This window comes from Patagioenas fasciata, chromosome 2 (assembly GCF_037038585.1).
Source record: "Patagioenas fasciata isolate bPatFas1 chromosome 2, bPatFas1.hap1, whole genome shotgun sequence".
NCBI classification, from domain to species: domain Eukaryota; kingdom Metazoa; phylum Chordata; class Aves; order Columbiformes; family Columbidae; genus Patagioenas; species Patagioenas fasciata.
Window position 1 is genome coordinate 156,648,545 of NC_092521.1, and position 144,179 is coordinate 156,792,723.

At 37.7% G+C, this 144,179-nt stretch overlaps 2 protein-coding genes across 5 annotated transcripts; one reads left to right on the plus strand and one right to left on the minus strand.

Moving 5' to 3' along the window:
* Positions 1–31,470: 31,470 nt before the first annotated feature.
* On the plus strand, positions 31,471–59,627 carry PITRM1 (pitrilysin metallopeptidase 1). Its single transcript, XM_065831920.2, has 27 exons — positions 31,471–31,577; positions 32,016–32,118; positions 33,349–33,455; positions 34,263–34,414; positions 34,788–34,902; positions 35,006–35,102; positions 35,487–35,647; positions 37,105–37,231; positions 37,438–37,526; positions 38,085–38,213; positions 40,577–40,690; positions 41,116–41,212; positions 44,052–44,186; positions 46,168–46,306; positions 47,395–47,511; positions 49,135–49,267; positions 49,882–50,002; positions 50,805–50,881; positions 51,196–51,361; positions 51,486–51,586; positions 52,606–52,726; positions 53,511–53,582; positions 54,792–54,904; positions 55,426–55,551; positions 56,814–56,959; positions 58,456–58,558; positions 59,151–59,627. The coding sequence occupies exons 1-27, from the start codon at positions 31,531–31,533 to the stop codon at positions 59,242–59,244; spliced, it is 3,102 nt and encodes a 1,033-aa protein (XP_065687992.1). The 5' UTR covers positions 31,471–31,530; the 3' UTR covers positions 59,245–59,627.
* Positions 59,628–60,244: 617 nt separating this feature from the next.
* On the minus strand, positions 60,245–111,481 carry PFKP (phosphofructokinase, platelet). Of its 4 annotated transcripts, XM_065830029.2 has the most exons (24): positions 111,366–111,481; positions 111,010–111,213; positions 102,356–102,429; positions 95,552–95,629; positions 93,001–93,190; positions 90,296–90,461; positions 89,524–89,568; positions 89,321–89,429; positions 88,785–88,880; positions 87,239–87,331; positions 86,746–86,871; positions 86,091–86,155; positions 85,322–85,391; positions 79,410–79,556; positions 78,475–78,545; positions 77,964–78,051; positions 76,871–77,023; positions 69,838–69,990; positions 65,926–66,090; positions 64,754–64,815; positions 63,663–63,774; positions 62,077–62,176; positions 61,318–61,423; positions 60,245–60,776 (listed from the first exon to the last, which is right to left on the minus strand). In XM_065830029.2, the coding sequence occupies exons 2-24, from the start codon at positions 111,092–111,094 to the stop codon at positions 60,623–60,625; spliced, it is 2,508 nt and encodes an 835-aa protein (XP_065686101.1). In that variant the 5' UTR covers positions 111,095–111,213; positions 111,366–111,481; the 3' UTR covers positions 60,245–60,622. The 4 variants fall into 4 exon arrangements, with proteins under 4 accessions (XP_065686101.1, XP_065686100.1, XP_065686098.1 ...); XM_065830028.2 differs by lacking the exon at positions 76,871–77,023; XM_065830026.2 differs by lacking the exon at positions 69,838–69,990.
* Positions 111,482–144,179: the final 32,698 nt, after the last annotated feature.

Genomic DNA, 144,179 nt, shown 5'->3' on the forward strand with positions numbered 1-144,179 from the left:
ATCTGTTTAAATCTCAGGAACTGAACTGAGAGGCTCAACAAGGATTCTGCATAGGTTTAGGAATGCATTATTGTGGAAGGAATGAAAGGTTTGAAGACCAATTTTGTTATTTTGTAAGAAATACGTCTTTCTGTAGGATGACCATCCCTTTAAAAGTCTAGAAGGTTTTGCTAAGTTCTCAAGCTAAATTGTTGAATTAGGTCTATTTGGTAGATTTCAATGGCTTTTCAAAATCAAGAGAAGCTGAGAAAAATCATCAACACAGAGAACTGGTGAAAGGTTTTAAAAAATAATTAGTCTGTATATAATGTCAGACCTGCACTTATTTGCTTGCAGGTTAGTCAAACAAGGGAGTAATAAATGACAGCTAATCCATACCTATAATGTGAATTATGACCAACTATGTGTTTGAAGAACCTCACCATGTACAACTTGATAATGGGGATTTTTCACTATGTCATGATAAATGTGATGCTTGTTTACCATCCCTGCCGTCTTCCACTCTGTATTGACTTCATTTCACTGGAAGTAAATTTGCATCTGGCACATGGATAATAATGAATGGTCATTAAACCTTAATTATCATCTGAATCTTAATTATGATCTGTTTAGAATAAACACTTTGGGACAAAGCAGTGCCTATAGATCATGACACACCAATATTTCAAGGCTGAAGAATTGGCTTAGAGTAACGTGTGATATCTACAGCTTACCAAGTCATTGTGAGAAACCAAGTGGTAAGCCATTGTAAAGCACAACTGGGTAGCAAGAGGAAGAGAAGAGGAGGAGGAGAGGAGGAGGAGAGGAGGAGGAGAGGAGAGGAGAGGAGAGGAGAGGAGAGGAGAGGAGAGGAGAGGAGAGGAGAGGAGAGGAGAGGAGAGGAGAGGAGAGGAGAGGAGAGGAGAGGAGAGGAGAGGAGAGGAGAGGAGAGGAGAGGAGAGGAAGAGGAAGAGGAAGAGGAAGAGGAAGAGGAAGAGGAAGAGGGAGAGGAGAGGAGAGGAGAGGAGAGGAGAGGAGAGGAGAGGAGAGGAGAGGAGAGGAGAGGAGAGGAGAGGAGAGGAGAGGAGAGGAGAGGAGAGGAGAGGAGAGGAGAGGAGAGGAGAGGAGAGGAGAGGAGAGGAGAGGAGAGGAGAGGAGAGGAGAGGAGAGGAGAGGAGAGGAGAGGAGAGGAGAGGAGAGGAGAGGAGAGGAGAGGAGAGGAGAGGAGAGGAGAGGAGAGGAAAGTTGGTAGTTCAGTATTTAGTAAAGAGGGAGAGACAAAGAGGAAGAGACCACAGTGTGGAGAAGAGGCATATTTAGAAGTCACTCATGAGTTCCTGAAGGCCTCTCCATCTATTTTCATAAGTCTGAAGAAAATTCTGGGCAATAAGGCAAGAAAATGCATAGAAGTGTTTTATTACAGTAGGCAAAAGTTATGAATGACTGGTTTGGGAATGGTGCTTGTTTCTAGTGAAGAAAACACAGACAATGAGAACTTCCCAAAGATGTGTGTCCAAAAGGTCAATGAGTGCAATAGTAGACTCAGACTTAGAAGCCAGGCTTTATGTCCTTTGCTTGTCAATAGCCATACTCTTTATGTCCAAGGTAGATGCTTGCATCTAGTCAGATGAATCCCAGCCAAGGTGTTTAATTCATGTGAGCCAAGTGCATGAAGCACAGCAGTCAGTCAGCTGCCTGGAGGCAAGGGGAATCTTGCCAGGGCTCGAATAGTATAGACTGTCCATTTAAAATGTCATGTAAGTCATAGTACTGATAAGAGAGGGAAATAATTCATCTGTTAATTAAAATGAATAGGATCTGACTAACCTCTCTCTGCTTCTTTGCAAATACAAATCTCCATTTCCTCCCACTGTCAAATGTTTGTAATGTTATAAATTGATGAGCCATCTTCCTCGATTTCTTTTTCAATCCACAGAGGTTAGATTTTTTTTTATTTGGTCATATCCTTGAAAATGTGTGATTCATGATCTGTTAATTTCAGATTATTTCTGTTAGGTATTCCAGGTTATGCTCTATATGTCCCTTTTCCACCTTCTCAGGTGCCTAAGTAAATCCATCCTGTTATACCACAAGTCTCCATGATCTCAGTGGCACCACAAGACTAATGATCATGAGTCAGGTTTTATCAGCTATAATCACCCCCCTGGGAACAGGGACAAGCGAATGTTCAGCCCTTTCTAGTTCACTGCCCACCCAGGTCCTTGGCAGTGAGGAACGAGTGTCAGGTGGAAAGGTGAGGGCTTCTCTTGTGCACTGTACCTGCTTGTAGTTTCAGTTCTATGAAACTTCACATTGCTATACTAAGCTCCTCAAGGAATACAGGAAAACACTTTGGATATCAATATTGTAAGGAAAGAGCATTTCTTCTCATGGGAACATCAGCTTCATTTGTAGCCCTTTCCTATGGAATCACGAAAAGTAGGTGAACATATGAGAAACATCATAACCCCTGGCAGACAGAGTCCAGGGTCATGACAGATCAAGATTGTTATAAACCCTTAGCATTACGTTTATCAAATCTTTCAAAATTTATCTTATCATTCACTATTGTAAATAAAGATATTCTTGGGAACCATATAAAGATACAGTTACCTTTTAATCTGATTATTTCCTCAGCCTTAACAGCATTCTTTGCAAGAAGTTTTAATATTTACCTACTCTGTACAACTATATATTTCTTTTTATCTATTTTGAATTTACCACCTTTTAGTTTCATAAAAGTCCCCATATTCTTGTCTTATGAGACAGGGAGAACAGATGCTCCTGATCTGCCTCTTCTATACTGTTTATTATTTTACATATTTTTATCACATTTCCTTATTCATCTTTTTTATCCCAGTGTTTTCAGTTTTTGTTATGAGTTTCTGCACTGCTCTATTCATTGTATACCTGACGATGAAAAATGAAATAAATGAAATATTTTAATCAGATAAAATGGCTGAAGCTTACAGAAACATAAAATTACATACTTTTGTGGGGATTTTGTCGTCGTTGTTGTTCTTGGTGCATTTTGTTTTGTTTTTAAATGAAACAACTCTTCAGTGCCACCAAGGCAGAAAATATTAGTAACAAAATACATTATTTGAGATAAAGGACCCAGTAATGAAAATGAGTAGGTTAAAAAAATGAATATTATTGTTATTATATATATAAATACAGATAAATATACAAACCACTTACACAGATCTAAACATACAAATGTACACATGTACATACAATATGTTTGACTTAGCTGGAAGCATTATGAGTCCTATGGCCTTAGGTCAATGAAACAGTTGAGTTGGAACTGTGGCCACAAAGATTTGCCGGTTCATGCTACACCTCAGCATGCTCCAGACACTGAAACTGATTTGCCAGATTGTTTCAATATCATAGACAATAATATGACAGAATTATAGTTAAAATAAAATGTTCACAGTATTACAGAGCAAGCAACACAGTGCCTATAACTCTGTTCTGTTACCAGGGAAATTAAGGATGGGTCTGACACCAGCTGCTGAACCTAGCCTTGCAAATATCACAAATAAGTAAGCTTACTCAAATGCATTTATCTTGGCTATGTTAGCTTTCTCATCTTTAATCTAGGTCCCTGCTTCCTTTGATTTATTGCCATCATTTCCCTCTTAAATCACAGCCCGAGACACCTTTTTTGAGCTGAAACAAATAAATATTCTAGTTTCCTACAAGTAATGCCATATATTTATTTATTTTCTCAGTCTGCAGTTGTCCTTTTATATTATAAATGACAGTGAATGCACTATATTTGAACAGAGAAACTGTAATTCAGTCTAGAATCTCAGCTTCCATATGAAACATGGATTATAATATGGTTTACAGTGATAGCACAGTCCTCGGTCGTATTAATGTCTTAAATCACCAGTAGTTTCCATCTGTCTATATTTGATCAACACACACAAAAAACGGGAGCCAAGATATAACGAGGATTTGCTGAAACTTTCCATGAACATGTCCAGCTTATTTTACACTTCAAATAGATAGAAGTAAAACCAGGAGTGAGAAAGATAATCTCACACAAGTTAATCTTAGTTTCGATTACCATTCAGTGACACACTTCATGTCAGACCATCCTCCATGTTGCACCAAGTTCTTATTTGCTGAAGCAGAAATGAGCTCAGGAATGGCCGTGAGTACACAGCCTGGCATTGATCGCAGTATTTCCACACAGCCCTGGGAGAGATCAGGAGGAACAGAGTTCCCTTAAAGAAGATAAGTTAAGACTGTATCTGCATTTATTCACCATCTTGTCTAAACCAAAGGACAGATCAATGGCTTCTGCCTGATACTGCTCATTTCTGAGTCATTTGGCCACACTCCCCTGGACCAGGGCATGAATAGTCTTGTAATATGCGGAAGTCAGGGCATCATTTCCCAGAGAAGGAAAAAGCTTTACTGTCCTGCTCTGTTCACCTGCACTGGAGCCAGCACAGTTGGATCAGTTGCAGTATCTACCCTGTGTCTGTCCAGGCAGTAATGTCATACAATGGTTTTGACTGGAAGAAGACAAACATGATCGCTTCATGCCAAATAACACTGGAGGTACAGCCAATTTCTTAAAACTGGTAGTGAAAAACAGAGGAAAACTGGTACCTTTCTGCATTGCAATGGCATTTCCTTGACATGTATAGCTCAGTTTCTGAAGTCAATGCAATGCATGCCGAGTTCCGCTCCATGATTGTAGAAGCTTTAAGAAATAGGAGTGTGAAAGGAAAAAAAAAAATCAATACTACATGAATTCTGAAGATTTCCCATTGAGACCTGAAGATTTTTCTTTCCATTACAGAAGAGAAAGTCAAAATTTTGGCAATTTTTAGGACACAAACAGCTGCACAAATTTCATTTTCCATTTAAACAACAGAACACAGTTTGTTTCATTTTGTTCTAAAAAGGTTACAGCAAGATACTTTTTGAAAGTTCTTCAAAATAGGAAATACCCTAAAAGTGATTCCTTCTGCAGCTTCAGTTTTATTTTTTTAAAAAATGCTGAAAATTTCAAGTCCAGTTCTGGAGATGAGAAGACTGATTTATCTCCTGGCAGCAAGGGTCACATTGCTGAAAGCAAGCGCAGTGTTTCAAATGTATCTTCGTCTGACACCAGCTCAGATGGATGTGATTTCTAGACCTAGCCTATATTTATATTTACCATATCCATTGTTCCTATAAGGCCAAATACTACTTTCTTGTGCAAGGTGGGTGTTCGAGTGCAAAGAAACAGTGTATGCACATTCTGCAAAGGTTCTCTCAAAGCCAGGTTCGGTCAATATACTTCAGTATGGGAGAAGTTGAAGATAGCCTGATGTATCCTTGCCTGCAGATTTGGGGACTGTAAATTCAAGCTATATTTGGATCCACTGGTGAGGGCCTTGCCAGCAGCAACAGCGTAGCAGAAAGCTTGATTTTTGCGTATATGATGTAACAAAGATAGCTCGACTCTAAAAGTCTATACTAGCCATTTCAGATTTTTTTTTTTTTTCACATGGACAATCTGCAGCAAAATTCTAATTCAACTCACCCACTCGCCTCCACAGATGCTCAGCAGAAGGGCTATCTGAAGGTCTTCTGGAAGCCCAGGGTCTGATCCAAAGCCCATTGAAGCCAGGGCTCCTTCAGGCCCCAAACCACAATGAATCATCCATCCTGCAGCATTTTCACACTTACTAAGTTTGCTCATTTGGTGTCAACTGACCAAGACAAGTAGCCAAATATATATCACACTCCATCCAGCCTGATCGCCTCGTTCCATAATATGTCTGTGCTGCATAAAGAAAATGCCAAAGCCTGAGAAGTTATTCAAATTCAGTTTTCCGCTAACTCTGAGCTAAAACTGTTGGCAATCATTATGATAAAAACTGACCAGATGTCACTCTGTCTACAAGGAAGGGAGAAAATCTGTGATTCTATGCAAGGACCTGTCCACAAGAAAGAAAACAAATGCTGAAACCACGCATTTAAGAGGCTGCAACAAAGACTGATTTGGTAATTAAACTAGATTTCTCAATTCAACAAATGATATCACCTTGAGCTGTGTTGTCAGTTGTTAAAATTCCTCAGAGGGACATTTTTAACTGTGAATTTTAGTGTTTTCTGTACGTGGCAGGTCTGGGTACACAGGACCAAAGTCCAAGGCCAGCAGAAGCAGTACTAGGGCTTGCTCCCTCCAATGTCCTGCTCCTTCTTGGCCAGGGCAGACAGATGACCACGAGAGATGGGGGCCTCCACGTCCATCCTGCTCTTGGTCTCTCTGTCTGCTGACATTGCCAGAGGATCATTTTCAGATAGAGACAAGAGTGCACCACAAATGCATAAACATGTCAAAATGAAACCATTTAAAACTCTGTTTTATTACACTGGAGCTTGCAGCAGTGATCTGGAATGAGTGATGAGTCTGGGTTTCGGGTTTGAGGATGGCCAAGTTTTCATTAATTTACATCATTTTTGGCCTTGACCATTCACTGCTATGTTTTTTAACTTTTTTGCTGGCACAGTTCTGACTGATCCCCATCCAACTACCCATCTCAGAATAGGTTTACCTCATACTTTTCAAGAGAGGTTTTATTAGCATTGTCTAGTGGTGAGAAGAAAGCTCAGAGAGCCCAGTTTAGCTTTTAGTCAGAGAATGCCACACCGGTGATGTATTAAAACCACTGCAGTAAGTCAATGGAACAAAAAGGGAAGAAAATAAGGAATAGTAGTGATAAAAATGATATATGAAAGACGAGATTATTTCATAATTAATAGGTTACAGACCTCTTCACTATTAATGTAGGTTCAGTTCAGATACTTTTGTGTTCTGGACCTTCTTATTCTGCATATGTAACTGTTTTCCATTATTACCTGTTCCATTATGTCTTTCATACACATTTTCTGTCACAAATCCATCTTACTCCGTGTCATATGTGAAACACTTGCTCATTCTAGGTGGTGAATGGGTAATGAAGTCACCCATTAAAGCCTTCTGGTCCACTCTGTCATAGAGTTACTCTATTTATTTAGCAGGAAAGTGGCTCATGAACATATATGTGACATTCTTGCAGCCCTTTCAGTAGGAGATAGTCCTGGCTGACCACATTTCTGACAACAAACTGCAGAAGCCACATTTCCATCGGTGGCTCCACACACTGCCTGCAGGTCGTCCTCCCTGCCTGCCAGCTCAGGCAAAGAATTACAGACACCCCAAAACCAGTCCCCAGCACAGAAACCTGCTGAGCTCTGCGGGTTGGGGTCAGTGCTCCCCAGCTAGTCTGGATTTAGGAGTCCTATTCTGCCAATCTTTTTAGCAAGTATTTTTCCAGAGTGCTATGTCCCTACAGCTTTCCCCCACTCCTTTCCTGGATCTCATTTAAGCTATTAGCTGTATTAGCTGGATTTTTTTTTTTTTTTTGCAGAGAAGAGCCAGTTACTCTCCAAAGTCCTTAAAATTCACATATTCTGTGTTGCAAAATCCAGACAGGAAGCCCAGCTACAGAGGAAAATGAGGAAAATTATTCCAGAAGCCCCATAAAATACTCTCCCTTCATTGGCAGATGCAGTTTAATGCTTATCGTCAAAACAAAAGTAAAGGGACTTTTTTTCACTTCAGAATGATAAGGATTTCTAAATAGAAACTTTTTATTCTGTGGAAAATTTTAACTGCAATAATGGCCCAAAATCCAGATTTTATTTTTTTTTTTTTTTTTAAAAAACGCTGAAATGCAGGAGCTTCCCAGAAGAAGGAATATCTAATTTACATTTTGTTCTAATGTCAGAGTTCACAATTAAGAGATTTCTATCTGGTATAAAAGTCTCCAAAGTCTTACTACAGAATCATATATCATTGCTTTTTAACTAGCTACAAGAATTCAAAATAGCTGACAAATTCACGAGCTTCATAACAGAAACACTTTCTACCACTGTAGGTGGACAACATGATTGAAGAAAGCAAGTAAATGCATCTAGAATTTCAATTCATGTTCAGAAAACATGCTTAGCTTTCAGCGGGGCCAAGCACGTGTTTTAAGTTAAATTTGGTTAATATGCTCTTGTGAACAGAGATAATTTTCTGCATAGGTTGTTAATGAACAATTGCTAAGTGAGATTTTTTTTTCCCTACACATACAAATGTATCATGATAATTTCAGACCAGCAAGTAATAAATTGTATTGTGTGGAATACCTTACTCAGAAAATCTACTATGAAATGTTATATAAAAATAACAGATTGTTCTGCATTTGATTTCTCCAAATGATCTCATTTAAATGCAAATTTTAACTAAGTTATGCTTCCCTTGGTGGTATTACTGTTTAAACTAATTGCTGGCTGTTAGAACTCAAAATCATGTGTGTATGCAGCTGTGAATAATGAATTTCTATCATCTCACTAAAGAACACAGGTTTTTCTCTCTTGATATCTCTTTGTCTTCATGGTATCTATCAGAACTAGTTTTTACACCAAATGAAGTTAAAGAGAGGTAACCTAAGAAATCTTAAAAATAGATTTTGTAAAACCTTAAGTGGATCTCTTCTGAGGGAAACGTAGATAAACTTTCACAATTTGACCTAAAAGTCACTTCTCTCAGCAGAAAATGACCTCTTACAAATCTTTGCTGCATTGCTTTTAGTTTCTGTATACTTTTTTTTTCCTCTCATCAGAGAAATTTATTTTTGGTAAAATTTACAATATGAGGAGTAGAATAAACTCCACAGATTATAAATAAATGGTATTACCATGCTGTATCTCATGACTCTGATGTGTTTTTCCCACAGATTCCCTCCAATTTGTAGTTGGGAATTCTGCACGCTCATGGCCATGTTCAGATCCCCAGGTTTGTTCGTGCCTTACAGGCGTGATCACATACAAAGACCAAGATTTGCCCCAGAAAAATACACACGTAATTACACTCCCTTTCGAGGCTCTGCAGAAAGAACTGTGCATGTTCCACCTGTCCCCAGGACTTAGCTTTCTCTCCCAAAGAGCTACACAACGGTTCAGTAACGTGGCTACAGTCTATGCCTCTTCTCTTCCCTCCCTCCCCATGGTCAGATGAGCACAGCCTTAACCCAACGTCAGACCCAGATGTTTCTGTTCACTACCTATCAGTGTATGAGATAACTGGGGACCTAGTGTGATACAAAAGGGGAAAGCACGAATACATGTGATGAAAAGTGTTTCCCCAAGGCAGTTTGAATGGATTAGGCAGAGATGGAGCTAAGAATGCTAAAGAAATTGGAGATACCTGTTTCCAAAAGAAAACACCATCTACTACCAGTACGTAGAGTTGAATGGATAGGGCGTATGTTCATAATACCAGTTTGGAGGCACTCTTGGGATCCAAAGTGAAGGCTTTCAGTCCAAACTTATCTTTCTGTATCCTAACAGCACACTGCCATCTAGTCAATATGGGCATGAGACTGATTGATTCCTCATTGTCTGCTTTCCAGCCCTTTGCTTTTTACAATGCACCTGAAACCTACCTTGATCTTCCACACCTCTGCACTTAGAACGCTTGCCAGCAGTCTTCTTGGTTCTGGTATTTGGCTCTTCCACCCTACTCTTCTCTCTTCTGCTTATAAGTAAATAGAGCAGGAAAGAGAAGCTGTTTGTCCATCACTAATTTCTAAAAGATTTTTAATGTTGCACAGGAGAAAGAAAAAAAAGAAGAATCGCAATCAATGAGTGATTTTATGTAGGAATGACATAGGGAGGGAGGGACAGTTGATATTATCTATTTGAAATTTATAGTTTCACAACATGGGTGATCTTAGACAATTTTTATTCGATGTTGCAGCAATATATTTGCAACATTATAAAAAAAAAATACTGATAGGAGTGTTCTCCTAAAATGTAAAATTACATCTTATGAGTTGCTTACATATAATAGTCACAAAAAAAAAAACCATAAATGCTGGTATAGAAATGTAGGCAGACAAAGCTTCAATGAGAGTGCAGTCAGAAGACAAAATGTGAACTACAGATACTTCTGAGAAGTAGGAGAATTTGCAAAAACCCTTGTCACTTGAAAAAACAGATGAACTGACTGGGACTCAACATACGGTTTACATGCATTATTTAAAATCCAGACTACTTAAAAACACAGTCTTACTTTATGAATCTCTTGCCAGCAAAGCTGAAATGTTTTTCTTTGTCCAGTTTCCTTTTTTTCTGCCAACACTACAAAATAAATTAACTCATTCATCCTGTTGCCACTTTGCTTTAAATTAAGTTTCCAAATACTCATTTAACTCAAAATACAAGCTGCTGACAATAAGTTTAGCTCGGAGCTGGGTGCTTTAACAATTTAGGAAACTAGCAACTGGGCAGAATCTTTCAACTTTGATTACTGGTTAAAGACTAATCAAAGTGTAACCTTTCAGGGGCTGGTTATGAAATTCATTGACACCTCATTTCTTGAACAGGCAACCACTTTGTAACTGGTGCTTACTGGCGGACTTGTAGGCAATCCAAGTAGAACAAATTAAGATTTAAGAGATTTGGTAACTGAATCTTTTCCAAGTGTCAAAGAGAGCAGCATGTCCTTCTGCTGCTGTAGATGATGGGCTCGGATCCCAAGCTGGAATCACTGGGAGTCCTTCCACATCCCACGTGGGTTTTGGTTCACAAGTTAAAGCTTAACTTTAACTTTTCTTGGCAGCTGGTCTGGGACTGTTAGCAACAATTGTGTCACTACTTTATGGCTGTACATCATTAGTTGGTGGTAGGTGTGTTTTAAGGCTCCTGTACACAGTTCTAGGAAAACACTAATATGTAGTAAAGAAATGGGTCCTCTCTCAAATGATGTAAACTTTATGGTTGCCAAACGTAACACACCTATGTTTAACACACCTCTAGATAGTCAAATTACGCTGCAATAGTTAGTAATTACCAGGTTACCATATCACATCAACAAAACTAAAGTACTGCACCCCTTTTTTTTCTGCAGTAACACTCAGAAAATGCTGATTTCTCATAGTTACCACAGGAACATAAACTGTGATCATTGCAATCAATGAAGTTGCATTTGATTTAAAGAATTATTTTATGCTCAAAAGAAATGAGAACACTTGAATAACCATATATTTTGTTCTGTTTTCTAGTCTCCTAAAACAAATGGAAATTACATGAAAATATATCATGAAGATATAATAAGAGTTTGGAAATGAACCAGGAAACATAAAACTGTGGTTCTGACCACAGCCATTATATTTTCCACGTTGTGTAATGTAGTTGCAGCATAACTTATTTCACTCGCTTTAAATCAGGGTTAGGGCAGCTCAGATTGAAATTCCATTAATGTTAACTTAGAAGATACCTATTGAATCCTGAGTAGCTTGGGACAAACTTAAAATATATTTTATTTTCATTTGTTCTTGTTCTTTGGAAGTTAAATTACCTAATTCTGACCAAAAAAAAAAAAAAAAAAAAAAAAGGGGCTTTCTCTTTGTGAAAGGAGAAAGATAGCATTTGTCACTTTGCAATATTGTCTTCATCAAATCACATTTATCAGGAGAGTCAGTAATTGTTATATTATAAAACTATAAAACGAATGTGGAAAATCTCTTGAACAGCTTAAAGCAGGATCTGTAGTGGGGAAACTAATCCTCAGCCCTCCTTTTGTTTTAACTCTCTCCATAAATTCTAGCTGAATATCTTCTTATTTGTTTTCATGGATTACCTATGCAGCTATGGAACATTAGTTAAATTGTACCAATATAGATATATCATTTTGTATTATTGAAGGCAATTTTCCTTAATTAGCATAATAAGAGAGAAATTACGTATCTTAGTAAGGGCCACTTGTGTAATTTCCCTGTGTACACAGGTCTTTCCAGCTGATTGTTTTCAATCAACCTAGAAAGCTCTACGAACAAAGCTGCTGGAGTGTAGCAGTCTCACTTCCAAGACTATTCATTTCATACATGACATATTTTCAAACATGGCTTCTGAGATCCAGACCACATGAAAGGATTTCTTTTGACTGTTTCAAAAAGTTTGCGGTCTATCTGTTCACTTAAAGTCATCATGGAAAGACTTATTCAATGACTGCATGTTTTCAGTGGTTTAGATTTTTTTTTTCCCTTTTCCGTCTTGTGAGTGAAGATGAAAGAAGAACTTAATTACTCTAGGATTAAACTTCTTTATATGAAGGACATTTTGCTGTGACTTTGAACATTAATATGACTAGAAAACACAGAGACAATAATTCCTAGTTACCATGCAGGTTCAGATGATGCAATCCACTGAATGAAAGGATGTAAAACTGTAATTATATACACACAACTTGTCAGAAAGTAAACGGAATAATAGTTGTTAATTAACCTTTACAGTGTGAATAAAGTTGCTTAGGTATTTTGAATTATGAGAAGTTGAAAAACCATACTTCTTCTGAACTTAGAAGAATAGTCAGATGAGCACTTTTCCTCCAGAAATATCACTCAAAAAACAGATAAACTTGTATTTGAACTTGGAATGCCAGTAAACATTAGTGATCATGTTCTTTGATGCACTGTAAAACATTTGTTTGCCAAATAATACAGGGCAAGTAGCAGCTACAGAGGCATAGCTCTGAACTTTTAAAAATGTGTTGTCATATATGCACATTAAATCTAAGAATCTGTCACCCAAAATGTCTTTCGGCAGTATTGTTTTTCACTTATCATGAAAGTTTTTTTTACTTTCAGGAGACAAGACATGAGAAAGGGAGCAATTTAAAGAAAATAATATTTGTTTGTAAAAGATTCCAGACATTGTAAAAGTGTAAGTTTTTATAGATATTTTAAGTTTATCATAAGATTACATAAAAAAACCAAAGTGACTCTTTTTTCATTTTGTAGTTCCTTTCTTTTTGTGCAGATGAAAGCAAGTTACATTTCTCAAACAATTACAGCAGAAAATAAAGGAACTTCTGACTTACACATTTTTATATACAACCACTGTTGAGCAGCCATGATTCACAAGCCTACCATAGTAGAAAACTAGGATATGCACACTAGGACAAGTAGCTAAACTCTACCTTCTGCTGAATGTTCTCATGTAGATAAGTCTTAATTACTCACCTAGAGCCAGCCTGATAACTTTATCTGTAGTGAGCAATACCCAGTTTCACCAGAAATCCAATGATTTGGAGGAATGCTGACTGAAACGAAAAACATTAAAATCTACCTTGCAATAGGAATTCAGTCTATATCTGTATGTACCATAGTCTGCATTCACACACAGAATCACAGAATCACAGAATGTTAGGGATTAGAAGGGACCTCAAAACATCATCCAGTCCAATCCCCCTGCCGGAGCAGGAACACCCAGATGAGGTTACACAGGAAGGTGTCCAGGCGGGTTTGAACGTCTGCAGAGAAGGAGACTCCACAACCCCCCTGGGCAGCCTGGTCCAGGCTCTGTCACCCTCACTGAAAAGCTGTTTCTTCTCAAATTTAAGTGGAACCTTTTGTGTTCCAGTTTGTACCCATTACCCCCTGCCCTATAATTGGTTGTCAGCGAGAAGAGCCTGGCTCCATCCTCGTGACACTCACCTTTTATATATCTGTAAACATTAATGAGGTCACTTTGAGGAATCTAAGCTAGAAGAGAGCTGAAAGTCCTATCCATGCCACAAAGTATTGCCCAATGCTTCTGAGCAAAATACTGATTTTTATTTTAACATGATCTTCCTATAAAAAAGTCAGACTGTCATTTTAAAAAAAAATAAATCGTTCAGTGACAATTCCATTTGCAGAGTAGCTGCAGATTTCTTCTATTCAAGTCAAATTTTCAAACCTCAAAAATCCTTTTTTGATTTTTTGATCCTTCCTGCCTTCACATGAAGGACATCACTCGTTGCCAGCAGGATCATCTAATTTTCCGGACTTCAAGCAAATCAGTTTTCTTCTTGGCATAAAAACATGCAGGATTATCACAGCTTTGGCCTGTACCAAAGCAATCATGACATAAAGCCTGGCATACTATGTGTCAACCATATTGCTCATGTGCCTGCAGTTCTGAGGTATGATGTTTACATTGCAATTTACAAGCCTTTGAGCCAAACCTTTCTGTTATTCATTACCTGGCTTTCCATTCTTTCCAGTACATGTGCAAGATTGTAGCATTTGAAGAGACGTGTTATTTGCTTTTTATAATAACCAATATCAACATTCCCTCCAGGTTGCAGCCTCTCAAATAGGAGACTTACAAGGAACAAATAAACATCACTTTATGCTCCATTAATTAGCATTTATTTTGCAATGACCAAAGGCAAGGTCACAGGGAGTTGGGAAGAAGCCATTTTTGTAAACTTGTACAAATTCAGCTCCCAAACTTCTCTGAGCAAATAAAACCCAAACTGCTTTTTGCCTAGAATTTTTAAATGTGAATTACCCACAAGAAGCTTCTCCAGCTTTGATTCTCCATTTAGATTACCTGCAATTTCTTGCAAGTACTTAGATGCAAATAAGCACCATTTCCTTTCAAGATCAAAGATTTATTGGATGTCAGGTTTTATCTTTGACGATCACAACACTATATGCATAAGCCTAATGCTGTATGTTCATACATTCAGACTCCTGCGTTCACGGTGTTAAACAGAAAGTAGGTCATTGCCACATAGCAAGTGAATGAGCACAACAGTATAAGAAATCTATAATTCTCTCTTGAGGGTTCAACAAGGGAAGTAGGGAAAGAGATTGGATTAATTCTGCTGAAACAGTGTGGTTGGTCATTATTCTTTATGTGGATCAATACGAATTGAGTCTGGGCTATTCTAAAACGTACTGTTACTTTCCAGAAGGCGGGGAGCTATTTTGGTGGTGTACTCAAACCATAATAGTTACATTTGTCAGATTATCCATTATACTTCACATCTCCATATAAATTCTGAGTGCTCAGATGTGCTGTTGGAATCATCTTGGGTACTTTTACTTGGAGGTGAGATAATATAGCTGGACATATTTTGGGCGGGTTTTTTTTAAATGATCGACCATTCTTAAAAAAAAAATCCTGAGGACAATTTAGTTGTAATTATCCCTAACCATCTTGGCTATTTTAAAAAGTCATTTACTGTCTAATCTGAGAACATCAGAATATGACAGGATTAGACCTTAAAATATTATTGCCAGCTTATTATGACAAGCAAAGTAGCTACTGCTCAGGTTTTTCTCCATCTTTGAATTACATAGCTTGCTCTCTTAACACCAGATGTCCCTTGGGAATATGTTTTATGGTGCTGTTGTTGTGTACTGATCTGATCCTGTAAAGGGTTGAACAACTTCTGGAATTGTTAAATCCTTTCTTCTAAGGACTAGGATTTTTGCTGGTGTAAACTGTTACTGAAATAAGGAGAAATACTTAAATGAATCTACTGTAATTTAAATCAGCTAATATTTTGTCCTCACTTTTGTGATTTCAGGAGTTGCAGTCTTTCAACACCACATTGCAGGATGGAGCCCTGAGGAATAAAAGTTAAAAAACCCCTTACAACCTCTATCATAAGGACTATGTGCTCAGAATGTATATTCAAGGAAGTGTTTGGAGCTGCATAATGCATGCTGTGAAAATGTCCTTCCTCCTTTTGACATTGACACAGATTGTCTCAACACATCGCAGAATTCTTCCTGCTTATAGCTAACTTCTTTTTCATTTATCTTCACTGTATCTAATGATAGCGGGTGCAATGTGCAGTCATTTGGACCAAAGCAGTGTACTTATATGCATTCCCAGTAAATGGGAATGAAACAAAGATGTCCAGAAGCAAAGAAGGACTGCAAGAAAGATATGGAGGGCACTGAAAAGTCAGCTTTTTAAAGAGAATGTGTGAGGAGATTGTTGTAATAATCCTTACATGAAGATAAAGCATTTGACCTTTATTTTCATTGCAGCATTTAAAGGACGGATGAAGTGTTTTGTTTTTTAATTCAAAAGGCAAGAAATAAAATGTGTAAAAAGGCACCTCTTTTCAGTGCTAGCTACATCAAGAAAGTAAAACCTATTTTCTCATATAAGGTTTAGTAGACACTGCTGCTTAGTAGATGTCAGTCAAAACAAGTGAAAAGAGATGTGAACAGTGGCTAAAAATCCTTTCTTTCGTTTGTTCAGATTACAGCCTCTTTTCTCTTGAGATGTCATAATTTCATTGTATCTCCAGTCACCATAGAGTCTTTCAGGATCAACAAGAGCTGAATGCACATAAAAGAACAAATGACTAAGCAAACTAAAGAAAACCCCATTTTTTTTTCTTTTTCAAGACTATTATTAACTGAGATTTTTGTTCCTGAGAAAATAAATACAGTGTATTAAATAAAAGCAATGCTGACATCATTGTGACAAGAAAATGCAAGGTCATTTTTCATTTTTACATGCCACTGAGTCACACGATTTAGAGAACATGCACTATCTCAGAGTGCATTACCCAAGGTCCTTGATCCTGCTAATATGCACTTTAAACGTGGAAGTAATTTCATGTGACTGTAATGGAAAAACTGGCATGCTTAAAGTTAAGAAGCTGCACAAACATTTGTGGGATGGAAACCCAGACGCATAAGTCAGCTGATATGAATACAGAAATTAACCTGAATTTCTTCATACTAGCTATGGAGAAATAAATATTAAGTTCATTTCTGTTGGAAATGATAGCTTGATTTTATCTTGTGCATATCATTACACAACAAGAATACAGGGAGCTTAAAGCAATACGTTAAATTTACAACCCAAAACCCTTTAAAGTACAGAAATTCCAGTAACAACGTTGCCTAAAGGTAACGTTACACAATTCCTCAAGGTATTTGCATTAAATCGACAGGGAGCTCAAACATGTAAAACCCCCATGAGCTAGGTCAGTTAGGGAAGTGACTGACTGTGGATTTGCAATTAGGATTTTCAAATAAATTAGATCATTTCTCCACAATATTGCCTTCAAATCCAAGTGACTAAATGATTTAAATGTCTGAATCCTACTGTCCTTTTCTTTGATCTACTGAAAATCCTAGCCTAACATTGAAACCCCGGTCCCACTAAAGTCAATAACAAACCACTCATTTGATTTCAGCAACATCAGGATTCCTCCAGGGGCATCTAACTTTATCCACTCCAGAGAAAGCATTCCCTAGGAGCTTTTATCTTCACCCACTAGTGATTTCATTTAGAGCTGGACCAAGCCATAGGACCTAGCCTTGGCCTTGACTTCAATTCAGTTTAAGGTGAACGACCTTTAAGGAGAACGATCACATGGTGACAATAAGGCATGAACAAAATAGCGCAAATAAAAACCACAGATTTCCGCAAGGAGGACACGGAGGGTTTATTATCCTGGCAGAAGCCAGTATTGCTGATCTGTGCTGCCACCCTGTGTCATCCAGCACTCTGCCTCGCAATTTCAGTTGTTAACACATGGGAGTATTTTTCGTGCAGCTCAAAATCCCTTTCAATATTGGCCACATATTCCTTTGTATTGAACTTCACCCACAAAAAACACCCCACACTAGCGTTCCATTTAGTGAGTGGGATATGTATTCCAGTAAGAAGTATTTGGTGACAGCCAGGTTCCAAACATGCATGTGCCTCAACAGTTAAAATATAAAAAGCTTTCATCATACCAAAGTCAAACTGGTATTTATTTACCACTAAGGACAGACATCATCGCATGCTAATTGTCAAATAGGTTATGCCCTGATTTAATAGCAAAACCACTATTGAAAATGATGGATAATGGATAATGTTTTCATGATGGTTGTTCTAAGGTATTGCTTAATAATACTTACAGTTCATGATGGGGAAATATTTTAAATGGATTTCAGTCAGCCAGTCTGAGGACAAAGACTGTCCTTTCATTTCTATGTGAAGTGCTTCAGGCAAGAAGATTATGATCTTTAATCATGGCCTTTAAACACAACTACAATTTATAAATACACAGTTTACATACATATATATTTAGCTGTAAATTACAAGTTTTAATTCTGTGCAGATGTGCAAGAGCTTGAATGGACATGGGAAAACACAGCTGGCTGTTGCCTCAAAGGACAATTCGTATTTCCCTCTGTTGAACGGTGTAAAGGGTAGAAACATTCATTCCTTTCAACCACTATGATCTGAAAATATTGCATATAGATAATTCAACAATCTATTTGTTAAAGTTAGCTGCCAGCTTAGCCACATAGTGCCCTCTAAATTGGCAGACAGGAATAGTTTTAATTAAAGAAGGATTGTCTGCACTGGGCAGTATTCATCGACCAGTGAGAGCCCAAACTTTGTTTTCTTACACCTGAAGTCGAGACCCCTCCACTCTCTTTTGGTTTGCCATTCGCTTCAGATCTGTAACACCCAGGTAGCTTTACAGAACATCCACAGTCTTGGCTTTGACTCTTCAGGTTGTTTCTTCGTAATTCAGTCCTTTTCCTTCTGAACTACCTCTTTCCCAGACTGTTGAGTAGGGCACTTCTCATAGGTCCTTTCTCTTTTAGAGAAATACTTGCTAGAGATCTACCTTTGCATCATATTTTACAAAACTCAGTTAAGAGATTTTTAACTGGTATACAAAACCAAGCACACAGGAAATATGAGACTGAAGATCATTAGCTAAGCCTTGATTAATGGATACTGTCTTTGATCGTATATTGTTTTTCCACAGTTTTGTTTAGGGCTGAGAATGGATAGTACCCAGTATATTGATATTCCTAATGATCCTCAGACTGTTCAGCATTGTGACTTTATTTACTACGTGCCATTTAAAGCTGTGGGGGTACATAGGATGCTTCATGTCTTCATGGGCTTTTGCATGCTGTCCTTCTCAACCATAGCTCAGTTTTCCACAAATATCCATTAATTCTAGGTATGGCTGCACCAAGTAGTGGAGTGTTGGACAAGCTAGTCACAAAACTAGAAGTGTTATAAATGCAACAGTGTCACATTGCATCTTGTCCTAGGAGTGGCTTTTGCCATGATATTTCAATCACACTGTTTCAACTCAAACAAGTGTCTCCATATGGGAATGCACTTTTCTATTTAGCCTTCCAAAACTACTTGAAGCTAGCAGAGGAATCTGGAACACAGTGTTTTCTTGTAGCATCAGCGTGACCTTATCTTCACTATGCTGAGGAAAAGTAAATACTGCTCTTCCTGTTTCAGGTAAAGGACTATCCATTTTTGATCCTATCTTGAAATACCTGCAGTCTGATTTTCGAGAGCAGTTAATATTTTTATGGCATTGTAATACATAGTTCCTTTTGGCTCGATTTGCAAACCCACCAGATTTTGCTTTCAGTTTTAAGTTAAAATAATTTCATAATTTCATTTCAAAGTTCTGTCATGGCATGGTCAATTTTGTGGAAAGGTAAATAGAAAAACCCAGCATAGACTACACATTACAACTTTTACATTATTCCAGTGAAAATCCACATCTCAAGCCAGATCCTTTAAAAAGCAAATTATAAATTGCACATGCAATAGCTCCACTCAATTTTCAGAGAAGACAGTGAATAACATTGGAGGAGGTTTATAATTTTCCAGTAACATCAGATTGTAGCTTTAGAATATAATGCCACCTATCTAATGAGCTCTAAGTGTACAGCTTGTCTCACTGCCAACTGTGTCAACAGAAAGCTCCTTTTGGCCGGCAGCAGAATCAATAAGGCGATCTGAGTGATAAAAGGAAGGAAGTTAAAACCAGCAGCGTGACCAGCAAGAAAGTAAGGGTTAAGCTGAGGCCTTACCATAAGAAGGGGTGATAACATCTGTTTTAAATGAGACAAGGGTAGAACCAATACAGTAACAGGACAAAATCTACCTTCAAGGAGGTTTTAAGATACGACAGGGAGCCCTTGCCCTCCAGAGGATTCATGACCAACAACCAGCTCTTGCTCTTTCAGATTCACAGATCCTTTATTGCAGCTCGTGAATGGTGTGAAATGGTTTGAGCTACCGAAACTGCCTTTGCAGACTTTCGTCCTCCCTGGCACCAGCCCTGCTAGGTGCCCTGGGCTGCGGACAAGCCGGAGAGGAGGAGGCAAAACATGATGGAAAAACTACTATTGGTCTAAACACTAAAGCTACCTGAAATACGATTCAGAAGTTTCTGGAACGATAAACTTGCAGATTGTGACTTTCCTGGAACAAAGTAGAGCAGGTGTCAATTTCCAATACTGTTTACTGAGCAACAACTCTGTCATGCTCCACAATTGCACTTAAACATGATGTTCTCACCCATTCCCAGATCATAGACTCAGTTTACCTCTTCTTCTCCTGTCCGTTCCCCAGCCAGCTTTAACCTCTCCTTGGCTTAAGCCTCCACCAGCTTTCTGTTGCACTTCTACCTTCTCCACAGTCTCAAAAGGCATGGGAGATGAGTGAGTTTTTTAACTTTTCAATAATCTAACACCTACCATCATGCAGACCTAAAACTTTCCACTGCCAATATCAGTCCCTTAAAAAAGGAGCCATTAATACATGTGAAGGAAGTAAAATTTGCTATCCAAGGAATGTATTTGGTATAATAAAATCTAACTTGGGTCATGGAGGGCAAAGCATTTTTGATAGTTCCAAAGTCAGTAATCTAAACTAGTATTCCCAAGATCCTTTAAGCAAGGCTAAACAGATCATTTAAGAGAAAACTCTTAAATATGCATGGCATGTAATGGTACTTTGGAAGCAGTTTGTACTTTTATTTTTTGAAATATGTGTAAATTTGACCAGGGTTCCCTAAGGTGTAAATTTTAAGGCTCAGTTGAATTTTAATTGCCTACTAACAACATTATGTGATTCTCCAATTAATCTTCTCTCAAAACAAGCTTACCCATGAGATATTATTCCAAAGCCTATTTGTGTAAAAGTGTTATTTTTGAAAAAGAAAATGTATTTGTTTTCCTAGCTGGAGTTAATATCTTCTATTGTGAACAATGTGTCAAGCCGGGTCAGAAAGTGTAACTGTCTAGTTTTTTAAATAAGCACAGCCCTCCTTGTGATTTAATTACAGCAAGCCTCCCACTAAAAACTGTCAATGTACCAGAAGAAGGTTTGGGGCCAACATTAGGACAGCAGAATCTATAATCTCAAACTGGATGTATTCTTTGCATGTTTGGTATTTTATTTAAATTGTTGCGCATGTATGATATATACTTGTGTGCTTGATACATTACATAGCACACAGCTAAATATTTTACATTAGTCAAACACTTATCTGAAGGTAAAATGTGTGTTTAGTGAGCTCTATTATCAATAGATGAACGATTAAAAGAAACATATCTGTAAGCAGCCCTCGGGCATGTACATTCAATGATTTTGGCACGTACAGTGATTTTTCCAATGACTGATGTTGTATCTGACATTCAGGGTATACATGATTCCAGTTATTGAAAGCTTTGTTGGTTCTGTTCTGAATGGCAAACTGCATATGCTTGAGTTACCACAATAGAAAAGCTTATCATAATGATGGCACACAAACTGCAAGAGGGCAAAAGCTATGGCCCACAGCAGCACTTCTGTATGCCAAGGTTAGACGTTGTCTCATCCGAACGCAGCTACACCTTAAGTTATGTTTAAGAGTTGACGAAGTCAATGTTATTATAAAATTCACTTTTATGCTTAGCTGTTTCTCAAGGGATCTAGTCTTCTATCATTTACATGCTGCCTGGCCTTAGTTTTTTTACTAGGTATTCATTTTATAAGGCAAATTGGAAAATGGTGTTTCATGCTCCAGAAACAGAGTGCCTCTTTCAGATTCGCTACTTACAGAAATGTGAAGTATATAGTATGGGTAAAATGAAAAATATTATATATATTTTATTGAAAGTAAGTGTTGGAGGCTTCGAGGATTCAATATTCATAGCTACACATTTTTAATTAGACTCTTCCAATTTCTTTTTAATTGCCTTTTGTCATAGCCTCACAACTACATGCTAGAGTTTTTCTATCAGTGGTTATAGACCCCCTAGACATGGTGATGTCCAGTTCTGGGTATCATTTGCCCTGAAAAAATGAAAGGACAAACACCCATAGGAAACCTTGCTGTGCTGATCCTATTTGCAGAGTGGTCCTTGATTTGATCAGCAATTTTCACAGCCTCATCATTCCTCATTTGTTTGTGAAAGACGTGAAATGACCTTCCAACAGATAAAAAGCTGAGTGACATATACAGTCCACAGTACGTATGGATGCAAGCCATATTGAAATAGTGCTTGTTTGTTTGCTTTTTAACAGTGCAGGAGACTGAAATGACAATGATAATTTCATAAGTTTTTTTTATACTGGTTTTGCTATGATTTTGGTCAGAATGAGCAAAAGCGAGCCTTAGAGAATTTGCTGGTCTTGTGGAAGATTCACCTCTGAATTAGCTTTCATGCTGCCAAGAAAAATACATTAAAACAAAAGTAATTGTCAAAACGCATAAAAACACCACATAGGTGACTGAGAAGTCTTTGTTTGAACCAGATCCACTTGTTCAGAAAATCCATTTATGCAAAATAAATATTTCTGAAAACTATCTTGTTCTGAAATTCATAATGAAGGACCAAGGTAAACACATATTCGAATTTCAAATATACACAAATAAATGTGCATATCTGTAAAAAGTGTGTCAATTTTACAGGAAGTTCAGAAGTTTCACCCATATATGTCAACACATAGGTGCTATATGATTCTGACAAATGAATATTGTTCCTCAGTTCTATTGATTAATTAATGTAATGCTATTTACTCATCTGTAAAATAGATAATAATAGCAATTTTAAGTATGGTTTCTTTGAGAAACTGAAACTCTGAGACTTGATGACTGAAGTAGAGATCATAGTGATCCAGAAATCACCATTAACCTTAGCAAGGTCAGGGTTTCTTTCTGTAAGTCAGTGGCAGAGTTAAAAGATTTCTGGAGTCACGACATACAGTCTTCAGTTTTAATAACTACTAAAGCCATCAAAAATAATAACTCGATTTTTTTTCATATTATTGGTGCAGGCAGTTATCCAACACTAAGCTTCTGTAGTAGGTTGCCTTCAATTATTAAGCAGCAAAAGGTGGCAGGTCTTTATAAGGAACAGAGATGAAAGAGAATACTTTGCTTTAATACAAGAAGGGAGAGACATGTTGCTGAACATAATGAACTGTATACTATGTGAAATACATCATAATGGGTTCTTTATTTGGGTTACATGTGGAAGATGAAACAAATATGTTCATACATTCCAGAGACATCTTTTCAAAACTTCAAACCATCTCATTTCATTCACTTTGGATAATACTTTACATCTGACAAAGCATGAGATCATTCGGCAGATTAGGTCACATTGCCTTTTTGAAGACGTTATGGATTATTCAAAGGAGAGAGACTTACATGTCCTGAAAACCGTAAGTAAAAGTAAAACGTGCATGATAAAAACCCTGGCTCAGTTCTGCAACATTACTGAGTTAAATCTCCCGGTGACACACAGCAGAAAGCCACTGCTGCAGGACTGAGAGCTGCAGTGTCCTGGCCGAAATGCAAGCGCTGCACAAGCGCAGCTGTCTGTCAGCAGGCACGCTCATCTGTATTTCTGTGAGGACAGAGGGGTGGTAACGGTCTTTATGCACCCAATAGCTGGAATGGCCTGCCCAGGGAGGTGGTGGACTCACCATCCCTGGAAGTTTTTAAACTGAGACTAGACATGGCACTTAGTGCCATGATGTAGTAAATGGACTGGAGTTGGACCAAGGGTTGAGCTTGGTGATCTCTGAGGTCTTTTCCAACCCAGTCGATTCTGTGATTCTGCGCTTACAGCCACAGGTAAGTACAAAGCACCCTAAAAAACAAAACCCGTGGGACAACACTTCACTGGTGTTTACTTCATGAAACATTATTTACTTCAGTATGACTGACTACACCTTATGTAAGACAGCAGGCACTGTTTGACCTGTGAGACTTAAAGACTAACTGAAAACAAGGTTGTTCAGCAAATAAAAAAAAAATGTCCTATCTTCAACATTTCTGAAGTGTTTTGACTCTAAGTCTTCAGAACAACTACCCACATTTTGAAGTTTAACTTCAATGGTACAAAATGATGTCATGAAATACAGACATTCAACAAGACTTACAATTGTGTCTCATGTCTCGAATGTGATTATAAGAGTTGGCCAACCGCAGCACCATGTAGACATGAACAGTAGAAGATACAGATGGTTTCTGCCTAGGATTTTTTTGTAATAATAAAGTGTAAGTCAAGTTGCATTTTGTGCTGCATTTTAAACAGCTGCATAAGAGCCAGTACAAAATCTAAAACCAAGTATGACTTGAAATATAACATTGCTTTGCTTTTCTCAGAAACAGTCAGTGAACTGGAGAATGTTTTGATTACTTTAACTCGATATCGTTTGTACATCTTGGCTTTCTAAGAAAATTAGACTTGCAGCTCATGCTTTTCCTGTCTGTCATTGAGCTCCCCTCTCCTCCACCAACCGACTAACTGCAAAGGAACCTGACAAGCACAGAAGTCTCAGGGATATTAAATTCCCTGTTTTGTTAAAAGAGACAGATGAGCAACAGAAAAACTTAAGTGCTCAGAAGAGGGAAAAGCAGGAAGAGTCCATTCATTATACGCTCAGTTTGCTGAGCAATCTGTCCATGCATCACTCCAAATCAGCTACAGCATATGATTTTACACTTCTGGCACAGGCAATGAAAAATCATAGTAGGCATGAATAGTTCCTGAGGGCATTGCAATTTGGGCACAGATAATGGGGAATTGCTTTACTTCGACGTAATGGATGTCACCAACAAGAAACAATATTTGGTAATAACTGTTGGTGATGGAAGAACTTGTCTAAACACCTACTTCTTCACATAACAAACTTCCGATACTTAAAGTAGTCACAGATGCAAATATGGCATATTTACTGTCACTGTTACTTCAGCATGTCAGAATACATACAGCTGAGTACACTAAGTGTTCAAACAAGCATTCAAATAAGGAAAGTTGAAGATTAGTAAAGAATAGTTCCTCTGGCTATTGGACCACAGACCCCGGCTACACCATTCCCTGATGATTCAGATCACACAAATATTAATTCATATTCAGGCCCTCTTTTGGAGTGAATAACCTAGTCCTGAAACAAAATATGGTAAGATTATAGAGACAGTTTGCTCAAAGACCTCTTCTAAAAGACAGCTGGAGCAGGACTTTACCGGGTCAGGCTGCCATCACCTTACACAACCCTCAACTTAATCCTGGGGATCTGCACCCTCCAATTTCTTCAAGGCTCTTTTTCCACACATGGGGTATGCTGCACAGTTTCATATCATAAAAACAATGCCCCAGTAGCTGTATTACAGCTGTCTCACTACTTCAGGTAATTTAAAGTGAAATTCCCCTCTCCTCAGTTAAATATTAAGGCCACAGAGGGACCAGAGGATACCAAAGGCCAAGCATGGACTTCAATTTTTATGAACCTTCTCTGGCTTAGCAGTTAGAAGATGCTTTTTATCATGGGCAAGCTCAGTTACCCTGACACTTAAATATGTAAAAACATCCAAGAAAAGAGGGTTCGATGGTTTTTCTCTTCCTTCCCTCCTCCACCCCAAAATGAAAGGTAAGAGATAACAAGAAACAATTCTTTCCAGCATGTGGCAGCTGAGACATAAACAGATGCAGAGCAATTTTCTAAGCATTCCAGACAGTGTCAGACATGGACTAGATCTCACCTCTACTAAAAATACATTTCACTTGTACTAAACTGAGACATACATTTCATGGTTTTTTTCCATTACTGCAGCTCCATGGGATCTAGCATGAGGTTTTGCAGATATGGGCAGTGAGGTCACTTAAATCTTTACATAAACTCCACAATTCGTTTGCACAGATGTTGTTCCTCCCACACACAAAGAGTACGCTTTGGCCTGTATCTGTGCTATGTGTGTATACGTACGGTTAAGGACTTAATAAAGGTTCTCCGTCAACAACGTGACAGGAGCAAGACTGAGGTACCTTGTTAGAGCTATGAGAGAGACCACATCTGCACAGCATTAATCTCTATTCTGGCTTGTGTCACTCTGGTGCAACAAAGTTAAGGAACGAAATATAACTCAACTAAGGCTAACAGAAAATTCATAAAGTGTGGATCACTCTGCAGTATCAAGAATGGAGCAGATGGCAGAGTTTTCTACTTGCTTATCCTCTTCTTGGTGTTGTGGATTATAGTTTATATCTGAGGCAACAGTGGAATTTGATAGTAGTGAGGTTTTTGATTTTCTTCTATGGCAAAGATGGACTCTGATGTATTTCATGATTACGTATGTCACAGCTATCTTCCTACAGCAAGTAACATTACTAATGGTTAAAGTGGAGATATTCTCAAAGTATTTGTAAAACAATGAATTAAAAGACTGATAAGAATATGTTCGCCATGCAGCTACATATTTCCGGGTATTATAAGCAACCAGCAAAAGAAGATCCTTCCAAGGAGAATCTCCTAAGAAAATTAGTTACAGATTTTTAAGTCGTACTCTACAGAATAAAATACTGTGACTTTGCTAGTTCACTGTTTGTTATCCCTGAGATTCATACTCTTTTAGCTGTCATTGTTAACATGTGACTCCCACAGAGTTCGAATATAGCATTAAATTGCAGTTTGGAGGCACCACACAAGTTGTGCATGAAGTTCTGCTTAACCCCTGAGAACTAAGATGTTGAACAACTTTCCACTCCTACTTTTGTGATATTCTGTAGCACCAATTTTCAGTTAATGATAATCATTTGTAACATCCTGTTTCCTAAAATAATACTGATGTCTCTTTAGGTTTCCTCACTTATGTGTTTGCATAATATTACAGAACCATGTAATTTTTGCCAACCTTGATCCAAGTACTATCTCCCTTCCACCTTCCTCTCTCCTTCCTCTCCCTGAATTCCTCAAAATGTTAGTAGGGGAAGTAATTAAAATATTAAAATCTTTTGATGAAGATGCAGGAAAATATGTGAAGAAGGGGAGTAAAATAATTTGAAAAGTTAACTATTAAGCAAGGTTTTCATCTTGACTGTAACCAGGTGTTCTAGTTTAAGATAATCCTAAAACATGGAAGCATTTCTGATACACTACATCATCCCAGGCTTTTTGCAAGACACACAATTTGCCTTTTTTTCCTTCTCTTAAATCATCGGTTCAGAACAAACCTGCTCCTGGCATTGTGGCACTGGGAGGTGTCCTGCTCTCTGACAGCACAATACAAAGCAGGGTTTGCACATCCCAGATTCCATCCTGCATGGGGTCACACAGCCCCGTGGAAAGCCTATTTGTACCTTCTGGGATCTCTTTGAGATAAATTGTCCAAAGATCACCACACTGAACACTGCCTTCAGTTTCCGTTCCATTCCCTACCGTAAAATCTTTCTGGGGAATATTTCCCTCTCTTTTACACTAACATATATGCATTTAATAATTTCCATCTGCCACCAGCAGGAGTCCTGCTAATGGGCAATCTCTGGAATACCCCAAGTCTTGGTTTCAAGCCATTTGTGAAGTTGGGAAGGAAGCAGAAAAACAGCAGCAGCAGAAACATCAGCCTCTGTCTCTGCCTTCTACATGCAATCTTGTCTGGAAAAAAGCATGGACAGATAAATTAGGAGGTGTGCTGAGACCTGGCAAACTTTTCTCTCCACATGGCTTTGTAAAATACTGATTTCAGTGATTCACTCAATGTTGGTTGACACCTGTGGTGCAAAACCACTTGCTTACTAATGTTTTCTTATTGAAGAGGATACACTCAAAAGCAGGAATGCAAATAAATAATTTTGGGAACAAAACTGACACACAAGCAAAGGGTACAGTGATGTTCAAGGTAACAGCTGAAGCAGGGGTCATGCTCATGTCCTCTCAAAACCCTGTTCCTCCCAGACCGTCTCCCATGAAGATGATGGGTGGTGATGGCAGGGAGACAGGGAAGAGAAGGGACAGCATCTGGGATGTGGAAGTTCATTCTTCTCAACTCAGCGGCCGCCACACTGTTACTGCGTACTGCATTCACAGGCCTTCAGAAAAGGGTTGACAACAGATAGTCCCCTCATTATTTTGTCCACTGACAAAGCACAATTTCTGAATATCAACTGTATGCCCTTTGAATTTCTGTCTTTCAGTAGACCTTGAGCATAACCTTTTTTCCTTTAACTTCTGCTGAATTTCATAAGGAGTTTTATGTTGTTTTTGACAAGTAGTACAGAGCTGTGCAGAAAATCACTGGTCTCTCCCCTGGGAGGGTGAAGCAGACACAGAGGAAATAATTTTTATTAACTTTAGCCCTGAGGAAACCCTAGAAGAAAGGTGCAGGCACAGTCTATGCTCTGTGCAGGGAGAAATGATGAAAGTCAAGAATGCTTGGTAGGCAACAACATAGAATATATAGTTATCCAACTGTAAAAAGCGTCTGCTATGTATTTTTCAGATATTTTAACTTGGCAAAATTTGGGCCTTATTGTCCATAAGAAAAGATGCACTTGAAAAGTGGGAAGTGAAACATCTTAGTTAAACACACAGCTGCATTTTCATTCATAAACACTTTTAGTTTATTTTTTCTAAAAGAAACAGCTTGTGTATGCATGGGAATCTTTAGCTCACATATTTGGTTTAGATAAACTTGTGACTGAAAACAAAAATCTTTTGAAGGAAAATAACACTAAGTAAAGGTATCTCTCCAGTCAAATACTAAGGATTAAATTGTCCTCTCATTTTCATTGGTGGAAAAGCTCTTTGAAGTAACTACAGTTACACAGAATTTCTTGCTAAATAACTGATAGCAGAATCTTGTCACAGTAATCCAAATGCTTTTATGTGATTTATCAAAACAAGTCGACCAAGATCATAATTGAACTTTTATACTTTGACATGGCAGTGAGGTTTTTCTGAATTATCCTTTTCTTAAGATGCAAAACTTATGTTTACAAAATTATATATATTTATGCATGTGTGTGCCTGTACATTCACGAAGAATATAATATACTACTCTTACATTACCAGCGCAGCACTAAGCTTACACAGTGAGAAAATGAAAAAAGAAAGTATAACAGATCAGTTTCTGTTTCACTTCCCAAAAGAAAAGCTCTGATGTACAAAATACATCAAAGACAGTAGGTGAAAGAAAAATGTTTTTAAAGTTGTCTAAGGGATAGTATAAAGACTTCCATTTTGTGATTAAATTTAAGTCTAGGAATGATGTTAGATATATTTTGAAACTCTGCCCACTTAGATTGGTTAAGTTTGTGAAAGGTTGCCTGTCAAACGCTATGTCAGTGATAAAAAACAGACAGCCAGTAAATCATCTTTCCAATATAAACACCAACTGAAAACAAATAAATGTCTGCAGCAGAATGCCAGCCTGATGTTCCATAAAGATGAATGTTATAAACCACGAAGCAAACTAAATATTGATGACAAGATATCTGTAAAAAGAGACAGTAGCTTATGGTCAAATTAGTAAACTGTTACTAAAACCAGGGAACTGAACAGTCAACAGAAAAAACAGCAGAGTCTTTTAAACTAAAAATTGCAGCAAGTTAACTCTGTTGTGACCAACTATAAACCACTGAAAAATATCTAGAAATATTTGAAAATTGCACTGTGCAGTGCAAACTCACTCAATGTGAGTCTCAGAAGTACTTCTTTTCATATCTTTATTCTTTTGAGAACATTGTTCATTATATGTATGTCATTGCTTGTTTATAGCTTGAAAAAACAGAGTTCCCATAAGGACTGGTTTTTTTCGTGGTGTTAGAAACATGTAGTTTCTGGAAACATATACTGAAAAGAAACATATACTGGAAGCAGCTCCTATCAAAGTGGTGTGACTTGGTTCTCATCTGAAGCAAATACAGAAAAAAAAAAAAGGACAAAAAGGAGGTGAAATGGTAGAATGCAGGGAGGAAATAAGGTAAAATGAAAATAGGGAGCAAACAAATTGCATTTGCTAGTACACAGCATCTAAGCTTTACATGAAAGTTACTGGACCTTTTCACTAGCCTTAAAAAAGAATGAGAAAGATATGTAATTAAGATAGATGACAGGTTACATAGGTTAATGCACAACATCCCGGTTTTAACTACAGCAAGTTATTGGCTTTTTTATTCAATTTAAAAATTAATGAAATGGGAAGATCATATGGAAAACACAAATGAGAAAAACAGAGGAAATGAAAGGCGCTGAAGCAATGAGGAGCCACGCAGCGAGCGGGGAGGTGGAAGCTGCACGGCAGGGCCCAGAGGGCAGGAGGGCTGCGAGAGGGCTGAGTCACGCAAGGATGATAAATCCCTGACGTGACGGACGGCAGGCGGCAGTGGGACGCAGACAGCTGCGTGGCAGACAGCGACGAGCAGGAGGAGGCCAGAGATGGTAGAGACAAAAATTCCTGGGATACTTTAAATTCCTTTTTTTTTTTTCATTTAGCATCATAGACAAAGATCTGAAGACAAGCAGCATGGGATGTGTCAAGCACCTGTTGTTCACTCTGTGTTTGTTTAAAATCCCAGATAGTCTCCACTTTTGACATCAGACCTCTTACGTCTAAACAGGCTCTCAGGTTCAGGAGTGAGTGATCTGCAGTTTGGCGGCCGCACCTCCCAGGTTCTGGCCCTCTGGGAAACCTCATGAATACGCACTGTGAGATCAGTTATCAAGCTGCTATCTAAAAACCATTTTAGTTTGTAAAATGGAAGCAATAAAAGCCTAGGCATGGAAGTACAACATACAAGCACTTTTCTGGGGTACCATGACATCCTGCACATCTTCATTGGGGTCCCTGCTATGACATTTACTGGGAGAAGATCTGTGCCTGCCAGCTTATCTAAACCGTGCTGCCCTGTGTGAAACGTCTTGTGCGGGTGATAAAGGCTCTGCAGAGACACCACTGCAGCATTGAAGCCCAGTTTAGTTTCCCTCTTACTGCTGTTTACGTTGCTTATTTTCCTCACAAAAATTTTGCATAGAAATGTTAAGAAGCATTGGCCAGGCATGGACGTTGGAGATCCAAGCCATTGAAATATGTTTATCTCAGATTGTTTTTTGTTTGTTTTTGTTTGGTTTGTTTTTTATTGTTTTGTTGTTGTTGTTGCTTGGATTGGGTTGGGTTTCTGTTTTGGTTTTCGTTTTGTTTCTTTTTTATTATTTTTATTTGAAGAGGCAAACAACGGGCTCCACCAAAAGGTCATCCCTTTACAACCAACACAGCTTTTGATTTCCCTGGGAACTTCCTGAACAAGCAAAGGCATTTCCAAAAGGTCCCACTCCGCCCCCAAGGTCAACCTTCCCCAAAACTTGAACGCTTTGGGGTCGTGTTCCCGGCCTCAGTCTGCTCCATCCCGCTTTGAGTCCCACCGCCCCCATGGTCTCTCCGAACACCCGTCGCCCCGGCAGCTCGCCGCCTGCTGCCATCGCGTCCACCGGGCTGCAGCAGTCTGGGCCGACCCCACCGTGACCCCGCTGCCCTGATCGGCCGCCGCAGCGCGGGGCGGGCCCGGCCAGGGCGGGCGGAGCCTCCCCCGCCGCCAATGCGGGCGGGGCCGCGACGCCTGCGCCGGCGCGGTTGTGCGGCCCGTCCGGCTGCCGAAGCGCCCAGCCATGTGGAGCCGCTACCGGGCGGCCGGGGGATTGCTGAGCCGCGGCCGGTGAGGATGGGAAGGGAGCTGGAGGGAGCTGGCCCGGGGTTCCCGCCAGTCTTTTCCCCGCCGGTCCTTTCCCCGCCTTGCCCGGTCCCTCCGCCGGGGAGGCGGCCCGTCCTCCGCTGCCCCGGAACCCGCCGCGGGCCTGGGCGGGCTCCGCGCTGCAGCCGGCTCCTTGGCGCTCAGCCGAAGGACGGTAGCGTTGTGCCGTGTCGCTGACGGGGACCAGGAGGCCCCGAGCGGGCAGCTGGGAGCCCCCGCTCCCCAAGGGCCGCCCCTGGCTGGAGGCCGGCGGGACGCGGGGCTGGGCGCTTGTGCGCCCGTCGTCCCCCCGCTGCCTCCGTCCCAGCGCGGGAATGAGGGACCGGACGGGACGGGCCCTCGTTCGCTGCTGTGGCACCGCTGGGGGGGGTGTGTTTGGTTTTAAGAGAAATGTTATTTCAGGTCTTTAGTTCAGAAGTCATGGAGGTGGAGGAGTGTTCCGGCTGACGAACGAGCGCTGCAGTACCGGGTGGGCGAGCAAATCCATGGGTTCACTGTGGAGCAGGTGAGCATCGCCCTTCGCTTATGTTTCTTCTGTGTTTGTATAGATAATTTTCTCTTGGTTGGAAAGCACGTGAGTGAGGCCAGGAGTCTCCACACTAAATATTTTCATAGCAGCTCTGGTTGGTCAGTTAAAAAATGATACAGTAGTTACTTGTAGTTATTCAGGTTGAGAGAGTTGGGATTGTTCAGCCTGGAGAAGTCTCTGGGGAGACCTTATTGTGGCCTTTCAGTACTTAAAAGGAGCCTATAAGAAAAATGGAGACATGCTGTTTTGAAGGGCCTGTCATGACAGGACAAGGGGTGATGGTTTTAAACTAAAGAGGGGAGATTCAGGTTAGACATGAGGAAGAAATTTTTTACACTGAGGGTGATGAAACGCTGGCTCAGGTTACCCAGAAAGGTGATAGATGCCCTGTCGCTGAAAACATTCAGTGCCAGGCTGGACGAGGCTCTGAGCAACCTGATCTGGTTGAAGATGTCCCTGCTCATTGCAGGGGGGTTGGACTGGGTGAGCTTTAAAGGTCCCTTCCAACCCACACTATTCTATGATTCCTCTGCAAGCGAATTCTTAAGGTAACATTAACACATATTCCTATGGGGAGCTAACTCTCCTAGCGTAAATAATGCACCCCAGGAACTTGTGTCTGCTACAGATATTGAGCATTCACTGTGGTCTTCTGGAAATCCTGACAGGTAACTGAACTTCACTGTGTGCTGTTTTGTGAAAAACATTCAAGTAATAGTTTGTTTCCTAATCTGCTTTTGATACCTTTGTTAAGAAACTGCAATGGAAATATTATGTGAAACTTCTTTTTACTCTTCTAAAGAAAAAAGCAGAAGCAGAGAGTCAAGGTAATTTGCAAAACATAATTGGTAGTGGCAGAGCTAGCGGTAGAACTGGGTTCCTTGTTCTTTCTTTTGCTACCCAGAGCACTGACATTTGAATATATGCCTTTTTTTTGTATTTCTGATCAAATTGTTCTGGTCTTAGTGTCTGTACCAGAAGAGTATAGTTCTTTGGTTGTAGTGCATTTGAATTGTGTTTTTTTTTTCAAACTGTATTTTCCATTTACATCTTTTATTTCCCCCACAAATTATAAGAAGAATGAATTTTATACTGTATATGACAGTATTGTGCACAGGATCAACAAACTGATCATTGTTATATCACCCGTGATTAATTTGACCTATTTGCAGTCACACTGTAACACAGATATTTTCTTCAATGCAGGTGACAGCTATTCCTGAGCTGTTCCTGACTGCAGTAAAGCTTAGTCATGATGGAACAGGAGCCAGATATTTACATGTGGCACGGGAGGACTCCAATAACCTGTTCAGGTAAAACATTGGTATATGTGTATATATATAGCACCTTGCATCACCTTGTGGTTTCTAAATCATAATCCACATTCATAACTGGATTTTTCTGTGATAACAAAGACAATTGCACTTCCTTTGTGGGACTTCTTTGGAGTTCTACATGTTGGAACAGATGTCATTAGGCCTGTTGTTCAGTCTACTGCTCAAAACAGGGTCAGCACTTAATTCAGGTGAGGTCTTCAGACATTTGTCCAGGTGAAAATTTCCAAAGACTGAGATTCTACAACTTCTCTGGGCAACCTCTAGCCTGTATGTGTGGTGTTATCTTTAATATCAAGTTGGAACCTCCCTTGTGTCAATTTATAGACATTGTCTCTTGTCCTTCCCTTCAGGATATTTATGCAAAGAACCTGTCGTCATTGTAAGCTCCTTGTAGGTATTGGAAGGCAGCTATTGAGTGCCTTCACCTTTTCTTCTCCAGGCTGAATAAGCCCAGTTTCCTCAGCCTCTTTTCACAGGGCATGTGCTCCAGCCCCTGACCATTTTTGTGGCTCTCCACTAACCTCCTACAAATTTATTATCATCTCTTCTGTACTGGTGAGCATAAAATTGGACTTTCCAATAAATTGCCTTATATTCGCAAAATGTGAACCATTTCTTTTAACCATAACCTTCCATGAAGTTGTTTTCTGAGCCTTTTGGCTAAAAAAAAAAAAATGTTAGTTACTAGGCAGTGAGAGTGTTCCCATAAATCTCAGCTGCAGGCAGGAGGTGAGTGGACTTCACAGCACTAATAACCATGTTCCTCTCTGTGCTGTCTTGCAGTATCCAGTTCCGAACCACTCCACTGGACAGCACAGGGGTCCCGCATATCCTCGAGCACACTGTGTTGTGTGGTTCTCAAAAGTATCCTTGCAGAGATCCATTCTTTAAAATGTTAAACAGGTCACTGTCCACTTTCATGAACGCATTCACAGGTGAGTGCAAAGTAAATAATACGACTTAAAATGTATGAGTTTTTACTGCAGCAGAGCTGTCTGTCGGCTCTCCGTAATTTCCCTCTGGAGAACTATTATTATTAAGTGTGAATGTTGTGAGTGAGAGATTAAAAAACTAACAAGGCAAAGCAACAAAGTAGATCTTGTTTGTTTGGCACCTACAAAATCCCAGTAGAGCTGGTTCTTTGTAGGGTACAGCAATGCATTTAGTTATTTATATGTATTGCAAAAGCAAAGTTTTCATGGTAAAATAATTGCAGAGTTTGAGAGATGAGAGACTAGATATAAATGAGGGCAAAATGCATCTCAGACTTTCTAAAATTCTGATCCTTTTGTGTTTATCTATATGCAGCTAGTGATTACACGCTCTATCCATTTTCAACACAAAATCCCAAGGATTTTCAGAATCTCCTCTCAGTGTACTTGGATGCAGCTTTTTTTCCATGTTTGCGTCAACTCGATTTCTGGTAAGATGTGGACAGGTTGAGCTGTATGCAAACCTTAAATTAAAACCCAAAACCAACCCAAAACCTTCAAACTCCCAACACTTCTTGTTATTAATTTTTGCAGGCAAGAAGGTTGGAGGTTAGAACATGAGAACCCAACTGACCCTCAGACACCTCTCGTCTTCAAAGGAGTTGTTTTTAATGAAATGAAAGGGGCATTTGTAAGTGTTGTGAATTTTGTTTTAAGATCTTGTACGTGGTGAAGTGGCTTAAGCTGCAGGTTATCAAGAGTATTATTGCACCAGAGATTTCCATTTATCCTTTGTGAAATTTAAGTCCTCAGTAAGGTCAGCAATCTGTTACATGGTTATTCTTAAAATTAGCCTGTTGAAAGTTTGCTTACATTTAAAAAATCACCTTTCCAATGGATTTTGTATAATTTTCTTTTAAATTGACATACTGTAGGTATTTTTACCCAAGTGCACGGGACTACCCAACAAAATGCTTATATGAAGAGGGGCTATGGGATCTTATTATTGAAGATCTTTTATTTTTAAAATGTGTTTTGATGACTTTTACTGAAATGTATTCTTTTTCCTCTTAAGACAGATAATGAGAGGATATTTGCACAGCACCTGCAGAATAAAATCCTTCCTGATCACACTTATGGTGTAGTATCTGGTGGAGATCCATTATGTATTCCTGATCTCACATGGGAGCAGCTTAAACAGTTCCATGCTACGCATTATCATCCGAGCAATTCCAGGTATCTGGTTACATACCTCGTTTCCCCAAAAATAAGACAGGGTTTTATACATTTTTTTGCTCCAAAAGATGCTTACTTTTTTACATGTATAGCTGCCTGGACCCTATTTAAATTGACTTTTTTTTTTTATGAACTGTAACTAGGGCTCTTTTTTTGGAGTAGGGCTTACATTTTGAGCATCCTCAAAAATCATGCTAGGGCTTACTCTTCGGATAAGTCTTAGTTTTGGGGAAACAGGGTAGTGAGTTAACAGTCTGGTGGTATTTTTGTGAAGGAAAACCAGCGATACAGTTTCCATGTGTATTACCAGCAACTTCGATAACCTATGCACTCCAGCAGGTAAGACAGCATTGAAGCAAGGAATTTGCTCTAGGGAGAGAAGTGAAGGGTGAGCTGAAAACCAGGGGCTACAGAACGAGAGATGGCTGATTTTCTAGAGTATGTCTGCCTGCTTGATTATGGGGCTATGTTTTGGGGATTTCTGTTTGCAGATGATTTGCCTTTAACTCATGGGTTCAGGGGAAGTGGAACATGTTAATAAGTACTTGACAGTAATGTTAGGGAGTTAAGATACAGGTAACGCAGCTGAGTCTGGAGGTTCCTGTTCTTCTTGAAATCAACACAGATTAAGAGTTATAAAAAGAAGTTACACGTGAATGGCTGTTTGCTCCTGAGTCACACAGTACTGTATCAGGTACTAAATAATGGATATCCATTAGACTCGGATACTAATTCTGTTGATACTGATGATGTCTCCAAGCTAAAATTCAGCTTGCTTGAAAATTTGAAGGTGATATGGAGGGAAGTCTGTAGTATCATTGTTTCTGTTAGTCCAGTTAATTCACTTATGGAACATCAGCTTGTGTCGTGATAGTGAATTTACCATCCTTTGTTTTTCTCGTCATCCCAAATATTCTGTTGTACCTATGTTTATATTTTAATTGGGAATAATATTTACATGAGACATACCTCATCCTCATATTTAATCCAGCGAAGCCAGTGATGTTTCTTATAGATATGGGAGTGCACTTTGGTAGTCTGACCCACAGAACCAGCTATGTTTTATAGATCAGTTGAGATCATCGCATTCTATACATTATGTGTGAGAATCATAAGAATTTAATCTTCTGAAACTTTAGAGCACTGGGATTCTAGCTTCAACTACCAATATTTTTTCTTGGAACATTGTGTTTAGTTGCAACCATATACATTCTTTTTGTGGACTCCAAAGCATGAAACAGAAGCTGAAAAATGTGGGATTTTACCAGCAGATCCGGGGGTTTTATGTGTATGGCACACTGGTAGGCCTTTAACCTAGGTACCTTACAAAGCATGTTCCCTTCTTGATCTAACTGAATCACTGGAAATCACATTAAATTTGGAATATAATAAAAGCTTTTACTGTAAATTTAATGTAAAACCTAGCACTTAATCCCAATCTTTCATTTGAAATGCAGATTTTTCACTTATGGTAATTTTCCACTGGAGCAACATTTGAAACAAATACACGAGGAAGCACTGGTAAAATTTGAAAGAATTGAATCAAATACTGACATACCAAGACAGAAGCTCTGGGAAAAGCCTGTAAGTAAAAGCTGAGCTGTGACTCATATATTTCACTATAACCTTTGCGTATTTACTTACGAATATTGAACTTACTTGCGAATATCTGTAAAATGATTTGAAATCTTTGGAAGAAAGATGCTATGAAGATGCAAGCAGTCGTTTTTTTATTTGTAACTTCTGATCTGAATTTAGTCTGCATCAAATGTATTTATTATACTTTACAGAGAGAACACAGTGTAACATGTGGCTTAGACTCATTTGCTGCCGACCCTTCCAAGCAGACAACTGTCAGTGTCAGCTACTTGTTGACAGAGTAAGTGTATCAAAAAGAAAATTCTGAATCAGGGTCATTTTAGAGCTTTTGAGCAAGATACAAGTGTATTTTGTGTCCCCCGATCCCTCTTCATAAATGTCGTCTTGAAGTTAAATAATGCCATGGGAAAGCTAGACAAAGCCTCCTTTAGTAGATGTAAGCTTAAGTACTAAGCAGAATGTTTCTTATCTTTAGCAGATAGTTAGAAGGAAAATCAGCCTTTATCTTACAGAACTGTTCAGTGAATTAGAGTTTTGTGAATGCCAGCTTTCTGTATTTCAATTTCCTGCCGTGTGCAAGCTTTTCTGTATGACCCTACTACTAGCTAACTATCCATCCTTGCAGCCCAATTTAACTTGCTTTACTGCTAACTACGGTAAGTTGAAGACTCCAAACCAATTCAGTAAGGTTTGGTGCAGTTTTCATAATTGGCAATTAATTCTCCCTTGCTGCCTCTATATTGTTTTGTAGCAGTAATTCATCTGAAGCAAACTTGGTGATGTTGGGTGTCATATATTCGTAGCTTGATGTTTTTTAAGGACTGTTATTTTTTTCCAGTATTACAGACACTTTTGAAACATTCACGCTAAGCTTGTTGTCTTCACTCTTGGTTGATGGGCCAAATTCTCCTTTCTACAAAGCCTTGATTGAGTCTGGTGTTGGTACAGATTTTTCTCCTGACGTTGGGTAAGTGTTGAAATTTATATTTCATCCCTATAAGCAATATTAGAAAAGTTACAAACCACTATTAAGTTGGGAGAAGTCATCTCTCATACAGGCAATTTATACCAGAATAGTCTTATTTTAACATTAAAATATCTTAAGCATTTCTACTGATGAATTATAAAGCATTCTGAAATGTAATTTTGGCTTGTCAAAATAATTTGATAGAACCTATATTAGTTTAAACAAAGTTGTAGCTTTTAAAGCTTATCACCAGGAAAAATGGGTAGATGAAAACATTGTATACTTTCAGTGCTCTGACTTACCTGGGGTTTCCATCTTGGCCATTTAATATTACTCAGAAGAGTTTGCTAGCTTTTCTCTGTACTGTGTTACCTTTGCTTTTTTGGTTTAATTCTGTGATTTAGTAGTGGGTAAGAGTTGTGGTTTAACCCGGCAGGCAGCCAAGTGCCAGGCAGCTGCTCGCTCATCCCTCACCCTGTGGAATGGTTGAGAGAATTGAGGAAAAAAAAAAAAGTGAAACTTGTGGTTTAAGATAAAGACAGTTTGATAGGACAGAAAGCGAAAATAACAATGATAATAGAATATACAAAACAAGTGATGCACAGTGCAATTACTCACCATTTACTGACCGATGCCCAGCTTGTCCCCAAGCAACAATTGCCACCCTCAAGCAACAATTGCCACCCCCCAGCCAACAGTTCATATAGTGAGCATTATGTCATATGGTATGGAATATCCCTTTGGCCAGTTTGGGTCACTTGTCCTGGCTGTGTCTCCTCCCAGTTTCTTGTGCACTTCCTTACTGGCAGAACATGGGAAGCTGGGAAGTTCTTGACTTAGTGTAAGCACTGCTTAGCAACAACTAAAACATCAGTGTATTAAAAAGGTTATTCTCATGCTAAATCCAAAACACAGCACTATACCAGCTACGAGGAGGAAAGTTAACTCTGTCCCAGCCAAAACCAGGACAGTAGGTTTGGCACAGCTGTGCTTTTGTTGAATTGGGTGCCATTAACTTGCCGTGGCCTTGGGACAAAAGGGTATGTATGTCTGCTAACACTTATTCGCTTATTCGAGCTGCAGCTTTTGCAGCCAGTCCTCTGAGCTGGCCCTGCTCTGCAGGCTGAGGATGGGTGGATTCTCTTCACCCAAATGCAGGCTCAGCTGCTCATTGTAGTTTGCCTTGATTGTCAGCAGAAAGAGGCACTTTCTGGGCATGATTCATCTGACTGATTTTAGACTTCAGGGTGACAAAAATCATGCCTTTGTCTCTACTGACTGTCTTAGATGTTTGAGTGGGAAACCTTAATATACTCATTTATTATTTCAATGCCTTAGGGTAGGTACTCTACCTGGGTTGAACTGTCTTTTTGTGCAGACATGAACCTCCTGCAAGTCCTGTGCCATGCATGTCAGTGCCATGCAGACAACTTGATATCACAGGTCATGGCAATAGAAATCCATGTTTAGACACTGAAGGAATGATTCAGTTGTTGGATGTTTTGTCTGCTGAGCCTTTTCCAGGTTGACTATATTAATATGCTGTTGAGATATACAGTGAGTTTGCTTTAATTTGCCTTAGTGGCTGCGCTGATGCATCACTCTAGAAGAATAAGTTTCAGTCCAGAGATCGGTATTCCAGAATTCAACACCTGAGTCTGCCATTGAATTCCTTCTGTCATTTTTAGGCATGGAATAGTGGATGTTTAGAATAGATGAGCACCTCTGTTTGTTGGCTTTGGTTAGAATTGCTGCATGTGTTTCATATTTCTGCAAGTGTCAATTTGTCTCTCTAAGGATGAGCTATTATGGTTAACCCTATTTGACAGTTTGAACAAAATTATCTTTCCTTTTTTTTTTTTTTTTAAGTATTGTTGAAAATAACTGCAATAAACATGGAACACTTCACATTCACTGCTTAGTTTACAAATACTGCTTCAAATGTACAAATTTAAAAGTACCGTTCCACTCATCTGCTTAAGTAGAATGTATGTGTTTGATGTTACAGACAATTAAAATTTTCACCTTAAATAAAGAGTCTTCGTTACCTGAAAATACTTGCAGATGAATAAGAAGATGGACAGAAAAGACTGGCTTTTCTTCTGTAACTGCTTTTCTTTCTCTAATACCATATGCCATATGTTCTCTTAACAGTGGCTACTACTACTGGAATTGAACAAAAAATGCTTTTAAGTTCCATTTCTTGCCACTTTGGTAATTATTTTTCTTTCTATCTAGCTTTTAAAATACTGTGTGTATATATGTGGAAATGACAGGTGGTTTTCCCCTACTTCTGCCTTTGCTGACAGGTTTAATGCTTAAGTTCTAGTACTTGTCACTGAGTTGAATATGTTTTATTCTAGGTTTAATGGCTCAACAAGAGAAGCTTATTTCAGTGTGGGTCTACAGGGTATTGCTGAAAGAGACATTGATACTGTGAAACAGATAATTGCTAGAACCATTGATGAAGTTATAGTGTGAGTAACATTAAATTTTTGAGAATACTTTTAGTTCTTTCATACAGTGTCTTGCAATTAGATATTAATAATATAATATATACAGGCATTTATATGCCTTAAAAATTTAGTGATGTTAAAATAAATGCACCAAATAAGCAGTAATATAAGCAGTAATATTGTTCAATACTCTTAGAACTTGCATCTGCTACTTTCTCTGTTGCAATGTGTTCAGCAGCATAACCTTTGGGAGTTTAATGATATTAGTGCAGTTTCGCTAAATGATGCTTCATGATAAGATTATTTCATATCAGTTTTAATTCAGTGTGGAACGCATTATGTTGTAATTCTTCCTTTATCAATGTCGTAATTAATTTTCATAACTTCACTTGAAGTGATTAATGTTAATGGATATGGTTTCCTTCTCTCATTCCTCCTTCTCAAAGGAAAGGATTTGAGGAAGACAGGATTGAAGCTCTACTTCACAAAATTGAAATCCAGCTGAAGCATCAATCTACGAGTTTTGGACTTGCCCTGACATCTGTAAGTCTGTATGTGTGCCCATGTGTGGTGTTTTTTTTAGGAATGCATAAGAAATCTACTGTCTAAGTCTTTACAAAATATGACCTTGATATGTAACACTTTTCACTTAAGGGCTTTTCCTTTGTCATCTCATGTACATCCTTCTTCCTTCTTTTCAGTAGCCTTCAAACTATTGCTGGACTCCACACTGTAGGACTTAATCCGACAGTGAGCCTGTTGTCTTTGCCTGAATAGTAGCTTCGATTGCATGAGCAGCGATTACTTCTGTAAGAGAGGCGTGCCATACTGGCTCTTGGAACTGTATGTTTTGGCAAGGTGCCTATGTATTTTTAAAAGTCAAATAGGACTGGTTTTTTTTTATGGAATTTAGGGTTGTACTACTGTAATGAAAGGTTAAGATTCACAAGTGAAAATATATACTACTTCAATTCTTGGACTCAAATTTTGATACCAAAGCTGTATCAAAATTTTTAGATGGAGCGGTTACAGAAAGCACATTTCACAGCAGAACATGGTGTCTGAGAATTCTGCAAATCATAATTTTAGGAATGAGTTAGCTGCAGTATTTGCAGTCGGGCCTCACTGAGAGATCTTGATAGGCTGGACCACAGAGCAATCACAAACTGTATGAAGTTTAACAAAAACAAATGTGGATTCTGCACCTGGGGTGGTATAATCCTGGATATGCATATAGACTGGGGTATGAGGCTGGAGTGCAGCCCTGCAGAAAGTGATCTGGGAGTTTTGGTTGATGGTAAGCTCAGTATGAGTCATATAAAGCCAAAAAGAGTCAACCATATCCTGGGGTACATTAAGGACAGTATAGCTAACTGGTCAAAAGAAGCCCCGCAACACTCCGTGCTAGTGGGACTTCACCTCAAGTGCTGTTTGCAGTTTCAGGCTCCACATTATAAGGAGGACATAAAAATATTAGAACATGTCCAAAGGAGAGCAACAAAGATGTTGAAGGGATTAGAGGACATGGCTTATGAGGAGCTGCTGAGGATACTGGGTTTGTTCAGCTTAGAAGAGAGGAGGTTGAAGCCTCATTCAACTCCCTCATGAAGGGGAGTGGAGCAGGCAATGCTTGTCTCTTCTGTCCTGTGTCCAGTAGTAGGACATGAGGCAATGGCTTCAAGCTGTGTCAGGGAAGTACAGAATGGATATTAGGAAGAAGTTCTTCACACGGAGGGTGGTCAAGCATTGGAACAAGTTCCCCAGTTTACTGGCGAGAGTTAAATCTCTTTATAGTAGTTTGTATGGGGCTGTGGTTTTGATTTTTGCTGACTATGGTGCTGATAACATGAGGATTTTCTAGTTACTGCTGAGCGGTGCTCACACAGCCTCAAGGCTGTCTCTGTTTCTTATCTCACCCCACTAGTGAGCAGGCTTAGGGTGCACAAGAGGTTGGAAAGGGGACACAGCTGGGACAGCTGACCCAGACTGGCCAAATGGATATTCCATACCATATGATGTCATGCTCAGTATTTAAAGTTGGAGGAAGAAGGAGGAGGAACGGGGGACATTCTGAGTGATGGTGTTTGTCTGCCCAAGTCACTGTTAGGTGTGATGAAGCCCGGCTTTCCTGGAGATGGCTGAAGGCTGGTCTGCTGATGGGAAGTAGTGAATGAATCTCTTGTTTTGCTCTGCTTGCCCACTGCTTTTTCTTTACCTGTTTAACTCTCTTTATCTTAACCCATGATTTTTCTCATTGTTATCCTTCTGATTTCCCCTCACATCCCACTGTGAGAGGGGCGAGTGAGCTGCTGCGTGGGGATGAGCTGCTGGCCAGGATTAAATCATGACACCAAGGACATGGTCATGGCCCTGAGCCTGTTTGTATTCCAGAAGTGTTTGGACAACACTCTTAAGATACATGGTTAAACTTCTAGGATGTTTACTGAGAACCAGCACTAAGTTGCTGTACTGACAGAATGGAAGTCTCAAATAAGTGGTGACTACTTTTATTTCAAGAAAACTAACTCGAGCATATTCTAAAAGAATTCCCTTCTTTAAAACACATTAGGGAGTTTCCACAGAACAGATAATAATAGATATTACTGAAAAGTATTGAAGACTTGTGATACCTGCTTGTAACTAAAGAGGTAAGAAAAGATGAGATGGTTTTGACAGTTCCAATACATTTGTTTTCTATACACTTTTAAAGGCTTTTTCTTTTAAATGTCCTGAGGTTTTTTTAATTTTCCTTTGGTTTATTTTTGCCCATTCAGACAGAGTAGAAATGGAGAAAGTTTTGACATCTTGCCCTGTGGTGTATTTGAAGAACTTTCAGCAGCGACTTAAGCAAACAATTGTCTCAGACTAGAGAATAAATCTAGAATAAAAGTCCTCCAAAGGAAGTATTCTGGGAATACTTCTGGTTATTTAGTACTTTCTTTCTCCAAAGTCTCATCGATGTTACATGTTTGACATACAATAAATGGATAGACTATAAAGTTTATATACTAGTCTGTCTCTACCACCTGTTCCTTTTTTCCATCTTTCTTGGGCTGAAAAATGGCTTTTTTTTAAATAGGAGGGAGGAAAGAATATTAGAATAGATTTCCAGAATACAGATGTACACACCTATGAAAAAAAAAGAGTTTGGTACAGTAAAATTAGAGGAGAGAATGGGGAGAACAAGGAACAAAAGATGATGGAATAGTCCTTCAATCTGAACGAAGATTTCAGCTTTTTTCCCCCTCCAAATATATTAGAACTACTCATTATATGTCTACTATTCAAATATAAATGGTAAGGTGGTTTTGAAACACAGATGTTGGCAGTTATAGAAATGCAGATGGATTGTCCTGCTTACCTAATTATTTTTTCCATTCAGTATATAGCTTCCTGCTGGAATCAAGATGGGGATCCAGTGGAGCTTCTGAAGATTGCAGATAAAGTCTCTCGATTCAGGCAATGCCTTAAAGAAAATCCCACATTTCTTCAGGAAAAAGTTAAAACCTATTTTAAGGTAGGAAAACCGATGGAAAAATATCTATAGTATTAATTTTTAAATAACAATTTTGTATTTAAAATGAAGCTGAAGTCTGACTTTTATAACCATACTACCTATTTAAAGTTGTAGATGAACAGCAGCACTTTGGAATGAAGCATGTTAACTGTAAATGGTTGAAGCGAAAACTTATCAAAATGGGCAAAATTCTATGGCTGGACATTTCAAAGCACACGTATTAGAACATGGATAAAATACTAATGTTTTACCAAACTGTGATGCCTGATGCTATAGAGGGACACATGGATGTCTCCTAATGAGAAACCCAGATAAGAACAGAGAATTCTAGACTTAGTTGTGTGTTCATTTGTATTGGCATAGCACGATGTATCTCTTTTCTTTGAGAAGACTTTGGTTATAAGTAAGATTGATCTGGTGCTCCTCATGTTCACTGAACTGCTGTCTGAATTTTGCTGTCAGTGCTGATAACTTTCTGCTCTTTTTCTTCTTTTCCTCTCCATAACTTCTACTGGAGTTCTTCAAGAACCAAAAGCAGTAAAGGCATTATAACACTGAATAGTTCTGAAGCCCAAATTACCCAGCCCCAGAAAGAAAAAAAGCAGTGATAATAGTGCAAAAATGGTTTTGTTTTGGATTTTTTTTGGTGTTTAGTTGGTACTTTGTTTTTTGTTTATTATTTGTTGTTGTTGTGTTGTGTTGTTGTTTTTTTTTTTTTTTTTTAATTCTTCCATCAAATAGTTCAAATTGTTTTGAAGGGCAGATCTATTACAGGTAACTACCAACCTGATATAATAATGAGTAAATGCATATACTCAAAGGTAACAAAAGACAGTGGCGTCACTTGAAATTTGTATTTCCTAAAGGCATTATTAGTGTCTGGATGTAGTAGGGAGCTCTTAAGCTTTTGGGTTTTGTAGGGGAGAAACACAGGTGCAGTATTTTTGAGAATGTCCTTTACCATGCATTTCTGCTGAGAGTGCCAAGGCAAAACCTTGACTCAATAGGAAGTAACAAGAATAGCTGGATGTTCTTGTATCAGAAGGTTATGCACTGCTGTATGTTGTGCCTGGAGATTAATAAAGCAGGAAGACTGGGAGCATGGGAAGGAATGCTGTTCATCCTCTCCATTTTACTATGCCTCGTTAATTTTGCATCTCCATCTTCCCTCTGTAGGCAATCAGGTTTCCAGAGTCTTTCCACATAAGCATGGGGGAGATAAAGTCATAAAACAGAATCCAATTACGTTGTCGCAAACCATTGGCAGTGTCTGCCAGTGACAGATGTTGCTTTTTGACTCCTGCCTTGAAATGAGCAATTTTTGAGGTCACTATCTTTTGAGTAGCCTCCCAGAATTACATAAAATGGAAGCTGTTTGAGTAATTTCGTTATTAAAATTACACAGTCTGGTGTCAACAAAGAGAAATTCAACAGCACTTGTGACACTTGCATAATGCATGGTGTTCTCTGGCAGCCAGACTGATGTAAAGCGTTTCTGAGCAGGATAAGGCATGCACGTTTGATATCGTGTGGGATCTCTCTGCACTCAGGCTTGGGCAGGTTGAAAGAGATGTTTAGTGAAACCCTCCTGCATTTAACTGGATTCCTCATCTTGGAACATTCTCCAGATAAAACCTGCGGCATGCTGCTCTATAGCATTTGTACTGTTGTTTAACCTCGATTTAATTAAGCTAATGAGTACTGTGTGCTGTTGAGGGATTCTTGCTCTATACTAAAATTTCACATAAGGTTGTTCGTGCTTGTTCTTGTGGTAAGCTGCTCTTTCCCCACCCTCGCAGCAGACTGTTCTGTGTGAAATGGAGAGTTTAAATTGCCTGTTTGTGATACTTTCGATAATATGCAAGCCAAATGATGCATAGACTGTTTGTATCTACTGCTGCTGAAGCAATAATCTGAGGCAAAACAGAAGGAAGTTGCCCTCAAAATTAATGTTGCTTTGTTTTGGGATATATTTCTGCAGGATAATCCACATAGACTCACCCTGTCAATGAGTCCAGAGAAAGACTACCATGATAAGCAAGCAAAATTGGAAACAGAAAAGCTGGAAAAAAAGGTCAAGGCTCTTTCTGAAGAAGAAAAAACCCAAATCTTTGAAAAAGGTTAATGTGCTTTTTCATGTTTTTATTTGAGTAACTGCTTAAGAACACAGCCAGTTTTTTAGCTGGTGTTCTGTAGAATATCTTAAATTCTCAGGCATTCTCCAGAATTTGCTCTGAAAGGGATGATATTTTGTTGAATGTTTGTGTAATGGGGCTATGCAGTGTAGTGTTTACATAGCAGTGTATGACTGATATATTCCATTAGTTTTAACACTCAGAATAATCATTGTCTCCAGTAGGACAGAAGAAGGGAGATTGTTTTAAAATGTTGATCTACTTATTCTTTCCTATGTTAAGTTGCCCTAAATACAAGATGAATTCCACCATTTACCTTGAAGCTGTTTATTTTTGAGTGTTTGAAGTCTCCTTTGTGCTCCTATAAAACTTACATTTTTGTAAATTAATTTATTTTCTACTTAGAAAGCCAACTATAATGTTGTGGTCAAATTATTCTGGACAAAATCTTGGAGACCCTGGGCAGTCATCTAATTTTGTGGAAACAGTGATCTAGTCAGCGAAATCCTCCAAAAAAGTGACATTAATCTTCTGAAGCTTTGGTACCAGGCGGGAGATAGGGGAGCAGAAAATAAGATGAGGATTTCTGCTCAGAAAGATAAATTTGGGAGTACTTAGACGTGATCAGCTAGAATCTGAAAGGCTGAAATGTAAAATTAAACACAACAATTTAGCTGCATCGGGGTGATGAGCGAACCCTTGAGTAAGAACTGGGGGGAATGAGTTGGAAAGAAACTTGTTACCTGCAATGTCTGGGTTACCTGGCTTGGCCTTCACAGGGCTGGGTGACAGGACTGACAGACATCACTTTGTCAGGGTTTAAATTGCCTGTTACTGTAAAGTGGATGTGAAGGGGGAGTGGAAGGAGAATTTACAAAGACAGTGTTCTGTTTGCTGTTGTGATGTGATAATCTCCAGAATCTGTTTCAGTAAAATATTTGGAAGAACTGTTGATAGAAAATTCTAAACTTGAAACTCCTGTGTTTTTCCAATCTGCATCACCTCAGTAGGTTCTGACAGCACTTTCACTAAAAGCAGAAAATGACAAACTGGTATTCTGTTCTCCTTGGTAGGTTTGGAATTAATTGCTCTTCAGAGCAAACCTCAGGATACCTCTTGTCTCCCAGCTCTAAAAGTGTCTGACATTGAGCCCAAAATCCCATTCACTGTGCTGGAAACAACACTTGCAGGTTGGTTTAACTACTAATTCATCCTCAAAAGAGCAACACTGTTGGCTTCAGTGAGACTTTATTGTGACCTATGCGACCGCCTTATTGTGGCCTAGGAGAAAGATGTGGACAGGCATTTTAGTAGGACATGTAGCAACAGGACAAGGGGTAATGGTTTTAAACTGAAGGAGAGGAGATTCAGGCCACACATAGAATCATAGAATGTCCTGAATTGGAAGGGACCAACAAGGATCATGGAGTCCAGCTCCTGTCCCTGCATATGACAACCCCACAGTTCACACCATGTGTCTGAGGAGGTTGTCCAGTCTCTTCTTGAACGCTGTCAGGCTTGGGGCCATGACACCTCCCTGGGGAGCCTGTTCCAGTGTCCAGCACCCTTTGGGTGAAAGAGACATTAAAAAGTAATTTTTTATAATGAGGGTGGTAAAACACTGGCCCAGGTTGCCCAAAGATGTGGTAGATGCCCTGTCCCTGGAAACATTCAAGACCAGGCTGGACGGGGCTCTGAGCAGCCTGATATAGTTGAAGATGTCCCTGCTTGTTGCAGGGGTTTGGACTAGATGAGCTTTGAAGGTCCCTTCCAACCCAAACTGTTCCATTATTGTGTTCTAGCTGCTTGCCCAGCTGTTGCTCTCTTTCCTCTTTACAAAGTGTATCTAGTCTCTGTTGAACATAGTTACAATGCGTTTCGTCTCGTACACTGCTTCTGCAGTGGACAGTTTGAAGTGGATCTGCAGGTGCTCTTTGCCGTGGCCTCTGTGGGGCAACATGGAGCTGTTCTAGGTGGACCCAGAGCTCTGCCCTGCGGTCAGAGCACTCTGTGGTGACATGCTCCCCTTCTCTTGAGCAATCTCCCCACTTTCCAAACACTTATCCAGGGTGCAGCAATACTAGCAGCTCATGCAGCAAACCTTCGTTACTGCTCTCACTCCCTACATGTTTTTTACAGAACATGTACAGGAGCCATGAGGAAAAAAATAGATTGTCGTTCTTCATAACTTCAGTGCAAGTTTTTCCCTCCTTTGCAAGTGGCTACCCCCCAGATTGATAGGAAACAAGAAATTGTAGATCTCAATTTTGTTAGAGTTCCATCAAAATCTTGCAATACTGCTCTGTAGTATATTTCTAACAGACACTTTCCTGCAAAAATCACCAGCAAGTGTCAAGTACTGTATAATTTTGATATTTAAATGACCTTGTTTTGGGAAAATTCTAATGCATATGCTCTAATGACCTAGCTTAGAAGAGAATGTACAGTGTGAGAACCTGTTTTTCTTAACTTTTGAGGTGATGGAAGCAAAAAGTAAGGGAGAAAAACTTATTGACTTGCTCAGAAACCAATACCATTCCTTCATTTGAATGTTACCTCTAAAACGTGGCCTCTTTCAGAAGAATTCTCTCTTCAAATTGTCCTGGTATCCATTACCTTACTATGGACAGAAACAATAAAACCTCCTCAGTCCAGCATTCAGTGCAATGTGGACGGTTTAAAGAAGGAATGGGTCTGAAGTGCCAACAGAAAATTGTCTTTAATATGAAGGTCTTGTAAGAAATTTTTTTGCTGTAATGTGTTTATAGTAGAAAGCTGCTGACTATTCTTCGCTTCTGTTTTTTTATCCCTAGCTGATGAAATTCCTGTCCAGTACTGTGCTCAGCCAACCAACGGGGTGGTTTATTTCAGAGCTGTTTCCAGCTTGAACACGCTCCCCGAAGAGCTCAAGCCATATGTGCCGCTCTTCTGCAATGTCATCACAAAGTGAGAAGTTTACTTTATTAAAAAACGAAAGCGATAAGATGTAATACAACTGACTGAAATAATACCGCTTTTAGTAACTTCAGCAACTGTTCTTGTTATAGAAGGGAGATGCTGGTATCCTGCCGAAACAGTGGTCTTCCCTCTTCCCCACAGAGCTGCCAGCTCCTGTCCCCTTCTCCATCAGTCGCTGCATTGCCTTGTTCCCCAGCATCCACACAAGCATTCCCTGAATAGATTGGAAAATTGATATAAATGGAAAATAGCCTAGCAGAAACTAAAGGAATAAAGCATTAAAGGAGGAATCTGTTGGTTTTATTTGCGATAACAGTTTATGTGATGTTATTACTGTAGTTCCATATGGATGTTGGTAGCAAGCCTGTACATAAAGCACACTTTTTAATACACCGTTTTGAATTAACAGGATGCTTTAATTGCAAAGGTTGGTGTATTTTTTTTTTCTTTCATAAGGTGTGAAGTATTATGTTTGCTTGATAATGCCCCAGATTTAGTTGCTATATTAGTATTGACTTAAACAGTCATCTTTGCAGATGGCATATGGATCCTGGTTTTGGCATACACTGAAAATGGAAATAAATCTCTATTGTTTTTCACAGGATGGGATGCGGAGCCCTTGATTACAGGGAACAAGCCCAGAAAATTGAACTGAAAACAGGTGGGATGTCTGTCAGCCCACATATCATTCCAGATGATTCACACCTGGATGTGTATGAACAGGTAAATTAATCATAAGCTTGAAGACATTACACTTGCAGTAATAGCTCTGTCGTTAAGGGTCAGTCAGGGCTTCCAGGTGGAGGGTCAGGTAATACGCATTGAAAATTTAGTGTATAAAAGGACTCTTGCCTTTTAGTGTAAGATATAAATTTGAGAATTACAATAATCTAGTATTTTGTTTTAAGGCGAGTGTTTGATGTGGTTATCCATTTTATGGCAGTGCTTCCCTAGCATCTGTCACCGTATTTTTGACTGCTGCAAAAAGTTTTGGAAGCAGAGGGTAGAGAACAGAATAGTACAATGTTCTCCATGCAGATTGCTGTTAATGTGCATATGTCACTGCTAGTGTGGTTCAGAAACATGGGATGTACTTTAGTATTGAGCATAACTATCCCAGCAACATCCTCTTAAGATTTTTTCCAGACTTGCTGGTGTCTGCTGCTGTGGTTTACTCCCCATGGATCCTGGAGTTGAATTAGGGAGACTCCTTTTCAGGAAGGTGCATCCCCAGTACGGTTTTATTTGTACTTCATGTGAAAAATGAGAAATTCTGTTTCTGAACTGCTACTTACTGTTGAGGAGGAGGAACTGACAGGCTTGTTTCGTGTGAAGAACAATCGTGTTTTGTGTCTGCTCTGATTTTAGTAGCACAGCCTGCATCAAAGTGGTTTTGTGATGTGTAGCATTAGGTTGACATCATCACATTACTTTCTTAAAAAGTTGTGCATTTCTCAGGCCTTTGCTTTGGTTGTCTTGTGTGAAGGGTTTTTTGTGTTTTGTTTTTCTTTTTTTTTTCCTTCAGGGTGTGCTCTTTTCATCTCTCTGCTTGGATAGAAATCTGCCAGACATGATGCATTTGTGGAGTGAAATATTTAACAAGTACAGTACATTGGGTTTTGTTTGCTTGTTTTGTTTTTCTGCATGTGTTTTGGGGCTTTCTTTTTCCCTCTTCCCCCAATCATTTTCTTCTTCTTAGACATTCTACTTTGGGATTTCTTTTTATAACTGTATCTTTGACTGGCTTCCAGTTTCTAAACATAAGTGTTCCATCATTTACATGGCTCTATAGTGGATTAAATGGAGAACCAGCAATCTAAAAGCTTTTTGAACTTGGAATGATGAATGATTCAGTATTATACATTCCATTGGTGTGCTTTTACATGATCTAGAGACCTGCTTCTACTCTTTTTCAGCCCCCGGTTTGAGGAGGAAGAGCATTTCCGAGTGCTGGTTAAAAAGATTGCCCAGGAGCTGTCAAATGGGGTTCCGGATTGTGGGCATTTATACGCCTCTATTCGAGCCAGCAAAAACCTTACGCCTTCTGGAGAACTGCAGGAAATGTTCAGTGGGATGGATCAGGTGGGAAATTGATGGCATCCTTCAGTGAGGCCCAAGTCCTTGACTCTGCAATTACAGCGCTCGTTTTTGCTAATTCATTTTATTGCCTAAGTCTGTGGTCTTTCTGCCTTCCCTTCCCACACAGGTGAAGTTAATGAAGAGAATAGCAGAAATGTCCGATATTAAACCAATACTGCGCAAACTGCCACGCATTAAGAAGTATTTATTAAACAGTGACAACATCAGGTGAGTTCCAGCTAAAAAGAAAAGGGAGGTTTTGTTTAAAGAGGCCGTGGATTCTGAATGTGTGTTTCTCAGTGTGCTTCATGGAGTACTGGGGTTTAGTGAAACCGGAGGTCTGTGGAAAAACTGCACAAATGTTACTAGTTTAAGTTCTCGTTGCTTACAAAGAGATAGCTATGGCTTATTTGATTAGTTATTTAACTAGTATGAGAAATTTATGGCAAATTTCTTATGTAACAGTTGCACCAAAAGTGTGTAAATGGCCTGTGGGATTTTACAAAAATGCTCAATATTCTGCTTGTTGGGGTTTTTGTTGTTTTGTTTGGGTTTTTTTGTTGGTTGGTTTGGTTTGGTTTTGTTTGTTTGGGTTTTTTTGCCTTAAATATGGCTAAGAGACAAATACTGTTATATTGTATGGTAGCAGTAGAATGCAGTTTGGTTTGGATTTTTTTTTCTCCTAAAATGAAAATAGCGACATCCTGGAACCTGCTTTATGCATCCGTTGCAAACAGTAAGAGAACGCTTTAAGTTGTTTAATTTCAGGTGCATTATTTCAAAAAATAAGTTGTTTTGAAGTGACATAATTTGCAAAGTTTTGTTCTGCAAAGCGTGAGATGAAATTGTGGAAATATCTATACGGTTCAAAACCATGGTAGGTCTGCCTGTGAACAGAGAATACAGAGGACATCAGTTTCTTTGTGAGACGTTTATATTTTGCAAAACTGATTGAAGTCCTGTCCTGTGCACAAAAGTGGTTTGACAGCTACTGCTGAAGTTTAGGTCTGAGAGTGTTTTTGGGCAAGCAAAAGAAAAGGAGTTGGACAGTGACTTCTGGTTTTGGTGTATCAAATGCTGGATTACGAGTATTTTGCTTTTTTCTGGGGTAATGATTATCAGTGACTGCAGATCTGGCATTCTGATGAATTAATAGAAAATGTTTAGGAAGACAGATTGGTGCAAATATGAGAGACTGTCAGAAAATACAAAAACATGTTTAAAAACTTGATATGTATTTTTAACAGATGTTCAGTGAATGCAGCACCTCAGCAGATATCAGAAGTATCCAAAGAAGTAGAGAAATTTATAAAAAGCATTGGTAGAAGTAAAAAAGAGAGAAAACCTGTTCGTCCCCATGTAATTGAGGTAAGAAATTATGTCATTTGTGACTAGGGCATGAAATTCAATTGGGTTTGATGTTGTGTAAAGACCACTGTGGAATCAGGAAAAGATCATGTGAACCCAGATACCATGTCCATGTGAAGATGTCTGAAGAAATGTGCCAGAGCCAGCTCTGTGGTAAACTGCGCTGTGTTTTGCCACAGAGGCTGTCTGCACCTCAGTAAAACAGACAAGAGTAATCCTGTAGATCAGCTGTCAAGCCTTACCCTCAGGTTATGGCTTTTGTGTGGGATGTGGAAAAAGAAATTCTCCCTTTCCCTGTCACATAAAACTGTAATTTCTTGATTTAACTGAGCCTTACTTGAAATGCTGGCCAAAAGGAACTAGGGCGTGACATGCAGTTTCTCAGTTGCGTAGGAATTTGTTTTGTTATCTGGATGTGCAGGACATTTGGCACAAAATGTGTTTGGCACAATAGAGTTGACAAAGGATTTGCTCTTTCAGCATGCAGATCTGTCTTAATCTCTGACCAGACTGGAACAGGCTGCTAGTGCCCTACCCATGGGGGAAACGGTAGTATGAAGTTTTCCGGGTGTCTTTCAGTGCCAAATGACTCTTGAAAGAAAATTTATTTGGTATTTACTTAGAAATGCAGATTTAAAGAAGTACTAGAGTAGCTTGCTTATGTTCATGATTACATGGTCTGGTGGTGGTTTCAGAGAGGTTTGAAGGGCAGAGGTTGCATTTGTAGTATTCTTGGTCTAAATTGTTAAATCATCTTTTAATAAGAGGGTTGGGTCTCTTGTAGAAATCTTCAGAAGTCAAACCCGTGGGAAGCGAAATGCTTACTGGCTTGCAGATCACAAGGAAACTGGTTAATGTAAGTATGTTATTGGTTGGGGATACTGGTGTTAGAGGGCTGTTACTCTGAAACATCATGTGCCTTCCAGTTCTACCCTCTGACTGTTGTTTTGTTAAAGTAGCCATCAAACTTCATTTTTCAGTGTCATCCTTTTTCCCCCTGACTAGAAGGTCATTTAGCCAACTTCACACCCCTGTGCAGGCAAATACCTACTTGTGCTGTGTCTTGTAAGCAATGCTTATTTTATTTTTGGCCTGGTTTCAGAACCAGACTTGTGTGGTGTCACTCCCAGTGACACCTTTCCTTCCTTTCCTCCCTCAGTCATTCCGAATGTGATGACACCTAACAGAAGAGCATCAGTGACAATTCAGTAAAACTGTATTTGGTGTCAGGAGAGGTAAACAGCTCAGCACACCCTTCTCTGCAAAGAAGGCAGGGAGAGCTCAGCCCATGGTTTTGCTCGCTGACCAGTCATGTGTGTGCTGCTGTCCTTGGCCCAGGCAGCCAGAGGTGTGCGAGGGGCTGCGAAGCTGGTCTCTGAAGTTAAGAAAGGCTTGAGGACATTTAAATGTGGTCATAAAAGCCACTGGGGGTGTGTAAGGCTCTGCTCATGCTTAAGTAAGTGCACAAGCAGGTGTATGTGTGAAAGGGACCTGGGGCTGGAGCTGTGAAGAGGACTGGAAGTTTTGAAGTGGGGTTGTAAGAAAGAATTGAGTTTATTGCAGAGGATGTTTGAGCAGAAATTCATATAGCTGCTGCTGTTCTTAAATAGTTTGCTTTTTTGTGTGTGTTTCAGTTTCTGAATCTGTTTTCAATATCTAAAATGGAGTAGGTGGACTGAAATATGATGTGGTGACCACATACTTAGGTGGACAGAAGTGGAGAGTTACCAACACTTGTTTCAATCCAAGTAAAGACGTGGCCAGTCAAAACTCATCATAACAACACGAGACCTGCACAATGAGAAGCCGGTGTGCAAGAATAGGCAGCTGATGTACAGTGCCCATGTACTTTAGTTTCCCAAGGCAATTCTATGTACTGGATTGTTAATATGAGCACAAGTGAAATGCCAGTGATCACAGTGTCGGTCAAGCAGCAGCTTTAGCATTTGTGTGTCTGTATGTTTGGCAGAATTTTACAGTTCTCAAAGAAAAAAACCCAACGGTTCTCAAATGGATAACTTGTCTCATCTCTGCTAACTGTGACAATAATGTGTTTTTCTCCTAGGATCCTACTTTCAAACCGTGCCAGATGAAGACCCATTTCGTACTGCCCTTCCCAGTGAACTATGTCGGGGAATGCATTCGAACTGTTCCCTACACAGCTGCAGACTATGCCAGGTGAGAAGCAGAATCAGCAGGAAGCTTCTACATATGTTGCAAAGCACAGAACAAAATTGAATGTGTTAGTCTGATCACAGAAAATGGAGTGTCAATAGAAAATGCTTTGTAGGGCATTTGTCACAAATTCTTCAGGGAGCAATCTTTGCATGGCTAGGTCCACAAATTCCCTGTTTCAGTAAATACTGGGATTAAGTAACAAGGGGCTACTACCCCCAGCTTCCAAATAAACAGCCCTGCCTACTTGGATGTGTCTGAGTTGAAAATCCCCTTGCATGTAGCAAGGTTTAGGAGGCTGCTTTTGTATTTCATTATGATGAAATAAATGGAAATAAGGAATGTTCCAAAGCAGTGCCAGTCTTACAATGATGTCACATTATTCAGTTACTAGTAAATATTTGGTATTGTTACTGTTGTAAATTACAAGAAACAATGCACTGCAGGTGTGGGGATCTTTGTGAGCTTTAGTGAAAGCTGAGAATACTGTTATCCAGTGAATGTCTTTATTTCTCTCATTACAGCCTTCGAATTCTTGCACAGTTGATGACAGCTAAATTCCTACATAGAGAAATCAGAGAGAAAGGAGGGGCTTATGGTGGAGGTGCCAAACTTAGTCACAGTGGCATTTTCACTTTCTACTCCTACAGGTAACAGCAGGTTCATTCTTTCCTGTTCACACTGACTGCACTTGCATGTATCTTATTTTTGACTTAGCTGCAGCTCTCTTTCAATATTAAGTGAAATAAAAAGCATGTTGAATCACAAGAAAGTGATTCAGTGCTGATGATGTTAAGATTAGTTGCTTAAGGTATATCAGTTTCGTTAATAAACCCCTCCTTGCTTTCTTTGGTTTCTGTCCTTGGGAAAGACGAACTTATCTCTGCTGGAAGCAACCGTTGTTGCGTCTCTGTACTTAAGTGTTTGTTGCCTCGGTACCAGATTTATGTAAAACTGGCTTTCACTTGTTTCTTCATGGGTTGAGGAGGCCTTAAAAAAGGTAATTGAAGACTGTTCTAAATCTGAGACCAGGAAGTAGAATAATGTTGATCCCTAAGGTCCTAGTTTTGAAAATACGCAGCCTCCTTTTGGTGACTGTCTGGACTCGTCAGGGACTGAGCAGAAAGCATTGCTGCTGATGAGCTACAATTGCATTCTCCTTTTCTTTTCCTCTTTTTTTGCCAGTCCAGAACAATTATCTTGCAGTGATCTTACCAAAACACTTTCAGGTGAAATTTGCACTGGCAGTTTTAAAGACTAGTTATAATCCCCCCTAAAAATATTGTGTGGCTGGAGTCCTGGCTTAAATTTTATTCGTAGACCGAAGGCAGTTTAGCACAGTACTTGATTGGGATTCCTAGCTAAAATTTGAGCAGCTTTTCCTCTCTGTGAAGCTTCAACATGGTAGGACTTGTCCTGGTGAGTATTTCAGTAGCTGTTAACCTGTTGCACCTGTTTTACAGGGAGCAGGAACAGGTGTAGCAGGAAACACAAGAAGATAGGGGGTGTCATAAATATTACCATTGTTGATATTAATGGCAGTTACATTTACTAAGCTGTTGTAGCAAATTGATAATGCATTGTAAAAACAGGGCTGGTTCACCATCTCTTTAAGTGCCAGTTCTCTAAGCACTGTCTGGGAACTGCTTTTAGGCAACTGAACTTGCTGCATTTATCTAAAATTCAAAATATGCCTGGTTTGCAACACTTCTTTCTTCTGAAAAAAGAAACTCAAACCAAACCTCAAAACCTCTTTTTGTAAACAAAGTTTATCATTCTGCTTAATCCCCGTGTATGTATGTTTGTGTGGCATAGCAAACTATGAATGAAATTAGAACAAAGCAATGACAGTATTGCAGTTTGTAAGACTAACGTAATTGATTTTACTTTTTTTTTTTTTCCTCCTTCTAAGAGACCCCAATTCCTTAATGACCTTGAAAACATTTGAGAAAGCAGTCGAATGGGCCAAATCTGGAGAGTTCACACAGCAGGATATCGATGAAGCTAAGCTAGCAGTATTTGCTGCTGTAGATGCACCAATAGCTCCTTCAGATAAAGGTATATTCTCACCAGCCTCCCAGTGCGGCCAGTGTGTTGTTTTTATTTAAGTTTAAAGTGAATAAGATAGTTTGCACATGACAAAATTTGTTGGCAGATGTAAGATAATTGCAGTTTCAACAAAGCAGCCAGTTCCTCTTGCTCCCTTTCAGAGACACCTCGCGGATTCAGTCTCTACTGAAGTTTTTGTTTTCACGCTGTTCCTTGTCGTCAGGTGAATGGATGGAGATAGGAGATGGAGGTAGACTGAAGAAACAACTTTAGGCTTGGAAAGGGCATTAAATGCAAGCAAATAAAAGGAAATATTAGTCTTTTGATTCAAAAAAAAGTTGGAAAGATAATTTTCCTGACATAGGTCTATGCTTGGTAGTATCTTCACACCTTTCTGGTTTGCTCACATGTTGCTTTGTTTTCTTTGCTTATTCCTCCCCCATTCTCAGTCTAATTTCAATCCAAAACTTTCTAATCTATTATTGAATACATTCCCTTCCTATACATAAAGGAATTATAAGGTTAAAATTAACATGATTTTAATATGTACTTATATTAACACTAACTTATTAAACAAGAAAACTTAACATGAAGCTTAAGGACCTTGGGTTTGGTCTGGGCAATTAGAAAAAGAGTAATCCATTTTAGATGCATACGAGTGAAATGCATGCATATTGAATGCTGGTGTTTGAAGACGCAACTTAACGGAGCTATGGCAAATTCAGTGACCCGCTGAACAGAGGAACATTGTTCAATAGGCCTGGACGCTGTTGCAGAAATACCCCCGCTTCCTACCACCTTATTGTCAATCCTGGGCCCTGCCTAAGGGCTTGAGCTGTGAAGTGAGCCCCAGTCCGGGAGGACATCTGCCAACTGCTTTGTTCCCCCTCCGATTATTTGCATGCCAAAAAGTTTTTCCATTATTATTTTGGAGTTCTCTGATTGTTCATGTACCTATAATATTAATATTGGAATACTGTAGGCAACTGTTCCAACAAAGGCATTAATGCATTTCTATGTGGATTTCTGTGTGTAGTTCAAAAAGGTGATCAGACCTTGCAGGTATGTTAGAGCTGACAGCAAATTTAAGAGTTTGTTGTTATAAACCATAATAAGACTAGAAGCTTCATGAAATGCAGTTTGGCTGAAATGTTGTTAAAAACTACTGAAACTCTCTAGAATGAATCACATTAGGGTGCTTAGGTTTTCCAGACCACCATTACATCTAGATTTTTGACAAACTTAATCACTTGACAAAATAGAATATGAATCTTTTTTTTTTCCTAAATAGGAAACTCTTACTGTCTCAGAAAATTATATACCTGGTTCTGACCTTCAGTACTTAATTAACAGTCAGATATTGTCTCAGAACAATGGCCTAATGGTAGTCTCTGTTTTTTCCTTTCCCGCACACATCTCTGTTGGAGTTTGCACTCCTTCCTGCTTTAAACAGTTGTAATTGAGATTCCAGTTACCAATGCAGCATCTGGCTTTGTTTTTTCTAGGAATGGGTCATTTCTTGTATGGGATTTCTGATGAAATGAAGCAGTCACACAGAGAACAACTTTTTGCTGTCAACAGTGATAACCTGGTTGATGTATCAAACAAGTAAGTCAGTGCTCAACTTAGGAAAACGTTTACTTGAAAAATAGAACAAAAACCTAATTTGAAGAAGAAAACAGCTTGTTAAAGTTGCTGTAATACAAAGTTCTTGAATCTCCTCCCTCGGCCTTTCATACTATTTTGAGAGAGGTGTTAATTATATCCTGCTTATTGCATTTCATCAGATGTAACTTCCTACATTCTGAGATTGTGGGAGGATTTTTTTTTTTTACTTTTGAAGGGTCTAGAAACTGTCTGGACAAACAGTAACCTCAGCCATCCAGCTTCTGACTATGTGAGCTGGTTCTTCTAGACTTGTAATATTTTTTAGACTTCTGAATTCCACTTTAGACTTAAGGATTCCACTACTGAAGAATAGAAGGTTAAGGAAAGGCTAGTTAGGGCTGTGGCTTAGGAGACTTGTATTGTGGTGACTGGGGAGAAACCACTGCAAATCCAAAAGATGCCGTAAAAGCAAACAGTGAGTACATATCAAACAGCATTTCTTCCTGAGATGGGATTATTTTAAACTTGAATAGCAGAGTTATGGATAACTGAATGCAGCAGCTTCTCATTTATTACTGTTTTTTTCTTGCAGGTATCTTGCAGCTGGGAAGAGCACTCGTGGTCAAGCTGTACTTGGCCCAGAAAATGCAGATATCACCAAAGATCCCTCATGGGTCAAACGATGAATTGCTGCTGAACATGCGTGCTAATACAGAACCAGCTAATCTGTGTGACTACATCATTAGTTTTTTTGTAGTAACTTTTAATGTGCTATGGTCCAACTTATGTGTTCATTGCTGCGTTTAACAGTGACCAACAAAACAGTTAAAAGCTGTCCGTTAAACAACTATGTGAAAAATTTTCTAACCATCCAGTATTTGAGAGCAAGAATGCTTTGCTGTTATGGCAAAGACAGACTTGATATTTTACTGAAGACTCGCTCCCCCAATTGCATATGAATACTATATAAATTAATATTTTTGTATATGTAAAACTCTAGAGTTTTAAATGGTGTTTGTTTGAAATTATGTCTGCTGTTGGATATATAAAGAACTGTCTTTCACACAGATCTCATTCTTCAGTGTGATGATTCCAGCCTCCTTAGCATGAGACACCAGGTAGAGGAGCTTTGTGACAGCACATTTTACCCCCCATCAAGCCACGTTTGTAGTGAACTGCAGCACAGTGGGCAAATCACTAATGAATCAGTGTACAGTGTATTTTATCTTGCCAATCTGGGCAACATTCAGTTGTGTTTTGATATGACACAGTCTAGTATTTAATTTTTTGTCAAAACATCCCCATGGCATGGGGAAAGATCTTTGGCTGTGTTTGTCAGAGTAATTTGAAAAATCAATTTTACCCTTTTTCATCATTGAGTTTATTTTAATAGCCTCAAAGAATCTGAAAGGAAACATGAAGAAAAGACCAGATCATGCCCTTCTGAATCTCAAGAAGTTTTGTTTTGTTTTTCTTGAAAAATATTTTTATGAGCCCTGTACAAGGGGAAGGGATTCAGAGCAACAACAACCAGCTTGCCCAGCTGTGAACACTGCCTGCATGGTTACTGAAAGAAAAGGGCAGGTGCTGTTTTCCTTCCTTGGACTGTATGTAGAATCTTTAATGAAGCACTAATCCCCCAAATTGTTCAACAGCAGGTGAATACAATTTCTGACAAGTCACAGATGGTGTTTGCAACAGTACTTTATTTCACTTCAGATACATTAAGCACATCCTGTAACTCAACACAAAGCTAGCCATCTACATGTATTTTTGGGGTGTAAGTACTCTGAAACAAAGTGCAGTAGCTGAGTAACTTACAGAGTGCATAGAACCGTGTTGCACTTACTGTTAAAGGGCAGTATCAGTACATGGTGCTTCTCCATTAGATGCTAAGGGTTTGTTTCAAACATAACACAAATACAGGACAAAATCTGTGTGACTGTCTTGTTTCACATAAAGTGCTGGTACAATAATTTAAATGTTACAAAACAAAGCTGTAACGATTCTAAAGCATTGTTACTCACAATGTGCATCTATGACAATAACCTAAAAGTGATCTCTTTAGATGGCGCCGGTTTCTGCTTCCTTTGGGCTGTGCATAGCAACATGCTCCAGCTGGCCGGAATCTGAGACATCATAACTAGTCTTGTATTTGGCCAGGATTTTCATCAGTGGTCGCAGCTTCAGCCACCATTGCTCCTTGGGAATCCTGTGTCTGTGTAAGACCGGTGTGTGGTGGGGAAAAGAAAAAAAGGTGATTTACTTGGTAGCTACAACAAAGATATTTTGTAGTCATTTGACAACACAAACAGTAACTGCATTCTTTATAAACAGGATCAGATATGACATTTATGGTGGGATGTAAACATCCAAAATGAATACTGAGAATACTGAAGGAATTAATAGATTTTACTATAAAATATGTTCTTTATAGGTAAGTATAATACCAAATTGCTGCCCTGCTAAACAGTACCCCAAGTAAAGTAATTCTAGGCATTAGGACAAAGATAATTATGAGAAAGTTAGTTAAAAACACCGTGGAATCCCAGAATTCATAACAAGAGACTTCCAAGTATAAGGAAGAGAAAGCAAGAAGGGCATTGTTAGAAAAGTGAACAACCAAAGGGAATCACTGGCTGAATGCAGGCCAAAGACAAAAGTGGGGTAAAACAGTTGGCACATGCTGTGTTGTTCCTTTGATGTGGTGAAAGGAAGCCTGTGTTGAGATGTTTAAAATGTAAGCAGCGTATACGTACACAAAGTCTGTTTCAGTCTTAAGCTCAGCCACGGGTTGGAAAACAAGGTTGCGTCTACGCATTCCCAGCAAACAAACTGAGTCTTCAGTATTGGCAAATACTTTTCCTAAAAGAATGAAATAATTCAGGATCTTTCTTACACTTGTAAGGGCAAACACCCTTTTTCTGTAATTAAACTGAATAGGAAGCTTATGGTAGCTTAATTCCAGTTACTGAATATTTAATGTAATGATAAAACATCAATTAGTACTTTAATGGGGTTAGAAGATCCTCGTTTGTTTAATTTGGCTTTGGTGATTAGCAATGAAAATGCAGTGCAATTAAGCAACAATAAAACAGAATTTTAACATCCAATTTTAAATTAGATTTTAGTAAATAACACTTTACAAAAGTTCCCAAAGAAGATATATTACCTTCTTCTGTCTCCCATGAAGCCACCATGAAACAAAAAGGAAGAACAGATGTAACTATATAACCATCAATTCCTTCATGCATGAAAAACTGCAGACACACTGGCATTTTTTTAAAGGAAGATAAGAAAACAGCTATCTGAATTATTGACTTCCCTTGAGGGGAAATCATCTTACAGCAGGAAGCACAGCAAGGCACTACTGAATAATAAAAACATAGTCACCATACTTCTTTCCCTCTTGATTAACAAACAAATATACATTCATTTGTTTACATAGTACAGTAGTCTTATATACTGATAGACAATGAAAGACAGTACTATCAAGAGAGCACCAAATATTTCTGCACCTTTTCGGTAGGTTTCTTTCAGTTTTTTGGAGATCCACTGCATAGCTTTTGCAGATATTTTTGTCCCAAAGTTTCTATCAAATGGTGAAGGTGCACCACCCTGTGTGAAAATTTAACTGTGGGTTAGTTTAGTTATCGAACCAGTATTTGTGTCTTTTTATCAGTCACCTCTGTTAATGGCCTGCTCTACCTCTTATTTCCATTTCCCCTACTGAGGAAAACAAAGAAACCAAAAACCACACTGCACGAATCAAGCTAAAACATTTAAAATTCGTGTTAAACACCTCTAGAATTCTCATGGAATCAATGACACTTTTAACTTAGATAAATGGAGGGCTGCCCAGCTGCCACGGGGCAACCTGGGTTCAGCAGAACATCAACCAGGAAACTGCAGCAACGCACATGCTGGCTCTGTCAGCCGGGACAGCAGGAAGCACTGCGCTCCTGCAGCTGGAAGGGGGACGCCCATAGTGCCATGTACATAACACCACTCTCATTCCAAGCATTTGAGAAAAAACTTCTTCTCAGTGAGGGTGACAGAGTACTGGAACAGGCTGCCCAGGGAGGTTGTGGAGTCTCCTTCCCTGGAGACATTCAAAGCCCACCTAGACGTGTCCCTGTGCGACCTCACCTAGGCGTTCCTGCTGCAGCAGGGGGATTGGACTAGATGATCTTTCGAGGTCCCTTCCAATCTCAAACATACTGTGATACTGTGATATTACAGCACCCTTTATATAGTTCTGGGAACAAAAGTGTTGTTATGAGGGGTTTTTTTAAACCCTCTGTCTATATTAGATACAGTATGACTTTTCTATCCATTTTCAATGCAGCAGATGGGACTGAAATCATATGTGAAGTGGTTCCAAATAGATTCTTTGACTAATGCTGGTCCTGATCTTCAAAATAAACTTTGTTACATTTTATGCAGAAAGTGCCAACCTCAGTGTTGAATAATCTAATAATATATAAGAGGAATATACATACAACTTAAAATGACTTAAAAGGAAAGACAGTTGTTTCACTACTAATACTTGAGAAATTATAGATTTTTTTTCTCTACCTCAGTCCTGGTGGTTATTGTAGCCAAAACTCATTATTTGCCCACTAACAAGCAGTATAGTGAGATAAAGAGATAAAAGGTACAATGTCCACAAGGAGTAGCTCACTACTGTTTCTTCTACAAGATCAATCCACCTGCATGTATTTTCTTAATGAAATCTCATCTCTTCCAGGGTTCAAAAACCAGATACATTACAGATGGGCAGGTGTGTTCTAATAATATGTCACAATAATAAGAAGATAATACAGGTATCTATTAAAAAATGTAGTTGTTTATTAATATAGACAGGAGAGGAATAAAAATGAAAATCATTAAGAATCTAAGGCAGTTTTTTTTCCTAGATTTTTAAGAAGTAATTTCAATAAAATACAATTCTAACAAAAACTTCTGAGTAACCAATGAACAGAAATCCACACACTTTTTTTTTAGTTTAATTCCAAATTGGAGTTGCTTGAAATGCCTGAATAGTGTATGATCTTTGTTTATAGAAAGTTACTTTTGTCTGTAATTTTAAGTTCATTCTCACCTGCTGCATGTGGCCCAAGACATTTTTTCGACAGTCAAACACTCCTTTTCCTTCTTCAGAATACAGTTGATAAATGAAGTCAGTTGTGTAGTTCTCGTTGCAGTTCTCATTTCTGTAACAATTAAGGCCAGATACAGTCAGGAAATTTACTGTTAAGTAGTGGATGCCATTACAGCTACTGAAAGACAAATGTTTTCACATTTTCTTGATACCAGTACTGATGGCTTGGATATTTCCATCTAATCGCACACATTCACGTTTATGTAACATGCTGATGATTTTTAAGTCCGCATTACTTGTACTACACTGACATCACTGGCAGGTCACTTGGAATCCTTTGTTGAATAAGGTACTGCAAAACATTATTTTAGGTCTGACATTATGCAGAGGAAAAACTGCATTAAAACAAAAAGTCATTGACATCGACATCCATTTTGCCCTTTGCGTGCATTATGAATAACAACTTAGGCTGTTCCTTACCAATACCATATATGCAGCATATTTTTCACTGTAGTCATTTAACTAGTAGAACAAATACAATGTTATCCTCATACAATCTGTTTTGGTCTCCATTCTTTAGCCCTTCACTACTCAGCATACAAATAAATGTTCAAGAGAAAAGCTACAGTCTGATTCCTGCTGCCTAAGAAGGTGTCATTTCAGAACACGCTAATCAACATATTTTAAACGTTTTGATTTTTGAAAGATATTTTATTCTGTGTTATTTCCTAAATTCTAAGTAGGATTTTCATACTAAAGGCCACACTATATGTTTACGCATGTATGCTAGCTTTTACAGTATCTTTAGTAAGAAAGAATCTACAAGACAAGACAAAGCCAATGAGAAAACAGAACAAAATATTAGACTGTAGGGCAAATATATTTACATAGAAAGAAGGAAGTTTCGGACTTGAGCATCCAGACAGCTCCCAGACTTGCCTTCTGGAGATACGGCTTTAGCAAAAATCTCATGTTAAAGGAATAATCAAGGAATATAGACTTAAGAGTGTTTCCAAAAATGGCAAAACAGCCTATTTGGCTGGAAGTGCTCAGCATCACTGATCCCATCTATTAAAACTACTTTTGCTTACCTCAGCACTAGACCACGCTGGATACTGGTTTTCATTTTTTCAGTCAAGTGCTCCACATTAGCCTAGAAATAAAAGAAGTATTTTTAACAAGCCATACAGAACTCTAAAACAACTTTAAGGCACCTGCACATCCTGAGAACTTCTGTAACATATTCCTCATCAAATATTATGTGCAAATTCAAATAATCAGCAGGTTTTTTGAGAACCAAGACAATATACTGTGTATGGTGATTAATCTAGGGATAAAACTAACTTCTTCCACATCACAAATAACTGACTTTAATAGTAACACAAAGTTGATTTTGTGTATGCTATACTGGTATAGCACCAATTTGGATAACGTCAATATAGATAAAAATACAGAAATTGCCACAAAAGATCATATCTCGCCTTTAGTCTCGGTCCTTGACTAAGTCTTGTTACAGACACAGTGATGTACTGCTGTGCTGGTGTTCCCATATATGACGAGTACACACCACTGAGAAAAGACCAGGGAGGAATTAAATTCATTTCACACTTCTTTTCCTTTCAGGAAATTTCTATCTGTTTAGCTTGTATTTGTCGATGACTGCAGCCAGCACCAGCTGCCTCAGAAGTGTAAAAGCCTCATAGCAGACAAGTTCCATATCATCTTACATCCTAATCCATACTCCTTAAGGTTCAAGATCTTTATTTTAGTAACATCTCCAAATATACTCTGAATGGTTGTGGTATCAAGGTCAGTATATAAGACACCTTAAATACTGTTAACTCCTGACATGAATAGCCATCTAACACCATGGAAAATCTATTTCTTATTTTTCTCTATTTTTGCCCTCCCCACCTCCCTTTTTTGTTTTAACTGCCTGGGTATGCTCATTTACATGTAATTTGAATAAGAATAAAAAAGAAACAATTCACCTAGTAGTGTTTAATAACTAAATACAATAATTTTGTCAGTTAACTGAATCTGATGCCAAAAATCAGTGGTATATGTTCCTTTATACAATAGGGCAGAAGAATCAGCATTATATGAAAGTGCTACTGAAAAATGTAGCTTTTAGATACAATCTAACCATTTATGGGTTTTTGTAAAATGAGCCATCTACTTCAAATATACACATTATGCTATATCTGTACAACCATTTTAGGATCTACTTAAAAAGAAGGAAAACATTTCTAATGCTTTATACCTGGAGCTCTCGAATATCAAACTGTTCTTCGAAGATATAAGCAGCATCAGCTCCTGCTGCAAGGGCCCCCATATTAGCCAGATAACCACAATAACCACCCATGGTCTCAATGATGAACACACGACGCTTGGTACCACTGGCCGACTGCTTGATGCGATCACATGTCTAGTCAAAGATGAGATATTGCAGGTTTAAACAAAAAAAAAAAAGTCTGAATTTCTGGTTTTATAGGTCATGCAACTTTATGCCACTTATTGGTAAAAGAGTTTAAAGAATTTATAAAAAATACATCCTTAAAAATTCCAACATATCGTAACCCATTTAACTACAACAATAACCAAATAAAGTAATTCTTATAAATCATACATTGAACACCATAGTCAAAAGAAAATGTTTTGCTATCATAACTATTTTATTTGCTTCCTGCAAATACTAAAGCAGAAATTAATGTTGGTTTGTGCACAGAATTAAAAGTTGTGATATTTTTTAACAGAGATACAAATGTATATAAAGGAGCTTTTTAAGCAGCTCTGGCATGAGTAAGTTTATCTTCTTTGCTTTAATTCTATTAATTACTGAAGGGTTTATTTCTTCTTAGCAATGACTTTAAAATCCATCACATTCCCAACCACACTTAACAGTTATAGTTTCTTAAACTTAAGTCCTGAGCATGTATTACCCTATTGCTTACTTTCCAATAATGATATCCACATAAATATAATTCTTTCCAGAATTACTGCAGCTTTTTTTAATGTTTTTGGATTTCTATTAATAGTTACATACTTACTATAAGAAGACTGCAATCTCCACTTGCATCTTACTCTGAGCAGCATAAGACATGTTCTCTACAAAGAGACCTGTTGCTTACATGCCATCAATTAACACCAATATTTATCAGAGCTGCCTAAGAGACTTAGAAAATAACAGGTAAAATCTCCAGTGTGGTAGGACTGAGGAAACTTGTGAAAACATAGAAAATTAGGAAAATGTAGAAACCTAGGAACTAGGTTACTATGCATCTCCACGTTTTAGAAATACTCAAGACGCTATTTGACAATCTCACTTCTTAGAATGAGTTATTCTACCCTTCAAAGTTATTTTGAAGTAATCAGATAATGTATCTTCCTTTCAGAAAGCAAATAACAGAAAGACAGTATTTCCTTCTTTGTTTTAAAAATAAATAAATACGTTTTACCAGACTTACTGACGAGAAGAAATTTGAGAAACTGATGTCCTTACACCAGTTCTGTTTAGTAAAAATGGGAAATAAAAGTACCCGGGAAGTTCATAATCTTGAAACTCAAATTATGATAACGTTAAAAAACCCCTAAGCCTTAATGATTTGTTGAATGAGTAGCTGCAGATGCTGTAATATTTGAAGTATTTCTGTTTCATAGATATTTAAAACCGAACCTTCATTCAGCTAACTAAAAATAATACTTGAGGCTGAAACTAATACTGTGAGCAATGTGGTCTTTAAAAATACACGTGACAGACCACAGAATAATTAATTGATACATGAGAAAACTTAGAATAATAAAAGACCAGAAATTCTAACATCATAAAGTTTAATGCACTGAAGAACTAAAAACAGTGTATGCATTTATTTAGGTCCAGCTACCAAAAGACAGATGTAATTTAAATTATATATATTTTATTTATATATTTGAATATGTGCATGTTATGTGTATACACACACATATATATATACACACAAAAGAGCAGAACTGACATGAATTTATTCAGAATATGGATTGACATTCTGTTTTCCGTAAGCAGGAAGTATTCCCATAAAAAATCTACATCACAAAAGCTGACATTGAACTTCTTCATCAGTTTTTCAAGATGACACTTCCTTTTACCAGTCTTGGATTTTACAATGTCCTCAAGCATTTTACCTTCCCCTTCCAGATGTGGTTTCATAAGATTATTTGCACAATACTAGCATCTGGCATATGGTAAACAGTAAGAAATTTATAAAAATCGCTATCACTATTAATAGTTGCAAATGCAGCACTGAACTTATTTCAACTCATTTTAAAAAAGCTGCCTGGAACTGGATGAATACCATATAAAAAATCTTGGCTTTAGACACAGAAGAAATAAATACGCATTAGAAGGATTTCCTTAATTTTGAGAGACTTAAAAGATTTGTACATGTCAAGCTTTCTAAAAAAGTTTTCCAGCTGCTAGTAGTAGAATGAAGTGTTCTGCCTTTTGAGAAGCTCTAAGCAAGGATGGAAATCATTAGATGCTTTTGAGATTACTCACTTTGGATTTATTCAGAAGGATTTCTATTCTTGACTGTACAAGAGACACGGTATAAACTTTCTACTGTTCTTACTCTCTCAGAATGACTTATGACAGAAATACCCAAATACAAAAATGGCACAGATGGATTTTGAAAAATCATTCATTCACAGACTACTCCATACGTTAGCAAGGCCAAAGTTCAAACGCCTGATGCACGTTTCAGAAGTTTTAAACATGAAGACATGGTGGCTCTTTTTGGAGTACTCTTTGGAATTCCATTGCGAGCTAAGCTTTCATACAAACTTAGCCAGTTTTGTGAGAAATCTGATATTCAAAACTTAACCATAACAACAGTGTTCCATTTTTAGCACAAAATAATACTAATACTACTAATAATAATATCAATAGATAATTTTTTTTTTTTTTTTACTGAGAGCATTATTGAAGCCTGTACAAATTGCAATTAAAATTAATAATAAAAACAGTGAAATAAGAGGAGGCAGCAATATATATGTTCATTTTTTCCCATGCATGTGTTCACTTTTACAGGTGCATCCCTGTTAGAAGTGCTATCAGTCATTATTAGCAGATCTAGTCTGACATATGTTGAAGTAGGAAACAGGGAAGCAGCTAACGCAGGGGTAAAAGTACCTGAGTCCTGACTGTGAACGTATTGCTACAGTTTACCCACACTACATCTTAGGTTGTCTTCACCTCAGGGATGCTGTATTGCATCGCCCAAAGACCAAGCCATAATATATCCTGACACAACTCTTGCAATTACTTACTGGAGTTTTTTCACTCTATATAAACAAACAACACTGTATCAGAGCAGGAAAACAAACCTGCATTTCTCAACCTCCTGCATCTCTATTTTGACTTTCTTGGCTAATTACTTCATAATTAGTTATGTGGATTAATAATGAGGGGTTTGATAAAACCCAAAGCTGTTCAGAGGTTTACTCATTTGTGCGCGTTAGAACCCAACTCATTTCCCTTTGCTGCAGCTGCAGCAAACTCAATAGGATCATAAAGAACTTGGAGAGTTCATGTTGCAATTCTACCCGAGGGAAAAAGCTATGGCAGACTAAAACTAGAAAACTGTTCTGGATGAAATGGAAAACTCATTCATAGCAAGTGTTGGCCTCAGACTAGTCAGCATCAGTGACAGACTTAATTGCTTATAGTATGCATGTATGTATACACACTTTATATATGTTAAGCCTAATGCAGTCTGTGGGATTATTCATGTGTTTAATGTTAACCATGTACTTAAAATGCTTTGCTGCACTGAACTCAGTCATTAGCCCATGCAATAGTGTGGTATTTATTTATATAATATGTTCTTCTTTCACCTAAGCAATGTTGAAGAGCTATGGATGATTTAAAAAAAGAAAAAAATCCAAGCAAGCAAAATATTTTAAGCTCAAGAGCAAATGTCCTAAGCACGAATGCAAGAATTAAACTCTCGACATAATTAATTTTTATTAGGTTAATCTTTAATCAGTCTTGGAAAACTTCTTAACTATAAAACATAAAAAAAAAAAAAAAAACCCACAGTAAATTAATTATTTTAGAAAACCACACATTTCAAGGTCTTTAGATATCCTCATCTTACGCATTCTATCATTTTAACTTCTAAAAGATACACAGTCTTACCTCCACAATAGCATTCAAGGCAGTGTCAGTACCAATGCTAAAGTCTGTCCCTGGCACATTGTTGCTAATAGTAGCAGGCAACACACAGATAGGAACGCAAAACTCCTCAAAGCGGGAACGTGCCTCGTGTAGCTGCAGACAACTTTCATAGGCCTGGAGCAGTGGTACAAGTGTGAGTTATACAATCCTTCTCTTTGGATCGCTCTGCTAATGATTCCTTGCATGTGATGGCAAATTTGGCTGTCCATTGGCCCAGGTAAATACAATTGGTGAGATTATTTGGGGGGATCTCCTGTACATACCACAACAGTGCACTGGGGTTGCATTGGCACAATGCTCTTTGAAGAAATGCAGAACATTAGTGCAGGTTAATACAGAGTGAAGGTGGAGTGTGAACAGCACAGAGGTCTGCAGCAATCGGACAGAAAAAGACAGCAGAAAGATTCCACAAGAAACCACTTGAAGAACAAAGTTTGATACATGTTAACGAGTTTAGAAAGTTAACTGGTAAAACACCTACGACTTGAAGGAAATGCTTAAAGAAAGTTCCTATTTTAAAAACTATGTTAGCCTATAAAGACAGGACACACACCTATTTCCACCAAGAAAAAAGAAAAGAAGCTTTTGCCCTTGCCTTCCAAGGTTCTATCAACATCACACATCTGCCTCTACACACACAGACTGGACACAGGTCCAGAAAAAAACAGGAACTTGGATGAGTTAATAAAGTTTTCAAGTATAGTTCAACACTACAAAATAAATAATTATGTGGAAAGGATTAGGTGTTTCTAATAATACTTAAAGGTTACAAAATAATACTTAAAGGTTAAGATTGTGCAGCTGGTTTAAGTCATGAAATGTATTTTTTAGTTACATTATTCCAGTTCTTCCTAATCTGAACTAATTAGCATCTCTCATGATGTGTGGCAATTTTTCAAAATGCCTATGTAATGACTCTCCACAAGAAAGCCTGATTACATAGTATGTTAAGTTTTTCTTAATCTTTTTCTACCAGAAAGTATTGATGCTCACAGAAGTCTCATCTTTTCAATTTCTCAGATCAGTTCAGAGAAGCAAAACTACTGGAGATCAAATTATTAGATGGGTATCACACTATCTCCACAAGTATCTATACAGTGACTGATGTAAGTAATAATTTGGGAGAAAGTGATGGGAAAAAATTCACCTGCAAGAGTTCTGCCTTCTAGACTTTTTTCCTAAATCAAACAAATCCTGTTCAGTGAGAGGACAGGACATATGACAGCAGGTGCATGAAGTACAACCTGACTTCTAAAGTCAGTCTCTACTTATCTATTTCATAAGTGCAACTTTCAATTAAGCTCAGTGCTAGGATGCATTTCCAGTTTAAGTCTGAAATTCAGTCTAAAAGACTGCAACTTTCAGACCTGTAGCTCTCACAAGCTGTATAGCCAGACGAGCAATAAATGGATGGTTGGTTTGTTTAGGGCTTTTGTTTTTCTTTTGTTTTTTGAGTGGATGAGACTTCACTGAGAAAACCTCACTAACTGCCTAGTCCAATTCAGCTTTGAACTTACATCTCTACTGAAAAATGAAGGCATGCACCGGCTTGCAGTGGTTTGGTAAAACCACATGGCTTCCTGGAGATCTGCAAAACATGACTTTCTCTAAGAAGTTTTATATTGAGACTTTAGGGAAATCAAGTTGAAAGGAGATTTCGAGCAATAACTAACACAATTGGTTAGTCTGCATTCATGATATATTAAGATGCAGTTAAGATATGTTTTACTTGCATTAAATATTGCCATTATATTTGATGCAAGTGATTTCAGCAAACATATCCAAAGACTGTACCTTCACCAAGCGTGAGCATTAGATCATTGTACGCAACATCTTTGCATCACTGCAGCAAAATAAGGAAATGTTTTCAATAAAGGGCCACTTAATAATTTTAAAGGTTAAACAAGCGACTGGTGGTTTTAATAATTGTTTTACATTTTTAAAAAATAACTACTACTGTAGGATAAGGGATACTGTACTGTGTTATTTCACACCCTTTTTTTACATTTGTGTTATTAAAAAAGTTATTGCTATAACCAAAGATATATATAAATTATAAAAACATTAAAATACATGCAGTTAAGCAAATATTGTGGTTCATTGACTTTATGTTGACCTAAATGCAAATGGCCATTGAAAGTGATGGATTTACTGTCCCAGCTCCACATCCAGCTGTTGCTAGGACTGAACTAGAGTATCATTTAATCAGGTAGCTACTTGGCCAGGTTAATTTTCAGCTTCCTAGTTCAGACTGATGTGGAGCCACATTTGCAAACACCAGCACTGGGAGGGTACAGGGGTCTGTAGCTTCATTCACTCCCCACCGAAAAAGGGTTTTCTTGCGGCTGTTCACTCTGCTTTTTCTCACAAAACCAATTAATCAACCTGTATCTCCTTCCCTTTGATGAAAGGAAAAGGAAGATTCTCAAGAAAACAAATCAGAGAGTTCCAGTATCTTCCTTTTTCAGGTTCTATATTTCTCCACCTCTAGCTGATACCTTTTCATTTCCCCATTTACTTATACGTCTCCTAAACAAAATGACTATTCTTCCATACCTTCTTCTGGTTTATTCCTCTTTAAGTCTTCTTTATTCCTCTTTAAAGCTCCATTTAGCCCATCAGTAGTAGGCTCTGTTTTCAAATTAAGTTTTCATCCCTTCCATTCTCTTTCCATGTTCTGTGGCTAAAACAGTCTAACTCTTTATTCATCCCACTTAATTACAGAGTAGGTTTCTGCTTTTTACTTCCACCTGCAAAATGTATTGCTAATGCCTCTTTTTGATCAATATTAAGTAATCCAACTTTATTTCAAAAATAAATTTCTGTCCTTCATGGTTATGTAGGAAGAAAACTAACATTCCTTTGCTGCCACATTCCAGGGGTCTGCTATCTGAAATAATATTCTATTCATTTCACTGGATTAGAAACATGAAGTTGAGAATATTGGTATTTTTATTATGGTAGTTATTTTACTGACGCTTCTTTTCACAGAAAACTCAAAGTTCATGTTCTTATCCTGCAATCCTTAACAATTTATTTCATATATCTAGATATACAAGCCTTAAGCATACCCTTTTCACATACAGAAGCCTCCAGCTTTCCCCAGGTATTTTATATTGTGGAGTTTTCATTGACAATTTTTCTCACTAACATTCTGAAAACCGAAAAACACAGCATAAGGTAAATTTAAAACACACTTCAAAAGCCAAACCAAATTCTACTATTTAACTGATTACAAGCCTGTATTTTAAAACAAAAATGGAAAAATGGATTATTTCAAGAGGGTCACAGAATCTATTTAGAATCTAAATTTTGATGACTGAGAAATGTACCATCCACTATCTATGACTTAGGAAAATCTCTCATTCAGAACTTATGTATCTGTTTGGCTGCTTTTTATTATTTTCCTCTCTAAATGCAGCATCTTAACACGTTTTATCTGCAAATGTCTCAAGGTGCCATTTACACCCCTCTAGACTAGCTTTAAACGATCTAACACTGAGAAGTGTCTTGTAATGCCAAACACTAACAAGGCTTCATCACCCAGCAGAAATGTACTTACCTTACTAAAAGTTGTGAAGAACACAGAAGAACAGTACTACACAAAAACTAAGTATGATGACATTTTGGTTTTCATAAGAGGTACTAATCCAAGAGCCCTGAAAACTATGATGCATTTATTCTCCTAATAGTGGCAACAGGAATAAAAATGCTATAAACTATATAAAACGGACATTGATGTCCATTTCCTACTTCCATTTACCACAGTCAATTGTATGAATTCTATCGAGTCTCTCAGCCACATTTAATAGGGGGCATCATCCCTATTGAACCTGATCTGAACATGCAACGCAGGAATGAAAGGATACATTTTTCATTATCAGTTTTAGTGAACAGAGTTCAAACAATCAGAGCAAAAAACCCCAAATGATTCTAAGCAGAAATGTTTCCACAACACAAAGTCTGCTCCTTCCCCCAAAAAAACTGAACAAAATTTAATTTTCCATTGGATTGAATCTAAATCTTGCAAGGCTACTACATTTCATATTTATTGCAGAGAAAAATCTAGGCAAAATCAAACACAAAAAGAAGATGAAAGTTATTAGTAAAAAAAATACTAGCTCAAAAATTTTCCACTGCTGCATTGAAAGTACGGAGATACTAACATTTTATTTATTATCTAATAAAGACGGATGATATCTGCAAATCTAAGTATAAAGCAAAACACAAGGAGAGACTGACTATGATACATCCCACTCTACACGAAATAACCTATAAAAAGAAGCCAGTTAGGTAAACAAAGATTAAGAAGAAAAGAAAAGAAGAAAAGTAGGTGTTATGCACAACCATTTTACTCACCTTAATTTGTGACCAATCTTTTTGGAGAGATATTTTTATATACCAGAACTGGAAACATCATAATGTATAACCTACATTGTCTATAAAAAATGTGTTCAACATAACTTTTAGTTAGCTTACAATCTTTTTCAAGGCAATAGTTAAGGTAACTGAAATTTCCTAATTGAAGGGTTTATTTTGCTGAAGTTTTGATGCTGGCATGGTAAAAAACAAAACAGGTGAAAATTATGTTAGTGCTCTTGAAGTTGGTAATATTTGAGGAATCCTTCAAATTTCTGAAAATAACATCAAGATCTTCAAATATATCTAAGTGATAAAACTGACATTTTGTTTTCAAAAGCAACTTGACAATTTTTTTCCCACTTTACATGAGCATCATACTTGTTATTTTTCACTTCTTCAAATGTAGCTCAATATGTACAATCGGTGAAAAAATTCTACATTCTGGCTCCAAGATGGCTGAAGACAAAAATCGGGAAGTGGAACTTGTAATATAATATGGTAATTCATTGTAATTCAGTAAAGAAGTTATGAAATAATTCTGTTTCTTCTTTATAAGTGAAAATATAAATTCAGTTTTGAAGATAAATGCTTTATTAGGTCTTTGCTGTGTTTTCACAGAATCACAGAATGTTAGGGTTTGGAAGGCACCTGGAAAGATCATCCAGTCCAATCCCCCTGCCGGAGCAGGAACACCCAGATGAGGTTACACAGGAAGGTGTCCAAGCGGGTTTTGAATGTCTCCAGAGAAACAGACTCCACAACATCCCTGGGCAGCCTGTTCCAGTGTTCCGTCATCCTCATCGTGAAGAAGTTTCTTCTCATATTTAAGTGGAACCTCCTGTGTTTCAGTTTGTATCCATTGCCCCTTGTCCTATCATTGGTTGTCAGCGAGAAGAGCCTGGCTCCATCCTCCTGACACTCACCCTTTACATACAAACTATGGACACTCTGTAACTGCACCTGCAGTACATACATGTCCACAGATTATGTTGAAAAGAAAACAAGTGAAGGAATTGTGATGTTATTGTTTCACAGACAAAATCATGTCAAAATATATATAAACAGAATTGCTTTGTTTAGTAGAGCTATGATGAATTAATGCTTAAGTGAATTAGGTGAACTTTAAATGTGCATGCCTAACAATTTCAGTTGTGTGGTGTTTGACAATGCTCTATCCAACTGAGTTTAGTATTAATCCATTTTTAATTTACATCGTATTACTGGATTTGATTTTTTAAAAAATACTTCATAATATGTCTCAATTCTTTTTTTTGTTAAATCTGTTTATTAGTAGAAGGCATGTAATTCTTGTTATTGAGAAATATGGATTTTACTGAGTGCACCTTCAGCAATTTTGCTGATGATACCAAACTGTGAGGAAGGGCTGACACACCAGAAGGCTGTGCTGCCATTCAGCGAGACCTGGACAGGCTGGACTGGACAGAGAAGAATCTGATGAAGTTCCATACGGGCAAGTGTAGGGTCCTGCACCTGAAGAGGAATAACCCCAGGCACCAGGGGCAGACCTGCTGGAAAGCAGCATTGCAGAGAATTATCTCGGAGTTCTGGTCGAGAACAGGTTGACCATGAGTCAACAATGTGCCCTTGTGGTCAAGAAGGCCAACGGTATCCTGGGGTGCATTAAGAAGAGTGTGACCAGCAGGTTGAGAGAGGTTCTCCTCCCCCTCTACTCTGCCCTGGTGAGGCTGCATCTGGAGTACTGTGTTCAGTTCTGGGCTCCCCAGCTTAAGAAGGACAAGGAATTACTGGAGGGAGTCCAGCACCTTTCTTATGAAGAGAGACAGAGAGCTGGGTCTGTTCAGCCTGGAGAAGAGAAGGCTGAGAGGGGATCTTATCAATCCTTATAAATATCTCAAGGGTGGGTGTCATGACGATGGGACCAGACTTTTCAGTCGTGTCCAACTATGGGTTCAGGGGCAACAGGCACAGACTGAAGCATAGGAGGTTCCGTCTGAATTTGAAGAAAAACTTCTTTACTTTGAGTGTGCCAGAGCCCTGGAACAGGTTGCTCAGAGAGGTTGTGGAGTCGTCTGCTCTGGAGACATTCAAGACCTGCCTGGACACATTCCTGCGTGATCTGCTCTGGTGAACCTGCTTTAGCAGGTGAGTTGGACTAGATGATCTCCAGAGGTCGTTTCCAACCCTAAGCAGTCTTTGATTCTGTTGCAGTCTCTGTTAAAGAAATAAAGATGTTACATATATGAACAAGGATCTCTTTCTGAAAAAAACAACAATCACTCAGCATTTTTCACATCTGGGTATACTGATGAATATAATAGGGATTTTTTTCTCTGCAGTGCATCAAACGATCATCAAGTCTTAGCTTTAGGTTTATTTCTTAGATGTATAATCAATATATGCCATCTGATTTTATAGTTTGCAAATTCACAGGTCATTGTAGTTTCAGAGAAAATCTAATGGGAGCATTTGAGATTTTAAACCTTCTCTTATTTAGAAAGGTATCATGAATGTGGCTATATTAACTAGCTGTATAATTTACCAGATTATATTTCCAAAGTTCTGGTCTATAAAAATATCCAGTTCTAGCCAATTTTGTCAGTTTTAACCACAACTGCTTTGTTAGTAAGTGCACACACCAGAATAGACTTACATCAGTGATAGTGTTCAGAGCAGTATCTGCACCAATGCTGAAATCTGAACCCGGTACATTGTTGGATACAGTGGCAGGAACCATAACCATGGGAACACAGAATTCGTCATATTTCTCTCGGGCAGCTGACAATTCCAGGAGTCCGAGGTAAGCCTGTTGGGCACAGGCATTGGGTAAAAAATTAGGATGAATAAAATAAGAGCAAAGTAGGAGTGATAAAATGGAAAGGGCCACAGGGGGAGCCAAATTCTACCACAGCACACTTCAGCAAGTCAAAGCAATAAGGAGCCACTAAAATCTAACACAAATACAAGAAAAAAGAAAACATTAAAAACAGATAGACATTTGAAAACAAACAATAAATAGAACATTCATTTTCAAGGGAATATATAATTTAGACAGAACAAAGTGTTTTGTACAACATAAACATACTGCAAACTTCAGGTACAGTTACTGCTCATTTAAAATTTTACTATTCCTGAACTAGGGCGACGCCTTACATGTTGGAAAAAATTGCTGATTCGTTCTTTTTTATCAAGAAGTATTAAGTATCTTTTTCTCTGAGAAGAGCCAGTGAAATACTTTCCTGAATTAAGATCTCAAAAATTAATTATTTCGGTAAAATTAAATTAACATGAAACATGGAAGAAAAAAATATTTCTCCAGATCAATTAAAGCTTTTGAAATGCACTATGTGAGAAAGAGTGGTTTAAATGGGAAACCACAGTGTAGCTACTATTAAAGGTCAAGGACTTCCAGAAGTATGTTCTAAGTATTGATACAGTACAGATTGGAGCTTGCACTACTGAGGTCGATATATTTTTTTTTTTTTTAATATAAAAATACCAACACGTTATCTTACCTTATTTATTCATTTAGCATATCCTGTTTTGCAGTTAGGAGTCACTGTCTTGAATGTCAGCTTTCCATAGAATCACTGATAGACAATATTTCCGATCCTAAACACTACTTCTGTTGTGCATCAAATATAGTTATAACCAAATGCACTGTACCTGAAGATTGGGTAAAAATCAAACCATCTAATCCTTTTGTTAGGATTTCTACTCAGACACAATTAAACATTTCAGTGTACCTCAAATCCACCAATAACCATCAGGGCATTAATGTTGTTAGTGCGCATCTGGTCAGCAATCTTCTCCAAATATTTTGCAGGAAGAGTACTAAAAATTATTAAACCAGAAGAAAAATGAAAACAATTTACAGATTCTGCAGCAATAAGAACCGATCACAAGCTGAAACAGAAAACTGAGCAGGCAATGCAATATTTTTCATTTTACATATTTATCCATACAAATATTCCTGACAACCAGTAAGGAATCATATCAACTGTAAAGAAACTACAGGTTTGCAATCCTGGTAAGTGAAAGGACCCCAGGAAATGTTCAAGTTGAGGTTCCAACTCCCATTTTCATTCTCTCTTCAGAGCTGGTACAGTACTATAAAGATTACCCAGTTAGACTGTAACTTTTTTTTTAAAAAAAGAGCACTTAAACATCCTGTAGAAGAAAAAGCACATGAAATCATACATTGCTTATATAAAATACTAGAATTCATCCTATCAATTGGCAAAATACTGACGTTACCGTTTTGTACCAAGAATTGATCCTCCTTGACCAGTCCAGCCTCCAACATCTCCCCAGCTGATTTCCTTTATCTTTGAACAAAAGTATAAAAGGAGATGGTGTTAAGTAATTATCCAATTGCATCTTTTGACATGCAGCAAACCTCACGTACTACTTTATGTAAAGCTATTGGAACAAATTGGTGGACACAGACAGTACCAAAAATGAACCTGGCAAAGAAAGAACACAGCACCAAAAGGTTAACTGAATTTCTCTTGAGTTCTTAGGAATCCCTTTCCATTTTATTTCTTCATTCTTCCTCCAGATCATGATGAACCCTGCCTGCCTCCTTGTTTCATATCATGATCCTATTTTCACGACCTCTCCTACTGAATGTGAAACACAAAAATCTAGAACTAGGTCTTTGAAGTTAATTTTGGGACCTGCAGCTCCAGCTAGGCATAGAAATCATAAATCTTCTATCCAGTTTCTCCTCAGTATACCAACAGATGTTTAGCGTTTAAAATAGGGAAACAGATGAACCAAACTCACTTGGGAAAAAAAAAAGCTTCCTTCCTCAACAAGCACCACTGCAAATTGTCTTACAGTAAAGAAACACAGACATAACAACACAGAATCAGCAATCCTTCTGTTATTCTGTGGAAAATCTACCATGTGACAAACAACAACTAAAGTTTGAAGGTAGGATTTGGCTGAACTAATTTTGTAGCTCTGCAGCATGTGATCAACAATACTTCAGATAAATCGATCTATAGACCTGAACAGTTGAGAAATAGTTACAATTTCAGTTTTATAGATCTTTCTGAAATAAAAGAACTTAAGAGAATCAGTTTCCACAACCGTAATGACAGAATATACCTTCTAAGAACATAAACAAAGGTGGTGATGCGGGACGAGGTACCTACTACTATGTAATCCACACAGGTAATACTGACCTTCCCTCTAGCAAAACCTTCAAATCCATCAATGACTGCAAACATTTTATGGCCTTCAGTTATGCCAACTCTCACTGCAGCTCTCACTGCAGCATTCATTCCAGCTGCAGGAGCACCAACATTTAAAACCGCCACATTAAAATTAGTCTGCAAGAGAAAAAGAACGTTTAATAAGTACTTTTATTTCAATACCATGGCTAGTTTGTCCATCTTACACAATGCTAAATGTTTGAATTTAGGAAATGAAATTTCAAAGCCACTAAAACCATCCAAACTTTGAAGTTAACTAGAAGATACATGCCTATATTTCCCAATTTGCAAAATATAATGTAGAAACAAACAGTTTAAAATAAGAATGTTTGTTTGAAAGTAAGACTTTATCACATTTTCATTTGGCTTGCAGGTTAAGTTATTCAGGTTTTTATATTCTAGTTCAGCTAGGTTCAAGAAGTATAAAACACCCTGCATTATTATATATATATAGTGTGCCCAGGTGGCCAAGAAGGCCAATGGTATCCTGGCCTGTATCAAAAATAGTGTGGTCAGCAGGACAAGGGAAGTGATCCTTCCCCTGTACTCTGCATTGGTGAGGCCACACCTGGAGTATTGTGTTCAGTTCTGGGCCCCTCAGTTCAGGAGGGATATTGAGGTGCTGGAGCGGGTCCAGAGAAGAGCAACAAGACTGGTGAAGGGACTTGAGCACATGACCTATGGTGAGAGGCTGAGGGAGCTGGGGTTGTTCAGCCTGGAGAGGAGGAGGCTTAGAGGTGACCTCATTGCTCTCTATAACTACCTGAAGGGAAGTTATAGTCAGGTGGGAACTGGTCTCTTCTCCCAGGCAGTTAGCAATAGGACAAGGGGACATGGGCTTAAACTCTGCCAGGGGAAGTTTAGGCTGGATATTAGGAAGAAGTTCTTTACGGAAAGAGTGATCAGGCATTGGAATGGCCTGCCTAGGGAGGTGGTGGACTCACCGTCCCTGGAGGTTTTTAAACTGAGATTGGACATGGCTCTTAGTGCCATGATCTAGTAAATGGGCTGAAGTTGGACCAAGGGTTGGACTTGATGATCTCTGAGGTCTTTTCCAACCTAGCCAATTCTGTGATTCTGTGATTCTGTGATTCAGGCAATTTCACGTTATGAAAGCAGTAGCTTTTTCGTAAAAACATCCAAAATAGCCAAGAACAGAGCAGGAACTGATTCTAGCACACTTGCAGTTAGGTGTGTATCTTCGGTACCATGCAAAGCAAAACAGATTACAACTTTTAAAGTATTAGCCAGGTTTTAAAAGCAGTTGACAATATAGCAGTAAACAGGAACACTTGGCATCTTTCACAGTACTGTACATTTTCAGATTATGGCAGTTTTTTAAGCATTTCCCAACAACTCGAAGTAATTGAGCTTATATTCAGTGTCTCCCCAAGTTCATAGAATAGAATAGAATAGAATAGAATAGAATAGAATAGAATAGAATAGAATAGAATAGAATAGAATAGAATAGAACAGAACAGAATAGAATAATTTCAGTTGGAAGAGACCCTCAGGATAGAGTCCAACCATAACCTAGCTCTAGCACTAAACCATGTCCTTGAGAACTTTTTAAACACCTCCAGGAATAGTGACTCCACCACTTCCCTGGGCAGCCTGTTCCAGTGCCTGACAACCCTTCCATGAAGAACTTTTTTCCTAATAGCCAATCTAAACCTCCCCTGGTGCAACTTGAGGCCAATTCTTTCCTCTTTTTCTACCACGTGCTAGTCGGGAGCAGAGACCAACCCCCTCCATGCTACAACCTCCTTTCAGGTAGCTGTAGACAGCGATTAAGGTCTCCCCTCAGCCTCCTTTTCTCCAGGCTGAACAGCCTCAGTTCCCTCAGCTGCTCCTCATCACACTTGTGCTCCAGGCACCTCGCCAGCTTTGTCATCTCCTTTGCACTCTCTCTAGTACTTCAATGTCCTTCTTATGATAAGGAGCCCAAAACTGAACACAGATTAAAGGTGGGGCCTCACCAGTGCTGAGTACAATGGCACAATCACTTCTCTAGTCCTGCTGGCCACACTATTCCTGATGCAAGCCAAGATGCTGTTGGCCTTTTGGCCACCTGAGCACACACTGGCTCATGTTCAGCTGCTGTCAATCAACACCCCCAGATCCTTTTTCCCCAGGCAGCTTTCCAGCCACTCTTCCCCAAGCCTGTAGCACTGCCTGGGGTTGTTGTGACTCAAGTGCAGGACCCGGCACTTGGCCTTGTTGAACCTCATACAATTTGCCTCAGCCCAACAATCCAGCCGGTCCAGATCCCTCTGTATGGGCTTCCTACCCTCCAGCAGATCAACATTACCACCCAATTTGGTGTCATCTGCAAACTTACTAAGGGTGCACTCAATCCCCCCATCTAGATCACTGATAAAGAGATTAAACAGAACTGGCTCCAATACTGAGCCCTAGAGAACACCGCTCATGACTGGCCACCAACTGGATTTGGCTCCATTCACCACAACTCTTTGGGCCTGGCTTTCCAGCCAGGTCTTTATCCATTGAAAAGTACACCCATCCAGGCCATGACCTGCCAGCTTCTCCAGGCAAATGCTGTGGGATATGGTGTCAAAGGCCTTACTGAAGTCTACTACATACACAACATCCACAGCCTTTCCCTCATCTACTAGGTGGGTCACCTTGTCATAGAAGGAGATCAGGTTGGTCAAACAGGACCTGCCTTTCATAAACCCATGTTGACTGGGCCTGATCACATGGTTTTCTTGTTATGTGCCATGTGATGTTACTCAAGATGATCTGCTCCATGACCTTCCCCAGCACAGAGGTTAGACTGACAGGTCTGTAGTTCCCTGGATCCTCCTTCCAGCCCTTCTTTTAGATAGGCATCACATTAGCCAGCTTTCAGTCAACTGGGACCTCCCCAGTTAGCCAAGATTGCTGGTAGACAATGGTAAGTGGCTCAGTGATCACCTCCGCCAGCTCCCTTAGCACCCTTGGGTGTATCCCATCTGGCCCCATAGAATTGTGTGTGTTTCCAAGTGTTGTAGCAAGTTCGCCAACCATTTATCCTTGGATTATCTGGGCTTCATTCTGCTCCCCAAGTTATCCCAGTTAAGCAGCTAACCTACTCAAATGGAAAAGCATGAGATATCAAATACACATTTGTAATTTAAACCAGAGACAATGTAAAAAAGAAGGTTCTATTTAAAACAGAACATGAAATAGTAAATATTTCAGTATATAATACATATTCCATACCTATGCATTTAGTACCTGTTTATATGGCTTAGTTATCAATTGTACTCTAGATAAAACAACTACATCTAAATGGATGTAAGTGTTACAGACTGATCAACACAGGTGGAAAAAATCATACACGTCAAAAAACATACAATCTAGCTACAAAATACTGTTAAAACCTCCTGCCTTGTTACAACAGACCCAACTCTAAAACGACAACATTTTTCAAATTAAAAACACTTTCTTCAACAGAATTACTACTCTATACTGATAAATCCAATATCATCCAGATCATGGATTCTTTCCCAGAGAAAAATCTTCAATACTTGCATTAAGAAGAAAAATACAACAGAAAAATTACTCATAAATGCACACTGTAAGGGTAAACAAAGCAAGAGTGCTACTGTGTGTAAAAAAAGCACTTTTGGATTAAATTTTAAGAGCAAAGCATGAAATGCAGATCTTCTGTACATGAAATGTTCCTTGAAACATACGGCTTTTTTTCCAGATAAATCACAGGTCACTGTCTTTGATTAAGAAACCCTCAGCTTGTATATATCAATACAGTTTCTCTGACATCAATCAGTGTTGATATACACAGATAAAAATATAATCCTTTACCAAAAAATAAAGCAGGCACTGCAATTTATTAATTTTGTTTTATTTTTATAGCTTTGAGATTAATACTTTGAGCAAAAAATATATGTTAAAAAATTAAACTTTACATGCCTGACCTTTGGGAAATTGAACTACTTTGTATGAATTTAGCAAACAGAATTTACATGACAGCAAACTATGTAAGCAAAAAGCAGACAACAGCCTGAGTTTATACACTAAAATTCATCATGGTTTAGGTCAGCTGGATGACCTTAAATAGTTTTCAACTGTTAACATGACAAATTTGTAACAATTTGGTACTGCAGAAGAACTATAAGTTGTTATTATAGCTTTATCCTAGAAGATGGGAATACAAACAAACAAAAAAAACCCAGAACAGTTGTTTGGATCACTTCCAACCAAAATAAAAAGACACCTAAACCAGAACTTATGTAGTTTTGGTGGGGTTGGTTGGTTGGTTGGTTTTTTTTAGCTCTGGCACAATCAAATGATTGTAGAAAAAACCAAAGCACACAGAAGGAGCAAAATATCTGCATGCTGCAACACTGCTGAGGCAGAGCATTTAGTAGCTGCAGTGATCTGATCAGCTTAGCCTTTCCTCAATTCCTGTGACATGCACATTTTATCTGCTTTTTAATTCCCATTTGACCCCTTTTATAGAATACACAGATTTGGTTACTGTGGTCAGATCAAAGTTGCTAATAATTACAAGTGCCCCACATTTCCTTCTAACATCATCCATCACAAAAAGATATGGTAAAACTTTCTAAAATGCAATATAAAAGCCCAATGCTAACAGTACTAAATTTGCATCGGTATATTACAAACAAACACACACCCGATCTGGCAAAGCAAATGTTGAATAACTAATCTATTGAAGTTCAAACTTAGGTCCTTATTTTAAAAATATATATTATTTGACAGCTTTATTTGAAATAACTTCAGTCTATATACTTACTTTTAATTATGTTCAGGCAAAAGTCCAATTTAAACTAGAGTTATTTTGTCACAGTGTCCTTGAAAGCTTCTACTATGACTTTTTGTTTATAACCAAGTTTCCTTCACTGTGTGAAGTTTTCCATGACATATTACACAGTAATTTTTGTCAACTAAAATGTCTAGTTGTGACTATATTACTTGTTATCTGCAGAACTTCTGAACACATGTCAGGTATTCAAACAAACTTTTCCTATTTTCACTGCAATTTTTATACTTAATAATATTGAGAAGAATATCTAATTGGAATAAAATAAAATCCAAAAAACATAACGGTAATATAATCATACAAATAAGGTAACAAATCATCACAAACCACAACTGAAAAAAGGAATTAACCAGTAAGGTGACATAGTCACCAACCGTGGTCAAAACCAGAATTATTCAGTAAACCATTGATGAAAACAAACAAAAAAATCCTGTCTGAAATTTGTTCGCACACATTTAGTGCCTACTTCCTAATAAATCTGCATTCCATTTTATACACAACTTACAAACTACAAAGAAAAGAACTAAATGTCCACTGCTGTATTATGAACAGTGACTCATTAGACCAGGTAAATGTGAAGCACTATTCCATTCCATGAATTCCTGAGCTCATTCCTGTTCTTGACCAGTTTTGCCCTTCAAAAGGAAGGGCTAGAAATCTTTTATCTTGAATGTTCCTTCTTTATCCCAAGATTTTCAGACAATCATGATTACATCTCTCTTCCTTCTCTCCATGTTACGGAACAGAGGACATAACAGTAACTATCAGGACCAGACACTACTGCAACTGGGACCAGACATAAATCCAAGACAGAAAGAAACCATCTAGCAGGAAATTTTTAAAGTGAAATTCCATTCTAACTAAAAAAATTGGTATTATTAGAATAAAGTTGTGTGGTGCAAGCATCCTTCTGCCATTATAACATTTAACTAATTTTATAAAATATCCTATGGCACAGGTTTGAAGAGGGTATTAAGGCAGGATGAGAGAGAATAAAAACAAAACCAGTATTTATTGAGACCACCCAAAAGCAGACATGCATTGCACACTCCAAAAAAAACAACACCCTTACCTTTGGAAGTTCAGCATCTGGTTTTTTGTGCGACAGTAACTTGTAGGTGTTAAGGTTGTTTTCAAAGCTCCTAATAAGTCAATAAGATAAATAAAATAGTAAGTTTTTCAACTTATTTAAAATAAATACTTGAGTTTGTCAGAAACTTTTAAAAACAGTATGTAATATTTGGACCAAAATTATTACAAATGCAAAATGCAATAAAACATGAAAATGAGAGAACACTGGAAAGTACTCCATCCTGTAAGATAATAGTGAGAAAATATAAAATAACTATATAGCTGGCAAATGAGTTTTTATGTATTGGTGATAAAGCATTTTATTATCAAGTGACTTGAAACAGAAAATGCTCTGTTGACACATAACAGTGCAGAATGTCTCCCTCCAACATTACTCATGGAAAACTACCAGCTACTCGCAAACAAGCTCATGGGATCGGTCTCAAAATCTTGAATAAACAAACATAGTTGCTCCCAGTCACCTCACAAAACACAGCAGCTCTTTCTTTTACGACTACTTATCCTGGGACTGGTCATTAACCTGACACAGTACTGAACAAGAGTTTTCTGTGTTTTGCACGGTTTTATGCAGATAAGAATTTCAATTATTTTATTTAAGCAACCCTTCTTCTGTCACCTGTATTATTCTCAAATACATAAAATCATATGGATATTACAATTATTTAAAATAAAATGTTGAGTGCCAGTGGAATAGCAAATCAATTCAGCTCATCCAGCACAAATAAATTGATACAAGTTATTGGCCATACCTTCCACGCAGCCTCACAGCCTCAAGAAATCTTCCCTCATCCATGGCTTTCTGGACTTCTTGAGTCTTGAAAAAACAAGTTGATTAACCAATGTGTTTAAAAAACACAGGAAGCTGATTATTTAAATAGATCATTCTGAATGAGCTTTCAAAAGTGAAAACAGAAATATCGACATTTCGTTAATTTATGAGCTACCTCTTATTATAGCACAAATTACAGTGGACAAGAGAAGAACAAAGTAGAAGGGGACACATAAAGCCTCCCTAGGGAAAATAAATAAATAAATAAATAAAAATATATATATAAATGTATCTACTTTTTTTTCAGTTTAAGTTGAACAGTTTTAGTGCAGAAAGTGGACTGTTGTTTGTGATGTTTAAATGGATGCAAGCATCTGAATCATTTGTAGCAGCAATAAAAAGAAAAGATCTGAGGATAAATTTAAAAACAAATTAAATATATATGTCTTGTTTGTTGGTAGTTCACAAATAAGTAATAACATGTAGAGAACACACATGAAGTTCATTATTCCCAAATGTGGGAAACTGCTGCACACATTCCCATGGGTGTTCTAACAACAACAGACAATTATTGTACACAGTGGTCTGTTGTAGTTAATGAATAACTATAAATTGGCTTTTTGCCAGAAACTCACCATCTGTACACACTCCATCAAAGGCAGACGGACAGCCTGGTTTCCAGACAGGGACACGACACAGGCTGGGGTAGCTGGAGTAGCTTCTAAAAGGGCAAGCACAGCTTCCACACCCATACGACTTGCCTGAAAATAGATAATATTTGAGTGATCAAGCAAGCACTTAAAAATAAAAGGCTTTTAGTCACAAAAATTGCAATGATTTCTCCATAAATCAAGCTGAAACCAATTATTCCTTGGTAGGTGAAAACATCGCAGGCTGTTTAACACCCTTAAGTATGGAAGATTGACCCTCGACCTTTGTTTTTTAATCCTAATATAGATGACTTTACACAAAGTGCTTCACTATTCTGAATTTTAGCTACTCAGACAGTTGAGACAATAATTGGATTTGTCAAATTAATCAGGTAAGGAACTTCCCCACCCCCAAATAAATAATCAAAATGTAGTTACACCATGTGGTGTCATGAGTAATTATTTTAGGTTCACTCACCAAAATTCTGTCAAAAGCTGAAGGGGTTCCACCTCTTTGCACATGACCCAGGATAGTTACTCGGGTGTCAAAACCGAGCCGCTGAACTACAAGCTGCACAGAATTTCAAAATATGGTGGGTTTATTATAATAACTATTTTGTAAACATCGGTATCAGAATTACTCTGGTTTACATACTATTGGAATAACAAAATTCTACATATACTATACATGAGTACATCAACAGAATGAAAATATTACAAAAATTAAGCCAGCCTTTAGCTTATTCCTAACCTAGATCTAAACTCCAAGTTCCTAATCAAAAGGAACATTTCATTTTTTAACAGCAAAACAGTGCCTTACATTGCAATGCTTTAACTGCAGTTATAATAGCTTCATCATACACAGTCTTCAGCCTTATACAAACAGGTCTATACATTATAATTAGAATACTTGAAAGAAGCTCAGTTACAGTGTTTTATTCACATCATGTTTCATCTGTGTGAAAGATTACACACTTCAAGAGACTCTGAGTAAAACTTCAGTGAAGATGACTTTTAACCTTACTTCACAAAGCTTCTAAAACCTGCAGTAAAAATAATAATAATAAAACTATTTCTTTCAGTCAGGCTTTCTTTTCATTTCCTCTGTTACATATCAAATCTAAAGTCACAGAAAGACACGTTTTATTAATACATCTTCAGTGAGCATGTAAAGTTAGGAATAAAGAATGGATACCATAAAGCAGAAAAAAATAGTAGAAATTATTTACAAACTCTTATATCCCTTGTATTTATAATTTTTGAATGTTTTAATTGTCTGAAATTTGTAGCATGCTAGTAATGTTTCTTCCATAAATATATAACACCTATCTGCTCTATGTACACTTAACACCACTTGGTGCTAAATTTTACTTTGTAAACTGCAATTCTGAATTAAGAGTCAAAGATTACTCTCAAACTGACAGCTCCGGCAAAGAAAACTCCATAGTCAGAGGACAGATAAACCCCAGGTAAAGTCAAAGTGTCATAGCTCCTTCCTGCCAATAATAATCTTTTAACTTATATTCTTAAGAGACCCTTTCCAAAAAAAGCAGAATAATTTCAGCTCAGAAGTTTGTCTTAATCTTAGACACCAATGAAATTCTTGGCAAAGCAATCATTTAGAGAAAAGTAACCAGACTTTGTCCAAATTAGACAATATTATTTCACAGTAACTGAGACAGACCATTATTAAAATTTTACAAGAAATATGAAGTAAATAGGATTGCAATTACTGATTAGAGCTAGCTTAAGACCCTCTATCAATCAAGGCACCCATGAAGTAGGTGTTTTGGACTGTTGTCTTATTTTATATGGAGAAAAGGTTCTAATTAACAGCCACTGAAATAATTCCCCCTTAAGTGGACTATGGATTCAGATAATAAAGCATAAATACAAAATACAACCAGCGAACTGTGTGATAAGCTACTTTACAGGAACAGATTTACTTTACAGAAATGTTATTATCAATAACATGCCCCATCCTAAGAAAACCAAAAGTGCATCAAAAGGATGTTAACACTTACATCCTTAACCTTCTCTGATGTTATAGGTTTGTTGTGGCAATCAATAGCTCCTTCAGCTACAATAATAATGTTCAGCCTTTTCTTTCGTGCACGATTCTATAACAAAAATAAAAAAATATCCATGTACTAAAAAATCTGAAAGAAATTTACAGAGCCATTTTATAATAAATTGCTATACATTAAGTAGTTAGGATTTGAGGAAATATTTCTTACACTTGAGCTCTTCAGTGTTCTCACACATTTTATCTTTATATAGGTCTTTTATTTTATGAAGTGAACTGTCTTATATGAAATTAAATGAGGAAAGGTACACACACTGTTTATATAGGAATAGTTTTATGTAATCCCTAGAGTAGGTCATATAATTCTTCAAAACAATTGCAGAATGAAGGAAAAGAACCATTTAAGATCAAATAGCACTATCTGTGATACCAGAAGCAAAGATTTGCTGAAAGGCATGATCACATTTTAAATCACTGTTTTCAAACCAAGATCTGCGAAGACGTAAGGAAATCCCAAACATGGTAATAGATTACCTCTGAAAGCTTAACACACATTGAATCTTCCCATCCTTCTTCTGGTGGGTATTCAGGAATAAACACCCAATCTGCACCGCAGGCTAAGGCACTAACAAGAGCTAGATACCTAATAAACATAACAAATGATTAGACATTTATGGTTCAGATTTCTTGATCTTTCATATCCATACGAGACACAAACTGCTGAAGACAATACATACCCACAGTGTCTCCCCATAACCTCCAGAACAAATGTCCTCTGATGGCTGTAAAAATAAGAAAACAAATTAACTGTAGTACTGCAACTCAAAAATGCAGTCCAAATTCTTGACATTTCCTGATATCAGGAAATAGTCTGTGCTTACCATGCTTACTAAACACAGCATTCATTAGCAAAACATAGGTAATTTTAAATACATGGTTTAATACAGCCTATCTTCCAACATATAATTCATTTTTACTACTACTTCTAGAAGATGTAAGGAAAATTAGGAGAGGTGAACATCTACTAGAAACTGAAATTATATAGATTCCTAGCTAAGAATTGTAATTATATAGTTGTATTTAAAAAAAAAAAAAAAAAAATATAAATCATTTAATTGCTTAAACTTTACTTAGAGAAAGCTTATATACAAACAGATGCTACTGTGTAATAATAAGGATATATCCCGATCTTCTCTAGAAGAGTATGTCTGGGAAAAAGTAAAAGCATATTCAAAAACCAAAGCCTGATGCAGCCTCTACAATCAGATGCTTGAAATGCTGCCATGACAGGAATGATGGAAAAAACATTACCAAGAAAAAAAGAAACCAAGACACTTGCAGCCAAAAAGTTTTTATTCCCACTCTACAAATATAAAAAAATACCAGTTACCTAACTTCTGTTTAAAATTAATTTATATCCTCCACTATTGTATGGCAACAGGACACTTAAAATTTGAAGGATGAACGACTGTGTATTTGTTATCGTTTTCTGTCATACGCACAATTTACCTTTGAGCAGTGGTCATGATGGCATCTACAACTTCAATGATTCTGTGCAAGGCTGAGTCAGTACCTATGGTCATATCAGTGCCACAGAAGTCATTGTCTATGGATCCAACCATTCCCACAATGTTAAGATAAGCATATTTCTTAACAGCCTCTTCATCAATCTTTTCTGTAAAGAAGTATCCAGAGAACAAGCTATAGGTTAGTATTTAAAAACATAACAAACAGAATATATATGCATTTTTTAGACATAATGCTTGGGTGCTCTATTTTGTAAATTAAACATATCCAAACATTAGATTATGTTTAGATATTTTAGGTAACAAGGTTAGTCAAAACTACAAACAAAAGCCAATCAAACAACCAAACAAAAGAATCCTGCATAGAACTCCTTAAAATAAGGAAGGAAAAAAGAGCTTTTCAGTTCATTTCAAAGTGTCAACAGATTATCAAGTTTTGTAACCAACCTTAAAGTTCACGGTTTGGACTTAAACAATAGCAGTCAAATTGTAGTCTCGGTGTTATGATGTGCAACAAAGAAGCAAAAGGATGCAAACTGGATGTGATTAAGAGCATATGTAAACAATCAAAAACCAGCATTCAACTTTTGAAGACTTCTCTTCTGCAACACTGAAAGGCTCTGATTTCATTATTAATAAGCAAATAGAACAGAAAAGCCCTTATTCTAAATCTTAGCCTGTGTCTCCCAAGACATCAGTGAAAATGCTGAATCATCCAAGAGTTCTGAAGGATCTCAAGGATGAAATACCTTAGCTGCTTAAGTGCCTAAAACCACCTTAGTATCTGTGCATGGGACGGTAGTAAATATAACGGCAATTTTTTAATATGGGATTTAAGAACTTATATCTCAGTGTGTTTAATGTCTGTACTAGATGAAATAGTAAAACCATAATTAAAAATATAACTCATGTCCATAAAGATAAATACAGAATTCTGAAGAAGAGTCAAAATGTTTTCTATGAATGTATACCATGCATTACAAACCTTTTATAGAGTTCCAAAGGTGACTTAATCATCACATGAATAAGGGATATCTGGTAGCTGTATTCTACTTAGATTTCCAAAAAGCCACTGACACAGTCTGTCCTCAAAGAGTTTTGAGGAAACTAAGTAGCCACAGCATAAGAAAGAAGGCTTTTGCATAGAATACATAATGTGAAACAGAGGGTAAAAAATATGAAAAAGAGGGCAGTAGTAAATGCAAATTCTTGTATCTGAGGAAGGTAACCAATGGAGTTCTACTGGGATCTGCGCTGTTCAACAAACTCAGCAACAACCTAGAAAAGGGACAGAGCAGTAAGGTGCAAAAGTTTACCGATCAAACTGTATTATTTGGGTTCTAAAGGTGTGGGGTGTCTGAGAAGAAGTGAAGAAGGCTAGCAAGACACAATGAACAGTAAAGCATCAGATGGAATTCACTGTAGATAAACTAATACACATGAAAAATGTACCCTAACATCACAAACAAAATAATGCCATTTTCAGCATAACAATATAATAATGCTGTTTTAATTAATAAATCAGCTTCAATGCTCAATAGCAGTCAAAAAACCCCAAAATATTAGAAAATATTAGAAAAAGAATAGAGAACAAAACAAAGATCATTATACTACTGTGTAGATCCATGGTTTGCCCTCATCTTGAATACTGGGTGCAGTTGTGGTCCTCCCCACCTCAAAAAGGACATGGTAGAACTGGAAAAGGTTCAGAGAAGGGCAACAAAGATGATCAAAGATATAGAACTTACATATAGGGAACAACTAGGCAAACTAGGACTTCCATCTAGAAGAGATGATGAGGGGAAAATAAGACAGCTGTAAAATCTCAAGTGACATGCAGAGAGGAAGCAGGATTGATCATTCACTGTTTGTTGTAACACAAAAAATTATAGGACATCAAATGAAACTAAAAAGCCAGCAGGATCAAAATAAACAGAAGATCCTCCACAAACTTCATCATCCAGTGATGCTCTATAACTCCTTGCTACACAATGCTTTCAGCAAAAATCTGTATGCTTTCGAGGAGACCGTATACATTCATGAAACATAAAGAAATTAAGGACTGCTAACAGCATCTGGTTCAGGAAGTCCTGAAGACAGAAATGGATGGAATCTACAAGAGTATCTCTATATTATGAACAACATATAGCACCAACACAGCATTTTTTAGTCTTGTTCTGCTGTTTTACTCTTTCCCTTACATCCTCTTGGATGCTATCAAAGAGGGCTACCCGGCTGGATGCAATTACAGCAACAGTCACTTCATGTTCTGATCTTAAACAAATAGTGACATATCAGCAGAAAAGCATCATAATTTAATAACAACCGAGTACGTAGCTTGTTGTAGGAAAAGAATTACCATGTCAGTTTGGATTTGAGGGCAAAAGGTTTTTCAAGAAGAAGTTCAAAGTTCAGGCCCTGAAAATGATTCATAATGGGGGAAAAAAGTCACACAGACGGTTGCCCAGTAACTTATTTGGCATTTTGAACCTTTAAGGTATAGAAGAGAGGAGGTACAGAAACCAAAAACTTTTTATTTACGAAAAAACATGTAATTTCCTAGAATGAATGCATCTGATTTTTGACTTAAGAAATATCCTATGGATTTGGTTTGTGTATGTATAGTTAGGGTATATAAATTGCCTGGAGATCAGACTAGAAGTCTAGAGGATCTAAATACAAACTTACCTTTTTGTGCCAGTTCTTCTAGAAGTCCACTCCATTCTTCACGGAAGAGATTGGCCCCAGTTAAACTTCCATCTCCACCAATCACACAAAGATTAGTGATTCCTCTCTGAACCAAGTTGTAGGCTGCCTGCAGGCGGCCCTCCCGGGTACGAAAGGATTTGCAGCGTGCACTTCCAATAACTGTACCACCCTAGAAACAAGAAGTGTAACAGTTCTAACTTATAATATAGTATTTCAACAGATTTTTTTAAGAGCGATTAATTATGAATGGTTATTTTGTAGCGTAACCTCCATCTCTAATTTTACAATGAGTAAAAAATAATGAAAAACAAAGAATCAAAAAACCTGCAGGAAATTGTGTTCTCAAGAGCAGATAGACACATCAGAGAAAAGGGAAAAAACGCTCAAAAATGAATGATAAAGAACTACTCTTGAACCAAAATGTTAAATCATTTGGGATTAATTTCAGTAGTGTTCTAATTAACTATCTAATTGTTACCTACATGTGATAGCAATAGTAAAAGTGATACAGCACTAAGTGGTTAAGAATTTAGATGAATTTGCTTCAAAGCACAGCACTTTTCCCTCTAATAAAATGATACAGATAAACAATAATAAAAAAAGATATGTCCCTGAAACTCAACATTAGCATTTACTGCCATGCCACAGAACTATGGACAGAACTGCATTCACATTTAATGCCTTATAGATAAGTTAAATTTTCTGTTTTATTAACTTATCTGATGTTTTTACTAGTATAATTCAAAGAGCTTCCTCCAAAAATGGAAGTCATTAATTCAAAAAAAAGCTGAAGCATCTCATCATTGAAATCTGCTGAGCATCTCGCTGAAAATAAGTTACATGCTTATGTTGTTCTATCAATCAAGAAAAGTCTAAATTTTGCCTTATTCATTGTCATAGTAAAAACTAAAATTAATTGAGACTGCAAAAACTTTTTTTCTCCTGCAAACAAATCTGGAGACGATTACCTCACTTTTGCACAAACATTTCCTTCATTTTAACTTACGATAAATCGGTCATGCCAATCCATATCTGATATTCAAACCTACAGAGGCTGTACTGATATGATTTGCCCTATCAATAGGTGTTTCAGCTCTCAAGTCAGTCCCAGGCACTATTTTACTGTCTACCATTGTAATACACGACAGCTGTCAGTGGAAGAAAAAAAAATTGAATAGAAGCAGTTCAGCTTTCACCATAATTAAAAAGTAGAAATATACACATAGAGATGTTCTAAAAATAATAATCAGGACTAGAAAACATACCTAAAATAGGTATTTTCATACTCATAAAACACAGTGGTAAGTGGAGAAGAGACTGTATTTGAAACGATGTACTACAACTTGTTCTGATTTAACAAGAATATAGGTTCAGCTGAAAAATCTTTAATCAAAACAACACATTCTTTAAGACGCATCTTCAGCTTCACTATTGGTCTGTTGAATTCCTAGCATTCAAGCTCAGAAAGGTGTTTTTCTTATAGTACATATGCTATAGACATATATAGGATGCCTACATCTTGCTCCTGCCTATGCTCTTGTGTGGCTTGGCCATGACATTTCAATTTTCTCTAAATCATAAGACGCGCCTTGATGATGCTCTTAGTCATATGGCTTAGTTTTAGGTAGCCCTGCGAGAAGCAGGGAGTTGGACTTGAGGATCCTTATGGGTCCCTTCCAACTTGAGCTATTCTATGAGTACGGATTCTACAAGATAGGCAGGGGATTAAAAAACAAAACCACAACAAACAAACAAAAAAACCCCACACCAAAACCAAAACACCAACATAGACAAAACATCTCAAAGTATTCCAGGATATTTGTTTGTTAAAAAAAAAAAAAAAATCACCTATTTTTCACTGTGCTAATTGCTTTATATTATATCAACTTTACAGAAAGCTCCAAAGAAATCCACCTGGAGGTAGTTTTCAGAAAGCCTGGCAAGCAGTAAGGCCTCTTTGCCAAACATAGCATCTGCTCTGTAAGAGGTGACAACATTACCATGCTGAGGAAAAGTGTAAGGAGATCCAAATGGCCACCCTGCAGAACATCATTGTAATATAAACATACAGACAAAGTTCACTGGTATTAGCTGAGCTCTGGGGAACTGTACTGTAATTATACCCATTACTATAATTCTAAATCCACTTACACAAGAAGCCAACAGGATTTTGTAAGAAAATACTTGCCTTACAAAACACAGTTGTCTGATACTTTGGCCCTATGATGTCTTTTTTATTAAATATAAGCTTGTCAGTATGGCTGTCAGAGAGTAACGACATGCATATTGAAAATCTAGAACAAAGACTTTCAAGATCATTTCTGTGCACCAAATACACGACCACACAGAGATCTTTAGGAAGTGTCAAACATCCATACTATAGCAGTCAGGATCTGCCAAAAGTGGTATGTGCTGGTCACTCAGTCATCACAGAATTCCAATTCATAATTACAGTTGTTTTCTGAGATCTAGGATTTTGGTTTGCTGTTTAAAGAGAGAGTTTGGGTCCCACCCCCACCCTAACACTTACCACTTGCAAGATACTTGAAACACTTTCCCATGAGACTTCTACAATATTATCACCTCCATCAACCATTCCCTGGTAACCCTGAAATAGAAAAAAATATTTCAGAAGTCTGATTTGAAAAACTGTGTCACATTTCCCTTGCAGTAATACTCACCTTGTTTATTTTAATGCAACTTTAAGTAATTAAAAACATTTAATATAAAAATACTTAATTTAAATGAAACTACATTCAAGAAGGTATCACATTAGGGAAAAAACAAAACAAAACAAAAAAAACACGCCAACAAACTCTCTTCCTAAAAGATCAGTTCCAAAGACAACTTCAAGATAAAGTAATACTTCACACAGATTACGTAGCTTATAAACTAGAATGGCAATGTGTTTCTCCTTTATTCGGAATAAATATTGTTACCTTTTAAAAACTACAAACATGGAAGAACTTCAAAAAGATTATAAAACATGCTTCCTAAAAACACAATATCAGCTTGAGGTCAGGATCTTGGATACAAAAAAAAAAATCTACCTTTGCAACACTTTGTACACTTCTTTCCCCAAGGCAGGTGGTAAGCAAAACACAACACAGAGCAACAACCAAAAATTTTTCATAAACAAAGAAGAAATTAGATTGCATAATATTTATTCTTTTTTTTTTGGAGGCAATTACACAATAAATAGATTAAAGAAATTTAGTAGAAAAATACAACTTTCAATGATGCATTTAAGAAATCTTTAATACCTTAACTCAAATGGTTTTCAGAAACCAATGTCTGCTGTAATATGGAGAGACCTACACTTAGTTGAAAGAAGGAAAACTATCCAGTGAGCAGCTGAAGGATTTTATGCCTGGCTTTAACAGGTCTCAGCATAAATATCAGCAGAAAGATACCGGCAAGTACAGATTCGTTTCCATTACACAATATTGTTAACACTGATTTAAAAAACAAACAAACAAAAAAGTACAGCGAAGTTCAAACGTGGAAAAACCTAACTGATACAGACACCAGAATAAAACTGGTGTTACCGTTCAACGTTTTGACATTTATTTAAATCCCAAAGGAAAAAAAAAATGCTGGGTTAAACAAAACAAAACAAAAAACCCCCACTAAACAAAAATAAACATGACAATGTTTATGTCTCCATTTTTAGATTATGTGTACATATGCATAATCAGGCTGAGGAACAATTAGTTAACCTTCTGTATGCAGTTTTTGCAAGACTGCACGTAATTTTAGGGTTGTCAATAACAAATCAGGTGGAACTAGAAACAGAAGGGAATTTAGAAGACAGAAAAACTGACATTATAAACTGGATACATTTACTTTGGCGCGATCCAGAGTATATGTAGGTTTTTTCCAATATGTAGTAACTTGGAAATGTGCTAAGTCTACGCTGGTTTAAAAAGCCTTATATATTCTATGAGTACTATATCATCCTTGGAGTCTCCCACTAACATGATAAGATAACCTGGACTCAGCAAAAGTACAAGTTACTCAAATTAAACTTTCTAGGATTCTAGTACAGATTCTAGGGAGAAAGCACAAAAGTTTCTGCTTAGTGAGACTTGACTAATGAATTTACAATTGAGATGATCAAGCAAAAGTAAAGAAACACATAGAAAACTACCTATGTCTCTAATTTCTAGCATTCAACAGATCTTGTCAATATTTTGTATACTCTCCAGATTACTTTAATATGGAACTAACATATATACATATTGTCTTGTATACTAATGTATATACATAAAGACTTGACATGAAGACATTATTTGCATAGTTCCTTCAAAATTAGAACAAGTTGGAAAAGACATAATGCTTAATCTACATATCAACTCTAAAAAAAAATTATTTCTTACATAAAGTGCAAAGACATTCAGACAGAAAATTTCCAGTGGATCCAAGTGAGTTAGATGAAGGCTAATCAGTTACTGAGTTCACTTATCACAGGTTTGCTGGTTTTTTTGTTTTGTTGTTGTTGCTGTTGATTGATTGTTTTTGTTTTTGTTTTTTTTTTTTTTTTGTGTGGTGGCGTTTTTTGTTTGTATGTTTTGTTTTTAAAGTGAAGAATCCAATGTTCCTTATATCACTCAGTAATGGACTGAAAGCTTTTCCTATCGGTGCTCCTACTGGCAACTACAATTACACAAAAATTTACAGGCAGCAGACCCTGAAAGAATAGTGTGATGTTACATCCTAACTTGGTTTGTAACACTGACTACAGCAAGCTGTGCTACAAGCTGAGAGAAATACATACAGTTCACATAGTTGTTCCAAGCATTCATCTTTCACTTTTACTTGAGAGGAAAAATAAAGTGCATCCAAGATATTATTGTACACAGTAAATTTATACATAATTATATACATACCATAAGAGTCACGGATGAAAATTCCCAATTAGTATTTTATTAACAAATCTAAAACACAGAGAAAAGCAAAGCTAGGCTAAGGATGAGCTATGAGCAAGTCCTGCACCACCCATCTTTAAAGGAGAAACAGCTCATGCATTCTGGTCAGGAGTCCACATCAATTCTATTTTCTCTGTGTAGAGAAGTGAGAAGATGGGCTGTATTATAATAACAATTCTTCCTGCTACAAGGGCAGGGAGCTTTTGGAACAGGTCTAACCCATTTTAACTGTTACAGTAGATTTTCCTAACTGGGTTCTGCTTGCTAAGTAATGTAGATAAGCTACCTCTGAACAGTGTAGCTAGAATTGCCGCACTGCTTTTCCATAGCATTAAGAGATACAAAAGCCATAGAATTAAAACAGCTTTGTAGAAAAGCCACAGGAAAAAGATGACTGATTATAACTGATAAAGATCGTGATTTCCATTTATCATTTCAGTTATTTAAATACTGTTGCTAACTTGTGGACTGGGCAATCCATTTTAAAGGTGGAATTTAACTTGAATTCTTTTATCAAATAATGCAACACCGTTAAAATGGTGTGGTCGATGTGAACACAGACCTTAACAAAAAGAAGATGGGAACCTAACAATTTACATTTAAAAAAAAAACCACAACAACAAACCTCTGATTTAGTTTCTAAAAACAGCAGCTTGGATAGAAGAACACTAAAACTATGGGACAAAAATGGAAAAAAGCAAACTGTCAAAAATACAACAGGTACTATACTTGAAGATCAACCCCATTTTATACTTTGTCCTTCCTCTACCCAAATTCTGAATATTCAAAGATGAACAAGAGGAAATTTCTGTGGGCCTTACATTCACAGGGTACATATACAGAGCAACTCCTGGAGAGAGGGGCAGACAGAGCAAACCTTGCTTCCAGTCTTAACTCTAAAACCAAAAGCTTGCGCAAAAAGAAAAAGCCATCTTCTCAGATGTTACATGCGAGATATTTTGGGCTTTAACAGTTGATTTAATTTACTTACTGAGCTTTTTTAGCTTTTACTCGACAACGTAAAATACTAGCATCACTGAGTGCACAAACCACCACAGAAAAGACATGAAGTTATCCTCACAGAAATCCGTGACTGCCGTACCATTGCATTTCCAATGCTGGCCTCTTGAGAAAAAGACTCTTAATCAAGATGAAGAATCTAAAAGTTCCATAGCTTAGTAGTAAGAGCACGCATCCACTGGGAACTATGTGCTTCAACCCTGGAAAAAGGGCAGGTTATTTGTATAAATATTTAAGACCTCGGTTTCTAAAATGAATTGCGATAAATGAGAGGCATCACTTTTTCTTCTCGCTCTCAATTAAAAAAAAAAAAAAAAAAAAAAATCAACACAACTTAAATCACTTCTGATTAGTGAAAAAATTTAAACCAGCCTCCTAGAGCAGCCTGGTACTTTAACATGTACTTCCATCTCCAAGATTTCCACAGCATGAGTGAAATAAATCCACAAGTATTAAAATATTAATTCAGATTGGAGTAGATTTGAGGAATAATGTGATGATAGTCAGTGAGGGTGACTATAGACTGTTTATATATTAAAATCAATTACTAAAAAATGTTAATACGAATAAAATATGAAACCACGGCAACTGTATAAAGTAAGCATTGTTTCCATAAATTAAAAGCAAAATTTTCTAAATGTGCTAATTTCAACGAATTAAGATACAAGGGGATTTTAATAGCTATAAACTAAGATTTTTTAATATAAACTATATAAATTATATATAAATATAATAAATTATAGTTTTAAAATAAACCATTTTATAGTTTAATTTTCACGTTTTTTTTTTTTTCCTTGCAGAACCAAAGTATGCCCAAATAGCCCATGAATTCCAGTCTTTGGCCTTCGGTAAACCTGACTTTAAAAAGGCTAGAAAATTACTTATATCTAGTTCATCATCAATTGTTGTTTATTTATCTTGGTAATATCTACCTCATCACAAGATGAAGCAAAATGCAGTTAGGAACCAAAAGAAAAACAGTTATTGTTTTACTTAGAATATAGAGCTAGTTTTGGCCACAGCTGTAGAAGACAGATTATTTTACAGCACAAATAAAGTTCTTAGAGCAAGTTACGGAAGAAAAACAGTGTATGACAACTAGAGCAAAGCAGGTGTGAAAAGGCTGAGACATTTAACTCCATTTTTGGCTCCAAATAAGAAAACATTTTTCATCCTTTGGATGTCTCCACTTCAGGTATTTTAATCGCTTTTTCCAAGCAGCTTCAATACAAGGATCACTTTACACATGTGTCTAGTTAAAGTGCCTACTCAAAATGTAGGTTAAAAATATACTATTCTCATTGTTTAACACACTGGAGACTGCATGTGATAAACTGTAATACAGAAGGATCTTATTAAAAATATAAAATAACTCCAAGTATATAGAAAAACACATCTCCTCAGTATAGACAATGCAAAGGCTTACAGTAGGGACCATTAGTGACAAGTCTTGCCCTAAGATTTTTATGTTTTCTTTTTCAAAGTGCTGAACTCAAATAATTGTTTAATTTCAAAGCTTGCAATCGTATTTCTCTGAAATACTTACATGCATTGCGAAAGAAAACTGACTTCATATTTTCTCCTCTCTGATTTCATGTCAGAGAGGAGAAAAGCTCAGCACTCGGTACTTCTGAAACATAGAACTGAATGGACTCATCTAGAAGCAAAGATCCCTTTCAGAGCTATTTCCCATACTTAGAGTGAAATGTGCATTTTTCTCTCAGACTACACTGAAAACAAAATGACTATATAATGGAAACGCAAAACTCCAACATTGACTTTTTACAGTCAACTTTCATTCAGAAATATCTGTGAGTTCACAAAGGCAAACTCTAGCAATTTTCTGAACAGAGGAACATGATAACTTAGATAGTGCAATTTTGCCAAGCTCAGAAGAACAGAAATTTTCAAATTTTGGAAATTTATCATTGAATATACTCTGTGATACAAAACAGTTTTTAGAAGGTGACAAAAGCAAATATACTGTAAGATGAACTAGAAAGATGGTAGTTCTTAAGTTAAACATAATTAAAAAAAAAAAAAATCCAACTTCTTGCCTTTAAAGACAGACAAAAAATCTTTTTATTTCCACAAAAGTATCTGACCCATTTCAGCAAGGCTGCAAAAACAGCTGAACACTGAAGCAATTCTAGAGATTGGCCCTGTAATTAGCACACACTAGTATTCAGAGCTACTTGCTGTAGCACTGTAGTACAAAAGAAATTTGGAGCACAGTGCTCTGCTTATTTGCATATTTGCATTTCAATCTACTTCCCATGTCTTTAGTAAATGAACTCTAAGAATGAGAAGACACAAAAAGAAAATTGATAAGTAGCTACCTTTTACAGCTAAATCATATATTTTGCATGTGCAGAACTAAAACTACTTTCCTATAACTTCTATTAATTCTAGTGTTTCATATTCTTATATTAAACATTAAAATTACATTTTCCTAGGAATATTGCCTACGAAGGTTTGCCCCATATCAATTCTTTATTATGATTTGTAATCACCTCAAGCTTTTGAGAAGTTGTACATGAGTTCCAGCATGAACAGAATGATTTCTTGCTAAATATATTTACTGTGTGGTTTAATCCACAAATTTTATAAAAACTGAAAGTGTCCTTCAGGCAGAAGTCTAACTATAACTTAGTCTTCCAGCAAGATATACACAGATAGTATTATTTTACATGGAACTTGTCTCATCACTTTTTCCTATCAAATAATTGTTACAGAAATAAATAACCTTCATGCACATGCAGTCATACACTTCAACCACAAAATTCCGATGTCTGGACACACTACTGATGGTGCAGGTTTTTTGGTGGTGTCTTTTTTGCCTGTTGTTTGTGGTGTCTTTCAGTTACAACTTTCTATTTATAAGCCAGGAAAATGGCACCAGCCTGACAGCATTCTCAATCAAAAACAAATTGTGCAATCTGTGAAATTAGGGTGATGGCTCATCCTTATCATACCCTAGAAAAATGGACTGGGGGAAAGTCAAAGCATTAAAATTTAGTAGGTTAACTAGGTTTAGGAAGCTATTTGTGGAGTACAATATTTGGGGTCAAACATCTAACAAGTACACAAATACACAGCTCACTGCTGGGTGACAACAACCTCTTTTTTTCAGTATTTTCAGGCTTCTGGTGGCACATGAGGAATTTTTTATATTTAAAAAATTACTTTTAAATAAAATAGTTTTAGCATATACCTCGTGAAAAGTACTTTCCAGAAAAAGAAAAAATATGAAATAAAATACTGATATGATGAAAGGGAATGACATCTACATCATTTAATTTATGCTATTCACTCTCCATGAGGTTTCCACAAAAACTCACATGTAGTCATAAGACAAACACAGAATTAATAAAACAAAAACTAACCTCATAAACAAAATACACTTTGGCTTTTACATAGATTCCCATGCGTACTACTGCGCGCACAGCAGCATTCATACCTGGGAAGAAAAAGAAAAATCACATTGTTATAGATTATCCGATATTTTTTGCATACTATAAATTTTCAGTGTCTTAAAAAAAAAAAAAAAAGGGTGGGAAATATTAATTCATTCCTGAAGAAAGACAATGATCAGCACCTATTAAAACAGAAACTTGCTTAACAACAGTGCAATCAGCTGATGATTTTGAAGGGTGCAGAACTATTGGTTTTGTTATAATAATTACGCGGCTGCCAGTATGTGTGTTAATCAGATATTAAATTGCTGCTGATTGTAAAACAGAATTGTAAAAGTAACAGCTACTAAATCAGAAACAGAAAGTAAATTAATTTCACAATCCTTATTAGATTTCTATCTGAAATGTAAAAGGTTAGCCAGTTAAAATTTAGCTTCTTCAAAGCAGAAATTACATTGTAACTGTTCTTTTTCCTAAGCTTTCCAAAGTAACACATTAGTATATACAGTATTTCACGGGGAGTAGAGTCAAAGGTGACAAGGACAGGTGCCCTCTTTAAAAGATAAAAGTAGCAGTAAATTAACACAATAAATTCTGCATGGACTCATTTGACAGAAAAGTTCCTAAATGCCACTTTGCTTCCCAGAATTGCAAGTGCATGTTGGAATTCCCTCCACACAGACATCTGACAAATTATACTACCGTAAAATCATCCAATTAAGTTCAAAGGTCAAACAATTAACTTCCTGAGCAACAGCAAAAGTTCCACTGGTCCCCCTAAATGCGTCAAATTAATTTCTGTTATAACTCAACCCTTCAGATATTGTGTTACCTTACTCATTATTTAGGAAATTCCCCAAAGGAATAAATTGATTGCTTCCATACCACTTAAACAGACACAAGAGATTATGCAAAGCATGAGGACAGGCATAGTCAGGCTACACTGAAAGAAACAGCCTCAGCAGATAATTTGAAAAGGGATGCCAGAGACAAGATAATCCAAAATATTAGGCACCAATTCTCCAAATCTGTTGCACTTTATATCAAAATAGCACAGTGTCAGGTCAGCTCTGCTGTTTGACATAGGTCCTAAGAGTTCACCCATCTGGAGATATAAAAAGTCAGTAACTAGAATATACAACCACACAACACAGTCATAAAGACCTGTTCCTACAATATCTACCATTACTGGAAAAAATACTGAGCTATAAAAGCTTACTCACATGAATAAAGAACAAGACTGAGGTTTTCTCAAAGATTTATTGCTTAGGAACATACCAGAAAGTCCATAAAGTTGTCCTAACACAAGACAAAAAATTAAGTTTTCCAAAACTGAAAGTTGCTTCGTTGTTCGTACAGATGTCATTTAGCCTTAAGATTAAAAATAGGAGTAACAATGTTTTCTCATTAATTATGTATTAAGAAATAACAGCAAGAATTCTCTCAGTCAGAGTCCGCCTTGTGGCAGAGCTGGAAAAAGTTCTCAAAAGCCAAGACAGCTAAAAGCATGGCTTTGGACAATGAACGGAATGATGCCAAAGCAAAGCAAAGAATCTCATGTGACAGGCTGTACTGAAAAGCAAGTTAGCACTCTAAAGTCCTAGGTCAAACCATATCTACTACACAAAGCACAATTACTACCTCAATAAAACAGTTTTCATAACAAAACACTCCCACCCACCTCACACACAACCTCCTCTAGAAAGAAGAAACAAAGATCTTTAACTTAATAAACATGACAGTTCTTCCCAGCACTGCCATTTTCCTCAAACAGGGAAGACATAAGCACAAGCTACTCAGGCTCCACAGCTTACCTCTGTTAATGCACAACATATTGTGTCAGAGTGGGTTTTCTGTTGTTCTTGGTTGGTAGGGAGGTTTTCTGGTAGTTTGGGGTTTTGGGGGCTACAGAGAGCTGGTGTTCGGGTTGTTTGTGGAGGGGTTTTTTTATACGTAAGAACAACTTTTTGTATTATCCATTTGGCCGTAGAATTCTAGAGGAGCAGCTAAAAGGTTCATTATCTGAAGGGAAAAAGTTCATCCTCACCAGATGAGAACTACTCGGAACTGCCCTTTTGAACTTCAAGAACAGAAGGTTCTTAACTTTGTCACCTCTCCCATTTGGCACCTGAGAAGAAACACTAAGACTGTTTCAGGTACCTAATACATGTTCAGCTATAAAGATCCTGGTGTCCCATACAGCAGTAGTCTTTGTATTCCTAGCATCTAATTAGAAGAAAGTGTCTGTGATCAAACAGGCAGAATAGTCTTGCTAGTAAAAATGAACATTTAATTAAAAAGACATTAAATATAAACATTCACATATTTACCAACTATACACACTTGTCTATTATCTGTTTCTTGCTCACATTTCTGTTTTATTGGTCATGTATCCCATCTTTTTACCTTTAGCATGCACCTCTCTTAATCAGTGTATTTTAAAGAAGGGTAATCTGTTCTCGTTACAAATTCTCCACATCTCCCATACCCGTGTTATGTAGAAATTAGACTACAATTGTTGATTTGTCATAACATGCACACTTCTTCTAAAACAGAGTAAAACACAAGCATTTATTTCTCAAAACAATAAATCCATTAATTTCATGTGAACATATTCATAATACAGCCACATACTTTCTTCATGAATATTTTCCAGTTTCCATATGTCTTACAGGAAAAATTGATAAAATTCATAATTTACCTGCTGCAAGAACGGGCAAAAGCCCAGGAGAAAAAAAATCACAGACAGAAAGCGTCTTCTCAGTACCACCACATGTGTTTACGCAATGCACATTTTATTATTATTTGGTGATGCATATGTTATCTCTTTATATAGAAAAAGGGCTTGGGAGTTTATTGGCAAGCTCCTAAAGAAGTGTCTTACATTCCAGAAGAGTTGAGGACTGAATGATGTTATAATTTGAAACCTACAAAACACGGGGCTTTAGACTTCCATGTGTTGGCTATCTAAAAGTGAATATACTGCTTGCAGTAATTCAAGTATGTAAATACAAAGAATTTCATGCAGTCTCTGTAGAACTTGTCTAACAAAATGTTGTTGTATTTGATTATTTGTGGAGCTGTATTTGCAAATCACCACAATAACTATGAAATGTAATTATATGTTATTACTGAAAAAGAGATTAACCATGGCTTTAGTCCTGAATAGTAAATGTAAGAAACGTAGCCTGATAAACACAGAGGATTAGAACAGCAGCTTCGAAAGAAAGACATGAGTAAAACCAGTATTTTTTTATATATAACATAAGAATTATTTAAAATCTTTCTGAACTACCACTTGCTTTTGCATTAAAGCCTTCGGCAGAGGAAAACATTAATTTTGCTCTTTTGGACTCTGTAAAGATTAAGTTATCTCCAACTATCTACATAGCTTTACATAATGTCTGAAATTAATTTAAGAGTTGATAACTTATTGCACTTCTTTATATTGTCTATTCAACTATCTTTGAAAGCAGTCATTTTCATAGCAGGGTTACAAACAATACTGCAAAAATCTTTATTTTAAAGGCACTCCCTTCACCAGGAAGAGTATTGCTCTCTCCCACCTACATCCTGTTCCACATGCATATGCACCACTACAAGAGAAGAACGCCAGGAAAATTAAATCAGTATTTTGTGTCTAAGCCAAGTTTTCCTCACTTTAGTCAGCTAGACAGACCTTTAAATAAATAACTGTAATACTAACCATGTAAAAGAAAAATTGAAACTACGCATCTTGGGCAAGCAACAAGAAATACTTAAGTATGACCGATTTTAAAGATAAACATTGGCTTTAATGCATGTTTAATGACAGCACATGTTTAAGTGCTACCCTGAATAAAGATCCAGACTTAAAAGACTATATAGCAAAACACACAAACTAAGGAAAATGTCCAAACATTACCAACCAGAAAGACTTTATTCAAGTGGACATATCTTTAATGATGTAAAAGCCTATAACCATCAAATGGAAAGATGAGAAGAAGCAGTCAAATATAAGAACTCAACAAATCATTAGGAAAACAATTTAGATTTGTTCCACTTTTAATTACATAACAGATTTCATTACATATAACCACAATGATTCTAGATACCTGAAGAAAACACTGTACAATTTTTCTAAACAGTAACAATGCATTCAGTCAGAACATTCTACCACACAAACATATACAATACTATAACATCTTGACTACATACATATCTCCTTCAAAATTAAAAAAAAATCTTAAGAGATTATTTTCAATCATAGAATCCAGTAATTATAGCAGCCGCTACTCCAAAAAGATTAAATGCATTTGAACAGTTACACTCATCCATCTATAACTACATCCTTTCATTTTACATACAAATTGTATTTATAACAGCACATAAATATGGACACATATATATGTATTTTATACACATGTCTATACACACACACTATTACTTGCTGGAAAAGGTACCTTTTTGGGGAGCTAGAATCCAAAAATTCCTTGTGATTATCTTCAAATTACCTAACTGTTAAGAAATCAACTCTGTAATCTGGATGACACAAAAGGAGTGGTATTTGGTTTTTTTTCTTTGTTTGTTTGTTTTATTGTTGTTGTTTTTAAAAAAAAATTAATTTAATTCCATCATATTCTACCAGGACAAGATCAGTACCTCTGTGCTACCTTATTAAATGTATTGCAATGTTCCTGAAAAGCCTGTAATGCTTCAAGAGTAGAGATGTGTAGATCTTTGCTTCCACAGTCATGGTCTGTGATATTTCAAAACCTGGAATCCAAGGGGATATAGGGTTCTTTTTAGTTGTTTCTAAGCTCAATATCCGCTGAAGGTGTAAAGGGTTGGTTTTTTTTTATTTGTTTAGTGGCAAAATATCTTCTTCCAATGTAAGTTATCAAGACAAGAGCAATACATCTACACTACTATATTAAACATGCCTTGACATATTGAGAAGCCTGTAATGCTTCAAATGTACATCAGTATATCTTTACTTCAGCATTCATGGTCTACAATACTCAAGACTGTTACCATGCAATCTGTAAGTGTTTTACTTATGCTGTCTTCCACAACACTGAATCTTTGAGTTTATCTCAAAAATAACGTGGTCACATTCAAAGCCAATAATCTTGAGTTAGTAAATTGGACAACAGCTCAAAGCAGCCACAAACACATCATTCCCCAACAGTACGCAATCACCTTCTGTCAGAAGCTTTCAGATGACATTGTTCCTGCTGCTGAGCCACACCTATCACAGTCCGAGGACAAACAGTTTGATGGGAAGTTGTACAAAAATAAGTGACCTAAGGCGGTCAAAACCGTCCATGGCAGCCACTGGCAACACTGTACTTCATGATCTAAAGCAGACCACAGCCAGAGAGTCCCACAAAGTGAAGACAGAAGTGTGACTGAAAACCTGTTTACTACTCCAGCTTTCTGAGCTGCAAGTCAGAAACAGTCCAGAAACTGAACAGAATAAGAATCAGTTGTCAACATTTCTTTTGCCTCTGAAGGTTCTTGTGAGGATGACAGAAAGTACTTTCTTTAGTTCACGATTTAACAGCTGGCTAGTTACAAGTGATGGACTGCCAAGCTTAGTTCTTACATACATTAAGTATACAAAATATAAGTATTTTTTGCTGTGAAATAAGTCACTGATTAATCCTTTAACTCAACCAAAGTATATACCTGTGTTTAAAATACATTCACTCAACCACAATAGTTCCAGTATGGCATATACACATTTTGTAGTCTTTAATATTTCACAGGTAGTAAAAAGGACAAACAAAAAGACCTTCCAAAGAAATACCATAGATCTAGTGAAGTAATTTACCCAATGCTACTCCTAAATTATTAAAAAGTACAATAACAGTGAAGGCAGTAACTTCTATTTTAAAGAAACGTCAAGCATATTTTGTTCCAGGCTAAGATGTACAGACCAACCTAAATCAAGGCACCTGCTGATACAAAAATTACATGTTTACTGCAGCCCTAATAGGTTTTTTTTCTACTCAGTTTCCTGTGAACTTAGTTTGCATTACAGATATTCTGAAGATTTCTAGTGTCTAACAAGTCTAAAAAAAACCCAACAAAACAGGAGTCTGGAATTACTTTTTTATATTAGTACTTTTTTTTGCCTACTTCAAAGTTAGTAGTTTTGCCTCACCTACAGTTTGCCTGAACATGTATTTGCAAACAGCTCTGCAGTAATAGCAGCATATTCCCTTCTGCTTATACTCCACAACTTCACTTCTCTTGCACGCTTGCCCTACAGAGCGCAAATGACCTTGACAGGGCATGACTCATTCTGTCCTTTAACTCCTAACCTAGCATGCAACAGAACTGAGGTTGCATATTGTACACACCTACACTGCTACCAAGATAGTAAGGGTTACAAACCTCAACTGTGCTGTATGATTCAGTTGAAACTATCTAAAATGTTGTGTTGTTTTTTTTTTCCTTGTTCTTCTAAATTAGGACAATGCCTACAGAATTATTTGGAGGGCATGCAGTTTACTCTGTTTGGTCTTCATGACAACATGACTCCACAGACATCAACTTTCACATGCAGTTACTTTTTATTTCTCCATGTCATCATGCTGCAGTTGCAATCTGCCAGATAATAATCTAGATGTTACCCATGGATTCTTCAAGTCCTTTAAATGCTTTAATTCACATAGTGGCAAGTGCAGATTAATACTTTATAAAAAGAGATGCATCTGCTGCTGCATTATATAATCTCCAGCCACGCGGAAGCAAGTAGCAGGGCTCAGCCTCTTGCGGAGCACGCTCCTGCTGCTTGAGGCAGTGCCCTGCCACACTTTAAAATTAAAATGGCGATTTGGCGAACAGACCATTAAAACACAGATGCCCTGATTCACAGTCCCTCCTAGAATCATTTAGTGGTGGAATTTATGACGCTGAGAGCTAAGTGTGGATAAAACTTGAACACTCTCCCCCCACCGATGGGCAAGAGAAGCCATTTACAGGCATCAACTTGCATTTTCTCCAGAACTGGAATATTTTCCTCTCCGATTGGTATCAAATCCCTTCCACCCCTGATTAGAAAGAGTTTTGGATAATCTCAGGTAAACTCGGGGGCTCCCCGTTATTCCTGCGGGCAGAGAGAGAGAGGATGTTTCTCCCGCCCCAGATGACGCAAAGAGGCGGAATCTGCAGCGACTCGCCGCGGATCACGTACACACCGGCGGCGGGAGGGAGCGCGGAGACACCGCTCCGTGCGAAATCCCCCTCCTTCCCGGAGCCGCCAGGAACGTGAGGGGAGGGGAGGCCGGGGCTGCCCCGCCCCCCGCACCCGGGGCAACTGGGCAGAGCTGCCCCACCGTGCGGGCTGCTCCCCGCGCCTTCCCACCTACAGCGCCGGGGAAACTGCTCATTAAGCTACCGAGCCCACGCAAAACGGAAAAGGCTTTTCCTCCCCCTCTCTGTTGTCTCCATAAACGCGAACATGAGTGCCGTTTCTTCTTTGAGGGAAAGTACATTCGAGCCGCTCCCCCAAAAAAAAAATCATTTAAGGAAAGGAGCTAAGAGCCATCATCACTAAACAACTGTCCTAGCAAAAGCAGAGCAACAGTCCTCTGAAAACAGCATGGGGCATGCACATATGAAGTCTTAATTAACTGAAACTTCCAACTATTAATATATACGAGATCTTCTGGCAGAAAAGGGGAAATGAAAGTGCAGGATTCCATGCCTTCATGACTAAGAATATTGCAATCAAGTCTGTTGCCTTTCCCTTCCCTCCTAAAGTCTATAGGTCTTTTGTTCGCCCTGTCCTGTAGCTAGGACTCCCCCTACACTTCAGAGATTTAAAGAGGTGAAACACGTTTCCAACATACTCCTACGGGGCTAGAAAACACACTACCGTATGAGCTTTCTAAATCACTGGCAGGAACACAGAAGTGCTCCTGGTGCCAAAATGAAGTGGAAAGCAGATGAGGCAAGGGCTGACAGAACCCCAGTAGCCAGCCAGCCTCCCACACCCGTGCAAGGCAGCACGACCTTTTTCCCGGCTCCCCGCAGCCATCCGCTCTCCCGCCTCACTCCCCCCTCCCCACCACCTCCCGAGGGGTGAAGACATTTTGGTGCTACAAGTTGTTGGAGCGTTTCTATCTTCCTCCCTGCCAAGGCAGGCTCAGAGGGAATGTGATGAGAAAGGGAGGGAGGAGGAAAGATGATGGTATGTCTGCAGCTCAGGCGCCCGAGCGATGCAAAAATGATTTATCTTTTAAGTGATCTTAGCAAGATAGACAGCTCGAAGGCCAGCACGGAGAGAGGAACCTGAAAACCACGGTAATCTCGTGTGCCTCACTCCCAGAGCCCCATCTCCACTACCTCCATGTGCCACAACCGGCGCGGCTTCCCGCAGCCACCCCAGGGGCTGCCCACGCTTCCTACTCCCTTCTCGCAGGCGCTGCTACACCCGCCGGTGCCTTCCCCAGCCTCCTGCATGGGCACCCTGCCTGCTTCCGAGGCCCTCCGCGCTCCTGCCTCCCTCACACCACCCACAAGGAGCCCCTCACCCTCCCTCTCCACTGCCCCCATTCCCCACCGGGTCCGCAGTTCCCCTCCACACTCCCTCCTCCGCCCCCCGCTCTGGAGCGAACGGCGTGAGCGGCTACCTTGGGCATCGCCGCCGCTGGTCAGCACCCCGATGGCCTTCCCGGTGCCCGAGAGGTTCTCGAAGAACTTCGGTTGGTGATCCATGGCGCTGCGGGGCCGGCACCGGCGGGCGAGACGGAGCGAGGTCGCTGAGGGAGCCCCTGGCCGCGGGGCTCTGCCCTGCTACCCGAGGTGCACACTTCGCTGGGTCGAGTATTTGGCCTCTGCGGGAAAAGAAGCCGATAAAAACCCTCGGTGTAGGTGTGAATTTACAGACAGGTATATCTCTGTAGAAAAAGTGAGAGAAGGGGGCGGCTGTGTGAAAAAGCCAGGGAAAGAGGGGGGGAAAAAAAAAGTGAAGAGATGCAGCACTCACATCGCAGTGAACCACCCGCCTCTTCCCCGCCGTGCCCGCGGCCGCTTCCTCTCCCCGCTCCCGCTGACAGCGCTACGCGGCACCGCCCTCCAGCGCCCCTGCAGGAGCGGCGGCTGACGGGCGGGCCAGGGAGCCAATGAGAAGGCGAGCTGCCGCCTCGAGCGGCGGCAGTTGCGGCGGGCGGGGTGGTGCAGTTACGTTCGGAGGGAGCTGGCAGGTGGGGGGAGGAATTGGCGCGCGGCTGAGGGAGCGGGCGGTGGCGTGGGCGGGGCTCCAGGTGGGGGCGGGAGGCCCCGCGGCGCCCTTCCCCCAGCGGCGCCTGAGGTGGGGGCGATGCGAAGAACACGGCTGAGGTCTCGGCAGGGAGGCGGCGGCTAGAGTTAACTTATCCTCTCTGCGATAGCGACTGTGTGCCCCTGTCACGCGTGTGGAGCCGCGGGAACGAGTTTCCCTGGGCAGCCCTTCCCGCAGAAGCTCTCTGGCGGTCACAGCCTTGCCGGAGCCCCGCAGCGTGGGGCCGCTCCCTCCGGGGTCAGTCTGGGTGTGTCTTACGCTGGTCGGGCGCGCCGGGCCTGGCCGTGCCGTGTGGTTCGTGCTGCAGGCCCAGCGGGGGAAGCCAGAGGCTCGAGTGGGGAATGTGCCCCCAGCCTGGTGATTACTTGCTGCCACATTGATGTAATGCGGCTTGGCCTGACTTCTCACACTCAGCTGTTGCTCAGGAGACTCGCCCCAGTGAGGAAAGAACACAGCGCCTGCTGTGTGAATGGAATAAGAGAAGAAAGTTTCTTCTGCCGCGTGGCCCAGTTTGTGTCACAGGGTCTGGCTTGCATCTGCAGGGAAGCCTGAAGGCCTAGAGCTCCCTTCGTTCTCATTTTGTCTCTCTCATCCTTTTTCAGGGTGTTTTGCTGCTGTGGCATCCTGAAACTGTGGCACGTAGGAAAAGGAAGCTACTTACTTTAAGTATTTACAGCTTAGAGCAGCAGAGGTAAAGCAATTGGTGGAAATTACTCCAAGTAGTAATCCCAGTCTTTCTGCCTGCCTTTTTCTCCTGTTGTGCACTGATGCTTTTTCTTGAGTGTGCTGTGCTGGTAAAAAAGCACTCTCTTAAACTCACTGCACTGGAATACAACAGAATAATTCTGTTGATCTTAGCAATGTATGTAGTCACAGAAAGAGCTTAAGACCCCGATTAAGCAAATAAAGCTGTATTATCCAATTTACAGTTCTTTGTGGTACTTAGCATAAGTAAAAGTATTTGCAGAATCAAGGGCTAGGTTACTTTCCCAAAATTATAAACCGAGTCAGGGAGAGTCAGGAGCAGCAGCAAAATGCTGACTCAAGTTTTATATTTTAATTGCTGTAATAATTATTGTTTTTATTCAACATCTTCATCGCATCTTAGACCTAACTCACATTGTAAAAATACATGTGCTCATCCTGTCAACTTTCACACAGACATGCTGAAGTACAGTCATTTGAGTAGTTCAGTCAAGATTACTCATAGTCGAATGTTCTAAGAAACCATACCTGCAAACAGATATCTATACATGGTATGTGTGCAGCTCATATTTGCAAATCTGCTCAGAGGCTAAAATGAGTGTGTGATTTGACAATAGAGAAGACACATTGCCAAATAGTTTGCATACCATGAACAACAGCAATTCTACAGGGAATTTACTGTATTCTTTCCTGAATCTGAAGAGAGCTCTGAGTCATAGATTGTAAGGGTTTGATCCAAAGCCTGCGAGATCAGTTGGAAGTTCTTCGACTGATATAAACGATTATGTCTGCCTTAAGATCATGATCTTTGAGGAAGCTTTGCTTTGGTTCTCTTTGGTTTGATGCAGTTACTTAGCCATTCTTTAGAATTGGCTTACTTTGTTTTATTCACTATAGCTAAATCATTCACACTTTGGAAGTGGACTTGTCCCTATTGCTTCCAAATACAGCATTGATGCTAATGAGCTATTATTTTCTGGCAGGATTTTTTTTTTTTTAATAATTGTCTTTTTGTTACATAATGAACTTAAAAGTTATGTGTTTTTTTTCACCCTTATATATCTGGGAAGCTGCCTATAATTTCACTGTTCTCATCATTTGTTGTAGCTACTCATTGTTCTTCAGCAGAGCTCGCAGGAAATATTTGTATTTCGTCTGTGTCAAGTCATTAAAGTAGCGGTGGGAGGAGAGGAAAGCATGTGGAACCTTTTGTTCCTGGGGCTGTCTTGATGTATTTTAATATCTTCCAGCAATACAATTGCCTATAACCTTACAAGGAGTGACTTCTTGGCTTAAGTATTGAAGATTGTTGGGGGAAACAGTCTTATTTAACCTTGTGGGATATGTTTGCAATGCAGCTAGGTACGTGTGTATAAATCATGGTGACACTAAGAGAATAGGCTCTTTCGAGATGTGCAAACTGATACTAAAGAAATGGCATATCTGAATAAAACTTCAGCAGGTAATTTGCACACTACATTAGGCACTCTAATTGTCCTGTTACTGTAATAATAAATAGAATCAGTTTACAGGCGATAGGGAGGGGGGAGGTGAGTTTTGACTATTCCCTGAAACTGACCATTGAAGAAGCTGTGCTGCATCCTTTTCTCATTGCCTGTTTGTTCCTTGTGCCAGCTAGATCAAACCTATCTACCCATTTTTAAATCTTATGACTGCCTAAGAAATCCTGATTGACCCTTTAAAAATACTTTGAATTGCTGCCCACCTCAACTTACTGTGCCAGTATTATTGCACATGCTGCTTCTGAACTATAAAATGGTTCGTATCGTGGATGCAATACAACAGATACATCTAGTACTTCATCTGGCACAACATTTTCCATTGAAATTAAGTTTAACTGGGAAGAACAAATCATGTCCAAAAAGGATGAGATTATTGCATGAGTAGCAGAACTGAATGAATGGATTTTTCAGCCAACTGAAACTGTTTTCTACAGCTAGACCTTTCATATGTGAATTCTCTGGCATCCAGTGGTATGTGAGCCTACACTTCAAGTTTGTCTGAGGCACTTATAGGACCTGTCTCTTCTGCCAAGCCATCATTTTTACATGAGACTTATGAATCATAAAGACAATTAACTTTGCATATTCAACTATATAATATTATTAAAAACCAGACAGAGAACATAGAACAAGATGGAAGCATTTACAGAAATTCCAGCATTTTAAAATGAAACAGGCTTGTCATGTAACACACGGATTAGCATGAAAAGAAGGAAAGAAGTCATCACAGCATCATTTCTGGGCAGAAGGTGCCAGTGATTTCTTTAAAAGAACTGACTGCTTTCTTCATTAATACTGCAATATTCCCTGGCCCTACTTGTTGCATGTAAGCTCTTGTACTACAGTCTCTTTCCTATTTGTTTTCATCCTTCAACTGTGTCATTCTAACAGTATAAAATCTGTACTACAGGGGATGAATTCTCTTAGTTTCTTTTCCATTTCTCTCCTGCATAATGATGGTCTTAGTGACACTAATATACACAGGGCTTGCTTTATGTTAGAAATATAAGGTGTAAATGAGTGTGGGACAAGAAGTATAGGAAAATCTTCAAGAGATTCAAAGGACTTCCTATTAAGAGTTGGATGAGGAAGGAAGGGAGATTATGGCAATGGAAAGATAACATGGATTTGAGAAGGGGATGTTATTGTATCTAGTCTTCTAATAAATATTCCAACAAGATTTTCTGTTGTATTTTTCTAGTTTCCATCTCTCATTGATACTGATTTTGTTAGGGGGAGAACAGCAATTAACATAGTCCTGGGGAGAAATTTACTTAAAACTCTGACCAATATAGGCATTATGGAAAAGGTGATAGAAATATTAATGTTATTTCCCAGTTGTCATATAAAATGTATCAAATCATTTTCCCTGTAAATATGGATAATGTCCTGAGTCACTGTAATATCAACTTCTAAAAGATAGTGAGTCACATCAGTTGTCTATGAACATGCCCATTTTACACAGGGACAAAACCAGTAGCATACTGTAGGAAGTATAAGCCTTTTACACTGCCTAAGTCAGCACAAGAAACAGAAGAGGGAAAAGATGTCAACTATAGAGGATGTCTTATTATTTTCAGTGAGGGATGATAATGTAAAACATTACCATATTCATCATGAAAGAATATCATGTAGTGAATATCAGCCACAACTTTTTCTTGACTTTCAAATGGCTGTTGCTTTGAATTTGCTGTACCTGACTCTTCAATTGAGAGTCCAGGTACCAATCTAAGGCATCGATGAGATTACCACTAAAATCAAATGACAAGACTTTTTAATGATACTTGAATAAGGCCTTGTATAAAAGAAAAAGACAAGTCTAATCCGTATGTTTACTTAATCATAACTCTATCTAAAAAAAAAAAAAAAGAAAAGACAAAGATTGAGCTTTTTTTTTTTTTTTTCCTAGCAGTTATTTGTAAAACAGGATAAAGCACTAGCTAATTAATTCATAGCCAAAATATTTGTAGTGGGAATGTTGTTATATAACTTCAAAACCAAGAAGTATGGTTCAGCTTGTACTAGCTTTGAAGCTTCCAAGTTTTCGTGGAAAATGTTCTGGAAATAGTTATATGGAAAATGTGTCAGTGTGGTCTTTAGCCTTGATAGTTATTTCTTCCACTGGAAATTCATGTATCTTTTCTTAAATGACACATACTAAAATTTGTGCTCAGCATGTTCATTATGTGGCATTGTTTTTTCTTCCTCCTGCTGCCAACTACTAAATTCACTGTTCAGTGCCACCATCAAATACATTAACATGCTATATATTTCTAGGTTATTTAACTTTCACACTATCATTCTTGAAAAAAACAAGATATAAGGTCATACAAATGCATATTTCTGTGGTTTGGCTTACCTGGAGTTCACTTATCAATTTAAAAGCATGTTTTTTGTGTTTTCTTGGGTGGGAAAATGCATGACTAAGCTAAACAACACCCAAAAATATTACAAATCAAAGAGGATTTGTGTTATTGTGAAAGATATGTTGTGTCAGATATACTAGACTTGGAGTAATTGAGCCATGCTAGTCACACATGTATCATAATTACTCAGATGTTTAAAAAAGTTAGAAAAAACTGCCTAAGATGCTTCATTAAAAGGAAATGTTGTGCTAATTAAAATATTAATGAGTCATGCAATTGACTGAATTATTTCTCCTGGTTCAAGAGAGAAAAATATGTAAGCCTTTCTTTTTCTCCTAGAAAACTTCTGTAGTGAGCCTTCATTTGATGCCACAGGATAATTTGTAAACTTGCTGTGCTGTGAGCCACGAAATATATGTGTGTATATATATATGTGTGTATATATATATATATACGTATATATATAATGTCTGGTTGGGGAATGGGTAGGAGCATGTGTACATGTTAACAGTCTGCATTAAAAGGATCTAGACTAATCCTGGTATTCTCAGAATGTAGTACTCCTGCAGCTTTCTCTTAAGTAGTGCAAATGATCTTAAGATATCAAGGAGAATTCCTACTATTTATGTGATTATATTTGTTTTCTTTAATGCTCAATATACAACTATGAACAATAGAACATTGTCTAGAACACAGAACTTCTTTCTTATAGATGAGTGCCATAACTACTTGATTATTAGATTATATCATTGTAACAGCTTCAGCAGGAGTGTTAGAGAGTCCTTATCCAGAAAAATGTTCTCCTGACTGACGGAGCAGGTTGCAGAGGAAGAGTTCAATGTACTTGGGCAAAACTGATCTCAGGAGCGTTACTTTCTGGTCGTATGCGGTAATTGTCAGGCAGTATTATATAAAAGGTGAGCACTGTTGAATTTTCTGTGGAGGTCACTTCTGTTGAAGCGTGAATAAAATGAAAGAGTTCTCTGAAGATTTATTATATCATATTCCTCAGCAGAGTTTGGTTGAAATAATTCTTGGTCTTTTGTTTCCAAAAAGGCATGACTACAGGACACATCAACTAAGTGCTTATGTGGATTGGGGCCAAATGGAAAATTTGTCCTGAAGCTGTCTCTGACTTCTTCCCTCAGCAAAATTGATGGAAATAACTGCAAAGGAAAAAAAAAAAAAATCTAAAGGAGATAAAGAAGGGTTTATGTGATTTAGGGTTTCTTAAGGAACCTCTTCCCCTCTTTTATGAGCTTAGGGATCATTTTTATGTGGAAAAGAAAATCAACCAAAAAAACCACAGAAATGTTTTTTTCTACTTAAAATTGTGTACCTTTATTTATACTTGAAGAAATGGTGCCATTAGTATATAATATAATATGAACCTAGTTACATAGTTACTGATATGATGAATTAAAAATGCAGTTTCCCCAAATATTTGTCTGTGAAGCAATTCCCCCAAATATGCAGCATGATACTGGAGAATTTTCATTTATCTAAAACTAAACTAATTTAAACTGTGGTTTATGATTTGCAATCTTTACATGTTTTGTAAAACATGAGAGTTAAACAAGTGAGTTTGTTCTCCATGGCATTGTAAATCCTCAACTTCCTACTTTATGTTTTTGCATAAGTTATAGTATTTCTATTAACTTTATAAGTACTGATAAGACAGTGGATTAGATATATATTTCTTGCAGGTTTTTTTTCCCTTTAATAATAGGTTTCACCCTTTACAATAGAAGTGATGTATATTTTCTTTGCAGTTTTGTGGCTTGCCCAAAAATGGAAGCTCCAGCAATGCCTAAAGTAACTTGATTGATGAGACTTCAGGCAGCCATTAGTGATAGATTGCTCAGACAGATCGAATTATATACAACTGCATGTTTTTGTTGTAGCTGCTATGACCCTAGCCCTTCAAAGGCTGTAGTTATTCAGTGTGGTGTCTTACTATTGGACTGAAAGAGGATTCAGTATTCAAAATGCCTGAACCTAATGGAAACATTAATTTGGGGGTTGGGGCGGGGGGGAGCGCGGGGTGAGCATAACTGGTCAAAATGGAATGTATTCCAGAGTGAACAGGCCGTCTTTGTCTCTTCCACAAACTCTCTGGGGAGTGAAGTGCCACAAAGTTGTGTTTCTGAAGGAGTGAGGAGACTGGAAAAGCAGTTTGGGTAGTAAAGCAGATAGTGGGGCCCTCATTAGAGCTTGTGTGTTAGCAGCCAGTAGTTTCTGAGAAAGATTACAAGCACTTAGAGAAAGCAATGAAGTTTGGTATTTGGTCCAAACAATTTACACTTCAAGCAGCAGTCTTTACATTTGTTGTTGTTGTTGTTATATTCTGTTATGGCATCATGAATAATATATAATGGCAAAGATTGTTTCTTCAAGAGGATGTGTTTATTTTTACTTTCTCTGTTTCTTGGTCAGTCAATACCTGTCATTTCCTAGCAGTCGCTTGCTCTCTCACTCTTCTCTCCACTCCAGCCTTCCTTTTCTTCCTTTCCTTTATTTTGCTACCATCTATTTTCCTTTGCTCCTCTTTGTTTTCCCTACTTGCAACTTCCTGTCTCTTTCTTTATTTTTTAATGCTGAAGAGAAAAATAATGTCAGGAGTTTTTTCACTCCTGTTGATAGTTTTAGTATAGTAGTTAACTGATACAAATTTAATATTCTGACCACAGATTTGAGATCATAACTGATGATGAAAAACATGGAATGTTTCCATTTGTGAAATAAAAGAAATAGCCTTTAATGACTAAGCAGAGTCATTTTCATTTGCGACATGGTGTGTTTTCTTCCTGTGAAGGGAATTAATAACATCTTCTCATTTCTCCTTGTCTGTGAAATTTAAATAGTTAGCAGAGACGTATTTCATATTGATTTCTTGTAAAAATGCCTTTGTATGCATCCTTTGCTCAGAGTGATACCAGAAGAAGTCTTATCGTACATTATGTAGAACAAAAAAACAAACAAACAAACAAAAAAAACCCTCAAACAAAAACCATATTGCATATATCAGAACCTACCAGGCATAGCTGAGAAGTTAAGTAACGTATTTAAAACCAGTGGAACAGAGCAGGGGAAAACAAACAAACAAACCAAACAAACAAAACCAAAACATAATCCAAAAATACCACAAAACTACACCAATATCAGACTGGTTTAGCTTTTATTTACAAAGTTAATAATGCAAACTTAAATGAAGTGTAGTATTTAAGAGTATATGCTAGTGCTAACAACATATTAAATATCTGGCTTCTTACATGTTGATATTTTTCCTGTACTTGCATTATAATTCCTTGGCATTCCTTAGAATTCTGATAAAGAAAAAATTGTTCATGCAAGTGACCGAAGTCCTTTTATGGTATGTTTGATAATACCATTAAGATCATGATGTGAAAATAATCAGTATATTGTGAATGAATGGTGGTGGCTGGGGTCAGACATAGATGGAACACTTTTAATGTTTAATGTTTACAGTCAATTAGATTAGGCTGCTTATTGCCCTTCCAGGAAGCCAGTCTTTCTTCGATGTTGAATGCCTCTATTTGCATCTGAGACTGAATGCCTCAAACATCTCTTGTCTTTGAAACACGAAGGTTGTGTATTAAATAGTTGCTTTAAAAAAAAAAAAAAGCTGCTGAAAGAACAGGTACAATAGCAACAGCTCACTGGACACATTCAAAAGAAAATACTTCTTACCACAAAGGAAAAGGAATATTTTACGTAGACTAAAAATTCACTCATTAATTAACATGATATAAAAGGTTATCTGTCATGGTATTTACTTTTCATTATTGCTTTTGTGAGTTCAGAACTTGATCAAATTAAATTTTGCTATCAAGACCAAGATGTAAAGTTAGCTCACAGCAGCAGCTCTCTGAGTTTCGTGACATGCTGGAATGGATTCTGAAGGAGTAGGCAGGAGTAGGAGAGGTCATTGGGAGTTTGAGAGAAAATGTGATGGGCTAGAAAGGGAACTAAATTCCAGAGCAGGACGGGCCCCATGAAGAGCTAGTATTTTGGCTATTTCTGGGAAGCCCTGGTCTAGATCTTCTAGTCTTCCTCCCTGATACACTTGTCCATAGTGAGTCTGATTTCTCCATGAGGTCAAGATCTGCTTCCACTAAGCTTCATTCCATTTGAGTGGCACAAGGTGATGATCGCCAAGCCTCAACCAGACACCTGTGGCAAAGTCCTTCCATTTTAATAAGTGACTGAGAAGGATAAGAATTCCCATCCCATCCCTGAAACAATTGTCCTAAGATTGGAACCCACTAGTCCTTGAGGGTCACGATGTACCATTGTGAGCAAGCAAGTCAAGCAAGTGGCTGTCTTAGGAAACTCTGATACTTTCCAGTATGTAGAGTCAGACTAGGGTGGATTACTGGAAGTTAAATAAGCAGAACAGAGGACAAAATTAATCACATAAGGATAAGCAAGACAGGAACAGACACAGCAGAGATAATGTCTGCTAGGCAATACATTTTAATGCCTTCTTAACCTTTGTATTACCACCAATAAAATTAATTTATTAAGAATCACGAATGAATGTGAACAACTGTGAGGAATATTCACTTTCCTTACAGCTTCTGCCTTGGAAGTTTTCAAGACCTGACTGGACAAAGCCCAGAATTCAGTGTTGATACTGCTTCAAGCAGGAGGTTAAATTTAGGTCTCGTGAGGTCCCTTTCAACCTAAATTATTCCATGATTCTGTGATTCTAAATTATACTCAATTTTGCAAATTGCTAAAACATTGAATGTGTGTAATAGCTTCTTAGTTGTATGGAATAGGAAGGCAAGTATTCTTATATCTTTAAGTGCATTTACAAATAAGCAGATGATAGAAGTCCTACATTTCTGAACAGTTTTTCTTTTAGGTTGGGAAGATAAAAGCTTTGGTTAGTAAAAGTATTCAGAAGCTATTGTTTTATTCTTGTTTACAAAGTTCATTGTGTCCAAGTGCTAGCATGAAGAAGTAGCTGTAAAAAAAAGTGGTGCAGAAAATTATTTCCAAGACAACAAGAAAACTACTGCTTATAGTCATGTTCTTTATGCTTCTTGCCATTTGTACTTTCCTTCTGAAAATAGTTTTGTTTCCCTGGACTTCAGTCTGTAGCTGTCCGTGGACTCAACGCTTTCACAGAAAAATTTAAATAGAAATTTGTTGTCAGAAGCAAATAAATGAAGTCCTCAGTCCTGTACACAAGATAATTAAGTACTGGTTTGTGCCTGTAAAAGCTGGAAGCATGTTTGTAGTAGCTTTCCTTAACAGTAGTGTCCAGTGCCATGGATCAGGTCCTGTGCCGCAACCTCATAGCATGGAGAAACCCTCTTTAGGACAACACAGAAAGAGGTTGCTCCCCCACCAGTGTCACAGTTTTGCGGTAGTCAAGCTCTGACTTATTTATTTCTTTATCTATTTATTTATTTGTTTTTATTATTTTTTATGATGAGGGAAGTTTGGCACAGATTTCAACACTGTATCTCAACATTGCCATACATCTGAAAGAGGTTATGCACATGGTTAGACTGCCAGCCAAGTTGCATCTGCTCTGAAAATATTTTTGTTTTAACAAATAACCAGTGTAGTTTTAGAAACTTGGGATCCTGAGAGGAAACACTTACTGCGCAGCCGACATGAGTCAGTGCAAGATTGTGATTAATGAGCAAACAGGGAGCACTTCATAGCTCCCTTGATGTCCAGGGTAAAGACTCGTTAGAAGCGTGGAGATGCCAAAAAAACTGAAATTGCAGTTATTTTCTTTGTAATTTCTAAGGCCAGAATCTCCCCGAAAGCTGCGCACACTGGCAGGAGGCTACAGTCTGTGCTGCTGTGGATGATGTGATCAAGCAATGGGATGTTGCTGTAGAGTCAGGGCAGTAGTGAAAATGAAACTGGAGGTCTGTTAGTAGCATCCAAATCTGGAGCAGCAGTGCCTTACAGGAAACCCTCAAGCAGCCCTCAGTGGGCAAATACTCAAAGTGTCATAACTGTCCTTAAGAGGAAAGAAGTAACGTGGGTGTTGGAGGGAGACTCAGCTCAGGACGTGTCCAGCACAAGGATGACAGTCACCTGGCCCATGGCAGGAGGTTGTACTCTGTTCCTTCATAATGGAGCTAACTCAGTTTTATAACCCTTTCAGCCTTGTAGTGAGTTGGCATAGTCATGTTTGCAGCACAAACTCTGTTCTGGCATGTGTTAGGGCTTCAAGTTAAACTTAGTTTGTGTGAGATAACAAACAGGTACTTGGCAGTTGTAAAATATTTATTTCTTTTTTCCCATGCCACCCACAATGGAAGTGTGATTTAATAAGATGGTAGAAGTTTGAGGTAGAAATGGTTGGCTAGGCCACCAATCTGATACCACAATACAAAATTATTTCCCAAACTTTATTTTCTGGTAACTGAGAATTTCATTAACAAGCAAAACTGTTGAAAGTGATTTGTAATAATATTTCATCTGCACTGTTACTGTTGCTTTGAGATGGGTGTGAATAGTAACAGTGTTGTTATCAGTGCTAAGTTAGGGATTCTGGTTTTTTGTGTGTTTTGTTTTGTTTATTTGTTTGTTTTTGTTGGTTTGGTTTTTAAGAAAGGCTGTTTTTATCAGTGACTTAAATAAATAAATTTAGGTTCTGTGTTACCAATACTTACTTCTTCTTGTATCTAAAACTATAAAATAATTTATATTAATCTAAAAGATTCAGCTCTCTTCAGTCTTCATTGCTCTTTCATTGAAGACTACTTACACATTTTAAGCACTATTTCTAGTGCACTTGGCCACCACTGTTCTACAATTTTTGTGTCAGTGACCTTTACAGGCATCCACATTTTTGACTTGTAGAATCAATCCAAGACAGGTTCATTTTCAAGTTGCCTTGTTCATTTATAGTGCTGATTGTATATGAAATGTGGTGACAACTACACCACTTCCTAGAAGATATGAATGTAAACATGGAAATTAGATAATAGTATCACATTTTCAAGTTTTATTTGCTTTGGCTTCTGTGTTCTCATTGTGACTGCGATTTCCAGTAATAATCCATGGCATGCACGTGCGTGTTCTAAAATTCTTGTATGCCACAGCTTTATGATGTAATAGACAGTCTTGAAATAGTTTCCAAATAATTAACCGAAAGTAAGTAATTTCGCCATGTAGATATTGTACTTTAAAATAGAAGTTGCATTTGGTTTTCTCTTTCGAGGTCTTGGGAGCCAAAAAGAAACCTGTCTTTGATCAGAAAACAGGAATTTAGATGTGAGAAGGTACCATATGGCAGTTCAGTAAAAATTAAAGTGGTGCAATGTTGTGTTTTTATGCATAATGCACATTTTGGAGCTAAGTTTGCTTATTTAAAAAGCAAACACAATTAAGCTTTTCTTTCTGTTCACATTCACGGGGCTATATTTGAATTTTAACCTACTAGAAAGAGCAGGCTGTTGCTTATATTAAGAGTGTAAATAATATTTATGTATAATAGGTATAACATTCACTGACAATTTTATATGGATTATCTATAATGTTTCTGAAGAGGCAGCTGGGATCCACAAAATGAAAACACAGACATCAGGAAGAATATCTGAAGTCATACTTTCCTTCCAGCAAGCAACATTTAACAGCTCCATGACAAAAGAAAGGAAACTCTTATCTGTAATTTTAGTGATACAGACATTAAGAGCCACGTGTCCTATTACCAGGCCAGTGTCAAGGCTGAGTCTAGAAAGAACCTGAGAATCTGCTGTGCTCGACAAAGGCCAGACATGGTTTTCTGCTTTAGAGCTCCTACTCTAGATGGAAAAGCTGAGGTTCCAGGTAAACACGTTATTTCTGATGAAGCTGTTTCATGAACTCAAGTGATCAGTGCTGCAATAAAAGCCTTCCTTGGGAAAGGTATTGACTGAAAAAAAAAAAAGCTGGACTTTTCTAGGTTTTTCTGCGATACAGTTGTGGTATGTGCAGGGAAAAATGCATGTGGAACAGGAAGAAAGATAAAAACACAACCAGGCAGGAAAGAGCTTTTACCATAAAGTACAGCCTCTTACTGCAGAACTGCTGTTCAGTTTGTCAGAAATGGCATTGTCTATCAACAGTTGCCAGTAGAAAGAAACACTTTGATATTCCAATCTAGCTACAATGGGGCACTTAACTTGTACTGGACTTGTGTGTTTTTTCAAGTGGAAATTCAGTAACATCGTAATATCACAGTGAGTGAAGTAGTAAAAGTAAATTGGAAGGAGCAGCATGTTTCCAATAAAATCCGTAAGATCTTTTTCTCTGCATCTTTTAGAAATATCTAAAGTAAAGTAAACACTTTGGTTTAGGTTGATTATGGCAATAAGGTTGTCAGATAAAGTGTGTATTGTTAACAAAGTCCAATAAAAAATACTAAAATTATCTCTTCACCATAGAGTATTAGAGTTTTGATATGTAATGTGGAATCTGACTCATACAAGCTGAAGCTCCTTAAGCTGAATGGCAAAATCTCTGTTATGATTGGAATAGGAGGAGGGTTCTCTGGAGAATAATTCAGAGCAGCTATTTTTATCTTATTAGCTACAAATAGCTTCCCTAGTTTGTCCTTGCTATACCGATATTTTTTTTGTCTTGTATGTCTCAGAGTGAAGATCCCAGAAAAAGGCAACGCAGGCCTTCTTTCTTCTAACACTGTGGTTTAGCTCAGAATGCTCATAGTACCACATAGGGCTTTAAACTGAAAGCCAGGTATTCTCATTAAATTATAGAGATTGATTTATGGTGCTCATTTCTCCTTGTTTTCAGCTGTAAGTTTGTGTTAAAAGATGATACACTACAGTTTTCCTGATGTTGCCTGAACAGCTCAGTTGCTGTAGCTGGATGAACTCAACAGTAGGAAAAAGTCTCCTATTGCTGACTTCGTCTCATACTGTTCTTCCACATCCCTCTTGAGATGCCTCTGTGCAAATGGAATGTTTGAAAACTTCAGACTTTAAATAACCAGTGTGTATTTTGTTTTTCATATGGTGATAACATAAACATCTTCATTTTCACTTGTTCCTGCTCTTCTTGCCATTCCTGTACACCACCAGGTCCTTTTCTCCTGAGTAACAACTGGGTCAAGGACAGGTACAGGCTCTCAGCATTTTGGGTACACCGAAATACACACACTGAACCCAAGTGACAAATGCAATGATGTAATGTGTTTCATTAATTTAATTAGTTGAGGCTCTAAGAAGGGTACCACTAGGCTTTTAATGCACTGTTAACTGATACAGAACGAGGAAGAATTTAAGATCAAATTACATAGCATGACATCGGAAAAAGCCCACAAAAATAAGAATACAGGCATACAGATCTTCAGAGTCATCATGGAGCCACATGCATATTGCCAAGAGTGACAACTCTCTTGTCGCTTCCATAGGTTAGAATTGGAGACTCATTAATAAATCTAGTCTCAAGAAAAATGCTATTTAGTGCAACCTCTGACTCAGTATTATCCCTTGAAATATATTATTTACTTAAAAGATTGTGTTTACTACATCTGAGGTTGTACACACATCTTGTGTTTGTCAAGGCTACCACACAGGACTGCTTTTACACCGATGTCTTAAGATGAAATTTGGAGTGTGAATAGTCAACTAGTGCAAGAAACTATTCTTGAATTTTGCTATTATGGATTCCTATTGGCAGATAAATTCATCAAGTTTGCTGGACTTAAATAGCTGTGATATAACAGAATATTTTAAAGCTTGTACATACTAGTGACTTCAAATGGAGGGAAAAATAAATCTAGTCCATTCCAAAAGTGTTTTGTAGTGTATACAGCTTGCTTGCTTTATTTATATTCTGAAATACTTTCATGTTTAAATACTTTGTAAAAATACACTAAATGAGACAATATATATTTAATCCTGTATCTCCAGCTTTCTGAGACAAAGTATAGGCTGTTTTACATGATCATTCTATCATATTTTATGTCTCTTCCTTTTAAAAACCTTTCTCCTCCTACCTCCCCCATTTTTCCTCAGTACGTGATTAGTGTTTTTGAAGATGCCAAATAACTTCTTTTCCAAAGCATAAAAATCTTTAGCAATTCTAATGCTGTTTTCCAGGAAAAAACAAAACAAAAACAAAACCGAAAAACATTCATGATAGTGAGTTATGCATTGTTTTGGGGTTTTCTTGACTCATGTTATACTTCTGCTGTATAAAATCTGGATTGCTGTTAATCTGCTCTTCACTGCCTATGTGACAAACTGATACTATTATCTCTAGCCTGAGTTTTTATCATGTTATAGCCAAGTGTTTTAAAGCCAGCTCAGGTAGTTTTGTCCTACCTTGTACTCTAGAGAGGTGTCCTTGGAATGGTCCTTAATGGAGGCCTCATACCTGCTAGTCCAAACTTGTCACTCACTGTCTGGCATACACAGAGTATTGTGGCCATGGTTTGTGACACTTGTCTTCCAGACAGAAGATTGAGAAATAGAGAGTTCTTAGTTTCATATATTGCTTTAACTTGCCCACATATGTGCGAATACACAGAAAAATATGTTCCTATGAAGAGAACGCAGATTGTTTTAATCACTGAACATCTAAGAAGGTTAGAAAATGCCCAGCTTTTCCAGCAGGAATTAAAGTGTCTGTCTTAGGCTCCTACATGAAATACACAGTGTCACTGCTAGATGCCTAAAGATTACCTAATCCTAGTATACCTTCTTCTATGGTAAAGATTGAGATAGATATTGTAAAAATGATGCATTCATCAAATGATTCATTAGCTTAGACTTTAAAGCCCAGTACATCTCTTTGCTCCTTTATTTTTGCCAAGTTGGTTTTGTGTGCTCATATTTTCTGCATTGAATGTTTAAAATAATTGGTGTCCGTTCTAGTCTGATTAAAATGGGTTATGATTGTTCTTAAAATAAATACTCAGACATATTAGAATAATAATCCTACCCTAACTCAATTTGCAAATGTCTACATGTTAAGGAATAAAACAGTATATATATATTTTTGAACTAAATTTAAGGGAACACACTGGGAAGGTAAGAGTAAGACAATTTCTTTTTTTTTTTTTTTTTTTATAATTTCCTTTTTGAGGTTTTGCATGCCATCAGTATATAAAATGTACTTATACTGGCAATGTACCTTTTATGATGGAAAGGCTGGATCCACATCCAAACTGCTGTAATAGATATCAATATCTGCCTCAGAATGCGGTTTATGCAAAAGCACTTCCTTGCTTCAAAGATGTGGCAATTTTGTTCATTATTCTAGTTTATTATTTGTCTTAGTTGAATTTATTTGTTGGAGAAATTTTATTCTTGTATTGATAACTGTGTGACTTTGAGGGGTTATTTTTTCTGTGGGAACACTGTGTGCACTCTCTTTGCTCACTGATCTGTGACACAGGTCTCAGCTGAGTGAACAGCTTGTCCTTCCAATGATGCATGAATACGACAGGGTAATGAATATGCCATGAAAGGTGATCAAAACATCAAAACTGGATTTGTTCTTAGACTTGGTGACAAAGCAGTAGATCTAAAAAGGTTAACATTGCTTACCTGGTTACTCTCATTTTTCCTTGTAAATGATATTTTTTACTAAACCATTTTTGAAAGGAGAGCTGGGAGGATCTCAGGGATTTGGGAAAGTCATACTGAAGTGAGGTGCCAGGCTGCTGTGAAGACTCAAACCAGAGTAAAAAAAAAAGTTCAAGAATGGCAAGGAAATGAGCCAGATATGGTACTACAAATATTTCTACTCTTTTCATCCTTCTGCAATCTAAATTAAGTTTGAATATTAGAATCTTGTGCAAAGTCTTGTTTTAATGTCTGTGTTTCTCTGAAGAGACAGGTTGAAAACCAGTGCCTAGAAATCTGGAACCACAGCAAGAAGACTTATCTCACTGCTAAAAGATGTTATGAAATACTGTTCATTCACAGTACTCCTCCTTTCTCTTCTTCAGAACTGTCAGTTCAATAGATGGTATCTTCTTTTATGGGCTTTCAAAAAGCAGTGAGCTGTTTGGAAGAATGTGCCAGCATGCAGTGCTGCCAACGCCTATTAGACACCATGTGAGCATTTAAAGGTGTTTCGCTATGTAGGGTCTTGTCTGTGTAATGGAATGCAGAAGTTTCTGTTTGGTTGGTTCATTGTTGCTTTTATATATATATATATAAAATGTACATATAGATGATCAACCTGAAATCTCAACATTCTTCATGAATGGTTCTGGAAGCCTGGCAGCATGGCATTGTGGAAACAGGGCAAATCTTTTCACACATGAATGGGTAAGTGGCCTTGTAACTGCAGTGGTAAAAGTGCAGCAGAGCAAATGTACAGTATGAGATGTGCCATGGAAAAGCATTCCTATTCCCATAACTTTGTGAATGTACTGTGAAATCAAGTAGTGTGACTGATGTGTTCATTTTTTAGCCTGAACACAAGGTAAGAAGGGCCATATCTGATATCTATTTTATTAAAAATATCCTTTTTTTTTTTTTTTTTTTTGTGAAACAAACACAAACATATCTGCACGCTATTTTGCATCCTTTTTATTAAGGCTAAAATTATTATAGTAGTTCAGAAAAAATATCTCGACAAAAATAAATTAGGCAGTTCATAGTTTTAAATAAGAACTATGTGTATACTACTTCCTTTAATTTTTAGAAAAACAGGATAATATATCTTGACACAATAGCAGATCCTCAAAGTGATGGAAACTGACTTTGCTAATGTCTTGCCCTTCTCCCGAAAGAGTAGTTTTCAATTCTTTGAAGTATCTCTCTGAATTGTGCGTGGATCTCTTGCCAAGTGCAGTGATCATTTGACTGTGAAGAAAAGATTATTAAGAACGGTTTATTAGCTGTTTTGTAAAAAAGGACATCCAATATTATGGCAAGCAAAATGTCAATTGAGAACAAGCATGTAATAATTTATTCAAAAGAAATTTAAGAAAAAAATACAAATAGTTTTAGGAACTCTATTAATATTCAGATTTTTTTGGTACATAAAATGATAATTACTTTTTCATATCCATGGCTAATCCTGACCCATGATATGTAATGTGTTTCTGAAAAGGCACAGACTGCTATGGGGTTTGATGCTGAATTAGAATTAAATGTTTTCTAAAAGTCTGTGATGCTACAATGACCTTGAAATGGATGTGGGCCAAAACATTTTGTGTGAGTGAAAATCCATAGTGCTTGGTAATGGGGCACAATCCCACAGCTTCGATGAGCAGTGGGGCTGCTTGTATAAGAAGCTTTTCTGTATCTTTAAAATTCCTTATAGTAAGCTTGAAGTAAGGAAAACAGCCTACTTACTTTGGCAACGAATTTATCCATTTTTGTGAAGCAGTCTTTCACTTTAGATTCATGGATGTTAAGTCTGGGCTTCAGCTGTTATTTTAATGGAAAAGAGAAGAAACTGTTGGTTTGAACAGTGAGAAGTAAATAGAATTTCAACATGACTCAGTAAAACAACCCTCTGATTGACGTGGTCATGACTGAGAACATTGCAGCACTTCTGTCCTGTGCAAGCCTGCTGAATGTGTTAATGTTAAAGGTAGGGTAGCACACACTTGCTAAGTCTACAAAAAGATCAGGGAATTGTTATATCAAAGTTCAAGCAAGGTAAGGGGTCTGTGGATTTTTTTTCCCACATATGTTTAAATAGTTTGCTCTGCTGAAACAGACTGTATGCAGATCTAAATATTTTCCTGAAGTATTTTGAATACAATTTGCTTGTAGTTCTTTACGTTTGCTTGTCTTGATGAAGTCATAGATAGTTGAAGAAAAGCACATGAAATTGATATTTAGTGAGAATAATATGTACTTCTGTGTAGAACTAGTGCAGCCTTTAAGGAGAAGCAAGTTAAATATTGACTTAGTGACATTTTTATGCATCCCATCTCAAAATAAGCCCACAAATATTTATGTATGTGTGAATTTAAAACTGACTGTATCATACAGGACAGTAAAAGTGCTGAAAGATGCCTGTCATTACTTGCATACAGACATTTTAAGTGCTGTTATTTGAATATATAGTCTTTGAAGTTTTCTGTCACGTTTTCAGTATACATGTTATCAGATTTATTCACCATGAACATATGACTTGAATACCATGTAGCGCAAAAAACAAATTATACTTACACAATTCTTGAGCTGAGCATGGGTTTCATACATTCCTCTTAAAAAAAAGTTCTTATTTTGGAAAGGAGTGTCTGTCCTCCTGAAAAACTCAGCGATTTCGTGCACTATATGAACAATGGCTGCATCATTATATTTAACCTGTGATTACAAAAAAGAAACATAGATAAATTTAGTTTCTGAAGTTTGCACTTAAGTTTCAGTTAATGGTACATTTTCCACTGCCTGAGTCTGGTTAGCATAAGTTCTTATACAATTTCCACCACTTACTTTTGCTCTTCAGATTTTTTTACTATAAAAATTACGGAAAGTAATACTCATTGCAAAGATGGTATTTATTTGAAAATTGGGCATTGTATGTGCAATTTCCAGTTGCAATTTTTGCTTTCAAGAGGTGGTCCCCTATTTTGTAATGTTAATATACCTTACATTTTTGGACTGCATTGATATTCCTGGATATATACAATGTATGAGGAATAGTCAACGAGAGGCCAAGACTGAAAAACAGATATTTTAAAATCAGATGCAGGACAATGGACTAAGAATGTGCAGCTCTTTCCTCACAAGCACAGTGCATATCTGATGAAGAGGAGCTCCCTCTGTCTGAGAGAAGATGGAAATGCAAGAGAGGCTGATCTGTCTCTTTTGTTCAATGGTTACGTTTTGAAGAGATTGGCTGGAAGTGGGCTGAATGAATCGCAGTAGTACACTCCCAACCCTGTGCCTCTGTATTTTGTGGCACTGCAGACCTGCACTGGACATGAACTGTCCACACAAAGTGCACGTGTGTGCTGAGTAATACAAAAAATTACCCCTGCACTACTTTTATGGGGTCTGTTGCTGCCTGAAACTGAAGTTGACTGATTCCAACTCATTTTCCACTTTAAACTGCAAGTCTAACAAAAAAAGCAACTAACCCTTTTCTTGTAAAAGTGGTATCATAACTTAAGTAATAGGAAAAGCAAAAAATGTTTATTTCTGTAAGTAACCTTTCCGCGAAAAGAATTTGGACTGAAAAGTCAACAGTCAGACATATTGTTTAAACCTGTAATTTACTCTGTCATAATTCTAATGTGAAAGTCTCGTGACAGGATGTAAGGTAGAGCTGTTACAATGTGATAATGCCAAGTACATATCTTTTTCTACTTACTGCTTTTAGCATCTGCTGAGGGAAACACAAATCTTCCTTGCTGACTTCCTCACACTCCAAAGAAAAGCCTCTTGTGTTCTTAAAGAAAACATCAGCATAGAAATTTTAAACATGTGCAAAAACACTTCTATTATGGAAACAATCATAGAAGAGTTCACTAATCAGTTGATCTCTTAGCAATGGAGTCTATGAATTAATATATCAGTAGAGGACACTATGTATCTCATGAGGTTGTGTGAAGGATATTAGTTTGCTTTAATGTTCCCAAGCCTATTTAAGATGGAAAAAATAGCTGCTTGTTACCTATTTCAACTTTTCTGAAATGTTCCAGGAAGCTCAGTCTGCCTGGTGTTGAGGAAAGTGCAGGCCTCAAAAGGAGCCAAATTGGGAAAGGAAGCATGCTTCCCATATAGCTGGTGTCCAAAAACACCTTCAGAGAGTATTTGTTACTGTAGATGCTCATGTCTTTAAATGGGATTATGTCAAGTTATTTATGGTGTTATGGTTTCAGCTGATATCAGTTATCAGAAATCAGAGATGACCATGTACTCTAAAATATGTGACTTCTGTGTGGAGTACATGGAACTCTTCCTGGGAAGACACACAAATGTCATACGTTCAACAGGATGAGTTTGAATTGAAAAATCTAAATCTAACATATTTTTGCTTTGTAGAGAATGGACAACTGGCTCGTAATTTTTAATAACGTAAAATAAAATGTGATCAGGCAATTATTACACATTTGATAATTCCTTACATCTACACTGAAGAAAGATTGAAAATGACATCTGTAGCTTTTGACAATATTTTACACATGGACATACCAGTTTCTCAATCTCCTTTAAGAGCTCACTCCAGTGCACACTTTCAAAGCACTGATGGCTGTTGCTTTGGCGATTCCCAAGGGATGCAGCAATAAGGGAGACACTGAGGAGGAAGAAGAAGCTCCCAGGGCAATACATTGTCTAGTTCTGGAACAATGAGAAGACAACAGAAGGCTTAATAGAATTAGGATGGTTTTACAGTTTTGTAAAATCACACAAGCACAGTTCATCATTTGCTTCCGCTTGTTCACTTTTACTCTTTATTTACTAATGTTTTGTGCTAGGCCTAATGAGTTCAGATTTTATGCTGGAACAGTTGGAAGTTAAATATGTTTACCCAAAGTATAAACAGAAAAAAAAATCATATAAAAACCCCTTCATTATACTATTCATATAGTATGTAAATGGTTGTATGTGGTTTTAAAAATCCAAATCTGATTTTCTGGAATACTTATTTTCCAATTGTTTCTATATGGATAAATACATGCAGTATTTAGAAAACTGGCATTATTTGCTATAGCAAATTTGACTAAATGTAAACTATTGCCTACCAAATAATGAATTTAAAAAATATATATATTTTTTTTTCCCAGAGATTTGCTATGTAGTAACACCTGTAACCTTTTAATCTCCAACTTGTAACATGATTTGAAGCAATGACTTCTATATGTAAGGTTATGTTTTAGTCAGATTTTTTTCATGAAACTCACCTGATGTTAAAATAGTAAAGGAAGAAGGAAAAATGAAATGAGTAAATTAATCTCACCTAGAAAAATCAGAAATAAAATCAAAGAAACCTACCTTGTGGATTATACTCAGTTCCTGGCTGTGTACTTCTATAGGATTCCTGGGGCACCATTATGTCAGCTATCTCAGTCCCTTTTAAATGCTCTTCTCCCACATTTGCAAATCTATGACCACCTCCTCTCAGCAGCTGATGCAAAGTGAAACTTCCTCCTTTCAGTATTCCATCTCTTATGTTGATTTCCAGGCAATAGAGAGGTTTTATGTGGGTGGCATAGAGGCCACATTTTAAAGTTTTTGTTTAAGCAGATAAAACCCAGTTAGCTGAAGCCTGTAGAACAAAACATTAATTTTACTTGACCTCACATCAACTTTATAGTTACTTTGTCACATACAGGTGATAAAATATAAAACTCACTGTTCTTCATTATGACAAATATTTTCTTCTGCATTTACATTATTAATGTACAATTTCATATCATTTACGTGATTTATGCTTGCATGCGTAATATTGAACATAACAGTAAAAAAGTGTAACCGTACTCATCCTTTATGAACATCTAACTTTATAAATATCTTATTTACTTTGAAATGCAAAATACAAATGCATATGCACACACATATGAGTACGTCACATACATTTACATACATATGTCTATGTACTTAACATAAACATTACTTCCCGAAGTTACCAAGTTCTATGAAGTAATCAGCATAAGTTTTTAGTAGACTGTAGGTTGGAGTATTCAAAGGTACTGAAGAGAAAGAACTTCCAAGGGAGATAATATTTGCCAAACCAGAAAATATTGTAATAATTATAATATTATTTTTTCATTAAATTTTCTCCCTGTGGCTTTTAAATCCCATTAAAACTCCATGTAACTCTAGCATCCACATATGCTCTTCTTCTAATTTCATACCTGTCTCAGCTCCTTCATTTTACTGCCTAAAGTTTCTTTACTATTGTTTGTCTAAATTTTAAGCCCTGCATTACTTGTAACACGTTTTTAAAAGGTTTTTTTGGATGGATTGGCTTGTAGTTTTAAAAGTCCTTAGATATCTAAAATCCAGCTTCTGGAAAGCTCAGTAAGATCGTATTTGTATCTTTCATCTGTAGCATTTTGTCAATTTACTCCTTTACAGACTACCTTCCCATCTTTACTAAGTTTACTAATGGTAGTGGATGTCTATTCTCTATGTGGCATTCATAATGCTTCAGGAACTATAATAAGAAACCTAACATCTGGAATTAAGGGCAATTTTTGCTCTTTTCTGGGAATAAGTAGCTAGATGGGTGTGGTAAGACAGGCCTCATTTTATCTTGTCTAGGAGATGTTTCATGAACATCTTTTCAGCACTAGATTTTGGATATAGGACAAATATTTACCGTAAGATACCTGCAGTTGCTAGGAAAGGGTAAAATTCAGGGTACTGCTGTTGTAGCATAGTGCCATGTCAGGACTGAATAGAGAGCAGTGGGAACAGGACAAGGAACATGAGGGACAGTGTAGTGCAGAAGCTGGAACGTTTTTGGACTTGATTGCCCATTTCAGTGTGATCACACATTTCATTGTGAGCTTCCTAACACAGTGCTACATATGTGGATCTGAATCTTAGGGATTCATTTATGTTCAGATGTGTTGACTTTTCAGTGCCTAACAAAAAAATTAAAAGGTGAAAATTTACTGATTACTAATTGAAACTTAAAGAATCAAATTTTAGATGGTTGAAGTTGGGTGCAGACCTTTCTCTGTGTTTTTTAACATTCAGCACATAAAGTTGCTTACAAATTGGTTACTCAATGGTGCTAAGTATATATTACTACATGTACAGGGAACCATGCTGGTTAAGGGTCATGTTCTAACATACATATTATATATGTTAATGAAAATATCTTTAAATAGTGGTACCCTAAATTTCTCATGTGATATCTAGTCTCAGATTTGTTTTTGATTGAACATCAGTAAAAATTGGAAAGTATACTTTATATAGTAAACCTTCAGTGGACTTTCTATAGGCCTTTTGAATGAGGAGGAGATTTGCATGAGAATTGCATATGCTCCTTATCTTCTCGTTTCTTCCTTTACCCATTGAGGCTTCTTGAGAGATAAAGACTGCAGAATAGAAGATGCACAATGATTGCTGTGTAGTATCTTGTGACTAAATCATAACTATTCTTCTTATAATTTTACTGTGCCTACAATGAAATCAAATTTAGTTGGACCACTTTGGAGAGAATGTTCAAAGAAAGAGTGCAGTGAGGCTGCAGCTAAAACAAGTCAGCTTTCAAAAGATATTTCTTTATGTCATGTTTGCTAATGGAGGTTCTTTCTCGGAAGACTGATGAAATAACTGTATTGTGAGCCTGCAGTTTACCTCTGTGAATGTTTGTAATCATTTGTCTGGCAGATAAATTAGAATATCTTCTTAAAAAAAAAAAAAGGTGAAGAGAGGAAAAAAGAAGCCATGTAAATAATCTTATTTGAACCTAAACTCTTTCAATGCTAGATTTTTTTAAAAAAATCTTTCTCTGTAAAATTAGGCTATCTTAGCGAGAAAAGCATGGATAGCATTTTGTTGTTAGAGTAATAGACTTTTCTTGGTCTGAAAGATGTCTGACAGATGTCTGTGTTTGAAAATTTGCTACTTCTTTTTTTCCATCCTGCTTAGCTTTCAACATTAGGCTTCACATTTCAGGATAAAGTTGCCATTTCCTTTTGTGCACTGAAACTCCATGACTGACCAGGTCTGGGCATCTGAAATGCTTTAGCTTTTTTTCCCTTTGATGTTTTGTCCTGCTCTTGTGATTTTCCTTTTACACGATGCTCAGCAGTGATGTTGTAAAACTTTTGCTGTGTTTCTAATTAAAGCATTTGCAAAGAAACATACAAAGACCTATAAACGAATTAACTGAAGAAGAATATATCACAGAATATTTAGTGAACCTAAGGACCTCAGGCATTGGTGTGATTTGGCCTCTTTCTGCTGGTTTGCCAGTGGAAACAGCAGTTACTTAAAGCAAGGTAATTGGATACTGTCAGTATTGCTATGTAATGGTAAAATTCCTTACACTAGAAGTTCCCGTCTCAGTGGGACTGATGTGTGCGGGACAGGTGTTGCCACCTCACCCTTTTTTTTAGTGTGGGTGTGAACTAGGTTTTTGGAAAAGACACACCTTACTGTATAAAGCCTCAACTGCAGAAAGTGAAAGCCACACGTGAAGGAAAGTCATTTCCTGCAGATCAGGAAAAGTAAGCCAAACAGTTTGGAAGTTAAACATCTAGCCTCACCCGTTACAATTTCAAACTAGAGTACTGTAATGAAACGACAGCATTGAAGCTCTCAAAAAAATTTACTTTCACTAGTTCAAGGTGGTTCAAGTGAGGAAATTATTAACCCTTGTTAGGCCTTGGTAGGTACAAATGTAGGTTATAAATCATCTTTAAGGTACAAAAATGGTATTTCAAAGATCTGGACATCCAGATCTTAGCACATTAATTCTTATCTCTAGAAGAGTGTCCGTAGGGAAAGGTAGGATTGTGTTTATTTTGAGGAGTTTAACAGAAGGCCTGACTGTCTGCAGAAGCTACCTGTATATTGTTACAGGGTAAAACAAAGAACCCAGATGAGAGCTCGTATAGTAACATAGCCAGGAACAGCAAGGTCTCTGGAGACTCAGCAATGTGAACATGGATGTGCTCTTTCCTATCATCATTTAATCATTCCTACCATTCTTAGAGAAGACAGCTGCAGCGAGATGTAAACCATGAGCTCCCTTATGTGGTATGCATCTTTCTTTTTAGTTTCCACAAGGTAGTTCTCCTGCAAATTTGTCATAGCTCAGAATGACAAATCATGAAACTAAAATATTTACCATGAAGGGGAGAGAATAATAGTGTTTTGTGACAGCTATAGGTACCTGATGCTTCATGGAAAATAAATTCTGGTTGCTTAAAAAAAAAAAATTATTAAATTGTCTCGCTAACTTAAATGAAGTTTTGTAACAGGTTGTAATGTTTTCTGGCTATTAGGACATTAGATATATAAGAATATAGAGGGTGAATGGAGAAGACCAATGGTGATTTATTAGCCTGCCATTAACATGATGGGGTTTTAATTCTATTTTATTTGACCATCAGTATTGTCTTGATTCAGCATGCTACATTTTAGTATAGAAGAAAAGGCAGATGTGATTAAATTTGGATTGCATGGCAATATTTTGTTTTCATAGAATCATAGAATGTCCTGAGTTGGAAGGGACCCACAAGGATCATCAAGTCCAACTCCTGTCCCTGCATATGACAACCCCACAGTTCACACCGTGTGTCTGAGGGTGCTGTGCAGTCTCTTCTTGAACACTGTCAGGCTTGGGGCCGTGACATCTCCCTGGGGAGCCTGTTCCAGTGTCCAGCACCCTCTGGGTGAAGAACCTTTTCCTCATGTCCAACCTAAACCTCTCCTGGCACATCTTCCTGCCATTCCCTTGGGTTCTATCATTGGTCACTAAAGAGAAGAGTTCGGTGCATACCCCTCCTCCTCCCCTTGTGAGGAAGCTGTAGCCGTGATGAGGTCTCCCCTCAGTCTCCTCCAAGCTGAACAAACCATATGGCTTTCTCTCCAAACCCTTCACCAACTTTGTGTCCCTCTTCTGGACACTCTGGTAGCTTACTATCTTTTTTATGCTGTGGTGCCCAGAACTGCACACAATGCCCCAGGTGCGGCTGCACCAGTGCAGAGTAGAGCAGGACAATCACCTCCTTTGAGTGGCTGGCAATGCTGTGCTTGAAAGCGAGGTATGTTTAAATACTGAAGCTCTGAGTATGTGGCATCACTAGGTGGCAGGGATAGGTTATGGAGGGTGACAGTTATGGACATGGCCTGAAGTTGTCACTCCTCAGATCTCAAGTGAGGTGCCTTCATATTTGTGGGAAGCTGAAGGAACCTCCCTGTACTTAGAGAAATAACAGAGAGGACTGATGGCTTCCTGATTTCATTAGGGCCAGTCCTTCTGGATACTTAGCAAAGCTGTTTTGAGAGATGCTCCACTCTAGAGGGACCATTTTAAACACACTGATATTTAGTTGTCATTCTGAAAGTTCCCAACATCTGAAGCTCTTGAATTCTGGAACAATTTTCTAATGGGAGTATTAGTAAAGTACATTTGTATTAACATACAAGCTTTGTCAGTTGATTAAAAAATGTGTTGTAATCCAATGTGTGCCAGAACAGGAGGCTGGATTTGGTGATTTTAGAAGTTGTTTTTTTTCATTTTGGTTTGTTTTTAAATAAGGTGTGGGCTAGAGTAAACATCCTTCAGAATGTTTTAATACAGCCAGAGAGTAAACATCCTTCGGAATGTTTTAACTCAGCCAGATTGAATTGTGATCCAAAAGCCAGAAAATGACAGTAAAAAAAAGCTGCCTCTTTTCAGATATTCTTGCAACCATGTTACCCCCTAATTAAAATTATTGTATGAATTATTGAATTAGTTAAACATTATGTTTGGGCCTGAAACTCATTTGAGAATTGTTATTCCTTACCGCTTTTGGTATCATTTCTTTCCATAGCTTTGAATACTCACTGCTTTCTATTCCTGAGGCTTATGCATCTGGTTTAGAATTTTCACTCATTTCTTTCTGTGTACAATTTTTCATGCCAAAGATTCCTGAGTTCTTGTTGGAAGAAGTTTGTGGTTTATATAATCCCTTTACCAATATTGCAATATGAAACATTTTAGTCATCAGTTTTTTTTATATCTGTACTGAGGCACTATGAAAGGGATTGGCTTTCTGGAAGTGCTGGTCATGCAGTCTCTGAAAGTTATGGTTTTAATAACTAAAATATCAATAATTATAAATTATTTTGAAAATTAGTATCATGTTTAATCTTGCACCTTTGAACTCACCCTGTTCATATGAAAATGTGCATGAAAGTAAGCCCTTGCTGGCACTTTGTTTTCATGAATTAACTCAATTCTGTCAGAAAATAATACAAAAATGTTTTTGGAAAATCTATTGATTTGCAATACAGTTCAGCTGTTCAGTAGAATGTGACAGTTCAAAATTTAAAATTCAGCTCTTGTTCAATTAACTGTTTCATTCCCATCAAATTCAGTAGAATTTCTCACTTATTTCAAGGTAAATGCAATTAAAACACAGAAGGTTTTAGCCATGTACTTGAATGCTGAAAAGGTAAATGACTGGCATTTGTGAAAGGATACATGAAAAACCTATATTGCTTTACCAGAGTATAAAAATGGTGGAAAACCACTAAATTCTCATCAGAAAACCTCATGTTTTCTGTTTGTCAGATGAAATTCCTGCTTTGGAAAAGACTAAATAAAATGGTAGGAAGGCTAATAAAATACGGAAACAGTAGTAAATCTAGGAGGAGAGCTATTCATAGGAAAACTACCAATTTTCAATTCTTGAGCCTCATCATATTCTTTATCTTTGCACGATTCCTAATTGAAGTTTGGGCTCCTGAGCTGGGCAGAAAGGTTCTAGAAATGAGACCTGAAGAAGTCAAATGCTTTAAAACAGACCTGAACCACTAGGTACACTGAGAGACTAAGCTAAAATGGAAATATGTGAATTCTCCCTTGAGACAGGGAATGTCTGCTAATTACTGAACTGTGCTTTTACTCGTGCAGTTGGAGGACAGGTAGATTACCAAGCACGCATCAAATTCGTGTGCTTTCCATTGAATAAAAAATGAAATAGGTTAATATAAGTTGAAAAGAGGCAGCTTTTAGAATCTGTGTGAAGGATTGTGAAGGCTTGGTATACAGGGAGGGAGCAATGTGTCTTGTCTACCTAAACTTCAGTAAGGCTCTCAACACTGTCTCCCGTAATATCCTTATAGAGAAGCTCTTGATGTATGGTCTGGATGAGCAGACAGTGAGGTGGGTTGAAAGCTGGCTGAACAGCCAGATCCAGAGGCTGGTGGTCAGTGGTACAAAGTCTCATCATAGGCCAGCAACTAGCAGAGCACTCCAGGGGTCAATATGGGCTCTACTTCTGTTCAGCATATTCATTAATGGTGTGGATGATGGGACAGAGCGTACCCTCAGCAAATTTGCAGATGATGCCAACCTGAGAGGAGCACAGAGGGTTGTGCTGTCATCCAAAGAGATCTCAACAGGCTGCAGAAATGGGCCAACAGGAATGTTGTGAAGTTCAGCAAGGTGAAGTGCAAAGTGCTGCAGTCAGGGAGGAACACCACCATGCTGGGTGCCCCCAGCTGGAAAGCAACTGTGCAGAAAAGGACCTTAGGGTCCTGGTGGACACCAACATGAGCCAGAAATGTGCCCTTGCAGCAAAGAAGGCCAATGGTGTCCTGGGCTGCATTAGAAACAAGACTGCCAATAGGTCAAGGGAGGTGAAACTTTGTTTCTACTCAGCACTGGTGTGGCCCCATCTGGAGTACTGTGTTCTGTTGCTGGGCTCTCCGGTACAAGACACGGACGTACTGTGTAGAGTCTAATAAAGGGCCACTAGGACAATTAAGGGACTGGAGCATCTCTGCTATGAGGAAGGGCTGAGAGAGCTGGGAATATTTAGCTTAGAGAAGGCCGTGGTTCAGAAGGGGATCTTATTAATGTATATAAATACCTGAAGGAAGCGTGCAAAGAGGATGGAGCTGGGCTCATTTCAGTGGTGCCCAGTGACAGGACCAGAGTCAATGCGCACAAACTGAAACACAGGAGGTTCCCTCTGAACACCAGGAAACACTTGTTTACTGTGAGAGTGACTGAGCACTGGCACAGGTTGCCCAGACTGTAGTTTCTGTCTTTGGAGATATTTAAAGCCTGTCCTGACACGTCCCTGGGCAACCAGCTCTGAGTGATGCTGCATGAGCAGGGATTTGCACCAAGTGATCTCCAGAAGTCCCTTCCAATCTCAAGCATTTGATGATTCCTGTGGTTGAATACTGGGGCAAATTATTGGGAAATAAAATTATTTTGCTTTGCAGTGTAGGTTACAAACATAAAGGGCCTGTAGGGGTGGACATCACTTGTCTTTTTTGTCTTCTCTCATTGGTTATCAGTACACTTATATTCTGTTAGTGTGTGCTGGTGCTGATCTTGGACATTTCCTGAGACTACCATGTCCACATAGAGAAGAGAGTGAAGGTTTATGTCTTGTTCTGTGTTGTCTGCTGGCTGGCTGATGTGTTCATGTTAATTGATGTCTCTCATTCATTGTGATTGCATTATGGTAAATGAGATGCTGCGTGCCCACGCAGTGAAGACCCTGCAGAGGTGTGTTGTATGCAGGCCACAGGACATTGGGGCTTGGCAGTTGGCGTGGTGGGTTAAGTCTTCACATATGACTGTAGGATGTGAGTTGGTGGATTTAGAAGAGTTAAGACAGAGTCCTCCACAGAATGGGCTGTCAGTGTGGCTTATGAGCTCCCTTCACCAAATGCTAAAAAGGGTCAGTGTTCCTAAATATAGCCCTTTGGTAAATTAGCCCAGGACCTGTGACAGTGAGACAGTAGGGATGCTCAGAGAACTTGACCCCAAGTAAACTATTGGAGATGGTATAACAGAACTTCACCCTCATCCAGGTAGAAATGCCAACAGTTATGTTAAATTGATATCTCTGTTCCAAAGAAAAGTCAGAAACAGCCAGAAACATGGATGATGTCCTCAGTTTCAAAATAAACTATGTGCTGGTGATTAAAGAAGGTTGTGCTGACGAGGGATAAACATAACAACCATCCAACCTGCATTAGCTGTTACATATGGTTAAGTCTCATGCCTGCCCTGACTGCTTACTGAGACAGTTACAGGAAATGTGAGAGATGTATAGCCTTCCAGTTCAAGAATAAATGTTTCATTTATTAGCACACAAAGGGGAAGAGGCATTATGTTCTTTATGCTTTAAAAGAAAACTTCATTGACCTCTCTAGAGAGCTGATCCGTTTTGTCTTCCCAAAGTAGAGCTGATCCATTTTGTCTTCCCGAAGTATTAGATTGACTCCCTTGAGTGTTTCAGACCCTGGATCCATGCTGTGCTCAAACATGAGATAGATGCTGGGCCAGCTCAGTTAGAGTACAGGAGAAAAACATTAAATGGCTGGAATAATGAATGTCAAAAAGCTGAGGTTCTGTTAAATTCAGGCATCTCTAAAACTCTTGGAACTGAAGTTTGTAATGTAAGTGTATAATGCATATATCCAATATTTATTCAATCCTTTTTTTCCCAAATAATCCTTTTTATTGAAGCAGACATTACTGCCTACTGTTATAGCTACTTTTTTGCCCTCTAAATGTATATGTTATGTACACTGTAATAACTGGACATATGCATTAATCTATAACTTGAAAAAAACCCAGCATTATTCACAAGATTCGACTCACCTGCAGGAAAATTTCATTACGTGTTTTCTGACATTTAAACAGTGAATGAAACTACAAATGTCCAGGGTACTATCAGCCTTTTAGAAGCTGGTAGTTAATTACTAATTGTTGCATGGAAAAGCTTGAGGATTCAAAAAGGAAGGAGGGCAACCAGGAAGAATCAATTATATAATATAAAAAGAAAAAGTTTTTCCAGTGAAAATTTCATGTCCTCAGCTCATAAGTACATGTCCAGAAGTGAGGGTGTTTTTTGTCTATAAAATATAGCAGAATGTATTTGAAATGGTTTTTGTTACAATGACTGCTGCTTCTGTTTCCCATTCTTACTGTAGATTTGACAAACAAGCTGCGTGTGTGGTAAAAACAAATGCCCCATTTTTGCTGCCATGCAGTATAATCGAAAGTCTCCAGAGACTAAGAACCTTCTTTTTTTTTTTTTTTAAAAAAAACGTAGGAGGACTCATGTCTTTAAAAATTCATAGCAAGTCACTCATACTTATGTAAAGCCCACTGAATAAACTTGTAGCCCGAATGCAGGCGACCTGAGGTCAGAACTCTCGTCTGCTTTACATAGTGCAGCCTCATATTCCAGACAGTACCAGCCTCATTTGTAATAAAATATTCTAGGTTTACAGTACTTGTGCAGGTATGCTTAAATTAAGGAGTGAGACACACAAGGCATACATTAATATAATAAAACGGATTTTTCACAATGTGGTAAGTGAACCACGGTAGCTTAGGAGCTGTTAATACAGGGTTTTGGACTACCTCTAGCCATTCATTGTATAACAAGACTGCATCAAATTAGTGAGATTTTCATAAATATTAATGTTGTTAATCATTTGCAGATGGCAAATTTATAGAAAAGAATATTAAAGTTCATACATATATTAAGTACCCTGCAGTTTCTGTTTCCTTGTAGTCATTGTACTTTGGTAAATCTTAACTCCAGTGCGAAATGAATGGGAAGTGGAGGTAACAAATGTGGAAAGAAGAAAACCAGGTTATTTTCAGTTCCCAGAAATGGACATTTAGAAAATATGTATAGTCTACTTAATATTTTTAATTGGTAATACTAACGAGCTCTGTCTTGACTTGCAGTAACAGTCACAAGTTTCAGTCATCTTTTTTTTTTTTTCTTTTAAATGGGGTTCTTGGGGGAAAATGCACTGTCATTCCAAAGGGATTTTAGAAAGTCTGCCCTTAGAAAGCTATGTCTGACTTTTCACACAACCTAGAAACATAAAAGTATGAAACTTTTACTTCTGAATAGAAAATATATAACAAATGTGTTTTCAGTGGATTTAAATTTTTAGCATGAAGTTTGTGTTTTTTAGAAGCAGAATTTGAAATAGCATTTCATTTTTAGATATTTTTGAATCTTTGTGGTTTTCATAGTTTACTACAAGTACCAGTTTCCCCAAATCCCAAAATCTTTCAAAGCACCATAAAGTAGCAGATTTACTTAATATAATTTCCTAATAGAAAATAAAATGACATACGTTTATTTTCATTCTACCTGTTATCAGAATTCACAAATATCATTTAAATTGTGAATGTATAATTGTGAGATATTCCAAACTGGTGTGTATGTATATAAGTATATACATACACATAAAAATATTATTTGTGCTGTTGATTTACTGTACAGCAAAAATAAGTAATTTGTAGGAAGATTTGAGGATGGCATTTGCTAT

Excerpts from the sequence above, each read along its gene's own strand:
- PITRM1 (XM_065831920.2), top strand. The coding sequence starts at position 31,531 with ATGTGGAGCCGCTACCGGGCGGCCGGGGGATTGCTGAGCCGCGGCCG. Across the intron at positions 49,268-49,881 it reads TTCTGCAATGTCATCACAAA|GATGGGATGCGGAGCCCTTG; the intron begins GTGAGAAGTTTA and ends TGTTTTTCACAG. Across the intron at positions 52,727-53,510 it reads TTCGTCCCCATGTAATTGAG|AAATCTTCAGAAGTCAAACC; the intron begins GTAAGAAATTAT and ends GGTCTCTTGTAG.
- PFKP (XM_065830029.2), bottom strand. The coding sequence starts at position 111,094 with ATGGATCACCAACCGAAGTTCTTCGAGAACCTCTCGGGCACCGGGAAG. Across the intron at positions 77,024-77,963 it reads TGGTTATTGGTGGATTTGAG|GCTTACCTCGGACTCCTGGA; the intron begins GTACACTGAAAT and ends TGTGCCCAACAG. Across the intron at positions 64,816-65,925 it reads TTGATATTCGAGAGCTCCAG|GCTAATGTGGAGCACTTGAC; the intron begins GTATAAAGCATT and ends TTTTATTTCTAG.